Below are 128,998 nucleotides of genomic sequence, written 5' to 3' on the forward strand. Positions count from 1 at the left end.
GCGGTGTCTAAGTCCTTGATCTACTTTGAGTTTTGTGCATGGTGAGAGATGGGGGGTTAATTTCATTTTGCTACACATGGATTTCTAGTTTTCCCAGCACCATTTGTTGAAAAGGTTATATTTTCTTCAATGTATGTTTTTGGCACCTTTGTCTAGTATGAGATAACTGTATGTAGGTTTGTCTCTGTGTCTTCTATTCTGTACCATTAGTCTTCATGTCTATTTTGGTGCCAATACCATGCTGCTTTTGTTACTATGGCTCTATAGTATAATTTAAGGTCTGGTATTGTGATACCTCCTGTTCACTTTTGTTGCTAAGTAATGCTGTGGCTATTCTGGGTCTCTTATTTTTCCAAATGAATTTCATGATTGCTTTTTCTATTTCTATGAAGAATATTATTGGGATTTAATAGGAATTTCAGCTGTATAACACTTTTGATAGTATGGGAATTTTGACAATGTTAATTCTGCCTATCCAAGAGCATGGGAGATCTTTCCATCTTCTAAGGTCTTCTTCTATTTCTTTCTTTAGTGTTCTGTAGTTTTCATTGTAGAGGTCTTTCACCTCTTTTGTTAGACTGATTACCAAATATTTTATTTTTTTTTTAGGCTATTGTGAATGGGGTAGGAACAAAAATATTTAAATAATAAAAGCAAGAGAAAGACAATTACTAAGGAGTAATCTCAGAGATTGGAGAAAAGCAAAGAAAGAGTAAATGTTTCAGAAATTTAAATAAATAAATAAATAAATAACAGAATATTTCCAGAGAAGGAAGTAATTAACATTGACAAGTTCACTACAAAAGTGAGGAAATGACAAGTAATTATTTACATAGCAATTAAAAAGAAAATTAACTTAATAAGAATAGTTTTGTTTCTATCAAAGCTATAACATAGAAATCAAGTTATTTTCCAGGTATTATTGACAGATTCCCATGTCATAAAAATACAGATTTTATGAGTCATTTTACATTGAATATAATAGCTGATAATAGTAATTCACAGTTTGAAAATTCCAGCCCTTAATTATTTGAGATTCTGCTAAAGAAAGTGTTAGTGATCCAGCAGTTTAATCACAAAATATCATGGAGACTGCCAATTTCCTCTCAATATTCATTTTCCCCTTCTTTCTTTATAGAAGCACTGCAATTCTTTAGGTTTTTCCATTTCTGTGGATTAAGATTGAATTGGTAGGTCAGCCTCCTACAGATGATTTCTCTGGTCTCACTTCTATTTTTCCTGCTTATTGACTAAAAAATGGCAACTGGAAACCACTACAGCCTGGTAGCCTTCATAGTGAGGGTGACAGGACCACCTTACTAACTTGTGACCCTGAATTACTTCATGGACCAAAACTGTCTCTGTTTTTATTTTGTGCTTTTTTTACTAAGCATATTAACTAGCTATTCCTAAATAATATTATCTACATTAAATTTGTGTCATTTCCTGGGAAGTGCCTTAAGAGGGAAAGGACACCTTGTTCTAACCCTTACCTCCTTACCTCCTCCCTGGAATGTGGTTGTTATTAAATGGAGCTCCTACAACCCACGTGGAAATCCCAAGGAAGCAGCTTGAGAACTGAAGCCATGTGTGTCAGAATATCAAGAGGGAACCTCATACCTTTTGCACAAAAACAAAAACAAAACAACACCCAGTGTGATGGTGCATGCCTATAATCCCAGGGGATCTGGAGGCTGAGGCAGGAGGATCATGAGTTCAAAGCCAGCCTCAGCAATTCAGTGAGACCCTGTCTCTAAAGAAAATATACAGAAGGGCTGGGGATGTGACTCAGTGGTTAAACACCTCAGGTTCAATTCTCAGTATCAAAACCTCTTATTCAATCAGAATAAAGATTTTCTAATTTTAGATTTATGGAGCCTGTTTTTTTATTGTTGTTGTTTGTTAATTTTTTCAACTTCTACATTTAAGAAATAAATTATTCTTGCCAGCTGCCCGAAATGACGAGATGAGCTGGGTTCAAAGGAGCTGGCTGCAACATTAAACTAAGAAAATGGCAAAAAAGAGACAGATCACCCCTATTGAAGGAGGGGCCCAGCCGCCGCCTGCAAGGTAGGCAGACCACGCGTCCTGGAGAAGGGGCCCAGCGGCCCGCCGGCGGAGTAGACAGATCACCCCAATTGGAGGAGGGGCCCAGCCGCCACCTGCATGGTAGGCAGACTGCACAACCTGGAGAAGGGGCCCAGCGGCCCGCCAGCGCGTTAGACAGATCACCCCAGTTGGAGGAGGGTCCCAGCCGCCGCCTGCGCCTGCACAGTAGACAGACCATTTGACCCAGAGCAGGGGCCCAGCGGCCCGCCTGTGCGGTAGACAGACCTCCCCAGTTGGAGGAGCCCAGCCTCCAGCTGGTGCGGTAGACAGACCACTCCAACTGGAGGAGGGGCCCTGCCGCCTGCCCGTGCGGTCACCTGACCAAGCTCTTGACAAACATAAGGTTTCCCCAACAACTCTACCTCATCAATCACCTTATGAGAAAAACTGATGGAACTCATCTTGGAAAATCCCACCAACCCTTAAAACCCACCAACCGGTTGGCTGGCGTGGCTACCAGTGCGGTTCTGTAGCGGATCAGGCACCTGGTTTACATCTCAGAGAATAAGAGTAGAGAGGCCACAGGTGGAAGCTCAAGTCCTCTCACACTGACTACCACCACCATACTGAACCCAGAGACTCAAGCTAGGAATAGACAACGCCACCAACTGGAAGAAATGAAAACAGAGTTCTGAGAGACATTTTTTTTCTTTCTTTTTCTCTCTTTTCAGCCATTCACCCAGTCTCCTCTACCCTTCCCCCTCGGGTCTTCGCAACCTCAACATATGTAAAACCAAAATTGGGCACGAAAAAGGTCTTTAACAACTGAATCACCAGAATAATATACTATAGAGCAATTGCATATGCCCCACCGCCCTTCCCCCTTTTTATTTCTTTTCTTTTTTCTCATATTTTCTTTTTCCAGCTCTCTTTTTTCTCTTCCTTTCCTTGTTATTTGTTTTCCTCCCTCTTACTCCCTCTATCCCACTTGCAACCCGTAAATTTTAACTATTCATAAGTAGGGTTATCTTATAAATACAGATAGGAATTTGAATCTATACATTCTTCCATAAATTACCCATCTATTGGTTAGAGCTCTCCAAAGTTACTAAGTTAGATTAACCCCATACCCTCACTCCTTTCCCCATAAACATAACATCCTACACCTGAAATTCAGTTTTCTTCAAGCTACCAGAAATGGTATGCCTTTCATGAAACTAATGACTATATTTGTAAATGATAATCGAAACCAACATTTGTAGACATAGAGTCTAGCTATAAATGAGGTAATAAGGAAACGTGTGCTTAGATGATGTACTATTGATATTGAGAACTGTTAACATTGTCTTTCTCCACAAAAGGGAGACTTTGCAACTACACAAGAGCAATATAAATATATAGGGGGAAAATTCAATAACACAACAGTTTCACAAAGCAGAAAGAAACGCGAGCAGTATGAAAAGACAAGGAAAGAAAGGTCCACAAGCAATGCAGGTCAACTCAACTTTAGAAGAGGCAGCAGATGAAATGTCAGATAAAGAATTCAGGATATACATGCTTCAGATGATCTGGAGTCTCAAGGAAGACATTAGACAGCAAAATCAGACAATGAAAGATCACTTCGACAATGAATTACATAAACAAATCCAAGAAGCAAAAGATCAACTATACAGGGAGATAGAGGTTATTAAAAAAAAAACAAAACAAAACAGAAATCCTAGAAATGCAGGAAGCAATAAACCAACTTAAAAACTCAAATGAGAGTACTACCAGCAGAGTAGAACACTTAGAAGATAGAACATCAGACAATGAAGACTAAGTATTTCAACTTGAAAAGAACATAGACAGCTCAGCGAGACTGTTAAGAAACCATGAGCAGAACATACAAGAAATATGGGAAAACATAAAGAGACCAAACTTAAGAGTCATTGGGATACAGGAAGGTATAGAAGTCCAAACCAAAGGAATGAGCAATCTGTTCAAAGAAATAATACGAGAAAACTTCCCAGACTTGAAGAATGAGACAGAATCCCAAATCCTAGAAGCCTACAGGACGCCAAATGTGCAAAATCATAAGAGATCCACACCTAGACACATTATAATGAAGATGCCCAACATACAGAATAAGGAGAGAATTTTAAAAGCTACAAGAGAAAGGAGGCAGATTACATTTAGGGGTAAACCAATCAGGATAACAGCTGATCTTTCAACACAAACTCTGAAAGCTAGAAGATCCTGGAACAACATATTTCAAAGGCTGAAAGAAAATGGGTTCCAACCAAGAATTTTGTATCCAGAGAAATTAAGCTTCAGGATGGAAGATGAAATTAAAACCTTCCACGATAAACAAAAGTTTAAAGAATTCGCAGCTAGAAAACCATCTCTTCAAAACATCCTTGGCAAAATATTACAGGAAGAGGAAATGGAAAATAACAATGAAAACCAACAGCGGGAGGTAGTACAGTAAAGGGGGAAAAAATAATCAAAGAGGAAACACAAACCATGTTAAGTAACATAAATAAACAAATATGGCTGGAAGAACAATCCATATCTCAATAATAACCCTAAATGTTAATGGCTTAAACTCACCAATTAAGAGACACAGGCTAGTAGAATGGATTAAAAAAATATATCCAACAATATGCTGCCTACAGGAGACCCATTTGATAGGAAAAGACATACATAGACTGAAGGTGAAAGGTTGGGAAAAATCATATCACTCATATGGACCTCGGAAACAAGCAGGGGTGTCAATACTCATATCAAATAAAATAGATTTCAAGCCAAAGTTAATGAAAAGGGATAAAGAGGGACACTACATACTGCTTAAGGGAACCATACACCAACAAGACATAACAATCATAAATATATATGCCCCAAACAATGGTGCAGCTATGTTCATCAAACAAACTCTTCTCAAGTTCAAGAGTCTAATAGACCACCATACAATAATTATGGGAGACTTCAACACACCTCTCTCACCATTGGACAGATCTTCCAAACAAAAGTTGAAAAGAAACTACAGAACTCAATAATACAATTAATAACCTAGACTTAATTGACATATATAGAATATACCACCCAACATCAAGCAGTTACACTTTTTTCTCAGCAGCACATGGATCCTTCTCAAAAATAGATCATATATTATGTCACAGGGCAACTCTTAGAAATTATAAAGGAGTAGAGATAATACCATGCATCCTATCTGATCATAACAGAATGAAACTGGAAATCAACGATAAAAGAAGGAAGGAAAAATCATGCATCACTTGGAGAATCAACAATAGGTTACTGAATGATCAATGGGTTATAGAAGACATCAAGGAGGAAATTTAAAAATTCTTAAAGATAAATGAAAACAAAGACACAACATATCGGAATCTATGGGACACAATGAAAGCAGTTCTAAGAGGAAAGTGCATTGCTTGGAGTTCATTCCTTAAAAAAAGAAAAAAACAACAAATAAATGATCTCACACTTCATCTCAAAATCCTTGAAAAAGAAGAGCAAAACAACAGCAAAAGTAGTAGAAGGCAAGAAATAATTAAAATCACAGCTGAAATCAATGAAATCGAAACAAAAGAAACAATTGAAAAAATTGACAAAACTAAAAGTTGGTTCTTTGAAAAAATAAACAAAATCGACAGACCCTTAGCGATGCTAGCACAGAGAAGAAGAGCGAGAACTCAAATTACTAGCATACAGGATGAAAAAGGCAATATCACAACAGACACTTCAGAAATACAGAAGATAATCAAAAACTATTTTGAATCCTTATACTCCAATAAAATAGAAGATAGTGAAGGCATAGATAAATTTCTTAAGTCACATGATCTGCCCAAATTGAGTCAGGAGGATATACACAACCTAAACAGACCAATATCAATTGAGGAAATAGAAGAAGCCATCAAAAGACTACCAACTAAGAAAAGCCCAGGACCAGATGGGTATACAGCAGAGTTTTACAAAACCTTTAAAGAAGAACTAATACCAATATTTTTCAAGCTATTTCAGGAAACAGAAAAAGAGGGAGAACTTCCAAATTCATTCTACGTGGCCAACATCACCCTGATTCCTAAACCAGACAAAGACACTTCAAAGAAAGAAAACTACAGACCAATATCTCTAATGAACATAGATGCAAAAATCCTAAATAAAATTCTGGCAAATTGGATACAGAAACATATCAAAAAGATCATGCATCATGATCAAGTAGGATTCATCCCTGGGATGCAAGGCTGGTTCAATATACGGAAATCAATAAATGTTATTCACCACATCAATAGACTTAAAGATAAGAACCATATGATCATCTCGATAGATGCAGAAAAAGCATTCGACAAAGTACAGCATCCCTTTATGTTCAAAACTCTAGAAAAACTAGGGATAACAGGAACATACCTCAATATTGTAAAAGCAATCTATGCTAAGCCTCAGGCTAGCATCATTCTGAATGGAGAAAAATTGAAGGCATTCCCTCTAAAATCTGGAACAAGACAGGGATGCCCTCTCTCACCACTTCTGTTCAACATAGTTCTCGAAACACTGGCCAGAGCAATTAGACAGACGAAAGGAATTAAAGGCATAAAAATAGGAAAAGAAGAACTTAAATTAGCACTATTTTCAGTTGACATGATTCTATACTTAGCAGACCCAAAAGGGTCTACAAAGACACTACTAGAACTAATAAATGAATTCAGCAAAGTGGCAGGATATAAAATCAACACACATAAATCAAAGGCATTCCTGTATATCAGCGACAAATCTTCTGAAATGGAAATGAGGACAACCACTCCATTCACAATATCCTCAAAAAAAATAATAAAATACTTGGGAATCAACCTAACAAAAGAGGTGAAAGACTTATACAATGAAAACTACAGAACCCTAAAGAGAGAAATAGAAGAAGATCTTAGAAGATGGAAAAATATACCCTGTTCATGGATAGGCAGAACATCATCAAAATGGCGATATCACACGAATTGGTGTGAATATACTTTGTATACAACCAGAGATATGAAGAATTGTGCTCTATATGTGTGATATGAATTGTAATGCATTCCGCTGTCATAAATAAATAACTGGAAAAAATGGCGAAAAAAATCACACAACACATGGACATGAGTTTCTCAGATCAAGGGTGGGACGGCTCTGCGACCTTAAGGGTCAGCTGGAAAAGGGAGCGTGCACCCAGAATCTCTTTATTTTATAGGGGGTACACACAAAGGAGCTTTAATGGAATGTTCTTCATCAAATAAGGCAGAGGATAAGGTTTCAAAGGGGGTTGTTCAGTCCCATTGGGTAACGCCCAAGTCCAGGGCTAGAGCCGAATGAAGGTGGAAGCCACTTGATTCTGTGCAATGCCAAACCAAACACCCCCCCCCTTACTCAAGGCTGAGAGAGGATGCTCAGCACATGGGCAGGGCAGCCTCCCACAAATTATTTAGTACACTAATATGACAGAACAGAATTGTGTAATTCCCGAAGAATTTTTTAGAGCAGTTTGTTTTACCTGATAAGTCTTCCCCCTACCCTCTCTCCATATATCACACAACTTATTTCTTCTGAAACAAAAGTGCTTTTTCAAATTTAAGGATGGGAGTGTACAACAACCACCTTGGCCACTAAAATAGACCCTGGTGTCATGTTTCTGTTATTTCCAGATCCCACTGGAGTTTCTCATTTTAAGTATTCTTGATGGAACCCAAATGCTATTTGCTTTTGTTATTTAAAAAAGCAAAAAGACTCAGAAGTATTTTCTGTAAGTTCTACACCTTGTTGAAATAGTAAAACAAGGCAATAAAGTTGTTAATGGTGATAAAATATATCCTAATTAAGTGAAACAAATTAGCACATAATTATCAATTTTTATAATAAAAATCATGACCATAAATGAGAGTTTGACCTTTAAAGATATCTAATAAACTATATACTATTTTCCATTTTCATTTGAATCCTGCTTCCTTTACTTTTTCATTCATTCATCAAAGATTTATTGAATACATATAACAAAGCAATACAGCATGTGGTCAAGAACACAGATATATTTCAAATCCTTGTTCCTCTTCAAATTAGCTTTTCTCTCCCCGCGCCCCCCTCTTCTTTTGGCAATACTGGGGATTGAACTAAGGGCCTCACACATGCTAGGCAAGTGCTTTATTCCTGTGCCACATTGCTAGCCCCTCAAATTGGCTTTTTGACTTTCTTCAGATGATTTAGCCTTCATGACCTCTATTTTCCTATTTGTAAATCAGGAAATAATGGTACTATATTTCAAAGGGCTATTATGATCACTAAATGAGTTAATATGTGGAATAAATGTATACACAGTAAATGTATAACACATATTTATAAAAAATTCATACCTGCATACATTCATACATGCAATATGACTTAATTTAGAGAGCTGGGGATACAGCAATGACCTAAACACATATTTTGTTCCAATGTAACTTATATTCTACTTAGAGACAGACAAACAGACAAAATATTCATAGATACTTATAATATCATTCTCTGTATTTTCTATATATTTTAAATATATTGTTTTTAAAAACATAATTATTTCATAAGCCAAGGACCAGACGGATTCTCAGCTGAATTCTACCAGACCTTTAAAGAAGAACTAATGCTAATGCTCCTCAAATTATTCCATGATACACCAAGGAATGGAACACTACAAATTATTCCTTTAAGCCAGTATCACACTCATATAAAAACCAGATAAGGACACGTCAAGGAAAGAAAACAACAACCAATATCCCTGATGAACTTAGAGGCAAAATTACTTAATATTAGCAAACCATGTCAACAACATATTAAGAAGTTTGTACATCATGACCAAATTGGTTTTATTCCAGAGATGCAAAGATGATTTAACATATACAAATCAATAAATGTAATTCATCACATAAATAGAATTAAGGACAAAAATCATAAAGTCATCTGAATAGATACAGAGAAGGTCTTCAACAAAATTCAGCATCTATTCATGATAAAAACATTGAAGAAACTAGGGAAAGAAGGAACCTACCTCAATATCATAAAGACTCTATATGAAAAACCCAAAGCCAACCTCATGGTAAATGGGGAAAAACTTAAAGCATATCCTTTAAAATGTGAAAAAATACAAGTATGTCTGCTCTTACCACTCCTATTTCATATAGTGCTAGAAATTCTAGCTGGATCAGTTAGGCAAGAGAAGAAAATAAAAGCGAGATAAAAATAGGGAAGGAAGAAGTCAAATTCTGTTTGCATATGATGTGATCCTATAATTAGAAGATCAAAAAAACTCCACCAAAAGATGCTAGAGCTAATAAACAAATTTGACAAAATAGCAGGTTACAAAATCAATATACAAAAATCCATAGTTTTCCTACATACCAACAATGAATCTGCTGAGAAAGAAATCAGGAAAACAATTCCATTCACAATTACCTCAAAAAAAATACTTACAAATAAGTCTAACCAAAGACCTATAGATTAAAAACTATAAAACTATAAAAACTAATAAAACAATAAAAACTATAGAATATTTAAGAAATAAATTGAAGAAGACCTCAGAAGATGAAAAGATATCCCATGTTCTTGCATAGGCAGAATTAATATTGTGAAATGGCCATACTAGAAATATATAGATTCAAAGCAATCATCATCAAAATACCAGTGATATTCTCCACAGAACTAGAAAAAATAGTCCTAAAATTCATGTGGAAGAATAAAAGACCCAGAATAGCCAAAGCAATTTTAAGCCAAAAAAAGCAATGCTGGAGGACTCACAATACCTGAGTGCAAATTACATTATAAAACTATGGTAACAAAACCTTCATGGTACTAGCATAAAAACACATAGACCAATGGTACAGAATAGAAGACACAAAGACAAACCCACCCATCTACAGTCATCTGATCCTTGACAAAGGTGCCAAAACATACTTCAGGGGAAAAGTGGTCTTTTTAACAAATGGCACAGGGAAAACATGTTATTTGTATTTTTAAAAAATTAAACTAAACCCTTATCTCTCACCCTGCACAAAAATTAACTCAAAATGGATCAAAGTCCTAGGAATCAGACCAGAAACTATTCAACTCCTAGAATAAAATGTAGGATCAATACTCCAACATATAGATAGGTACAGGCAACAACTTTCAGTAGGACCCCTAAATTTCGGGAAATAATGCCAGGAATTAATAAATGGGATGTCATCAAATAAAAAAGCTTCTACACAACAAAGGAAATAATTAGGAATGTGAAGAGAGAACCTACAAAATGGGAGAAGGTCTGTAGTAGCTACATTTCTGACAGAGGAATAATATCCAGAATACATAATGAACTGAAAAGACTTAACACCAAAAACCAAATAACCCAATTTACCAACAAATATATGAACTTCTGACTGTATTATTACCAAAAAAAAATTGCTTTGGAATACCAAATGGACATTGTCTTTGACTAAACAGACATTGGTCACATATATTTACTAATATTTTCAAATGTATATCCTATATTAAATGAAAATATAAATTTATTTCAAGGTATTAATAAATTCAGGGCAACTTGTTACCATGCACTTTTTTTTTCTTATTATGGAGGGAAATGCCAGGGATTGAACCAAGAGCCACTTAACCACTGAATGACATCCTCAGCCATTTATTTATTTATTTATTTATTTAGAGACAAGGTCTTACCAAGTTACTTAGGGTCTCACTGAGTTGCTGAGGCTGGCTTTGAATTTGTGATTCTCCTGCCTCAGCCTCCCGAGCTGCTGGGATTACAGGCATGTGCCCCTGCCTGGCAATTATGCACTTCTTTAATCATTAGACATGGAAAGTATAACAACTATTATATTTAAGTCTCTGAACTTTTTTTAGTTTGCTAATAACAAAAAGATAGCAAATACCGTACAGAGCAAAAGTGGGTTGTTTCAGAATCACCCATAGTATTGGTTCTCAGCTTGCACACCTGACTTACTCAATCAGAATGTAATATAAAGCAATTATGATAATAGCTACCTTCCAGTGAGTACTTACCTTTTCCAGCTCTGTGCTAATTGCTTCACATAACATACTTCATTTCATCCCTATAACAACAACCCAGTGAGTCAGGTGCTTTTATTACTCCTAGGTTTCTGACAAGGATATCAACCCCTCTTGACTCAAGGTTAAGTCATTTATCTAAGGTTGCAGTTTGTTTAAAAAAATCCTTATTTATCTGCCTATGCTTTTCTCAAATAATTAACGTTAAAATTCTTACAAGACTGTAGAATGGGTTAACTACTTCCAAATCCTGGAGAGGAAAAAAACAACAATTAGGAGTAAAGAAAACCAGCTATGAAATGGAATGGGAAACAAAGAGCAACATTTCCTCCCAATATTTGTCTCCAAAATAAACTAAAAAGTGATACCAGAAAGACGTAGGTGGCATTGGGTTCATGAGCAAAGTAGAAGCTATAAACTGCATCCTATGAGAGAGGCCATGCATTAACAGAGAAAATGCTCCAACTTGACATCACTGCAGTGACTATTTCTATCCCCTTTGCAGACACTAAAAAAGAGGATTGAAAAAAAAGGAAGGAGAAGTGGACCAGGAAAAGGGAAGCAAGAAATGAAGGCGATTTTAGGCACCATCTACTCAATTTCTTCTCCGACTACTGCCTTGTCCAGAAGATTTTTGTCATTGATGAAAATATGCACTACAACACCCAGGACTAAGTAAATCATGTTGCCCATGGTACCAAGACATCCACTTTCCATTCCTTGATAAGCTTAACTTCAACCCCAAACTTGCTTAGGCAGACCCACTTATTCTGATCATTCAAGAAAGGGAACCATTTTTGTTGCATAAGGAAAGAACTATATCAGAGGCTGCTTAATGTGGTTCCATTTTTGTAATTTATGGCACTAATTAGACTTACCTGACAATTCAAAAAATATGAATTCATGTAGCTTATAAAGCAAGCCATTTCAAGTGTTATGCATAAAGATAGTTACCAAGTTGCCTGTGACATCTACAAAGGCAACAAATGAGTTGAGTCATCTTAAGACAGGAGTAACTGAAACTAACGTGCCTCAGCTTAAAGTAAATACGTTTTCAGTCACTAGCATCCCTTGGTCAGGCATCTAAGCTTTTTTCAACCCTGTCTTTTAATCTTAGAAAACTTCAAAAACTCTGTAATTCTTAAATTTATAAAATATTAATAGTGTTCCTTACGAGCTGGGATAATGGAAAAACACTTTTTTTTTAAAAAGTGGGCTGTGTTCAAACTGCTTAGATGCTGTTGCCATATGAATAGTATATAATTTATCTGATAGGTTAGAGATAGCACTTCAAATTCCTGGGAAGAAAGAGTTGTGACTGAGAAAGATTGATTTACTCAGGAGAATAAAGCAAATTAAAGGGAAGAGACAAAGTAATAGAATTAAAAATCAAAAAATTTTTGTTAGTTTGGATAAGGTTCGAGTTAAATTCTTTTCACTAACAAGAAATTTGGACAATAAGGCTGAAGCACAAAGAAAACAACAACAAACAAATCACTCTCAGTAAATATATGCAGTACACTTTTAAATTTGAATAATGTATGGGAGGAGGGAACCTTGAAGTTCTAATATGGCCCTCTCAGTATTAGGGTGGTGCCCATGGAAATGCAAAGAAGGTAAGACGATGATTCAGTATGAAGGTGAACTAACTCCACAAGACAGTCATTGAGTGTAGGAATAGAAGGTAGACAACTCAAAGATGACTACAACATTAAATTTTCGGTGACTTACCTGTAAGGAAACAGGTAAGTCCAGAGGAAAGATGTGAGTATATTTTAGGTCATGACAGATTTGAAATTACAAAAGAGTATCTAGATGGAGAAGTTCAGTAGGTGGTTGGACAGGAACTCAGGAGAGAAACCAGACCTTGGGAGTCATTTTTTTTAAAAGTGTGAGTTCAACCTGTGAGAATGGAGAAGTCCAACAAGAAAACAGAACATTAGAAAAGAAGCAATATTGTTTCCCTAAAAAGTAATAGTATCTTTTTCCCATCTTAACAAAATTAAATTCTTGCAACCTACTGATTATGTATACAAGAGAGAACCGAATGTGGGTGATAACCCAGTAGGGATGTGTGAATGGAGGCTTAAGAAGATAGAGTATATATGTATATAAACATTGCATTCATCATTTACTTGATGGCTTGCATAGGAACCTGGATTCTTCCTGGATACAGTGATGGGCAGTCTACTGCTGATAAGAAGTTTGCTTCTAGACTCCATGGGAAATAGGCTAACCTGATTCTAAAGATGTGTCATACTGTGTGTAGGCAGAATGTGAGAGGATAACAAAGTGGTCCTAAGGACACTGTGGAAAGAACAGGTAAGCTGAAAACCATGAGTCAGAAGACAGCTCAGTCATCACTAAACTATGGTAAAAAGACGTCACCAAAAAGACACAGGTGAAGACATAAGTAGACCAGAATCACCTCCAGTTGGGGAAAAATCCAGAGGGAAAGGAGAAAATGAGGAAAAGGATATGAGAGGATATAAATAGCCGTGTTACCTATTTCACTTTTTTTGTGTGTGTAAAACTACATGACAATATTTTTAAAAGAAGTTTGGAGAGGTTGCATTAAGGGCTGTTAGACTGATGACCAACTACGTATTGTCTCAATTTCTCTTTAATATCTAGAAGATGCAGAATAAATGAATCATGTTTTTAAAGACTAAGAGCAATCTAATGTCAGAATCTTGAAGGTTTTGATTCCAAACTTAAGTCTGATGAATCTGGGGTGAGTGAAAATTATTCTAGCCTTCATTCCTGGCATATCCTAATGACTTCCTAAAATAAAAGTGACCAGAAAAAGGACAATTCATTTTCTTCAACTCTTCATCTACGATTCAGATAGCCGGGTTCACATCAACAGAAAAGGCTAAAGTCTTTCTATGTCATTCCAGAATGGATTTGGATTCCATCAGGTCAATTTCTAATTTCCCAACCATTCACCTCCCTCTACTTCTTCCCCACCCCCCTTCACTAACCAATTGTGTTTCATCTCCCCATCTTTCCACAACCAGAAAGTTAATCCAGAAATTAACTTAGTAAAAAGTAATGAGAAAATCAGTAGTATATTCAGACAGAGTACTTTCTGAAAGGCAAAGCTCCATGCAACTGATGTCATTGTGAATGTAAAAGAAGTACCCTGATAATAGCATATCTTGAAAATTATACTCTTTCCATCACATTATATCTCAAAACACCAGAGAATAGAACATAAGAATAGAAGAACACCAAAACAATGGTCAAAAAAATCATCAGTTAAAATTCCATTTGAACCTGGTTCTGACTGCTGTGACCCTTCAGCTCATCATTCTGGATTAAAGTAGGTACAACTACCACACCTGTGGACAGAAAGCAGGAATATTAAGAAAAGAGAAAGAAATTAACACAGAATGGCCATCTCAGCCAAAGATTTTTTGGTTATTTTCTTACTTGAATTACTTAATCATAAAGGAGTTGTTATAGATTAGATGTTAAATGTCTTTCAAAAGCTTATGTATTAAAGGTTTAGTCTCCAGAATCAAGCTATTGGGAGGTTTAAGAAGTGGAGCTTATGGAGGAGGTCTTGGGGTCATTGGAAGCATGCTTTCAAAGGGGACAGTGAGACTCCAGCCCCTTTGCTTCTTGACATGAGAAAAATGACTTTGTTCTACCACATGCTTCTGCCATGATGTCTTGTCTTGCCATAGGCCTAAAAGTAAATGGGCCAACTAATCATGGAATGAAACCTCCAAACCACGAGTTAAAGCAAATCTTTTCCCTTTATAAGTTAATTATCTCAATTATGTTTTATCGTAATATAAAGCTGACTAATACAGGGGTTATTAATTATCAGTATACTATAATAATTTATGGAATATATAGTTACAGAACGCATTTGTCAACTTTTAATTTTAAAAAAATCTCATACGTATTAGGGATTCTACTTTTTCCCCATACTGTAAGAAGTGTATAAGTAGGCCATCCAGGGTTGATATCACACCCAGTATCCTCTAACTTTCTGCTCAGGCATTCTTGGCATGTGATTATCACCTTATGACCACACAGTCAACCTCCAATGTCATAAATCAGCATTCCAAATAGATTGCAAAGTAAATCTTAATAAATTCTAAAACTAAATTGGATATAGATGATACTTCCTGATGATAATGATTTAAATCGGTAAACTAACAGAAAATTCTAGATAATACCCAATTAGAATTTAAAAGAGAAATGTTTAAATAACTTTTGTCAGAAAAGGAATCAAAACTCAGAAAGTTAAAAGCAATGAGCATCATACATAAAAAAATTTACAAGATGGAGCCAAATCCATACTCAATAGAAAATCCAAAATCTAATAAACATATATATTAGCAAATAAGAATAAACTTGAAAAAAATAAGCATTCAAATGAAGATATTTAGAGGAAAACTTAACAGAAACCTTAGAAAAGCAGAAAAATAAAACCTGAAAGTTAAAAAAAGAGCAATAAATTAGAGAATATAAAAACAGTAAGTGCTCAATAAAACTAACAATAGGTAATTGAGGAGAATAGAGAAAAAGCTAAATAACTAAAAGAGAAGTAAAAGAATAGAAAGAAAAGGAAAAGAGTAATATTAGAAAGAAAAAAGTTCTAACAGAAGACTTTTAGAGATAATAAACAAATTCAGCAAAGTATCAGGATACAAAATCAACACACAAAAATCACTGGCTTCTCTATATATCAATAAGAAATCAAAGAGAGAAAAATCAGGAAAACAATTCCATTCATAATACTTTCCAATAATAGTAATAAAATACTTAGGAATAAATCTAAGTAATGAAATAAAAAAATTCAAAAGGAAATTTACAGGATGCTAAAAAGAAAGAAAGAAATTGAAGAAGACACAGAGGATGAAAAGACCTCCCATGTTCATGGATAGGTAGAATTAATATTGTTAAAATGGCCATATTAGCAAAAGTGGTCTATGGATTCAATGCAATTCTGATTTAAATGCCAATGATATTCTCCTCAGAATTAGAGGAGAAAATCCTAATATTCATATGGAATAATCAAAGACCCAGAAGAGCCAAAGCAATTCTTAAAGAAGTGAAGTTGAGAAGTATCACAATACCTGACTTCAAATTATACCACAGAGCCATACTAATAAAAACAGCACATTACTGTTATTGAAAAAAAAAAAGATACATAGACCTATGGAATATATAATAGAAACAGAGACAAATTTACATAGCTAAAGTTATTTGAGTACCAAAAACTAACATTGGAAAAAAATAGCTTCTTTAGCAAATGGTGCTAGGAAAACTAGATATCCATAAGTTGAAGGTTAACAGTAGATCCTTTTCTTACACCCTATACAAAAGTCAACTGAAAATGGATCAAAGATGTAGGTATTAGATCAAAAATTTTACAATTGTTAGAACACCATATAGGAGAAATGTTTCAACATATGGGCAGGGCAATGATGTCTTGAATACCTCCTATATCTCAGGAAATAAAAACAAAAATAAATAAATGCAATGGATTAAAATCAAAAAATATTTTTCAAAACAAAGGAAACAAATTAACAGCATGAAGAGACAGTCTACAGAAAGGAAAAAAAAATATTTGCCAGCTACTCTTCCAAAAGAGGGTTAATATATAGAATATATATAAAAAAAAAAAACTAAAAAAAAATTTAAAAAGAACCCATTCAATAAATAGACAAATAGACAAATGAACCGAACAGACATCTCAAAAGAAGAAATAATTAAACTGCCAACAATTATATGAAAAAAAAAATGTTCAACATCCTTTGCACCAAGGAAATGCAAATCAATACTACATTGAAATGCCATCTCGCCCCAGTCAGAATCACAATTATCAAAAATATTAGTAATGGGCTGGGGCTGTGGTTCAGTGGCAGAGCACTTGCCTAGCATGTGTGAGGCACTGGGTTCGATCCTCAGCACCGCATACATACATAAAGCATACTGTCCCATCTACCACTATAAAAAAAAATTTTAAATACTAGTAATAACTGCTGCAGAGTCAATTATCCATGGCTCCCCTGTAGCACAGGGAAAAAGAAAAACTTACACACTGTTAGTAGAATCATAAATTAGTACAGCCACTATGGAAATCAGTATGGTTCCTCAAAAAACTGGGAATGGAACCATCATGTGATCCAGCTATATCATTCCTTGGAACTTGTCCAAAATAAAATTAAAGTAAGCATACCATATACCAATACATGCATATGCATTCACAATAGTCAAGTTATGAAACCAGCCTAAGTATCCATCAACAGATGCACAGATAAAGAAAAATGTGTTGCATACACACAATGGAGTTATATTCAGCCATGAAGAATAAAATTATGTCATTTAAAAATCATTTCTCTTAAGTTGAAGTTAGAAAAAAGTGGGGGAGAGTCTCATGAAAATAGAAGGGAGATGAGTGGAGGAGGAGGACGCAAGAGGAGGGAAGAGGAGATACTGGGTAATGAAATTGAATAAAGTATGTTATGTACAAGGATTCACAATAAATTCCACTATTACATATGATTATAATGTGCTGGGAGCCACCAGTGGATTACGTAGGGGTCTTCTCTCGGTATGGAGCCATGGAGATTTAGGTTTATCCTTCGGAACTATCCATGGCTCCCCTGTAGCACATTAGATTGCCCAAGGCACATGATCTCTATCTACACTCTACTAGGAAGACCTCTCTTGTAGCTCCAGAGTTGGGCATAACCCTATAACAGCCCACCTCCTACCTTATTTGACAAAGAACATTCCATTGAAAACCTTTGATGTTCCCCGATATAAATAAACCAAGCATGGGCTCTATTTTGCTCTTTTCAGTGTGGAAGCTCAATCCCTAAGATTGGCTAGCCAGTCCCGCCCCCGCTTTTAAAATTATTTCCTGTGTTCTGTGGTTTTTTTCACCTCTCTATTTTTCTTAGCGTTTATTTCGCAGCCAGCCCATTCCACGGAGAGGAACCCCATTTCCACCACCACGCGCGAGATGTGGGCAGGAATAATGTACCAATAAAATTTTTAAAATACTCTTTAAAGATTAAAAAATGAAGAGGATAAGGAGAGCAAAGGAAAATTGGCAGTGCTTTCACACCTAAGAGGTAGGAAATTTACAGTAGAAATAGGGTGGAAACTCAGGCCTTATTAGCAAAGACTTGAAAGAAGTAAAAGAGAATTATTTAAGCAAGTACTGGGGAAAAATTTTTTAGAATGCTGATATATAAAAGTTAACACCATAAAATTCAGCGTTAAGGATTTAAGGAATAGCAATGAGGTCAATGTGGCTGAAGCTGAATTAGGATGGTAAAGAAAAGAAAAATAATGATTAGAAAGTGGATTACGTGGGGTCTTATTGGCCATTGCAAGGACTCTGATTTTACTCTGTATAAAAAGGCCAATCACTAAAGTGTTTTAAGTAGTGCAGACATATATATTCAAATTTACTTTTTATAAGGATCACTCTATTTATCTGAAAATAATTTTGTAAGGGTATATAATTTTGTAGAGGTAGAGACTTATTAGGAAAATAATTTTGTAGAGGTAGAGACTTATTAGGGAAAAAAATTGAAACAGGAAAGAATGGTAGTGAGACAAATCAGAGCTACAAGCAGTGAGAAGCTATTCAGATGCTATGTGTATTTGGAAGGCAGAACTACTAGGATATCCTAATGGATCAGATGTGGCATATGAATAAGGAAGAGTCTCTATATTTCTTGGCCAGAGTAAGAGATGAGTCATTAGTCTGTAATTGCTATCAGGGTGGCAATGAGAAAGGCTGCTAGTGCAATAAGTCTTCTGCATATGTGCATGTGTGTGGCAGAGGTAGAGGAGAGACAGGGAGCTTGTTTAGGACATGTTGAGTTTGCAATGTCTACAAAACATTGATTAAGATAATTAATTGACAGTTCAATATACAAACTGGAGTTGGGGAAGGGATCTCAGCCAGAAATATAAATGTAGGAGTCACTGACAAATAAATATTTAAAGCCATGAGTGAACATGAGATCACCGAGGTAGGTGAGGTAGGTAGTTCTAAATAGCAATGGAAAGAGCATTAACAATTTAGCCTTGGGGCATGCCTTATTTTAAGATTGTGGGAAAAGAAAAAACCTACAAAGGAGAATGATTGACTAGTAAAATAAAACCCTGGAAACTGTATGAAGAAAACTTACCAGACAGTAGGAGTGATCAAATATGACACATAATGCTGATAAGTAGAGTAAGATGAGGAGAGAGATTAACCACAGAAGAGGCCACTGGTGATCTTGAAGAAAGCGGTTTCTATGTACTGATGGCAAATAGCATTGGCATCGTTTTAGAAGAGGGAAGTCGAGACAGTGGAGACAGTGAGTACAGACAATACTTTTAAAGGGACATGCTGCAAAGAGAAGCAAAGAATTTGAGTGGTAATTGTTGAGGGAAATAGTCAAGGCACGTTCTTTTATAAGCTAATTAGAAGAATCCAGAAGAAAACAAACAAAAGATGACTGTACCCTATGTATGTATGTCAAAATACTCCCTACTATCGTATATCTAAAAACAACAAATAAAGAAATTAAAATATATTAAAATACCCAAATGTTCATAACAGCATTATCCATAATAGCCAAAAATGTAAACAGCTGAAATTTCCATCTTCTGATGAATAAACAAGATGTGATATATTAGAAAAAAACAAGTTGTAGTTGCACTGATGATGTAGGAGACAGAGGAGAGAATTGGTAGAATGTTCTCCTTGAGTAGAAAAGTGGAAATGGCATCTAATGAACAAGTAGGGAAATTGGCATTAGGAAATGGTTAGAGATCTGCAGTAACAGGAAGTCAGTGGGAGGTGCTAATGCTTTTAGGTAGATGCGGTGGTAAAAGTCTGAAAATGTTTTCTTTTGATGGTTTCCATTTTCTCAATAACCTTGGAAGCATGGCCATCAGCCAAGCAGAGGAGAAATGTGGGAGTTTGAGTAAAATGGGGGAGAATCTGAAATAATTATCTAGAAGAACAAGAGACAGAATGACTTCCGAATTCATAAAATGCTCACCTGACAGCATTGAGGACCCATTTGAGGTCCATGATTGTGAATTTCAAGTGAGACCAGGCAACTCAGTTGAGTGTTTTTATACAGCCTCCAATTCAGCTGACAGAGTAGGTACAGAACATTAGAGTTGGGCTTAACTAGAATGTAGTTTTGCCAAAAGAATAACGTAAGGTGAGAGAAGGTGAAAGAATGAAAGGTGTATGTAAGACAGGGCTTGCAATAATTGATCATGAAACTGAAGTTGGGAAAAGGGAAAATAAAAATATCAAATGGGAGGAACAGTGTAAAAGTGTACAATCCATAGAAATCAGGGTTTGGGAGAGGTTGTCAAAATTGCTGAAATTAAAATGCTGGGAGTTGGGTTGGGAACATAAGAGTTGGTATTTATTTGTTAAGAAGCAAGAAATTCAGATTATGGAGGAAAATCAGTTACTAGTGATGATAAAAAGTTCTGAAGGTGATTATAGGGAACATCACTGAAAGAGGAGACTTGAAAGAATTGAGTGACCAGGGCACTATATACCAAAATCTTAAAAATTAAGAGTTGTGTTAGAGTAAGTGACATGATTTGGGGATTAATACTGTAGAGTTACAAGGGGTGTTGACAACATTAAAGTGTCATATCGTTTAATTACATAAGATTCAAAATCAGCAAGTTTTGAGGATGTAGAAGAGAAAAATGATAAACAAAGGGCTGGGGCTGTAGTTCAATGGTAGAGAGCGCTTGCCTCGTCCATGTGAGGCACTGGGTTCGATCCTCAGCACCACATGAAAATAAAGATATTGGGGGCTGGGGATGTGGCTCAAGAGGGAGCGCGTTCACCTGGCATGCGTGCAGCCCGGGTTCGATCCTCAGCACCACATACAAACAAAGATGTTGTGTCTGCCGAAAACTAAAAAATAAATATTAAAATTCTCTCTTTAAAAAAAATATTGTTAAAAAAATAAAGATATTGTTTCCATCTACAAATAAAAAATAATAATAATAAGTGGTAAACAAAGAGAACAAGACTTCTCTAATCTCCAAGCCCAGTGGGAGAAAAACTAGGTACCACTTCAAAGAGCTGCATAGAAGGCAATGTAATCAGAGTCACGTTTTTCGTATAGCAAGAAGGTGAAAAAAATGTTTAAAATCTAGGTTAAGAACTCAGGCCATAAATTAACACTGTGGAAGAGTTACCAGAACCAAAGAGGTAGCAAAGAACAGAGTCTAAAAGCAATTAGAGAAAGGGGACAAGAGATAACCAGGGGATTTGTGAAGACTTATGGTGCATCAACAGGTATAAAGAGCATAATGAGTTTACTGATTTATTTGTCCACTCCATCCATATCCATGTTAACCTTCTTATCAGTTCTATTATAGCAAAGGTGATCTCATAAAAATGCTTAAGCCCCTTTAATGACTTCTATTGATCTTGGAATAAAAACCAAAATCCTTGGTATGATTCACAAAAACCTGTATAATCTGGCTACTGTTCTGTCTTCAACTCAACACATGTATTTTGTTTTGTGCATCCCAATCAGATTGGCCTTTTTAACATTTCTAAGACATGTCTACTTCCTTTGGCCTGGAATACCCTTCCCCAACCCAACTCCCAGGCTTCATCTATGTAACTCCTACCCATCTTTCATATTTTAGCTCAAATTGTCCTACAGATAGGGCTGGACCTTTTTATGATCTCACTGAACTCTTCATTTCATAAACTTACAATGGTTTGTAATGATGTATTTTTAACTATCTAATTTATATCTCTCAACCTCATCTAGTTTATTAGATGGTAAACTCCAAGAAGACAAATCTTGTCTGTTGTTTTTACCACTATAATGCCCAGAAATTCAAGTAAATATGCACAGTCTGGTAGTAAAGAAAAACGTATACAATAGCAGGATCAATGGGTTAAGGTGGACTTAACATTAGAACTGAGACCAGATTGGAATTGTTGAAATTGTTGAGATGGTGGTAAGATCAGAAAAAGCCAAGAATTAATGGGTAATATTATTCCTCTAGATGCACCTCAATAGATACTAAGACTCTATTATAACTGTATTTCTATATCTACCATTACTTTTTAAATAATTCCTACTTGCTTCAGGTATGTTCATAAAATAATAAAATATTAACATATACAATTATGTCATAGCAGATATTACAAAGTAGAGATGGGATCAAATTCAATCATATTGTTTAGTTCGAACTAAAGTGTTTTAAGGAAACTGAAGTCAATGTTTACAAATTGGGAAACTTTGATAAATTCAGATTTTTTGGCTTCTGACAATATTGGGCCTGTATTTCACCTGGCAACAACCAGCTATAGCTGAGGAATGGCAGCCCCCTTTTGACAGGGTATGCGTTCTGTTCACCATAGTCTCTACCACTCTGGCCAAGTGTCCCTTGCAATTATTTGCTTTTATGTTTTCTTTGTTTTTGCCCCCAATAATAAACCTGAGGAAAAAATAAAATTCTGTTGTTCTAGCTCTCAGAGAAGGAAAACAGAAAATTAAACAGGTGTCCACCTTTCAAGAAAAATGGAGTAAAGAATATCATCTCATATTCAGTTTACCACTGCCTGGTCAACTGCACTCCTTTATCTAACCTGCCCAGTGATCTCTGAGTTGTGGTCAATCCAAGTTGCTTGGGAGCAGTCTGTTTCTTCCTAGTGACTTTGTTTATTGATGTGCAATCTATGTATTGACCTTAACAATCTATCTTTTAAAATGCAGTCTTACTTTCTTAATTCCCAAGCTTATGGGAAGCACTTCATTAGCCCCAAATGCTAATGAAATATAGGAAGTTACAATGGCTACTCAATGTCTATCTTGAAACTAAGTGAAATCCAGCTAACACCTCTGGTTCTTTCTTCTCACCTTGTGCTCTTCCCCTCTACCCAAATAAATTTTTACTCAACCTGAAAGATAAAAGTTGACAGAAATGTTTACACTTTGACCATAAATATAGGAATAAATGGATGCCTCAAGTAGAAGTTGATTCTCATAAGCATTTGTTCAAACAACATAAATATTTGTGGGGACAAATTAGTCCTATGTTACACTTTTGTAACCCATAAGTGTTGAAACATTAACACTTGAAGTACACCTGTGAGCATCATAATACTACAAAGTTAAAGCCCAGTTCAAGCATGCAGAGTAGTTCAGAAAGCAGGAGACAAAGCAAGACATGTCTTTGAATAAATTAGTTAATGAACAAGAAGATGATCAAGCAGTCTTATTATAATAAAGGGATTCTTGTGGTATTCATAACAGGGCTTCTGGTATGACTGACATTAACTAATACTCATATACCTAATTCAAAAACATTGAAATGGTAATTTTATCACTAGGCCCAAGAATTGTCTACATTTATGAAAAAGACATATCCCAAAAAAGGTGTTTTTTTCTTTTGGTATGTACGTTTGGAAAGAAGTTATAAAGATTGTGCATACAAATAACTAGATACCAACTGGAGATGTTTTGTCAGAATACAAATTGCTTATACTAGCATATACTCTTACAGGTTAAAATTAGCAAAAACAAAAGGATTGCTTCAAGACAATAATTACATTTATAAGTGGAGAGAAAACAGATTATTAAAGTACAGGGATAATAGCTTATTAAACATGACTAAATTTTTCTAAACTTCAAATGTGTGTTTGTGTTTTAAAGTTTAACAAGCCTGAAATCTTCTGGACCCAACCATAAAAAAACAAGATAGGCCCAGAAGAGTGTTTGTGTGTCTAATACAATGAAGCTTTAATTTGGTCATATTTGTTTTACAGTTTAATCATACAAACAGATGCAAAAGCCATGTTTGCTCTATAAGCACTATGTGAAATTTATAACAAAGGACAAAGTACATTTCAGCAGATAACAAAATACAGGCCAAGATCATACGATAAATAGCATAGCAGGACTAGAATTATAAATCTCCTAAATCTAATCCCAATAGTCTGCCCTCCACCATACTGCAAGACAGAGTTACAATTTGAAAATAAAGTAGTAAGCACAGAATTCAGTGTTTTAACTGTGAAGTTGTGTTGACTAACTTCAATAAAGTTGGCAACAAAGTATAGTTCATAGAAGGAGAGCAGTGTGGCCACGTTGTTTGTGGAAAATGTAAGGAGAATACTTAAGTTGGCATATCGGGAATTTTTTTTTCCTTAATTGCAAATGTTAATTCAAGTAAATTTCTGCATAAAATCCAAAAAAAGGAACTGCATCACCCAAGATGTTCACTGTATTTGCAATGCCACTCCAATAGCAATTCTGTGTTCTTTAAGAGAAAAGCTTACCACTATTATAAGTATGCAGAGCATTCCAAGTTAATAAATTAGATAGAAGTTATTAGAAAAGCTCACATTGGCAACATTAGAACAGAAACACTAATTCTTCATACATGAATGTTACATAGATTATAGGAAATAGTACTCCTATCTGGAGTTTCAAAAATTAAACTAAGGAGCCTCTCCAAATGTCATTAGAACAGCAGATTAGCATAAAATTAGAAACAAATAAGCATAAATTTAAATTACAGCACATTTGAAAACATTTGTTGATATGAGAAAGCGAGCCGGAAAATGTCAACCAAAAAGGGAGGGGATGGAGGGATAGGAAGGATAGCAGAATGAAACAGACATTATTATTACTGTATGTATATAGGTGACTGCATGACCAATATGATTCTGCAACCTGTACACTCAGAAAAATGAGAAATTATATCCCATCTGATTCAAATGTATGGTATGTCAAGGTCATTGTACTGTCATGTGTAACTAATTAAAACAAATTTTTAAAAAGTGATAATAATGGAGTTTAAGTTTTTGTCATTCTGTCCCTAGTAATGTGAGGAAGGATGGTTAACATTTTGAACAAGTTGGTCCGTAATGGAGAAAGATTTGTCTAGTATGGCAAAACATATCACAGGCTATCTATCACAGCCAGTATCTATTAAAAAAATTTCCTTAGCAACAATTCTGTAGTCAACCAATCTTCTGGTCTTACTTTGGTTTCCTTGGTAAGTTTATCTGCTAGAGAGAGAATGTATTGATAGGCTGATAGGAATGTCTGGTCTGCTGGAAGTGATAATAGTAAAATAAAAGAAGTTGTATTTCCAGGTGTACATTAGTCTCCTGCAAGTTTTATTAAGTTGGCTTAACAATCCAAAGTCCTTATCACCTTCAATGACTACACTCAAATCATAAGCTGAAAGGACAGATCTTGGACCCTGGTAACCTCACTAGGAGACACTGCCTGGAAAGCATAACCTGGATACAATAGATAGCCTCTAATTGAAATCATAATTACCAGCCCTCAGGGAGCCACTGAATCCCAGAGCTCATGGTTACCACTTACTCTATGCATTCCTTAATAACTCAGCAAAGGTCATTAATGTCTCCTACAAAGCTTCTGATAAATCCAGAGATAGTTTTTTTCACACAAGCACCTCCACATTACAATTTTGTCTATAATACAACTTTCATCTCTAAAAATCATTCTAATTAGAAGAATGGTGGAAATATGTAAAGGAGGTATATAAGAATGATGAGCATCATGAGATGCTTCAAAAGAAGGAGGGGAGAGAGAGAGAGGAGAAAGATGGCCAGAGAGAAAAAAGGAGGAAAGGAGGTAGGGGAAAACAGAAACGAAAGAACATTCCTTTATTATTTTGCATCTTCTTGATGACTAGTGGGATTTACCATATTTTGTGTTACTAGCCATTTTAGTTTCTTCTCTGAATTTTCTGTTCCTACAGCTTGCCAATTTTTCTCCTGAGTGCTTTTCCTGCTCCCTCCATACCATTTTTGATAGGGGTGCTCAGTATATGTTAACTATATTTCTGATATATGATAATTTTATTGGTTGGATTATTGTCTTTTAAGAGTTTCTGGCATCTATTGCTGTACAGAAATCTTTTAGTTTTATATAGTCAACTGTTTCTCTTCTGTTTTCTTTTTATTGCTTTACTTTTTGCTTAGGAAGTTTTGTTTCTATTCTCAATAATAAAATACTATTTCATATTGTTTCTAGTAATTTCAGTTTTAATTTTCATGTTTACAACTTTATTATAAAGGAGTAGGGTTCAAATTATTTTTAGAAACACAACTGTGGGCTGAGGATGTAGAAGTAGTAGAGTACTAACCTAGCATGAGGCCCTGATTCAAATGCTAGTACCACCAAATAAAATAAAACAAAAAATTTTCTTAAAACCAACCAAAAAAAAATTTACATGAGATTTCCTCCCAATGAATTTGTGGTTTAGTCAATACTATATTATTGCTACAAGAAAGAGCCAAAGAAGTGTGTTTCATAGAACATCAAGAGTCTAAAAGGCACATAGACCAGTGGTCCTAATCTTTTTTATATATTTTTGTTCAACCTATTTTCATATTAACACCCTATTTTAACTTTCATAAATCTTTTAACTATCAAACATTATTGCAAATTAGCATCCTAAATTATTAAACTTGATTTTGCCGGCATGCAATCCACTTTCATTGTGCTGGTTCAGTACTTGAGTAGAAAATCTCTTCATTTAGGTTCTGCTTAAATATCCTCTCCTTAAAGGGGCTGACTTTCCATGACCATCCTATCAAACCTCAACTCTCTTATTTTTTACAGTTCTCCCTAACTACTAGAAAAATAACATTCACATACTTATATTCATTTCACCATGAGGGCAGGAATTTATCTTTTTCACCACTATATTTTCAGCATCTAGAACAACTCAGATACAGATTGAAAATTACTGAAAAGTTAAGAATTAGTATAATCAAGTTAAAAATAAAAGGTAGCAAATATGCTAGAAGTGGTGAAATTTTACTGTCAGTCACTAGATTTAGGCCAGTAAAGATTAAGAACATGAACAAATTAAATAACATGCATCCTTGACTGTTCTAGGAATTGACTTTCAAGAAAATCTTACCCTAAAAAATCAAGCTATCCAGTTTGTCCATTTTATTTCTATACTTTATTCTTTACTATGGAGCTTGTGAAATACATTAAAGTGTATCTATTTAATGGAATACTAAGGGATAACTAAAAAAAAAAAAAAAAGATGTAAGCCTATTTATCGATGTGAAGTTTATGGAAAAAAGCATAGAACAAATGTTTAATTGTATGATCCCATTTTATAAAAGAAAATTTCTACATATATATATATGTATATACACACAATTGTAAATGTACATATTCTTAGATACTTCAAAGCACTAATCATGACTCACTCTCTAATGAATGGGATTAGATTTTTATTTTTTCTGCTTGCATTTTCATTTCTCTAAAAGAAACATATTATTTATGCAAGCAGGAAAAATGTGTTTCAATGTAGAAAAGTGTAAAAATGTGTGATTGTCAGCATCCATTTCAACTTCCTTCCTAATATGTTCCTATGCTGTATAGACTAGAAAGCTAAAACCTCAATTTCCTGGAAATGCTTACAGAAAAGCTCATGTAAGATTTGAAAGGCAAGAGTACAACAGAAACTATCTGACCACTGCTTCAACCATTTTTAAGTGGTATGTTTAGCCATGGAGAAGTTGAATTATTCTGCATTCCAGTATATGTTCCTGAAGCACCAACAGATAGTTACAGTAGGTTTCACTGTCCTGGAACACAATTACTACAACATGTTCTAATTTCACTAACTCCAATAGTAGAGACTCCTTAACTGCTGCAGAGGTAGGAGTTCTCTTGTTAGAAGATCAGTACTATATGCTTTGCTAGGAGTCATTTCTGGAGACTCATGTTTGAGCCCACTAGTGACTTTACAAGAAACTAGTAGGTAGTTTCAAAATTCCCAATATTAATCTTAATTCCCTTTCAAATAGTTTGCATTCTATGAATTTTCACTGATATAAAAATAAAAATTTCATATCAAGTTTAAAAATAACATATATGACATAAACCTAATGCAGAGTATTAGGGAGGGCTTGCAAAACTAATATGAAAATGTCAGTATACACATAGAGAAAATGATATTTAATGATAAATACAATAAAATGTTCATGTGGTCATCCCTGTTGCTATAACTGTGGGTAATATAAATTTTTGCTTCTTTGCTTTCTCTAAATTTTTTCAGGGGAGAAATACCTTAAAAGCTTTTTTTGCTCAATGCAGTGGCACACACCTGTAATTCCAGCAACTTGGGAGGCCGAATCAGAAGAATCCAAGTTCAATGCCAGCCTCAACAACTTAGCAAGACCCTGTGTCTCAAAAAGTAAAAAGGACCGAGGATGTAACTCAGGGATAGAGCAGCTCTGGGTTCAATTCCCAGTACATTATTTTTTTTTTTAAAGCAAAAGAACTAATATCCTTCTGGGGGCGGGAGGAGAGTCATGTATCCTGAAATATTATAAGCAACTAGGTGGATTAGGTGGATTAAAGGTAGTAATCTCCATGTAGCACCATAATACTCACAATCATGGTCCTAAACAGAGGAACAACTCCCTACAGTCATGATCCCATAACAAATATTTGTTTTTCTAGTAACACAGTTGAGCTGACTGCTCTTTGCTAGAAAAAGGGCAGCTATCTTGAGAACTAAACATATGAGGTGAGACTAGACTGTGCTACAGCTGTTGGCAAGTTTTCTTTGTTTATAACAGCAGAAGTACATCCCTAAGAATTGGCAAGCTTTGTTAAAAAAAAAAAAAAAAAAAAGCATAAAATAGAAGTGCCTTCATTTACCCAGTCATTAAATGAGATTTTAGAAAATACAAAAGTGAAATGAGCAGAATAGATGTTCTTTAAAATATCTACCCCCCGCAAAACAAAATCCACTTAACTAATATTTATCTTTTTCTGGATTGCTCTTTATTCCTCCCCTTTCTCTACTCATTAGCTTCCAGATTTAGTATCAAACCAGCGATATATAGGACCAAGACAAGGACAAGTCATACTTCTTTATTCACAAGCAGAAAAAAAAAAAACATGAAGTATCACAATGCATTTGCAATCATTAAAGAAGCAGCAGATAAACCATTCCTAAACTATGGAAATCCTATCATGGACTTTTATAAGAAATTAAATTTTTAAGAAATCCTTATACCTATAACCTAAATTTATAAAGCTCTTTTAAAGATGTCATTCTATGCAAGCTACTCTTGCTAAAGGTGTCTTTCAATGACAAGTTTTTAATTTTGATGAAACCTAATCCTGGATCTTTTATGGTTAATGTGTTCTATGACCCGAGAAACCTTTGGCTACTCTCAAGTCACAAAGATATTCACCAATGTTTTCTGGGAAAAAAAGACTTATATTTTTTAGCTATTACAAAAACATCTATGATTCAACTCAAATAATTTTTTGTGAGATAGGGAACTCTTGATTCCTTTTTTCCTCAGTGGATATTCAGCTCTACTATCCTACCTACATTTGTTGAAGACTCTCCTTTCCTGTTTGATTATTTGACACCTTTGTAAAAATCAAGTGATCAGTTAAAAATTAATGTTTTTAGGTCCTGTCTTTTATTCCATTGATTTATCTGATTACTGATACTACTTTTTACAATAATCCTGGCATTGCTTTACAAAATTTAAGCCTCAATAAAAGAAAATATAGAAATTAAATTGAAATAAATGAATGAGATTGAGATGAGCCTAAGAACATCCTTAGAAAACCATTTTTTAAAATTGTATCACAGTTTTGAAACACTCCATAATTACTACCATATCAAGAGCAAAATATATTTACTCACAAATAACTGAAAAACTAAATATTTTTAGTACTTTCAACTGAAATTATATATGAAAAATATTTCATTAATTTTTCTACTCAATTTTACCACAGGTCTCCCCTGCATTAATTCTAAGTCATTTAATAATACCACAATTAGTAAGCTTTAAAACAATCATAAAAAATTCATGTGTTGAAGCTGGATGATAGGTACACATTCCACCTAATAAAATAAATTATGTTAAATTTATTTTACAATAAATAATAAAATGTTAAAAACTCACATATCAATTTCAAAAATGTGCTTGGTAAAGAAAAAAGTGGGTTATTTCCTTTATAAAAAGAAGTTTTATAAAATTTCATTTAGAGTTTACTTGGAAAAGAAAATTACAAGCAAGAATATAGTTCAGTAGTACTTTATAAAATAAAAATGAAAACAACTCCCCCCACTAAAAAAAAATCTTTGTGAGCAAATTGTACATTACATGGCTCTTGGAAACTGAGCTATACTAATTTTATTCAAATTGGCACAGAGGATCCTCTATCACCACTGTCATCTTTTTTTAAAGCAGATAACCTGAATTGTCAAACCTCAAATTTTCCATAAAAACTCACCTTAACAACTTGACAAGGTTGCCAAATTGGTAATAATACCAAAACTCTTTAAGAATTACAATTTGTTCTTAACTTGAAATTTTGTTTTGAGGCATAATATTCAGATCTTCCTACAATAAATCTATGGTTTAAAAAATAACCCCAAACACTTGAAGAAAGTTTGTTAAAATAAAATTGCAATGCTTATTACCTTTTCTATTGGCAACAATGAAAATCACTAAAAATTTTACTTTTGCTCTTTTCAAATGATCTGCATTAAAATCAAATAAGTGGTATAAGAGGAAATTTTTAGTTTTAAGATTCTCAAAACACATGTCAAAGACAGAAATATTGATTTTTTCCATTAATGATAAGAAGAAACAGAAGATTTAGTTAAGATTTAACATTTAAAAATCAAAAAATTTTAAGCTAAAAAAAATCAAAAGATTAATCAGAACATTACAGGTAAAGAATATCATTTGTGCATTTTCTAGGTTCATACTGTAGTTATAAATCCAGAATACCAATAAGAGTTCTCAGATCCAATGTCAAAAAAACGGAATTTGGGCAAGCACTCTCAGTATTATTTTTATTTAATATGCACTGCATGCACATGATGCAGGTAGGGGAAAAGTTTATTAATCCATGCATTAAAGACAAGACAGACTGGTACTATTGCCAAACGTGCATTCAGTCAATTAGGATGTTGCTCAAAGTTCCTTATACTTAATGGTGCCATGAAAATAAGTGTAGAAGCAGAAATGTGTACACATCCCAAAGCATCCTCTTCATTTGGTTTCCTGAGCTTTCTTTGCATTCTGTTTTTCTTTTGCCTAAAAATTAAAAATAGTATATTACAAAATCTTCTAGGTCTGCTTTAGATTGTACTAAAATAAAATGTGCTTAAGAGGGTACTCTCAAGCTACAAGGAATAAAATGCACTGTCCACAGGGTTTCTAGAGCTAGTGCAGCGGCGTGAACCTGTAGTCCCAGCTACTCAGGAGGACAGATTGAGACAAGAAGTTTGAGACCAGTTTGGGCAACACAACAAGACCTTGTCTACAAACAAACAAACAAAAAATATTTCTAGAGCATTATATAACTTGAGACTTGCAACAAATTAGTTCTGGAAAATTATATAGTTATTCTTTGCCCTCAATAAGAAAAAGCTGGTGATGTAGCTCAGTGGTAGTCCTTGCCTAGCATACACAAGACCTCGGGTTCAATTCCTAGTACTACAAAAAAAGAAAAGGAAGGAAGGATCATGTTTGGCTCCCAGTTCTTTCTCATGTGAAGTTGAAATGTATTATTAAATTGTAATCAACACAAGTTATTCAATCCACAGAGTCAAACTCAGTCATAAGTATTTAAAAACAGTTCATTTCTTGCTCAAATTTAGCATTAAAAAAAAAATCCTATGTTGCTTTCTGCATATTTGAATAAATAACTTCAACATAAAAGTTAAAGCAGAATTGGCATAAAAGTTAAAAGTGAGTAAAAAAAGGCCAATAAAGGATTACATATTTGTTTTACCTATAAATCATACTAAAAGGAATACCGTCTGATGTCAGTGAGCCTCACTTACATGACCTCAAAAATGTTTTCACACATTACTTGATCTTCATAACAGTTACATAGCTTGAAGACAACTCTATTTTATTCCTTAGCAGATGAAGAAGCCAGTGCTCACAGGTGATCAGACTTGACCAAAGTCACACAACTAATATATAGTAAAATAGAGGTCAGACAGGTATTCTATAGCAGTGCTTTTCAATATACATACCAATGAAAATGCCTGAAGTTATGCATTTCTAACAAACTTTTAGGTGATGTCAATTCTGCTGGTCTTTGGAAAGGAACCAATATACCAGACCTTTCCTGCTATATTATTTTAAAAAACAGATTAATTAGAAAAATTGCCTTTCTAATGATGGATTAGGTAGTAATTATTAACAGAACTATGATAAATTTGAGTGCTATGACCTAGAAAATAGGCCATATATTCCATACAGAAATAAAAAAATTAGTAGCCTACATCAACATTTTTTCATTAATAAGCATAATCTGTTATTTATACCATATCCCACGCAAAGTTTTCTAGTTTCAAATAATAAAAATACAATTTGATTTTGGTATAATTTGAAATAAAAATATGTGCTTCTTTTCTATTTATCTCTGAACATACTTACAAAATGTTTAGAATAAGTAAATTTACTACTTTATCATATAAACTTTACAATATAATTAAATGAGCAAACAAATGTAATGCAGAGTGTCCATATATTAAATTATATAATTCAGATAAATTGGGCTGGGGATGTGGCTCAAGCGGTAGCGCGCTCGCCTGGCATGCGTGCGGCCCAGGTTCGATCCTCAGCACCACATACAAACAAAGATGTTGTGTCTGCCGAAAACTAAAAAATAAATATTAAAATTCTCTCTCTCCCTCTCACTCTCCCTCTCATTCTGTCTTTAAAAAAAAAATAATAATAATAATTCAGATAAATTAAGGAGTACAAAAAAATAAGTTAAAAACAATTACCATTATTGAGTATCATTAATTGAGTGCTTACTGCACATTTCACAGATAGGGTCTTATTTAATCCTCAAGAATGTGCAAGAGATATGATTCCCAAATTATAGATGAGAAATAGAAGCTACAGAAAAGTAAATAACTTGCTTAAAAGCTCCAGCTAAAATGTATCATATCCATAAAAAAAGACAGTATAGCTGAGAATAAACTCAAAGCCTATATTATGTTCTGCCCTTGCTAAAAAATACTATGCTATTTCTAAATAGCATGGAAGAAATACAGTTAAAAATAATTTCCTTTTACACAGTGTGCCAAGGAGATATAAAATATTATTGACCTGAATCATATAATTCTATAATCATAAATATTAATGTAAATAGTATTGTGATTAACTACATTTGTACTTTATTTTAATTTGGGGATAGAAAAAAGAAAGTTCTGAAGGTTAGTTATTTATTACCAACTAAATCAGACTGTCTTGAATTTTCCTAAAAAATTTCAAAATGGTGAAGTCTCTTTGGATCCCCATAGCAACTATATCTCCATGATTTTACAATATGGTAGATTATTGGTAATTGTTATAAATATGGGTAGATAACAATTCAGAATTACACATAAAGGTTAAGATAAATATTTTAAAAGTACTAAAAGTATACCTGAACAGGTAGAAGTTTCACAAATCGCATCATAAACTAGTTAATCTTTTTTACATTTTAAGTTACAGGTTTGATATATGATACAGTTAAGTATACAGTTACTTTGGTTTTACCTCCTGAGCAGTTTTGTATAATGAATATAAGAAAAACATTTATGAGATATTAGCCTAGTTCATTATAGCTATACAACCAAGAGAGAATCAAAATATTCAACTTTTGCTCACTATCTAGGAAAAATAAAAAGATTTTAGTTCACTCATTTTTATGCCTCAGTTATCAAAACTCTAGTCTTGAAGATTCCAATTAATAATCTATTTCTGAATTCTATGGGTAATTTTACATAAATAATAACACCATAAAAGCTTTTTACTGTAATTATAAAATTTAAGAGTAATTCTATTCTGATTTTCAATCTGCTTTATTTAACATCTGCATTTATTAGCTAAAAGTGATATTTCAATGTGGTATAATAATTTTTTCAAAACATGATGAACAAAAATATACTTGTGCTAAGGAACCTGATATAATGGTACAGATTAAGCAGTAAATTCCAACCACAGATTTAAGATTTTTGTGAATGGGAAATTTTGAGTAGCTACAAAGTTATTTAGATGTTTATTCTGGCCCTAAATGGAATACTACTATTCAATCCATAAACAAACTATAATTGTTTACTTTTTTTTACTTTTGTAAACTATATCACAAACTGGTTGAGAAAAGAATGTATATACTTATGTGTCGATTCCTAGACCTTAACAAAGTGCCTAGAATATAGGTGCATCTAGATAAATGTTTAGTGAATAGTTTCACAAATGTTTAATGAACATTTCAAGTATTCCAACCAAATCAAAACCAACGAGGAAAAACACATTGTATGTATATAAGAAATAAACACATCTCAATATTGCTTATGTAGTATTATTTAAGAATAGTTTCAATTAACAGACAAACTAGAAAGTCAATAATTCTGTTCCTTAAAAAAAAAAAAAAGCAAACAGGAAATAGAAGTTGGTGTCATAGTAATATTAGGTATTCATATACTGCCACCTTGTGTCCAAAATAATGTGAACTAAGGAATTAAGGTTCTAATGAAAAGCTAAAAATCAATTCTTCATGCTCTCAAAAAATCTTGGGGATATACTGTCATTAAAAAAAAAAAAAAAAAAAATCAAACACAACTTTTCCTAATCTTCACATAAAAATTATACTCAAAGACCAACTTTAAAATACACTTAATATTTGTCCAGGTCCTAATAAAATTTACTTAAAATTAAAATCTGACTTATCATATGATTTACCACATTATATTTTTTTTCATATAATATTCTTAACAGAAATATTTCATGGTGTCTCACACAAAGAATACTGTGCCTAGGCACTCTGTAAACAATTTTGATAACCACAGGACCTTAATTGTTAACCTTAAACTTTAAAAGTCAGTTTCCCATCTTGGAATACCCTAAGATACATAAATTAAAAAACAAAAACAAAAAAATAATTGAAGATGTAGCAGTTTTCTCCAATAATTTTTGCATTTAATGCTAAAAGTTGAGTCATGTTTCAGGTAATAAGGTAAATATGAAAATCTTATTAAAGCAGATCTCATATTATTTTAAATTTATAAAACGTCTGGGATAAAATGTATCTTCACTTTGTAAAATTTAAAATTAATAAGAAAAATATACCTACCACGTAATCTGGTCTTTATATTAATGGTCCAAAATTTTATTTGCCTAGTAGTATCTTCTCAGTATTTCTCAAAATGTGGTACACAGATCAGTTGCATTAGAATCACTTGGGGAACTTATTAAAGAATCCTTCCCCTTTATCAGAACATCTGGGGAGGGGCCAGGTAACATGTATTTTAAAGATTATCCAGCGATGGTCACTTTCAGAAATGCTGATTTACAGTATATACTTAAAAACAATTCATTGCATTTCATTTACACTGCAAATATTTTATTAAGCACCTTCTTATATTGAAGGAAAAAATATCTTAGAAATCAGAATTTTCAACTCACTTGTGTTAGTTAACCCTCTGTGGAAAAGATACTAGATTAGAAATAACGAAATCTATTTCTTAGTCAAGACTTAGTCCATACTATTTGTTCTACCATCAATGTCCATTCTAACTTTAAATTTTTCTGAAATCAATTCAAATTTTTGCTAAAATAAGTAGAAAAAAATCTGTTATTCCAATTATTTATATTAAAATTTTGTTTCTTCTCAAAGAAATGTTAGTATTTTAAATTTTCATTTAATGAGACAGAACCTGAGTTACAGACAAAAAGAATTCTAGAAGGCAAAAGCAATGGGGCAATTTTTATTTTCATTTTTCAGTAACAGGCTTAACTAATTTTTATTAAATATAAAACACTAGGCAAAAGCAAACAAGTAAATTTAAAATGCTTATGAAATTTTAGCTCCACTCATGCCAAAAAATATACTTTATTTATACACCTAATTTAAGTATTCAACAATAAAATACTTACCTTTTCTACAAGAGGTATTAACTGCTGGTGTTCTGCTAAAGTCTTTAACAATTCCATAATAAAAGGCAGATAATTATGCTTCCTTCTGATATTTTCAATCTGAAAAGAGAACATATTAAATCACTCTAGGTACATTTCCCCTAATTTTCTGATATATCATTTTTTGTACCCAATTTAAAACATATGGAATAAAATCATCTATACTTATAATAAAAATATTTAAAAAATAAAATTAGGTTCCTATTGAGAACAAATACTAATAAAACATGTGCCAAGAGTTTCGTGGGCATGGCTTCCTATCCTAAGCTTAGCAACAAGAGGCTTTTAAAAACCCAATCTAAGGGGCTGAGGTTATGGCTCAGTGTTAGAGCACTTGCCTCCCACATGCAAGGCCCTGGGTTCAATCCTCAGTACCACAAATAAATAAATAAAATAAAGTTATTGTGTCTAACTACAACTACAAAAAATAAATAGTTAAAAAAACAATCTAAGATTATTTATGAAAATGCAATTTACAGCCGGGTGCAGTAGCACACACCTATAATACCAGCAGCTCAGGAGGTTGAGGCAAGAGGATTGAAAGTTCAAAACCAGCCTCAGCAACTTAGTGGGGACCTAAGCTACTCAGTGAGACCCATCTCTAAATAAATTTTAAAAAAGGGCTGGGAATGTGGCTCAGTAGTTAAGCACCCTTGTATTAAATTCCCAGCACCAAAAAAAAAAAAAAAGATACATATAAAAGTAAGAGTCTACATGATAAATTAACATTCTTTTTTTTATATAAATATTTATTTTTTAGGTGTAGATGGACACAACACAATGTCTTTATTTTTTTATGTGGTGCTGAGGATGGAACCCGGGTCCCGCCCGTGCGAGGCAAATGCTCTACCGCTGAGCCACTATCCCAGCCTAAATTAACATTCTTAATACTACATCTATGTAAATAATCAGGCAAGTCTAATGAGACCAGCTTTATTTTGTGACCAAGAATAATCTTTCCTTGAGATTATATTTTATCAAAAAGGGGTAGAATGTAGGGGGAAATTGTGCTTCAGGGGGGCATAAACTATGCATCATCTAAAGAATACCCTCCTATATAAAGTATGATTCTAGCCTTCTATTGACATCAAGATATTACAGATTCTATCTAGCAGAGGTTCAATAGACAGCTCTTCATAGAAAGAATCTTCTATCTTTCGTAAATTCATTTCAATGTTCTTTTACTTCATATAAATTTGTGCTTATTTGACAATTCTTTTTAACTAGCTGTGACATAGGTTCTTGAAGTTTATTAAATTAAATCTTAATGTGTTCATTTTATGTCAATATGATAATCATTTTACCTTACAAAAGCATTCCAAACAATGTAGCAAAGATTCTGAACATTTAATCTGTAATTTATTTTTGGTAGGTACTAAAAGTAGTTAATTACAAAATAATCTTGCATAATAATATAAATAATAGGTAGTCTGGATTTTAATATTATATGAAATGGAAAGTGACAGTTAAAGATATCATCTTTTAAATTGTGAATACAGCTCAGTTGGTAGAGTGCTTGCATCCCATGCACAAGGCCCTGGGATCAATCACCAGCACCACCACCACCACCACCACCCCCCCGAAAAAAAACAAAAAAAGACCTTTCATCTCTTACTTTCTTGTCCCCATGAATTGGCCTTTCCATTTTTCTGCCCAGAATACTCCAGAGCAACCACTTCTACCTGTAGAAATCCTACTACTTTAAGGTTCATTCATTTTATTGAACAGTAGTCATTTGTTGGCTGTTAAATGTGATTTGAAGAACTATGGCTGATGATGTGGTAAGCAACCAAAAAAATAATCCTTTCCTTCAACTGAGTTTCAAATGAAAAAGTATCCTTTTACTATTGTAACGTGGCAAATAACTTAAGTTCCATATCAAAAGCCATGCAAAATTCAGGTATACTCTTCTTTTTCCTCTCTCTGAAAAAAAAAGTTTATTAAACATATTGCGAAGTGAAGATGACTGTCCGTACTAAAAAATATCTTGCTATTCTATTTGACTCTGAATTACACAAATGTTTACTATAAAAACAAAATTAAATCAAACTTATTTTTTAAATCCCCTAATAATATGAAAGCAAATTGAGAAAAACATTTACGTGAATGTAAAACACAGCAATTTGATTGTACATCTAAAATAGGATATGTACTAGCTGGAAGAGTAATCCTGTAACTCCTATAATCTCAGCGACTCAGGAGGCCATGGCAAGAGGATCCTAAATTTGAGACCAGCCTCAGCAACTTAGTGAGACGCTGTCTCAAAATTTAAAAAATTGAAAGGACTGGAATGCAGCTCTATGGTAAAGTGCCCCCCAACCCTGTTCAATCCCCAGTACCACACAATAAATAAATAAAATGGGATACATCCTAAGGAATAAAACAAATTTAAGGAAAACAATTCAATTCTTATGAACATTACTGGTATTGTTATTCTGATTGTGTGTGTGTGTGTGTGTGTGTAAATAAAATCTCAAAACCATCAAACCATAAAGGTATCATGTCAAAGACATGAGACTGCTTGAAGTGGCTCCTGAGTCTAAATACGGGATAATTTGAGCATCAATAAGAATAACTGCAGTAAACTAAAGCTTCAAACAGATTAAATATCTGTTCGTAACAACATTTTTAAAAAAGAAAAACCAGGGGCTGGGGATGTGGCTCAAGCAGTAGTGCACTCGCCTGGCATGCACGGGGCGCTGGGTTCAATCCTCAACACCACATAAAAATAAAAAAATAAAGATATTGTGTCCACCTAAAACTAAAAAATAAATATGAAAAAAAAAAAAAAAGAAAGAAAAACCATCTTACTTATCTTTGCAGGGTGCCAGAGAATCAACACATTATTCTGAAAACTGGTAAATGATGAAAGGGAATGCAATCATTAAACACACCTTCATCTCAAAATATACTGCTTCTTATTAAAACATTAAAGAAACATATTTAGAAACATACCTTGTATCTTTTTAACTTTTGTACTTCTTCTTCAATAAGCATCTGATTTTTGGCAACTTCTGATTGAATAGCACTTAACATATTACTACCCTGATCTGTATCCATAGGTTCCTCCTTAGAAGAAAGAAAAAAAATAGCACACCCTAATGATTGAGGCTTAAGTCCAGAATATTTTTAAGTGATTAACACATTATAATTATTTTCAAGTTTCTACACTTAGAAATATTGACAAAATATCAACCTAACAATGGCAATATTAAAGGATGAAAGCTCTAAAAAGTACCTTCCATATTTCTAAGTTTTACAATAACACACAAATTTCTACCTAAATACCATCTATACTATGAATATACTGTACTGCTATCTTTTACTAACCTATACAATAAACTACCTTAAATATACTCTTAAGAACATACTATCAAGGGATTATAAAAAAAGACTGTCTACTATTAATTCTCTTCTCTAATCATATTTACTACAGAAAGGTAATCATAAAGACTAGTAGAAAGTAGATGTGAATCTAAAAGTACTCAATTAACTCTTTGAGAAATATACTCTAACTTGCTTAATTATATAAGGAAATCATAATAGTCACAACAGTTCATAGCTAACATTTACTTAGCCCTTCCAGTTGTCACTCATTGTTTTAAATGGTTTACATATATTGTTCTCATTTATCCTTATGATAACCTCCTCATAAACTAAATACTACTATTCTAACACTACATTAAGAAACTCAGCCACTGTCTGACAAAGCCAGGAACTAAATCAAAGTAGCCTGAATCCAGATTGCATTCCCTTAATCTCTATTTAGGAGATTTGATTAAGTGTGTGTGTATATATATAAATATATATATATATGTATTGAAAATATGTGTATATATTTTAAAAACCAACTGTATGTATGTATGTGTGTGTGTGTGTGTATATATATATATATACATATATATATATATATATATATTTTTTTTTTTTGTACTGGGGATTGAACTCAGGGGCACTTAACCACATCCCCAGCTCTTTTTTATATTTTATTTTATTTACAGACAGGGTCTCACTGAATTGTTTACGGTCTCAATAAGTTGCTGAATCTGGCTTTGAACTCACGATCCTCCTGTCTCAGCCTTCCAAGCCATTGGGATTACAGGTAGTGCCACCATACCTAGCTTAAATGTATATTTTAAAAAAGATACTTTCCCTGAGATAATTACTAAACTAGAACTTTGTACTTAAAAATATGGCCACAAACCTCTGCAAGTTGTCTTTGTAACTCTGCTATCTTCTGTTCATAAATCATTTTTCTGTCCGACACAATAGCCATTAAGTTAAATCGAATTTCACCTTCACTGTACCTAGAAAAGAGTTATTTTAAGATTTTTACAGAATTACAAAACCATTGCTATTAAGCTAATCCACTATGAGTAAACCATTATTCTTTGTGATAGTTACCCTATCAACTGGCTAATAATTCAAATTGGCATTTCTAAAAGTTTTTGTATATGAAAAAGTAATAATAACTATAGCAAAAAATTTAGCTAAATTTCATCACAAATATTTGTAAATGTTCTAAGTGTACACTTAAAACATTTGAAGTAATAAATTTTATGTAACATATTTCATCATTTTCCCTAACTTTATAAGAAATAATGAAAATTCATTTATTTAAAAATATCTGAAAACAGAATAAACTAAGACCCCACATTTGTTGGATTAATTATACTGGAATCTTATTATTATTATTATTTTTGGTACCAGGGATTGAACTCAGGGGCACTCAATTACTGAGCCCTATTTTGTATTTTATTCAGAGACATGATCTCAATGAGTTGCTTGGAGCCTCACTTTTGCTGAGGCTCTCTTCAAACTCCAAATCCTCCTGCCTCAGCCTCCCGAGATGCTGGGATTAGAGGCATGTGCCACTGTGCCCAGCTATGCTTGAATCTTGATTGTAATTACTCCTGACTGCACAATTTTTTCAGTCATGATACAGTTTCTATTTTTAATTAATATATTTTAAATTTTTATTTCTACCTTATATATAAATATGTAAAACATTTATGCATTTCATTAATATAATGTATAATTATATGTTGTAGTGAAATTTCTGAATGTTGTTTTTTACTACTCTGATACCAATGAAATCTCTTATAGCATAAGCTTGTTTACAGTAGAAACTGACATTTTAAAAATTATCTATAACATGTATATGGCACTTACTCAAGATAAAAACATATAAAAAAGTTAAGCCCATTTTGCATTAGGTCACCTCCATTGGTTTCTCACAGTTCTATTCATGAGACAGAACACAGCCTAATAAAAGCATGAAATATGTAAAAACTGTTTTAAAATTTTCACTTGAGGAATTTGCATGTTCCTATTCTTCCCATTAAGTTCAACATCCAGAACATATATATTAGAAAGAGACAAAGACCAAATGTTCAAATGAGAGAGAAGGCAGACAAGCTAGGGAACTCAAGACCCAAGAATGACATGATGATGAATTCCCTGAGTTCTCTTTATGCCTCATTCATCATTCATCCAAGACTTGGAAATGAAGAAACCAGCAACAGCCAAAAAGAAAAAATAAAAAGTCCAACAAAAATCTGTTCTTGCTAGTCAATCAGAACAGGGGCAGTGTGGCAAGACAGAAAACTTTTGGATAATAATTATTCTGCTGTAGCCAAACACAACAATGATCCCACTCCAAACCACATCAACAAAAGTGAAGAAGAGAGCCTAGACTTCCCACCTCACTAGGCTGTAATGAGGCACCCAAGTTAGTGTCAAAATGAAGATCTGAGTAGTGAGTTGGGAATTTTATTCCTGCCAGGTGAAAATAACAATACCCATTTGCACTATTAGAGGACGTTGAATAGAAACCAAAACAATCATTTAATGGCAAAGAAGCCCATCCCTGTCCCACTTCCGTATCAGTAGAAGCCATGCAGGGATCTGTTAACAAGGCACTCTGACCTCTCACAAACAGAATGGTATCCATGGAAGCCTTGTTTGCAGGCCCAAACCCGGATCCCTGCCCAGCAATAACAAGGAAACCAAGGAAGCTCTTCCCTCCTTAATAGAAGCTGTGTAGAAAACCTGAACTTACAATCCTATCTGGCAGTAATGAAGAAGCACCTCCAATTTACCCTGCCAGAGCAGTGTTCATTAAAAACAGTGGAAACATGGGCTGGAGTTGTGGCTCAGAGGTAGAGCATTCGCCCAGCATGCATGAGACACTGGGTTCGATCCTCAGCACCACATAAAGTAAAATAAAGACATTGTGTCCATCTATAACTAAAAAAGAAATATTATTTTTAAAAAAACAGCAAAAACAGAACTTTTAATTATTTGCTTATTTATTATCAGAAATTGAACCCAAGGGGCATTCAACCACTGAGCCACATCCCCAACCCATTTTATTTTGAGACTAGGCCTCACTAAATTGCATAGGACCTCACTAAACTGCTGAGGCTGGCCTTCAACTTGGGATCCTCTTGTCTCAGCCTCTGGTCTGCTGGGATTACAGGCATGAGCCACCATGTCCAGCCAAAACAGAACTTATTTAATGAGACCCAGAGTCTTATTATATAATACCCAGAATGTTCAGGTTCATACTTAAACCATGAAAATCTCAAACTGAATAAATAATCCACCTGATAGATAATGAGATGACAGATGGCAAACTTATCTTACAAAGAGTTGTAAAAAAATGTTTCAAGGAGCAATTACAAATACACTAGAAACAAGTGAAAAATGAAAAGTCTCAACAAAAAAACAAGATATTAAACAGAGACAAATGGAAATTTTATTGTAACCCAAATAAAAAATAAACCTCAATGGATGGGCTCAAACAGGAAAATGGAATGGAGGGTACTCCCAGAGGAAAGAATCAGTGAACTTTTTAAAATACAGAACAACAGAAATTACCCAATCTGAACCAAGAAAATAAATAGACAAAATTAATAGAGCCTCAGGGACCTGTGGGACTAAATAAAAGATCCAACATTCAAGTCCTTGGGGTCCAGGAAAGGGAGGAGAAAAAGGGTGAGGTTTACAAAGTATTCCAAGGTATAATGGCTGAAAACTTTCCAAATTTGACTCAACATATACCTATAGATTTAAGAAGCTGAGCAAATCCCAAAACACAATGTATCAAATTTCTAAAAGCTAAAGAGAAGGAAAAATATCTTGAGAGCAGCATGTGGGAAACGCCATGCCTACAGGAGAATGACAATGCATTTACAGTAAAAAAAAAAAAAAAAAAATGGTGGCCAAAAGGAAGTGGCATAAAATTTTTCAAGTGCTGAAAGAAAAGAATGTCAATCCAGAATTCTGTATCTAGTGAAAATATCCTTCAGGAATCAAAGAAAAATTTAAATATTTTGGATTAAGAAAAACAAGAAATCTGTTCATTTAGAACTTACTCTTTGGATAAGCTAACAATTTTCTAAGCAGAAAGGAAATGATAAAGAAAGGTATCCTGGGCTGGGGTTGTGGCTCAGTGGTAGCATGCTCGTGCATGAAGTTCAATCCTCAGTACCACATAAAAGTAAAATAAAGATTATTGTGTCCACCTAAAACTAAATAATAAACATTAAAAAAGAAAAAGAAAGAAAGGTATCCTGGAACACCAGGAAGGAATAACAAAATGAAAAGAATTTAAAAAATGGTTAAATAAAATGTTTCCTTCTCTTTAACTTTTGTTAAATTATGTTTTGTGTTAAAGTGAAAATCATACTGTTTCCAGTCAACCACAGTGGTACACAGCTGTAATCCTAATGGCTCAGGAGGCAGAGGCAGGAGTATCACAAACTTGAGGGCAGCCTCAACAATTTAGCAAGCCTCTAAACAACTTAGTGAGACCCTGTCTCAAAATTTTAAAAAAGGGCTGGGGATGTATCTCAGTGGTAAAGTGCCCCTGAGTCCTATCCTGAGTACCAAAGGAGGGGGGAAAAAGGTTTTCCTAAAATGTATACGGAAGAATTATTTAACTGTGTTATATAGAGTATGTAAAGGAAGGTAAGGTTCTGTATTACACCCACACAGGTAAAACGTTGACACCAATAGACTGTGACAAACTTAAAAACCACTAAAAACAAAATACAAGTAATACACTAAGCCAAATGTAGTGGTGCATGATTATAATCCCAGCTACTTGGGAGGCTAAAGCAGGAGATTCACAAGCTGGAGATCAGCCTGGGCAACTTAATGAGATCCTATATCAAAACAAATAATTAAAAGGGTTGGGGAGGTATCTCATAGCACAACATCCCTGGTTTCAATCCTCAGTAACTAACACACACACACACACACAAGAAATACACTAAGAATAATACATATAAATAAAAATGGAATTTCAAAAGTATTTAAATAACTTACAATAGGCAAAAAATAGAAAATAAAACAAAAACAAAGAAAAATGGCAGAATTAATCATAACATATAATTATATTAAATGTACACTTAATTTCAGATCTTATAAATTCACTGCATTTGATGTAAGTGATCTCAATACATCAAATAAATGACTCCCTTAAAAAAAAACTCACTTTAATTATGATATGAGTAAGTTAAAAATAGAAAAAAGGAAAACAAAAATCATACATATGTTAATCCAAAGAAGCAAGAGTAGCTACATAGACAGACAAACTTCACAGCAAAGAAAACTATTAGAGACTGAGACGGCAAAAGGGACATTATGTATTGATAAAAATGTTCATCCAAAAACAAGAAACAGTAATGATAAATATGCATGCACCAAACAACTCAGCTGGAAAATGCATGAAGCAAAAATGATAAAGCTGAAAGGAGAAATAAATTCAAAGTTGTCCCTTTTTTGCAAATGATTTGATTATCTATGTAGAAAAATGCCATAAAATTTAGATCTGTTCAGTACAGAGGATGTAAGACAAAGGGTGAAAAAAACAATTTTATTTCCATGTATTAGCAATGATGACATGGAAACAAAAAATTAAAATACAATATCATTTATAATATCACTCAAAAGAATATGAAGTGCTTGGGTATAAATCAGACAAAATGTGTACAGGATTTATATACCAAAAGCCACAAAATGCTGATAAAAGAATGCCCCCCACACACACGGGGCATACAAAAATAAATAAATAGAAGAAATTTAGAGATCTAAATAAATGCAGAGACCAGATTCATATTGGAAAACTCAACATACTACAGATAACAATTCTCCTCAAATTGATCTAAATGTTTAATACAATTCCTATCACAATTCTATCTAAGAATTTTTGTGGCTACAGAGAAAATAAAAAATGAAAATTTATACGAGAAAGCAGAGGAACCAGAATAGCTACAACAATTTCAAAGAAAGAAATGAAGTTGAAGGCATCAGTCTGCCTCATTTCAAGACATAGCTACAACAACCAAGACTGTGTGCTACTGTCAGGACAATAGATGAATAATAAATCCCAAAATAGAATCATTCAAATATGCCTAATTTGATTTTTAAAGGTTCAGGAAGAATTCAGTAGAAAATGGATAGTCTTTTCTAACAACTGATGATAAAGCAATTGAATATGTGTAAGTATAAACAAAAAACAACAATAACAAAAAAATCTTGACCTAAATGCCAAACCATATACAGAACTACCTAAAGCAGATCACAGATTTAATATAAAATAAACTATAAACATTCTAAGGAAAAGAAAAAGAAAACAGGATCTAGGGTGAGGCAAAGCACTTTTAATCTTGTGAACAAAAATATAATTCATAGCAAGAAATATTGATAAATAGAACTTCACTGGGAATAAGACTCTGCTCTATAAGAAACCATGTTGAAAGGATGGGCTACAGACTAGAAAATAGTATTTGCAGGCAACATGTCTGACCAAGAACAAGTATTTAAAAAACACTGGGGGCTCAACAGTCAAAAATTAGAAAATGGGCAAAGGACATAAAGAGATTTTTAACATCATCAGTCAATAGGAAAATATAGACAAAAAATCACAATGAAATATAAGAATGGATAAAACAAAATAATTTGACACCACCAAATACTAGAAAGGATGCAGAGAGAAACTGGATTATTCATATTTTCTAGGAAAGTAAAATAGCGTAACCACTATGGAAAAGAGTTTGGTAGTTTCTGAAAAAACTAAACATGCATTTACCATAAAACTTTATGGACACTCCTATGCATTTATCTCATTTATATTTATATGAAAGTGTACAAAAATGCTTACTGCAGTTTTATTCATAATAGCAAAAAACGCCTATGTAATCCATATGTTTTTCAATGAGTTAATAGGCAAAAAACTGATATGTTCACACCAGAGTAGTACACATCAACTAAGAATAAACTACTGATATATTTAACAACTCAGAATAATCTCCAGTTATGTTGAGTGAAAAAAAAAACTAATGTAAAAAGATAACACAATGTACGATTCCATTTATTTGCTCTGTCTTGATGATATCAATGTTAATATCCTGGCTGTGATATTATACTATAGTTTTTGCAAGATACTACCATGCAAGGCAGAATACACAATATGTCTATATTCTTTCTTATAACTGAGTATGAATATATAATTACCTCTAAATAATTGAGTATTTAAAAAGCCATCAAAAACAAAATTTTAAAAAACATCCATCTATACAAATATTTGAAAACACCTCACTTAATGGAGACTAGCACATTTAAATTCTCTAAAGTTATGTCATATCTGACATCCATGTAAAATTTGGACATTTTTAGAAATAGATTTCCTGAATGCATTAATGCAATCAAAAGTAATGTTCTACATACAGTGCTCAAAAAAAAAAAAAACAAGAAAAAACAAACAAAACTAAAATCCTGAATGTTTATGCCAATGAAATTAGCTGAGCATTTACTTTTGTATTCTTTTTTCTATGACTGGCCGTACTGCGCTGATCCAGTCATCTTGATTGCAAGCACCTAGAAAGAAATTTTAAAACCAATTAAAACAAAAATAAGCGTAATCAACATCAACACTCCCTCAAAAATCTTTCTATAAGTACGTTTGGCAAATTCAGGACAGTAAGTCATTTTAGCATTACTATATTAAGCTTTAATTCTTATTGTCTTGATTAAAGATTAGGAGAAATAATATTAGCATAATTTGTACTGTCATATTATTGTCTTACATGGGAGATACTAAGCAAATATTTGAGGAAGTAACAAATTAGGAAGTTTACTCATTTAAACTCACAATCCTGTGAGATAAGGGTAACTACCCTGACTTTACAGATGATAAAACTATAAGATTAGAAAGACTAACCCACATGTTAGGACAAAATAAGGATTCAATCCTTATTTACCTGACTCCCACAATCCTAACTCAAAAATTAAAAAGTGAAATCCATCCATAATGTGAGTCCAAAACGTAAGAATAAATATTTTTAAAAATTTAAACTTAATGGGCTGGGGATGTGGCTCAAGCGGTAGCGCGCTCGCCTGGCATGCGTGCGGCCCGGGTTCGATCCTCAGCACGACGTACAAACAAAGATGTTGTGTCCGCCGATAACTAAAAAAAAATAAATATTGAAATTCTCTCTCTTTCTCTCTCTCTCTTTCTCCCTCTCTCACTCTCTCTTTAAAAAAAAAAATTAAATTTAAAAAAAAAGTACAAAATTTTATGAATAGCATATAATATCAGATTCTCAACTAAAACAAGTTCTGCTGGACTTCATTCAATCCATTTTAAAAAGGAAAAGAGAAAATTTAATAAGCTCATAATAAGGAGTTAAAATTATTTATGGCTGGGCTTGGATGCAGTCTAGCATGTACAAGTTCCTGGGTTCAATTCCCAGCACTGTGGGGGGCAAAAAAAAAAAAAAAAACAAATTTTTGTGGATCATTGTTTTAGTATTATTTCAGGACTACAGATTGTACCCTTACTAACCATTTATCATCTTTCCTTAAGGTTAAAGACAGGGTAAGATAAGGACAATTTTGCCCTTTAGTAAAAAGAAGAGCACAATAACATTCTATCTAAATACAAAGAAAGATATTTAATAGGAGATTACTGAACAGTAAATTAAAGTGATTGTTAATGATCCAACTTCAAGTTAAAAAAAAAAAAAAAATTTACTGTACTTGGGACTGAACCTCAGCCTCACAAGACGCTGGGATTACAAGCATGAGCCACCATACTCAAGCCAAATGAAAATATTTTATTCCAAGATGATGTAAGAAATGCTTGTTATCCCCCAGTAAATAAAAATGACAATAACAACCTTTTAAATTTACTGAGTATTTTTTTAAGTTAACTGGAAAATAAAATATAAATTATGTAATCTGTGGGTTAAAAAAATATTTTCTCTTAGAAAAAAAATTAAAGGTCAATTGAATTATTGCAGTTAACATGTCATTCCTATGTTATTTTAATTCCATAAAAAGCTAACACTTTCATATTATACGACCTTATAGTAACCTCCACTTTTAAAACGTAAGCAGTACTATAGTTTAAATAAAGATGAATAGTCAACTTTTTTGTCCTTGTCAAAATAAATACTAGGGCTGGGGTTGTGTCGGAGGTAGAGCGCTTGCCTAGCTTGCAACAAGCACTCACCTCGATCCTCAGCACTACATAATAAAAATAAAATAAAGATATTGTGTCAATCTACAACTAAAAAATAAATGTTTTAAAAAAAAAAGTTAAACACCAAGAAACCAGATTACCTAAATCAATTGGTCCTTCTCTTAATCCATCTAATTCATACAGTCTTCCATTAACAGGAACATAACTGACAAAGTGAAAAGCATCTTCTTCTTTGGCTGATGTTTTTGCATCAAATTCAAACATTTGCTGTCTATAGTTAAGAAAAAAACAATGAGACAAAGAAACAAAAACAGAAACTGTACTTATTTAATATAAAGACTCATTACCTGGCAAAACTGTTGTGTACTTGTCGAATCACATCTGAATTGCTCAGTGCCAAACCCTTCATCTAAAATAATTTTAGAAGCAGTATATTAAAATAAGAACTATGACAAAGAGGTCATTTTAGGATTAGGAAGAAGATTTTACTCACAGCTGCATCAAAACTTTGTGAAAATTCTTTAAACTCTGATAATGTCTCTCCTAAATGAACATCTTGATGGGTACAGTTCAATAACACACTTACAATGGCTTGAGTGGCACATGCATTGTTAATTACCTATAAAACATAAAAGCAAAGATATTATTAATTTTTTAAGTTTTTAACTGGTGAAAGTGACCCCCAAAATATATTAATAGTTTCCAATTTTTATTTCATAGTCTTAGCCGAAAAATAATAAAAATGTTTGATTTCTAGTCTAGTCTATTTTCAGAAATTGGTTGCAATTCTGGAGTTGATTCTAGAAAACAAATGAACTTATAACATTAATGAAAGCCAATTCAGTTAAGGTTACAAGACCAATCATCCAACATAGCTGATTAAGCCAAATGAACTTATCCTCCCTTCACACTCACTTCCTCCTAAACATATTTCTGCCTATCCAACCCAGCACAAACTTTTAACTCATCTACGTCGCTTTTAGATAATCCTGCAACAACTCATATTAGTTTCTACTCTCATTTGAATCCTCCCAAATATGTCCACTCAATCAGTTTTTACAGTTTTGTACTCCAGCTATTAAAATGTTCATTTAACAAAAAACGCTACAGCCATGTAGCTTTCTAGGCACTTCACATATAACAAATTTCTTTTGTTTTGGCACCAGGGATTAAACGTAGGGGTGTTCAAGCACTGAGTCACATCCTCAACCCCCACCAATTTTTATTTTTTATTCAAGACAGGGTCTCACTAAATGGCTCAGAGCCTCACTAAGTTGCTGAGGCTGGCTTGAGATCCTCCTACCTCAGCCTCCGGAGCTACTGGGATTACAGGCCTGTGCCCCATGCCTGGCTCATCCAGAACCTGACTCATGCTAGATAAATGCTACAATCCTCACCCCTAATTTTTTTCTTTCTTCTTTTTTTGAGTGCAGGGGGATCTAACCCAGGGCCTCATACATGCTAAGCAGCTGCTATACCACTGAGCAACAACCCCAGCCTAAAGAAGCAACATTCTTATTCTTGTTTTATACTTGTGAAAGCTGAGACACAAAAAGGTTAAGACTATATTCTCAACTAAGGTACTTTCTCTTACTCCCCATCTTAACAGACATGATAAGACTGTGTTTTCCATTCTCTTCTTTCCAATTCCTAACAAATATAATACCACTACCATTTCCATAATTCCTCTGTGAAAGTAATATGTATTCAAAATCATCTCAGAATTGATGATTTAGAGGAGATCTGGAATCCAATTAACATTGTCACTAATTTCTATTAACATAAACTTTGATGTGAATCAGTTCTTTACTGAATTTGGATGACAAGTTTTAATGATTAAAAGAAGACCATAAATGTGGCTAACTAAAACTTTCTAATATTTAACGTTCTTGGGCCAAAATTACCTAGGATAAAATTGTCTGATGACAGCAGTACAGTGAAGTCATAGTTCACACATTCTTTCAAAATCATGACACATTAAAGATACACTATATAATCAATGCTGGGTTACATAGAAAAGCTTTTAGAGTTATCTATGAAACATTTCTATGACCTAAGGACTTCAAATCTGCAACCTACCACTTTACAATTTTATTTTTACAGAAGTAGAAAAAAATGTCCTATAGTTGCTGATATTTCTCTTTTGATGTGAGTAACAATTTATAAAGTCCATGAACAATTATAGCTTATAGCTCATCTTGTGCATGTGTCTCAAGAAGAGTAATGACAGTGTACATGGGAATATGGGAATAAAAATACTTCAAGTTTTAAAAAGAGTTTAGTACCACTAGGTGGTTATGCTATACACAGTAAAGAATTACCAAAAGAAGGGGAAAAAAATTAAAAAGTATAGCCACTCTTTCAAATAATATTTGCCAGTCTTTGAGGAAAATGTTGAACAGTGAACAAGAGAGATGTGATCTTTGTCCTTATGAAACCAACATAATATTACCATATATATGTGTGTCTATACATAGATATTTGTACATATTTGAGAAAAGTTTGTAACTTTTGCTACAAAAAACCTAATGCAATATATATTATTTATGTGATCCCCACCTTTTTAAATTCTTTATTATGAATATTCTATATACTCTGGTTTTTAACACATTTTAAAGTTAAGTAGTAGAGTTCAACAACAGAAACAAAAATAGAACAGGGGTCACAAGCAGAGCTAGCCCAAAACCTTAAGAATTTGGCTTGAATTCCTTTGATGGGGTATACACTTTAGTTTATCAGAGCTCTTTCATTTCATGTCTCGTATACACAACAATTCATATATTGATGTTGTCAACCTGATACTGCAGGCATTTGATTATGTAACCTTGTACTCAAGAATAACTTCTTTTCAAAACTTATGAAAAAAAAAAATGGTAGATGCCTGGGGAATAATACTCAGCCTAAAGTACTACATATATAATCAATCTTCATTGAGTCATAGCTATAGCAATATATACAAACTAAATTTTAACATTTATTAACAGTCCAGAAAAAAAACAGTATAGAAGGTAAATTATGGTTTCTTAAAGGAAATGTTACTTTAAAATGTGCCTATAATTCTAGCAAGTAGCTGGCTGATTAGGGAAGCAAAGACAGGCAGACCCCTTGAGCCCAGGAGTTTGAACACCTGGGCAACATAGCAAGACCCCATCTCAAAATAACAAAACTTTCTAAAAAGTAGAGATAAATGTGCTGCTCATCACCAAAAAAAAAAAAAAATGAACAATAAAACCAAAAGAGTTAAAGAAGAAATCATTTTACAATGGAGTATCAGATAAGGTTTCCCTATATGTGAAATTTTAACAGGGCTTTGAAAACTTGGACCTAGAGAACAGAGAATGAAATTTATTCTATGAAATAAAGAGTTTGAACATGAGGATCCAACATGGCGGCGAGAGGGGAGGCAGCGCTTTCAGTACCTCCTCAACAACGGGGTGAGAGAGACGCATGGATATGCTTAGATTCGACCTGCTGAGAAACTCCTAGCAAAATTCCACTAAAGAGAGACCGGCCGGGAATCGGTAGGATTTTTGGAGGTGACAGTTTGCGCTAGACGAGTGAATCTCCGCCACTCAGTGCAGAGGTCCAGACCCACCAGCCGCTGCCCGCGCGATTCGGCGACTGTCGGCTGCCTGCACCGGCCCCGGCGTCAGGGCGGATAGCCTCCGAGGCCCAGCTCAGCAGGAGCGGTGCAGGGACTCTAGGAAGAGGTCTCTCGCCAAGCCTTCATGAAATAGCGAACCGGGAGCTGAAACCAACCAGAGACAGACCAGTCCCACCCCTCCCTTCGGACACTCCGGCAAGGAGCCTGGGGCCCGCCAAAGCAGAGAGGTGACATCACCAAAGTTCCGCCGACAGAATTCCTTCCCAGCGGAATCCACGTTAGCAGGTGTGTGACTCCCACCCCCTCCAGATACAAGCAGCCAGGAAACCTCGGAATCTCTCCGGGGGCGTGTCTGTAGGAGGGCACAGGGGATTCCAGATCCCCACCTCTCCTTAATACCAGTGGCGACACCCAAGATCTTAGCCGCCAGTTTCTGGGGGCGTGCCCACCAAAGGGGTCCGGAAAAATTTAACTGTTGGTTCCCAGATCACCCCACCACAGCACTGGGGCTTAGATGAATGACAGAGAGGGTGTTCATCGTTCGGGATATAGGACACGCGGTGGGGCTGCAAGTGTAATCAGATCCTTGGGGAACCGCCTCTGGTGAACAGGACCTGGCTGGCTGGCTGGGAGGAGGAACAGGGGGAGGGGCCGGATAAGTGAAAGGGCTCTGAACTAACAGGATTGAGAGACTCCCAGGAGCCACCGTACAGGGATTTCTGTCAGCACATAGAGGGCAGAAGCTCGGCTCAGAGGGCACAGCTCTGCCTATTGGAAGAGAAGAAAATGGGATTCAGCCATAGAACAGGGGATGCCAGCATGGCAGAGATCTAATGTCATCGGAGAGCGGCCGAGGAGAGAACTTCATTGGTGCCAGCGGCAACGGAAACAGTTGGTCCCCTGGTAGGGAGGGTGAGTCACAGATACCTGAGTCTCTCTCGCTTTGTCGTAGAGCCAGAGGGGAGGAGCGGGGCCACAGCCCGCGCCTGCAAGGTAGGCAGACCTGCGACCAACCTGCAGATCAGGCCCAGCGGGCTGCAGGCGTGGTAGGAGGGGCAGGGCAGGGCCGCCGCCTGCGCCGGCAAGGTAAGCAGACCTGCGACAGACTGGCGGATCAGGCCCAGCGGCCTGACAGCGTGGTACACACTTCACCCCAACTGGAGTAGGGGCAGAGCAGAGCCTTCGCCCGCGCTCAGAACAGGCCCAGCGGCCCGCCTGTGTGGTGGTCAAGCGACCCCAATTGGAGTGGGGGCGGAGCGGAACTGACACCCGGGCCCGCAAGGTGGGCAGACCGGCGACCAACCTGCAGATCAGTCCTAGCGGGCCCGGGCGTGGTAGGAGGGGCAGGGCAGAGCCTTCGCCCCCACCTGCAAGGTAGGCAGACCTGCGACAGAACGGCGGATCAGGCCCAGGGGTCCGCGGGCGTGGTAGACACCTCACACCAATTGGAAGAGGGGCAGAGCAGAGTCCCCGCCCGCACCTGCAAGGGAGACTTTTCAACTATACAAGAGCAATATAAATATACAGGGGGGGAAAAATTTTCAAAAACACAACAGTTTCACCAAGAAGAAAGAAACGCAAGCAGTATGAAAAGACAAGGAAAGAAAGGACCACAAGCAATGTAGGTCAACTCAACTTTAGAAGAGGTAACAGCTGCAGCAGATGGAATGTCAGATAAAGAATTCAGGATATACATGCTTCAGATGATCTGGAGTATCAAGGAAGACATTAAACAGCAAAATCAGACAATGAAAGATCACTTTGACAATGAATTACGCAAACAAATCCAGGAAGCAAAGGATCAACTATACAGGGAGATAGAGGTTATAAAAAACAAACAAACAGAAATCCTAGAAATGCAGGAAGCAATAAACCAACTTAAAAACTCAATGGAGAATACTACCAGCAGAGTAGAACACTTAGAAGATAGAACATCAGACAATGAAGACAAAGTATTTCAACTGGAAAAGAACATAGACAGCTCAGCAAGACTGTAAAGAAACCATGAGCAGAACATCCAAGAAATATGGGATAACATTAAGAGACCAAACTTAAGAGTCATTGGGATACAGGAAGGTACAGAGCTCCAAACCAAAGGAATGAGCAGTCTATTCAATGAAATAATACGAGAAAACTTCCCAGACTTGAAGAATGAGACAGAATCCCAAATCCTAGAAGCTTACAGGACGCAGAATGTGCAAAATCATAAGAGATCCACACCTAGACACATTATAATGAAGATGCCCAACATACAGAATAAGGAGAGAATTTTAAAAGCTACAAGAGAAAGGAAGCAGATTACATTTAGGGGTAAGCCAAACAGGATAACAGCTGATCTTTCAACACAGACTCTGAAAGCTAGAAGATCCTGGAATAACATATTTCAAACACTGAAAGAAAATGGGTTCCAACCAAGAATTGTGTATCCAGCGAAATTAAGCTTCAGGATGGAAGATGAAATTAAAACCTTCCACGATAAACAAAAGTTTAAAGAATTCGCAGCTAGAAAACCATCTCTTCAAAACATCCTCGCCAAAGCATTACAGGAAGAGGAAATGGAAAATAACAATGAAAACCAACAGTGGGAGGTAGGACAGTAAAGGGGGGGAAATAATCAAAGAGGAAAACAAACCATGTTTAGTAACAGAAATAAACAAATATGGCTGGAAGAACAACCCATATCTCAATAATAACCCTAAATGTTAATGGCTTAAACTCACCAATTAAGAGACACAGGCTAGTAGAATGGATCACAAAACAAGACCCAACAATATGCTGCCTACAGGAGACGCATTTGATAGGAAAAGACATACATAGGCTGAAGGTGAAAGGTTGGGAAAAATCATATCACTCATATGGACTTCGGAAACAAGCAGGAGTGTCCATACTCATATCAAATAAAATAGATTTCAAGCCAAAGTTAATCAAAAGGGATAAAGAGGGACACTACATACTGCTTAAGGGAACCATACACCAACAAGACATAACAATCATAAATATTTATGCCCCAAACAATGGTGCAGCTATGTTCGTCAAACAAACTCTTCTCAAGTTCAAGAGTCTAATAGACCACCATACCATAATCATGGGAGACTTCAACACACCTCTCTCGCCACTGGACAGATCTTCCAAACAAAAGTTGAATAAGGAAACTATAGAACTCAATAACACTATTAATAACCTAGACCTAATTGACATATATAGAGTATACCACCCAACATCAAGCAGTTACACTTTTTTCTCAGCAGCACATGGATCCTTCTCAAAAATAGATCATATATTATGTCACAGGGCAACTCTTAGACAATATAAAGGAGTAGAGATAATACCATGCATCTTATCTGATCATAATGGAATGAAACTGAAAATCAACGATAAAAGAAGGAAGGAAAAAGCATACATCACTTGGAGAATGAACAATAGGTTACTGAATGATCAATGGGTTATAGAAGACATCGAGGAGGAAATTAAAAAATTCTTAGAGATAAATGAAAACACAGACACAACATATCGGAATCTATGGGACACATTGAAAGCAGTTCTAAGAGGAAAATTCATTGCTTGGAGTTCATTCCTTAAAAAAAGAAAAAACCAACAAATAAATGATCTCATACTTCATCTCAAAATCCTTGAAAAAGAAGAGCAAAACAACAGCAAAAGAAGTAGAAGGCAAGAAATAATTAAAATCAGAGCTGAAATCAATGAAATTGAAACAAAAGAAACAATTGAAAAAATTGACAAAACTAAAAGTTGGTTCTTTGAAAAAATAAACAAAATCGACAGACCCTTAGCGATGCTAGCACAGAGAAGAAGAGCGAGAACTCAAATTACTAGCATACGTGATGAAAAAGGCAATATCACAACAGACACTTCAGAAATACAGAAGATAATCAAAAACTATTTTGAATCCTTATACTCCAATAAATTAGAAGATAGTGAAGGCATAGATAAATTTCTTAAGTCATATGATCTGCCCAGATTGAGTCAGGAGGATATAGACAACCTAAACAGACCAATATCAATCGAGGAAATAGAAGAAACCATCAAAAGACTACCAACTAAGAAAAGCCCAGGACCAGATGGGTATACAGCAGAATTTTACAAAACCTTTAAAGAGGAACTAATACCAATACTTTTCAAGCTACTTCAGGAAATAGAAAAAGAGGGAGAACTTCCAAATTCATTCTACGAGGCCAACATCACCCTGATACCTAAACCAGACAAAGACACTTCAAAGAAAGAAAACTACAGACCAATATCTCTAATGAACCTAGATGCAAAAATCCTCAATAAAATTCTGGCGAATCGGATACAAAAACATATCAAAAAAATTGTGCACCATGATCAAGTAGGATTCATCCCTGGGATGCAAGGCTGGTTCAATATACGGAAATCAATAAATGTTATTCACCACATCAATAGACTTAAAAATAAGAACCATATGATCATCTCGATAGATGCGGAAAAAGCATTCAACAAAGTACAGCATCCCTTTATGTTCAAAACTCTAGAAAAACTAGGGATAACAGGAACATACCTCAATATTGTAAAAGCAATCTATGCTAAGCCTCAGGCTAGCATCATTCTGAATGGAGAAAAACTGAAGGCATTCCCTCTAAAATCTGGAACAAGACAGGGATGCCCTCTCTCACCACTTCTGTTCAACATAGTTCTCGAAACACTGGCCAGAGCAATTAGACGAAAGAAATTAGAGGCATAAAAATAGGAAAAGAAGAACTTAAATTATCACTATTTGCAGATGATATGATTCTATACCTAGCAGACCCAAAAGGCTCTACAAAGAAACTATTAGAGCTAATAAATGAATTCAGCAAAGTGGCAGGATATAAAATCAACACGCATAAATCAAAGGCATTCCTGTATATCAGCGACAAATCCTCTGAAATGGAAATGAGGACAACCACTCCATTCACAATATCTTCAAAAAAAATAAAATACTTGGGAATCAACCTAACAAAAGAGGTGAAAGACTTATACAATGAAAACTACAGAACCCTAAAGAGAGAAATAGAAGAAGATCTTAGAAGATGGAAAAATATACCCTGTTCATGGATAGGCAGAACTAACATCATCAAAATGGCGATATTACCAAAAGTTCTCTATAGGTTTAATGCAATGCCAATCAAAATCCCAACGGCATTTCTTGTAGAAATAGAGAAAGCAATCATGAAATTCATATGGAAAAATAAAAGACCCAGAATAGCAAAAACAATGCTAAGCAGGAAGTGTGAATCAGGCAGTATAGCGATACCAGACTTCAAACTATACTACAGAGCAATAGTAACAAAAACAGCATGGTACTGGTACCAAAACAGGCGGGTGGACCAATGGTACAGAATAGAGGACACAGAAACCAATCCACAAAACTACAACTATCTTATATTTGATAAAGGGGCTAAAAGCATGCAATGGAGGAAGGATAGCATCTTCAACAAATGGTGCTGGGAAAACTGGAAATCCATATGCAACAAAATGAAACTGAGTCCCTTTCTCTCGCCATGCACAAAAGTGAATTCAAAATGGATCAAGGAGCTCGATATCAAATCAGAGACGCGCCGTCCGATAGAAGAAAAAGTTGGCTACGATCTACAGTCGGTGGGGTCGGGCTCCAAATTCCTCAATAGGACACCCATAGCACAAAAGTTAATAACTAGAATCAACAAATGGGACTTACTCAAACTAAAAAGTTTTTTCTCAGCTAAAGAAACAATAAGAGAGGTAAATAGAGAGCCTACATCCTGGGAACAAATCTTTACTCCTCACACTTCAGATAGAGCCCTAATATCCAGAGTATACAAAGAACTCCAAAAATTAGACAATAAGAGAACAAACAACCCAATCAACAAATGGGCCAAGGACCTGAACAGACACTTCTCAGAGGACGACATACAATCAATCAACAAGTACATGAAAAAATGCTCACCATCTCTAGCAGTCAGAGAAATGCAAATCAAAACCACCCTAAGATACCATCTCACTCCAGTAAGATTGGCAGCCATTATGAAGTCAAACAACAACAAGTGCTGGTGAGGATGTGGGGAAAAGGGTACACTTGTACATTGCTGGTGGGACTGCAAATTGGTGCAGCCAATCTGGAAAGCAGTATGGAGATTTCTTGGAAAGCTGGGAATGGAGCCACCATTTGACCCAGCTATTCCCCTTCTTGGTCTATTCCCTAAAGACCTAAAAAGAGCATGCTACAGGGACACTGCTACATCGACGTTCATAGCAGCTCAATTCACAATTGCAAGACTGTGGAACTAACCCAGATGCCCTTCAACAGACGAATGGATTAAAAAAATGTGGCATTTATACACAATGGAGTATTACTCTGCATTAAAAAATGACAAAAATCATAGAATTTGCAGGGAAATGGATGGCACTAGAGCAGATTATGCTAAGTGAAGCTAGCCAATCCCTAAAAAACAAATGCCAAATGTCTTCTTTGATTTAAGGAGAGTAACTAAGAACAGAGTAGGCACGAAGAGCATGAGAAGAAGATTAACATTAAACAGAGATGAGAGGTGGGAGGGAAAGGGAGAGAAAAGGGAAATTGCATGGAAATGGAAGGAGACCCTCAGGGTTATACAAAAGAACATACAAGAGGAAATGAGGGGAAAGGGAAAAATAATACAAGGGGGAGAAATGAAGGTCAGTAGAGGGGGTAGAGAGAGAAGAGGGGAGGGGAGGGGAGGGGAGGGGGGGTAGTAGAGGATAGGAAAGGTAGCAGAACAGGACAGTCACTAGTATGGCAATATGTAAATCAATGGATGTGTAATTGATGTGATTCTGCAATCTGTATATGGGCTAAAAATGGGAGTTCATAACCCACTTGAAGCAAAGTGTGAAAGATGATATATCAAGAACTATGTAATGTTTTGAACAACCAACAATAAAAAAAAAAAGAGTTTGAACAAAGAAACAAAATAAGAGGATATAATTAAGAGGTAAAGAGCATACTGATTTACAGTAAATCACTGACCTTGAGGATTACTATAAGAGTAAAAAGTTTTACTAGCGAAATAAAAATTAATACTGCTTCAGAAAGACTAAGGTTTATAGGAATGATTGAAGGGAACTGAAACCAGTCATCTGGTGATAATGACAGTGTGAAGTAACTAGTAAAAGGTGGAAAATTAATAAAGAATAAATCACTTTCACACCAATATGCAAATAAAAATCCAGAAGAAACCATTTTGAAAACTTATGCAGAAATGGAGAAATTCTGACAAAAAGTATCCTAATTCAAACTAACAAAAAAAGATAGAAACAGCCTGAATGGTCCTTTATTAAAGTGAAACAGTGGTTAAAAAAAAAAAAAATACTCTCAAATAGAAAACAATCTCAGATGATTTTATACACCAATTCTGTCAAAATTTAAAGAAACAGATCATTTTACACACACACTTTATAACTTTAAAAGAGGAAATTCCATCTCATTTCATCTAAAAAAGTCAAAGTCATCACAAAAAGAAAAATTGAGGCACATTTCATTAATAATATTGATTTTAAAAGCCTGAAACAAAATACTATTTAATCCAATAGTATATAAAAAGAAACCACACCATGACTTAATGGAGCTATTGGATGACTTAATATTAGAAAAATTCATAAATGTAATTAACTGAAGTAACCTACCAAAAAGGAAATAAACAAAATCATCTAGAGGCAGAAAAAGCCTTTGAAAAAATTTAATATCCTTTCATAATAGATATTTGCTATTTAATAAGAGAACTGTTACATAAGAATATATCTTTAAACAATTTCCTTATCTTAAAAAATTACATTAAAAAAAGCTGTAGTAAATATCCTAAATGGGTAAATAGTAAAAGTATTCCTTTTAAAGTCACAAATGATTTTACAGGAAATCTCAGCCAGGCAATAAGACAAAATAATTATAATAATAATAGTAATAGTAATTAGATCCAAAAGAATTATAAAAAAAAAAAAAAAAACTGGGGTTATTTGAAGATGATATGGTCATTTAGTTAGAAACACTCCATTCCTCCCCAAAATCCAACAAATTATTACAGAAAATAGGAAAGTTTTAGCAGGATGGCTAAATATATTAATACATAAAAGTGAATTGCATTTCTTAATACCAGTACAAATACTAGGAAAAAGTAACTGAAAATGAGATATTTACAACTATAATAAGATATCAAGAAATGAAGAATAAGCTGGGCATGGTGGTGCATGCCTTTAATCCCAGTGACTCAGGAAGCTGAGGAAAGAGGATTGTTGAGTTCAAAGCCAGCCTCAGCAAAAGCGAGACCCATCTCTAAATAAAATATAACAGGGCTGGGGATGTGGCTCAGTGGCCAAGTGCCCCTGAGTTCAATCCCCAGTACCGAAAAAGAAATGAAGACTAAATCTAACAAAAGATCTATATCTACAGAAATGTCACCTGACAAAATTATGCAACATTTTAAAATTCTAAATATAAAGAAATAGGAACCGACGATGTTCAGAAAGGTATACATTCTCCTTCGATTTATATATATATATATATATATATATATATATATATGTATATATATACATATATATATACATATATATATTTTCAGTGCTACTACTGTCACAATTGTAACACGATTTTTCATACAATTTGGTAAGATTATAAAATTTCCACAAAAAGCATAGGACTAAGGCAGCAGAGTTATTTCTGGAAAAAACAAGAGAAACGACCCATTACATATCATAACTTCAGAAGTCCAAACAATATTTAAGTACCATCATAAAGTTAACTGAGTAGCAAAAAGTAAAAAGGCCCAAGGATGTCATGTATTGGAATATGTGGTTTTTGTGCTAGTGAAAGTATAAACTGAAGAAATACTGAGAAAACATTTTGATACTGCCTCCTAAAGTTGTACATTTACCTGTCAGATGAAGTAGTATTTCTACTTCCAGAAGTACTGAAGGGCAAACTTGCATAAATAAAACAGGAAATGTACTAAAAAGTTTATAGCCCCACATAATTCACAGTAACACAAATGGAAAACCTAAATGGCAACCAACATCTACAGAAAAGCAAACAAACATGACCAATTATGTCCATGCAATTGATATTATGAACTATCATGATAAACAACTTATGCATAATTTTTTTTTTTTGGTGTGTGTATGTGTGTGGTACTGGGGATTGAACCCAGAGATGCATTACCATTGAGCTATGTCCCCAGCCCTTTTATTTTTCATTTTGACACAGGCTCTTTTTAAGTTGCTCAAATTGCCCTCCAACTTTTGATCTTCCTGCCTCAGCCAACTAAGCTAATGGGATTATAGGCATGTACCACTGTGCCCAGCTACGCATGAAATTTAATAACATGATATTAAATGACAAAAAAAATGTATATAGAGTGTGATACTTTTTATTGAGTAAAATTGTATATACACACATCTTTTTAGGATAAAAATAATACCCAGTGGCTTGGAAGGCTGAGGCAGGAAGACTGGGAGTTCAAAAGCAGCCTCAGCAAAAGCAAGACACTAAGCAACTCATTAAGACCCCGCCTCTAAATAAAATACAAAATAGGGCTGGGGATGTGGCTCAGTGGCCCAGTGCTCCCGAGTTCAATCCCCAGTACCTCTTCCCCCCAAAAAAGAAAACAATATATATGTACACATACATACACATATATACATGAAGAAAAGCACAGAAATGATAAGTAGAATCAATGTGACAGTTATACTAGATAGAAGGAGGGAAGGTAAAGGTTATGTTGAACAAAGGGTAGGAAAGGAAGAAAAACAGATGAAGTTTACAGTAGGTGGTGAGTTCTTAGGCACTTACTACATTTCTTAAAATACAGAACTATATAACAAAATAAATAAATGGAATCCATGAATTGACCAATCATTAAGTGTGTATCATCTCTCAGGAATTATCATAACTCCATTCTTTGTACTTTAACAGTAAACTTTCTTAAGGAAAAAAGAAAAACACAGGCATCACCATTGATATGACTTCCTCCTTTGTTCTCATGCAATCCATTACACATTAAAGGTGTTACCTATACCTACTAAATATTACTGCTTTCCTATCTGTTCACATATTTTCACATGGATTTCTGCAAAAGCTTCTTGGTAATATCTACTTTTAAATTCTGTACCATTTCTCTTTTTTTGGTACTGGGGATTGTATCCAAGGGTGCTTTGCCATTGAGCAATATTTCTAGGCCTTTTAATTTTTTATTTTGAGATAAAGTCTACCTAAATTGCTTAGGGCCTTGCTAAATTGTTCAGGCTGGCCTTGAACTTGTGATCCTCTTGCCTTATCCTCCCAAATCACTGGGATTACAGGTGAGTGCTACTGCAACCCAGCTCCATATCACTTCTCAAATGCATTCCCAATTCTGCAAGATCTCTTTTAATGAAAATCTGATCATGTCATCCTTCCAAATATACTTCAATAACCTATCAACTTAAAATATCTTCCATGGTCTGACCTGTCTGCATGTACAAGTTAACAGCTGTTCTCCCATATCTATCTTCTCCTCATAAAAGATTAGACTACCACATTTTACCTAGGCCCATGGCCACACAGAATGAAGACAAATTCCCTAGTCTCCTTTACAGTTTAACTCAAGTTATTGAGTTTTAGACAAAGAGAAGAAAGCTTGTGACCCAGGTAAATCTAGAAAAGGTCCATAAAAGAAACAAAGTGTACAACTGTCCCCTTCTTGCTGTCTGAAATATGGAAATGAGAGAACAGATGAAGTAATAGCAATCATTTTAGACCATTAAGAAACCTCTGGAATAGAAGACATACACAAAGGAACAAAATGAAAAAACCTGCAACCTTGATGGCTTTGGACATGAAAGGGGGAGGGAGACTATTTGTTTTAAACAATTATTTCTCTAAACCTAACTGTATTTAAACCTAATATACCGTGTATTCACCTTCATATCTCAGGACATCTCCCCTTTGCTCTCTATTTCCAGCAATACTGGCTTCCCTCTACTATCTTTTATTCGTCTCACTTCCATGTGCTATAAAGCTATTATTAACCTGGAATGATCCTCAACCTCTCTTCCTAGTTAATACCTACTTAACCTTTATATATCAGCATCTGTCACTTACTCAGAGAGACATTCTTAAGACTTCCCTGACAACATCAAACCCCATTTTTATGTGTGTAGCAAAGAACTTAATCTCACCTAAAGAAAAGTATGGCCACTTGGCCGAGGAAGCCCTTGAAAAGTCACGCCCAAGAAAATGTCTTTGTTTACCTAGGGGCTTTGGTCCACACTGATTCTAAAAAGGAGAATGTGAGTGGAAGCTTTGGGTCAGCATTATCAGTTCAATCTCCTGTGGAGCTAAAGACTGAGCTCAGCCACATGGGTAACCAACCACACCTATGTGACTCAGGCCCAGTAAGTATAACCATCAAGAACCAGTTCCTGTTCCCTGGATGGCAATAATCTGCATACTGTCACACAAAGCATTGCCAAGAAAGTACCATCTGTGATAACACTAGAAGACAGCTGGAAGCTCCACATGGAACTCTCTTCTAGGTTCTTCCCTACATGTCTCTTCCCTGATTTTATTTATCTTTTTTTGATATTGGGGATTGAACAGGGTGGGGAGGCTTAACAACTGAGCCACATCCCCAGCCTTTTTTTACTTTTATTTTGAGACAGTCTCACTAAGTTGTTTGGGGCCATACTAAATTGCTGAGGCTGGCCTCAAACTTGCAATCCTGAGTCTCAGCCTTCCAATTGCTGGGATTACAGCATATGCCACTGTGCCTGGCTTCCCTGATTTTAATCTGTATCTTTTTTCTGTAATAACCCTTCAGTGTGGGAATGGGGATGTGGCTCAAGTGGTAACGTGCTCATGCTCACCTGGCCTGTGTGAGGCACTGGGTTCGATCCTCAGCACCACATAAAAATAAAATAAAGATATAAAAAACAAAAAAATTGCCCTACAAATGTGAAATAAGTTAAAAAAGAAAAAAAAAAAAAACTTCAGTGTAACAACTTTCAGGGATGTCTGTGAGCCTTTCTAGCAGATTATAGAACCTGAGGGCTGTCTTGTGAACTCCTCACATTGCAATTGCTATCAACAGTGAGTGGGACACCAAACTCAATAGCTGGTGACCAAGTGAGGATTTTTAGATTAATCACAAATTTCGTAATACTGCTTTCATTTCACTCCATGTAGTACATATGACACCATTGTAATTCTGCATTTATTAATTCCAATCTCCTATACTATACTCTAAACACCTCTGAGGGCAGGCATCATGACAGCTTTTCATTCTTTAAGCACCTAGCACAATATCTGCCATATTTTAAGTGCTAATCATTCTTTCCTAAAAGAAAAAACAAGAGAGTCAGACACTGAAGCATGGTTTTAAGTAAGTAAAGCATGCCTTAGTTTTTTCATTAGTGAAACAGTAATAAGAATGCAATGTTTTACATAGAAGTGTTACCAAAATGTCATTTCTGGATCCTTATATACAATCTGCAGTTACTAGGATATAATTTCTTTTCTGGATATAAATAGAGACAGAGACAGAGACAGAGAGACAAAGAGAGAGACACTGACTGTTGGTGTTTGTTTTTTGGATTTTTTGTTTTTTTAAGCAGGCAGGCAGTTCTGGGGATTGAACCAAGGTTCTCTCACGTGCAAGGCAAGCACTCTACCACTAAGCTATAAGACCAGCCCTTGATATTTCATTAATCAATGATATACACACATATACTTCCAATTACAGTAGATGACTAGCATAAGATGGCCAATGTTACCTCTCTAAAGGATATAACTCCATCTATAAATAGCAACACTATACATTTAATCTGTATAACCTTATCACAAGTAAAAATGATTTTAATTCTTTTTTTTTTTTTCATCTGAAAATACTCCTAAGAGTCTAAACAGAATTGGAAGCTACTGAAGACTAAAATCAAGAATTATATATTTTGGACTGGGGCTGAAGTTCAGTGGTAGAGCACTTAGCTCACATGTTTGAGGCACTGCATCCTCAGCATCATATAAAAATAAATACATAAAAAGATATTGTGTCCATTTTCAACTAAAATTATAAAAAAAGAATTATATATTTAGCTAATGTGCATACAAGTCTCCTAGCTTAGGCTTATAAGAGTCATATACTAATAAAACTAACATTATTGGAGAATTAGTGATCTATCAGTTTAATAAAAACTGCTAGCAATAATACAATACAAAATTGATATTATTAGGGAATCACTAATTTGACATCTTAATAAAGACAGCTAAAATATAATACACATAAAATATTAAAATACAGTAAAATAGAAATGGAACACAGAAATAGAAAACTGTCAAGTGACTCCAGAAATTATAAATTCAAACTCTAGTATAGTATCATTTCTTTTTCTTTACAGTTTTTCATACACCTTAAAAATACCTAGGCCTTTATAAATCAGACATCTTTAATGTCTTGCTGTTAGTGACTTCCAGAGTCCTTTATAACAGTCTTAGAGATGAACAGTTCAGTCTATATTTTTTGGATATCTACTATGTACCAGAAACTATATTTAAAAATAAAACTCCTAACTCCCAGGTTTATAGTCTGTGTGGAAGAAATACAATTAAATACACAGACACATAAAAAATATGTAAGACTTTAAGAGTGGTTATTTCTAGAACAGGAATTATTAAGTACTTCTTTTTTAACTCACATGTCCTAAAATGCTTAAATTTTATATAATAGATGTATATATTCCACTTATTGATCAAATGAGTCAAACTATTAAAAAATGGCTAGTAGAGACGTAAGGTACTACAAGGATATTCACTTTCACAACTTTATTTCTGTAATATAAGTACTGCTATCTGGGGAAAAAAATGACAAGAATACAAACAGTAATGACTACTAAAGAACATTTTCACACTATTGGTCAGACTGTACATTAGTACAACCACTATGGAAATCAGTATGTAGGTTCCTCAAAAGACTAGGCATGGAAGGAAGCACCATATGACCCAGCTATATCACAATATTTATCCTAAAAAATTAAAGTCATCATATTATAGTAATACATGCATACTCTTGTTTATAACAGCACAATTCAGATTAGTCAAAAAAGCAGCATAGGAGTCCATCAATGGATGAGTACATAAAGAAAATGTGGTGTATATATACACATTTTTATATGGAGTTTTATTCAGCCATAAGGAAAAATGAATTTTGTCATTTGCAAAAAAATAGATGGAACTTGAGACCATTATGTTAAGCAAAAAAAGTTCAATTTGGAAGGTCAAGGGTCATATATTTTCTCTCATATGTGGAAGTTAGAGAGGAAAAAGTAAAAGAAAGGTGGGGAAGCTGACCTCATGAAAATCAAAAGGAAATCAGTATAGTAAAAGAACCAGGAAAAGGGAGAAGGAAAGGAAAAGGGGAAATACTGGAGAAGGACATTAGCCAAATTATATTTTTATATTGTGTGCATGTACAAATATGTAACAACAAATCCATTAATGTACAACTATAATGCACCAATAAAAATATAGAAAAATAAATAAAACCCTAAAAAAATGGTACTTTCCTAAACCATAATAATAAAACCATATTTTCTTTAAAATAAGAGAAAATTCTAATTTCTCTAAAAATACTCAATTTAGAAAGTCAAAGAAAAATGCAAAGAAGCAATAAGAGAAAAAGGAAAACATATTACCAAGTAGAAAAGCAAAGACTTGACCTATAAGTTAGCAATAAGAACAAGCATTTTTGTTTTTCCACCTTTCTAAAAGTTAATCATGGCTGGGTGTAGTGGCACATGCCTGTAATCCCAGTGGCTTGGGAGGTTGTGGCAGCAGGATCGTAAGTTCAAAGCCAGCCTCAGCAATGATGAGGCACTAAGCAACTAAGTGAAACCCTGTCTCTAAATAAAATTTATAAAAAAGGGCTGGGGATTTGGCTCAGTGGCCAAGTGCTCCTGAGTTCAATCCCCCATACCAAAAAAAAAGGTTAATCTTAATTATACTAAGCAATTTTGGGGATCTCTTAAATATAAGCGTAATTTTAAAACAAATGCAATCATATTTAGCTTGAACTTTAAACAATAATCAAATTAATCAAACTAATTTATGAAAATAATCATTCCCTTTTTCAGCTTTTCTAAATGATAAGCCAGATGATATTCAGGCATTCAGCAAAGTGAATTAAACTCAACTTCTGATCATTGTATAAATTAGAACAATAATTATTAAAGTGTAGTCCATGGATCTCTAGGAATACCTAAGACCTTTCTTTCTTAATGGGTTTGTAAGTTCAAAGAAAATGAATTGTTTCCATAACAATCCTAAGAGAGTTTTTATCTTTTTTCCTGTTTTTCCATCTTCACAGATGGCACAAAAGCAATGGTGTAAAAGTGCTGGTATTTTAGCACAAATCTAAATGTTGTATTAAATGTTTCATTGACACATATAGTTCAAAAAAAATCAAATGAAACAAAGATCCAGTTTTATCAAAAAATATCTTTGATACAAAAGCAGTGAAAGTTATTTGTATTAAATTTTGACCTTGGGGGCTGGGGATGTGGCTCAAGTGGTAGCGCGCTCGCCTGGCATGCGTGCGGCCCGGGTTCGATCCTCAGAACCACATACAAACAAAGATATGTCTGCCGAAAACTAAAAAATAAATATTAAAAAAAAAAAAATTCTCTCTCTATCACTCTCTCTCTCTCACTCTCTCTTTAAAAAAAAAAAAAATGTTGACCTTGGAGTACAATTTTTTAATATTCTGTGTAATGAAATAGGAAATAAAAAAAAAAAGAACTGCTATGTATCAAGATATGCTTGTTATTTCAAGAAAAGGCACTTGTATGATAGTTTGTTATCAGTTAAGTTGGCACCTTTTTTTGGAACACCATTTTTATTTGACATAATACTTTTGTGTGTGTGTGGTGCTGGGGATTGAACCCAGGGCCTTGTGTATGCAAGGCAAGCACTCTACCAACTGAGCTGTATCCCAGGCAAGCACTCTACCAACTGAGCTATATCCCCAGCCCTAATATTTTATTTTACTTATTTATTTTTATGTGGTGCTGAAAATTGAACCCAGTGCGCACTGTTACACATGCCAGGCAAGCACTCTACCACTGAGCTACAACCCCAGCGCAATACCATTTTTGTTTGATAGAACAAATGGAAGACAAATATGGTTTTCAGATAAGGCATTTGGCAAATATTTTCTTAAAACTTAGTGAAAATGAACCAATGATTTTTGAAAAAAACTCCTGATACTTGTTACTGACAAAATTTGCACTTTCAAGTAAAAATTAGAATTTTGTAAAATTTGGGACCAACATTGTGAGCTCAAAAATTTCCTGATACTTAATGATTTTTCCAAGGATACAGACAGAGACATTAACAATGTGATTCACTGCTATTGTCAAATCACATCAAAAGTCAACACTTAGAAAAGGTATAAAAATCAGGAAATTTTCCACAAGACCAACCCATGATGTTTCAAAATCATTCAAGATCAAAAAATCCACTTGAGGGCTGGGGATGTGGCTCAAGCGGTAGCACACTCGCCTGGCATGCGTGTGGCCTGGGTTCAATCCTCAGCACCATATACAAAGATGTTGTGTCCACCGAAAACTAAAAAATAAATATTAAAAAATTCTCTCTCTCTCTCTCTCTCTTTAAAAAAAAAAACAAAAAAAAATCCACTTGAAGGACAAAATAATCCAAAGCATATTAGCATAACAAAGGAAAAATTTCACACAAAAACTTATTTTTAAGGGTTCTATTAAGCCAGACATTAAAGAGATTTGGAAATATTTTCAACAATCTTCTCATCAACTTTTCTGTTTTGTTAAATACAGTTATTTTTCATTAGAAATACATTATTTTGGGTGGGGAATATAGCTTAGTGATAGACTGTTAACCTAGCATATGCAAGGCCCAGGATTCAATCCCTAGCACCACAAAAAAAAAAAAAAAAAAAAAAAATTATTTATATGAGCATGTAATGACTTTATCACAGTTATTTTAAAATGAATTGACAAATATTTTAAGTGTTTCAGTTTTAATGTCTAATATGGGTAAATAACGACAGACAATCCCATTTAAAAAAAAACTCTTTGGGGCAATAATTTTTAGGTATGCAAAGGAGCCCTGAGACAAAAAGTTTGAGGATTGCTACACAAGAAGCACACAGACAGACCAGACTCCCTTGGTTCTTGAGACCTTTCAGAGTATCAAAGAACCATACCTGCTTTGCAAAAAATATTGTGTCAAGTCTGGAATCCTGAACAACAGAGCCTGCTGGTTCTTCTCCTGGCTGCCACTTGAAAAGAAAAATTAAGCCATGAACTGGCCTACAAAATAAAAAAATAAATTAGTGACACCAAACTCTGACTCTTTTATAACACTGTTAATATGTTAAATTATAATCAGCTATTTAACAAATACAAAGCTAATTAAGTAAACTATTAAGTAAATATGAGAAATTTTTAAGATTGCTACTGCCATTCATAGCTTTGAATGTTGCCTCAGAGCCTAATAAAACTAAAACTTACATAGGATAACACAGAATTATAATAAAAGGTTTATTCTCAAATCTATGGACTATTCACTGATACTTTATATCAATTCATTTAAAAATAGAAAATTAAGAACATAGCAAAACTAAAAGCTATTAAACTTGACTGAATTCTAACATATATGAATAAAGTTGCTACAGAATGTTTACAGATAAACAACTGATAGCACATATATTAAGAAGTCACCTACATTATTAGATTCACGATAAACCTACTACAGTATGAATGGCTGCCATCATCTCAATACATAATGAAGTCATTCACATTCCTAACAGAATCACTGATGAGCACAAAACATTAAATCACCACTTTAGGATTTTCTCCACTTTTTCACAGTGGCATTCTCCTCATCAAAAATCTTTCCCCATTTTAAAGAGAATTAAAATGATGCATCTTTAGTTAATCTTCCCTGATCTCAGTCACAACTGATCTCTTATTTCATCTAAAATGGTTGCTATTTTTGTGGATAAGAGTAAGGTAGGTAGGAGAAGAAAACCATCTTCTTCTTACTATTAAAAACAGTAGCCACATCCCTAAGTCCCCACTTTCCTTTTTAAAAGTCTCTTCCTTGTCCCCATTTCAAGAGTTTAAGAACCCTCTTAATAAAGAAAACTCCTGGGCTGGGGTTGTGGCTCAGTGGTAGAATGCTTGCCTAGCATGTGTGAGGCACTGAGTTCGATCCTTAGCACCACATATAAATAAAATGAATAAAAATAAAGGTCCATCAATGTCTAAAAGAAATTTGAGAAAAAAGAAAACTCCTGTGGTCTTCCATTTGCAGATACAGGGTCAATGATTGAGGGTACCAAGGTAAAGGGTAAGGACAGGCTCCAAGAGGAACTCTAATCACAGAGATTGGGTAAGGGGAAAATTCTTTCTGACATCTATACTGAAACCTTGAACTTTTAAGTTTCCCAAGAAGCAAGATGACAATGTATAGGCAAATTCTGAATTACAACTAATGTTATCTATTAAATATGCTTTTGTATAATGACCTATTAGTCATGCTTTTATGATAAAATATTCCATATTCTAACACTACAATCTACAAGTGAATTTTGTGAAAAACCTACCAATCAGTACTTCATGGATACAGAATTATAATCTTGGGACCGAATCCCTTATAAGTGACTCTGTATGAGCCTCGGGTTCTATAAAACTAGAATAATACCTATCTCCCAGGATTGAAAAGACTTAAAGGAGATAATGTACTCAGCCTAGGGTAATTCAAATAAAATAAATGGATAAATCTTAGTAACCTCAAAAGATTTAAGTATAGATATATTACTTTTTTTTCTTTTTGTTTTTGTACTGGGGATTGAACCCAGCAGTACTTTACCAGTGAAGGACATGCCCAGCTCGTTTTATTTTTTTTTTTTTTTTTTTTTTTTTTTTTTTAACTTTTTGGTTTTTTTGGTGGTGCTAGGGATCAAACCCAGGGCCTTGTGCATGCGAGGCAAGCACTCTATCAACTGTACTATATTCCCAGCCCAAGCCCCTTTCATTGTGAGACAGGGTCTTGCTATTTTGTTTTGTTTGTTAAGAGAATAGGGACTAAATCCAGGAGCACTCTACCATGGACAGACACACCCAGCTCTTTTAATTTTGAGACAGGGTCTCACTAAGTTGTCCAGGTGGGCCTCAAATTTGCAATCCTACTGCCTCAGCTTCCCAAGCTGTTGGGATTACAGGCACGTGTTACCATGCCTGGCTCGTTTAACACAACTAAAACTTTACTTACTTTAATTTTTCAAAATTTTCAGGCTCTAAACTCCATATTTCTTCTACTTGGGCTCCTCGGCAACCTGAAATAAGAAATTATTTTGTTTAGAAAACAAAATAACTCATTTCTCCTTCATCACTAAATATTAACTAAAAGAAAGGTATACTTGGGTTCAATAGGACATGGACAAATTAAAATGGTAAAACGTGATGTATTAATTAAAATGATAAAATAAAAATATTATATATTTTTAAAAGTTTCAAGAGTTTAATTTTCATTACATCAGCACCCTACAACTGTTCCTTCTATCTCTCAATCTTTGGCTCTTCTTCATCTGTTAAGTCCCCCCTTCTCTGTCTTTAGCCCTTCCTCCCTACCAAACTGTACACTTTTTCCTTCTGGCAAAGTAAATAGCTACCACTTAAATGACTTTCAAACCACACCTATAGTTCTGATCTTTTTCCTAAACTCCAATTATATACTTTCAACTACTTCAAAGTCACTCCCACCCCTGTTCAAACATACATTTTTTCTAGGACAATGATTTTCAACCAGGGTGATTTTGACCCCCAGAGAACATCTAGCAATGCCTAGAGTTTTTTTTTTTGTTTGTTTTGTTTTGTTTTTTTTGTCACTATTGTCATGGGGCAGAGAATGGGGGGAGATCACTACTGGCATCTAGTGGGTAGAGATGAGAAATGCCTATAAACATATTACATTGTACAGGAAAGCTCTGACAAACATTATCTGGCTGCATATCCCAGCTACTGGGGAAGCTGAGGCAGGCTGAGGGAGGAAGATGGCTTAAGCCCAGCTTGGTCAATATAGCAAGACCCGGTCTCATTAAAAAAAAAAAAAAAATAATAATAATAATAATAATAATAATAAAAGAATTATCTAGCCCAATATGTAAATAGTGCCAATCAAAGTTGAGAAATACTACTGTAGCAGCAAGTATCATAGTAATCATATATGAACACTTGGGTCTTCAAATTGCTAGACTGAATTATTTCTGCTTCGTTTACTAGGTATGTGACTATTTAACCTCTCCATTTCCCATACTCACAGATTTGCTGTGAGGAATAAATGACAGAAAGCATGAGATATATTTAACATAGTGCCTAGTATAGTCTAATATTAGCTAGCATAATTACCACAATACAGAAAAACAACTCTATTTACCAGTATCTCCTATGTGTAAAGTGTGTTAATACGTTTTCTCTAATCTTTGAAAGGCCAGACTCCCCTCTCTCCCTTGGAAAGAAACCTCTTTGAATACTTGTATACTTCTGGGGCAAGTTAGTGACCTGAGTTTATTCTGTGGAAAGGCAAGAATTTAATGAATGATGCTTTGTGGATGTAAAGTGGTTTGCTTAAATTCACTATGGCTAGTATATACCAGGAAACTAATCAAAACCCTTATAAAAATCTGGGCACTTTGTACTATTTCAGATTATTTTCAACTGAGAGCTGAAGAAGCCTTTAAACCACCTATAAAAAAAAATGGCTAAAAAAATTGTTAGGCCAACCAACAATGTGACTTTGGGTATCCCTAATTCTGTGCTTCAGTTAACTCTGTTCGACAAATATTTATTAAGTATTCACTCTAGTATTAAATAAGTATGTACTAGAAAAGTTACTACGTAGATTACAGTGGAAAAGAACTGGAAGAAATCTAGATGTGTACCAACAGATTGAGAGTGATAGATATTCACATATAATCAAATGGGAGGGGGGAATCTCATAAACTTGAATTTCTGTACAAGTATCAATGAGGGAAGAGGACACTATGCAATTATTAACACTGGTTACTGCAATCAGAAATCGATTGTAAAAAGAAAGACCAAACATTAAAACACTGTATATTATTATCATACCACAATAAAAAAGAAAAAAAAACACTGAATCAAAGTACTCCAAAATATTCTACACAAGTGGAATTTCAAATTGTGACAATGCTTAAATAATCTTATGTCAAACACAAATAAGTGTAAGGAAAACACAGTATTCAAATGTTAGCATCTACCTCCTTACACATATATTTAATATCTAATACAACATGGAAATAGAATAAGCAATGATTTCAGAGATCTGAGTCCTAATCCCAGCACTGCCCTAAAATTCTTAACCTTGAGCAAAAGCATAATTTTTTTCCTCAATACACATATAAAACAAGGATATTACCTGCTTCATCTAATATACAAAATTCTTGTGAGGTATTAAGGTTATAAAACACTAAACACAGCAACTTAATGCAAACCCCCTAATATATTAAATAAAAAGTTAGAGAGGAGAGGAAGTTTTTTGTTTTTTTTTTTTTGGTTTTTTTAAGTTAGTGAAATATTGGCATTTACCAAACATCTTTGGTGTGCCAAGCACAATACTAGGCCATGGCAAGGACAGAAGTTAATAAATTACTGTCAACAATACTTAAAAACCTCACAAATCTAGTAAACAAGGACAATACAGCATGCATATATTAGATATGAAAGGTACACAGGGCATGGTCTAGAAGTTCAGAGGTAGGAATGAGCATTACTATAAGCACTGATTTTAAAAAAACTTTCATTATATAAACTGGGTCTTAAATAGGATGATTTATGTTTTGTCAGTATTCCGAAGTGAAAGGGGTTACTGAATTAAAATGGTACAAGTTTTGAAATATTTATATACTGAATAACACATCTGTATGATAATACTGGTGGTCTAATAAACAGTTCTATTCTAAAACTAGTTTCAAAAATAGTTTCCTTGGACTGGGGTTGTAGCTCAGTGGTAGAGCACTTGCCTAGCATGAGTGAGGCACTGGGTCAATTCTCAACAACATATATAAATAAAATAAGTGTCCATCGACAACTAAAAAAATATTTTTTAAAAAAGTTTTCTTAAAAATAAATCTGGAGAGCTGGGGTTGTGGCTCAGTAGTAAAGCACTCGCCTAGCTCATGAGAGGCACTGGGTTCAATCCTCAGCACTACATGAAAAAATAAACAAATACAATTTTAAAAATTAAAAATGAGTCTGGAAGCTTCTTCACAAAGAAAATATGGGGAGGGGGGGGCCAGGAAGCTCTCCCAAACTGTCACCAGAGCCTTAAATTTAATCAACTGCTAGGTATGCTATCTTCCAACAGTTTTGATAATTTTTGATCCCCCTAACCTTACCAAGACTACCGAAAGTAGTAAGGATGGTCACAGCCTCTACATCCCCAACAAAGAATATCCCCAGATGTTTTCCACAACCCATTTCTCAGTTGTCCCATGGTGCAGATAAATGCCATTTGGCTGGTGATTTGACCAAATAGGAAAAACTGATTAACAGTCTCAAGCAACCTCTATAAAAACAAGGCTAGAAAATAATTTGAACTGAATTAGGTATTTCCCTAAATTGGAGATACCCTACTGAACTGGTCCCATTTTTTTTTGGAGGGGGGGGCAACAATTATAATCAACACTTGTGAACCTCCAAGACGCTATACTTTTTACTTCTTGTGTGAAATCCAGATCTTAATTTGCTTCTATCCTCAAAACAAAATGAGACACTCAACTGAACTGATACCATTTGGGGGAGCCCACCAATTATAATCAACACTTGTGAACCTCCAAGACTATATACTTTTTATTTCTTGTGTGAAATCCAGATCTTAATTTGCCTCTATTCAAAACAAAATGAAACACACCTTAGGAAATACGCGGGGTGTGGTGGCACATGCCCGCAATCCCAGAATTTAGGAGGCTGAGGCAGGAGGATCATGGGCAGCCTTACAACTTAGTGAGACCATGTCTCAATTAAATAAATATGGGGCTGGGGTTGTGGCTCAGCAGCAGAGCATTCACCTACTATGTTGCAAGGCCCTGGCTTCAATCCTCAGCACACATAAAAATAATAAGTAAATAAAATAAAGGTACTATGTCCAGCTACAACTAAAAAATATATTTTTAAAAAATAAAATTAAATAAATAAAAGGACTGGGGGATATAGCTCAGTGCTAAAGTGTCCCTGGTTCAATCCCCTGTACCCAAAAAAGAAGTGATTATGATAAGCTTTCCTCTTAATAAAATACCATCTTAGACTCAAAGGTCATTTGGATCTGCATTAATGAATAGATCAGCTGTTATTAATGATGAAATTACTCCAGAATTGCTCTGTCATGCCAAACTGGGGTGAAAAAAAAAATCACTAATACACCCTGCTATACCTGGGTTAATATTCTGAACCAAACGGAAAGGCCAACACAAAATTTGTCTCTTGTACATACTACAAGATATTAACAGATTTGGTATTGACCATGCTGGTCAGGTTACACTAATCTAAGTGTCTGAAGGAATGCTGATTTGGGGTAGAAAGGAATTATAAATTTTGGTGGGAAACAATTCTCAATGGGTTTCTCCTGTTTTGTTTGAAATCTTTACATTTATGTTGACTATGGATACAGGTTTACAGTTTCCTTTTCCTATAGTCTGGTTTGGGCAAGGTAATATCTGCCCTCATAGAATGATTTTGGTATTATTTTTCCATTTTTGGGGGGTATGGGGTGTGGGGTACTGGGGATTGAACTTGGAGCAATTGACCACTGAGTCACATCCCCAGCCCTATTTTGCATTTTATATTTTATTTAGAGACAGGGTCTGAGTTGCTTAGAGCCTTGCTTTCTGAACTCACGATCCTCCTGTCTCAGCCTCCCAAACCACTGGGATTACAGGTCACCAAGCCTGGCTACATTTATTTTTTTTTAATTTGCAATTCTTTATACTTATGTCTTAGTTAAAATAAAATCTTTGTTTTACTATGATACTACATTTCACTAAAATTTATATTTATATATTCACTGCTTCCACAAATAATTTCCTCTCTAATGATGAACTTTCAAAATGAATTTGCAACAGCATTCACAATATAATCATATGTTTCACTTTCAAAACAGTTAAATTCCAAAAGCTTAGAGGGGTTTTTTGGTACTGGGAATTGAATCCAGGGGTGCTTTACCACTGAGCTACATTCCCAATTCTTTTAAATTTTTATTTTGAGACAGGGCCTCACTAAGTTGCTAAGTGCCTTGCTAAGTTGCTAAGGCTGGCTTTGAACTTGAGATTATCCCTCCTCAGCCTCCCAAGTCACTAGGTTTACAGGAATGCGCCACTATGCTCCACCAAAGTTTTTTTAATTGATGAATTGAATGGGAAAAAAATGAAAATGATTGGAAAAATTGGATTTTTTTCTTTGAAGTATCTAATTTTTTTGTAAAGTTCTTTTGCTAATGGAGCCAGTCCATCAACAGTTATTTTTTCATGTGTGCTTATAAAAGTGGATTTATATATCACTCTCTGATGCATGACTTTATTTAAATCATTTTCAAATTCCAAGCTTTTTGCACATATGAAATTGAAACAATAGCTGATGATGGACTGAATTGATTTTAAAATAAAATTACCTAGCACCATATTTCTGAAAGTCAACTTTAACATGTCACAACAGTTAAGCTTTTGAAGGTAAACTTTATGGCTACACTTGCACACATCAGTGTTATGTCCAAAACTGATCTCGTTTTCTTGTCCTTCATGTCTGCTTTTTTGTAATCGTCTCCACCAGCGCCCAAAGCTGATTTTTTCTTTTCATGTAGGAGAAATATACTACCACTCAACCTGTACTTTAAGGTTGGCAGCCCTGAGAATTCCTTTTTTTAATGTAGCATGTAATGGATGTACTCCTGCTCCACAAAGAGGAGAAGGCATTTCCACATGCAACTAGTGATTTAAACACAGCAAAATTATTGAATCTATGTTCTCCTATCTCACTACTTTTTCATCTGAAGTCAATGGTCAAGCCAATCACCTCAAATTGACCTTCTCTCACTTCATTCTAATTTGCTCTGCACTCCACAAGCATAGTAAACCTTAATTATAAAAATAATTTCATTTGAATATATTTGAACTTCATTCAAGGATCTTTGACAGTAAGTCCCCAGTGACTATAGGGCAACCAGACTGTACCATATGGCACACAAGCCTCAGTTTACCTGATCAGCTTCAGATTCAAATACTTTCCCTGACCATTACATCATATTTTAGTCACTTTGCTAGCTGTTCCCTAATCTATATACAAATAACACCATCAGTTTATGCTTCTCTTCTGTCCATGCTCTTCATGACCTGTGTTCTTAATTTGTGAATATTCCTGGCATAGCAATTAAGACACCATAATTCTTACCAGTGTGCCTGAGATATAATAGTTGAACATGTTCTAGAAAAATGATATTCCAAATATTCAGCTATGTACTACATTGACATTTAATTTCTGTCCTGAATACAAGTTTTAACATAATGGTTCTAAATAATACTTGAGGAAATGTAACAAATATGAACTTATTTTCCCAAAAAAGAGGGTGGGAACAATTGAGAGGGAAGGATAAAAAGTATGGAAGTATGTGCTGAGTAGTATGGAAGAAAATGAATGAAGCTAGAAAGAAATTATGAAGAAAGCATGTGGCCTCTAATGTAGAGTACTACATCAAGAAAGCTCACTTCACCGGAAGCCAAAAATGCCCAGGGAGCAAAAGAACCAGAGAAGTAGTCTGTCAGGCCCACCCAGTCGGCGTGTGTGGAAGAGCTAAGGTGTTCTGCTTTGAGTAACTAGAATCTAGAGTTCCTGAGCGGCTTGGGCCTCGGACACCACCCTGAAGACACACCCTGCACTGGCTTCTTCGATAGGGCTGATGGCCTAAGTGATGCACCTGACCACACTGCCCTGGGACAGGGAGGCTCTGCAGAGAAAACAGTGGAAAGGGAAGGACAGGTGCATAAAGAATTGGGGCGGGAAGGCCCTACCGATTCCTGAGCATACAGCAGTGCACAACATAGGCACGATCCTTGCCCTCGTGGTGTGGCTCTCAAGATGACTGTGGAAACGCGACTGCCCCTGACGGACGAGGCAGCATAAGCCCTAGATTCCCCCTCCCAGACTCCAGGTTCCTGAAGTCATTTCTGTTCAGAAGCGGGGCGGCGGTGGCCGCAGGTGTCCACTCCATGCCCAGCTTGGGCCTCCTCCCGTGACCCCCCCGGCCCAGGACGGTCCCATTGGTTCTCACCGAATCCTTTAATGAGCTCGGTGAAGACCCCGGGGTCGCTTTCCATGAGGCACCACTCCCCGGCATTGCCCGTCATGGCCCTGGCCACACACCGCCCCGCTCCACCTCGCGTTCTCGGCAGCCCCCCGCACCAGCTGCCGCCGGCCACAGATCTCAGCAAACCCGCCGCCGAGCTCGTCAACCACACGTCACCCCGCCTACTTCCCGACAGCCTCCGGGCGCCGTCACCTGCAGCGCGACCCAGCGCAAGAAGACGCTCTAGCCACCCAGGAGACATCGAAACTCTGGGCCTCGCGGGAACCAGCTGTGCGTTCGAAAGGGGCGGGAACCTGAGGAGAAAGGGCGGAGATACAGAGCGCCGGAGGAGGTAACATCCGGGATCCTCGCCGTCTGAAGGGAGGGCGGTGCAGGAGAAGAGGGGCGGGGCTCGCTCCGGAGAAGCGAACGTAGAAGTCCCAGCGGTGTTTGTCCGGCTGTGGCTGCCAGTCCTTGTGCTGCTTTTGGTTTTTTCTCAGTGCTACGCAGGGCTTCTTCTGGCGGCCCTGTGGGTCCCGAGGGTCGGCCGCCAGGCACAGGTAAGGAAATTGCGGGCGGGGGCTGGCAGCTGAAGGCCCTTTGTGCGGTCTGAGCGACTCTGGGACGCGCAGGGTCTGACCGGTCCTCCATCCTAGCTGCAGAGGCCGGGGCAGACGCTTCGCCAACCATCGTTCTCTCCCTCCCTGCTTCCGCGCCCTACACACTCTGGGTAGCGAACCAGCGTCGCTCTGGAGCGTTCTCTTTGGGCTCGGCCTGGACGCTCCGAAGGGCGGGTCTTTTCCGAATCCGGGATTGCTCGAGTCTCTACACGCTTAGCTCCCCAGGCCGGCGTCTAGACGTCCGGCTTCACTCCTCCTCTTTCTCCTCCTCCCGCGGCTTCTGCGCGCAGAGGCGTTGTCTTGGATTCTGGATTTTGGAAGAAGGCGCTTTGTGGGAAGACAGAAGGCGAATTTATCTTAGAGAAAATGAAACACTGAATTTTTTTTGGGGGGGGTGTCCCCCTATGAATTAAGACCAAACTTTCTCATGCTCAGAAAGGAAACTGAAGGACTGAAACCCCAACCCTTTTTTGCCGGCGCCAAAGAAGCTGAGAGCAAAAATTGCCCCCTCCTCATGGTATAACACATGCTAACTAAATTTGCATATGTACGTTTCCTGCCTTTTGTCTTATTTCGCACTCTCTTCTTCCCTGCCTCCCTCCAAAAGTTCTACTCACCTTCAGGGACTGGGAAAAATAGAACTTTTAAAACAAATTTTCTTGTGCTTCTTTCAAAGCTGGCTTTAAATAAAACCTGTTACCTACCAATTTGACTTTGAATATTTCTGATATTAGAACCTCCGACTAACAAATAACGGGGGAGAGGAGAGACATCTCTTCTAAAAGCTCATGGGGATGATAGACTGGTGCAAGGGAATGCGATGCCTCTAAGGAAAATTATGTTTTAAAACATATAGCATATTAATCTAAAACATTTGGGATGATTCTAAAACTAGAAGAAGAATGGAACAAAAAAAAATGGCTACTTTAACTGAATCACCCTCATTCATCAGGTTCTTACAGGGTACTGTAGTATTAAAGTCTTGAATATGTGTGTGCATCATTCCTTAAAAGCATTTTCCAAGACAGGCCTTTGGCTTGGAGGGGAGGGTGCTTTAGTGGATAGAACTCTCGACTCCTTCCTTCTCAAACCCTTGAGTTAGGGAGGATTGTGCTACAGATTTTGTGTGAAGCTGCAAAACACATGATAAATTTTACAGAAAGAAAGAACAGCTTTTGTATTAAAACAAGCTTGAATGTATTATGGAGCAGAAGCCAAAGTCTATGGTTTGTTTGTTTTGGTTGGGGTGTGTGTGTGTGTGTGAGCGCGCGCGTGTATGCTGTGGACCACTGAGCCACATCCAGCCCTATTTGTATTTTACTTAGAGACAGCGTCTCAATGAGTTGCTTAGTGCCTTGCCATTGCTGAGTCTGGCTTTGAACTCATGATCCTCCTGCCTCAGCTTCCAGAGCTGCTGAGATTGCAGGCGTTTGCCACATTACCCGGCTGTATGATGTATTATTGACAAATACTTTTTTGAAGCCGGAATTTGCTCCCTAGACACTACCCACAAGTTAGTGTATTCAAAATCTGCACTTGAGATATTTATTTGGAAAATTTTGAGTCTCATAAGTCTAGCCTTATTTCCTTATGAACCATACCTATAATGATTTCTTCAGTTGTGTTGACATTTAATACTGAGAGTTCACATAAAAAGCCGTATTTCTAAATCTGGAGAAAAATGAGATCTGGCAACCAGTTGGCTTCTTTGTTTAGACTACAATGATGACACATTTGCTGCAATTCCTTACCAGTTCCTATTGCATTACCCTTGATTTGATCCACTTATTTCCGTTTCCTGTCTGTATGGTAGAGGCATTTGAATATGTGGTCCTAGTTTTCATAGTGTATGTGTGTGTGTTTGTATATATGTTTTATTTTTCAATGATTACACTTACAAATGTCAGTCTTAACTACATTTTAAAAGGAATAAACTGTAAATTTGTTTGACTTCTTGGTGTGAAAGTTAGCATTTTTAAGTAACAGATTAGGAGACATTCACCTCCCGTGGCTCAGGAGGCTGAAGCAGGAGGATCCAATCGCAAGGTCAAAGCCAGCCTCAGCAATTTAACAAGGCTTTAAGTAACTCAGTGAGACCTTGTCTCTAAATAAATACAAAAAAGGGCTGGAGTTGTGGTTCAAGGGTTAAGCACCCCTGGATTTACTCCCCAGTACCAAAAAAAAAAAAAAAGAGAGAGAGAGAGAGAGAGATTGGAAAGATATTTGACTATTAAACTCAAGAAAAAAATTGTGATTTTTAATTAGTTACTGGTAAAAGACGCTATGTGTATTGTATTTGTAATGAACGAAGTGGGAGGAAATGCTATTACATAGTGTGTTCTACTAGCATTTATTCTGCATTCTAAGTTAAATCAAGACAGAAATAGCCAGAATATAAGACATCCGTAATTGATTTAAAATGTGATCATACTTTTAATAGAATTGTGATTTAACTTCTCCCCAAGATTTTAATTTTTTAGAGGTTTAATAACTTCAGCTGTTTTAGATCCTTCAGAATGGTGGGTATAAGAGATTAGGACAGACCAAAGAATAACTATATTTCTGCTGTTAATTTGGATTTACAACACCTCAGAAGTAGATTAACTCCTGACTAGTCTCTGACCTCACTCCCTGACCTACTGCATTCTAAACCACTGGCAATGGAACTTAAGCCTTTGTGAAGGAGATGATGATAGCATAAGAAAGAAGAAATTAAATTGCTGTGTATGTCTGTATGTATCTCATATTGCTTTCTAAAGTCAAATATAAGAAGTATAAGGCTAAATATCACTTTTGCATAATGATTTTTCTGCTGCTTTCCACTTTGATAGTTCGATAACTTTGCCATACATTTCACCTAGCCAATTTTTAATTTCTATTTTCCTAATAAAAAGATTTAGGATATAATCCCCAAGTCATGAATTACATTATTTTAAAGTATCCAGTGCAGTGATGGTTTTTAATATATTCACAGAATTATGCAACCATCACCAATATCTTATTTCAAAACATTTCCAACACCTCAATAGAAATTCCTCTGTTAGCAGTCACTCCCCCAATTCTCCCTGCCCCTAGCTTCTGGTAACTATTAATGTATTTTTTTTTAATCTATGAATTTGCTTATTCAGTCTCATATAAATGGAACACACAGCCTTTTGAAACTGGCTTTATTCAAGTAACATGTTTTCAAGCTTTGTTCAAGTTTTAGCATATATCAGTATTAAATCCCTTTTTAATTGCAAAATAATAGTCCATTGTATGGATATACCACTGTTTTAATCTTTTCTCAGTTGGTCATGATTTGGTTTGTTTCTGGGTTTTGACTATTACATGATGTTGATAAAAACATTTGTCTACAAGTTTTTGAAGGGACACACATTTTCATTTCTCTTGAATCTCTTGGTTATATGGAAACCATATATAAACTTTTGAGGAACTACCAGATTTTTTTTTTTAGTTACCAGACTTTAAAATTAAAAAAAAAAAAATGTGCCTGCATGATTTATATTCCAACTAATGGCATAAGAGGGTTTCAATTTCTAAATTTTTACCAACACTTAAAATATTGTCCTTTTGAAGATAGCCATCCTAGTGGATATGAAGTGGTACCTCGATGTGGTTTTCTTTTGCAGTGCTGACAATCAGTCCCAGGGCCTTACTAATGCTAGATAAGTGCTATATGAGCTATACCCCCAGCCTATCATTGTGGGTTGGTTTGTTGTTGTTTTTTTTTTTTTTAAATGGAGGTGGGGCCCAGGGATTGAACCAGGGCATTCAACCACTGAGCTACACACATCCCCAGCCCTATTTTGTATTTTATATAGAGACAGGGTCTCATTGAGTTGCTTAGCGCCTTGCTTTTGCTGAGGCTGGCATTGATCCTCCTGTCTCACCTTCCTGAGTGGCTGGGATTATACACGTCAGCTTATCATTGTGGTTTTGATTTACGTATACTGATGATTGATGATCTTCATCATGTTATCTTTGTTCATTGGATATATTTGGAGAATTATATGTTCATATTCTTTGACCATTTACATATCTTTGGAGAAATAACTGTCCAAAACCTTTGCCTGTTTAATTGAGTTACAATTGTGTTATTTATATATTCTATATATACCTATGATTAGCAAATACTTTCTCTGTTCCATGGGTTATTGTATTGTTTTCTTTGTAGTGTCCCTTGAAACGTGAGTTTTAAATTTTGATAAAGTCCAGTTTGGTTGGGTTTTTTTGTTTGTTTTGTTTTGTTTTGTTTTTTTGTTTTGTCACTTGTGCCTTTGGTTCTGTATTCTAATACCAATTCTCTTGACACCTTCTTCTACAGTTCAGTTCAATTCTGATACTAACTACCTGGAATTAGTATCACATTCCACAAGTAAAAAGGCAAAGTCCTTAAAACCTCCCTTGATTGAGATACCAGTTGCAGGTGGATTCCCCAGCTACCCACACTTTTACCCTGCCAACTACAAATTCAAGGTTTCCACAAAACTTTCAAGATTAATTCATTAGAATGACTCATGTAATTTACTCAACAGTGATAGACTTAGGAGTGCAGTTTTATTATAAAGGGTACAACTTTAGAGCCCACAGTGAGTCACTTTGTTAGTATAACAAAGACTCCTACACTCAGGAAATTCCAGGGGTTTTTGAGAGACTACCAGGAACCAAGTACAAAGACCAGATGTTCTGTATTATACCACAGTGTCATATTACTGCTCCATGGCAAAAGGTGCAACTTAACCCAGTGGAGGGGGAGAGATAAAGAATTTCCAGACGCTTCTGCCTTTGTCAATGCTTTATTCACTCAAATCACTCAATACAGTTTCATTCTGTAGGATCTTGTTTGTTTGTGGTGCTGGGGATTGAACCCAGGGCCTTGTGCATGCAAGACAAGCACTCTATCATCTGAGTGATATCCCTGGCCCTCTGTAGGTTCTTAATCAAGAAAATTACAATCCTTAATGCTAGGCACTGCAGGCACACTTAATCATGACAGGCTCATGATAGACATTCCCTCTGCATGCTAAGTCTCAGATCAAAAGTCTCAAGCCTTTTGGCTTTAAGTCCAGCAGATGCACACTCATTCAGACTGTGGTGATCAGATCAGGAACCAAGGCAGGCTTCTGGGGTGGAGCTGACTGCTGGCTGAGGAGAAGTCCTTTTCTCACCAGAGTTAAGAGGCTGCTGTTGAGTTTGAGACTGGCAGAGGATCAGGCTGATGAGAAGGGTTGGGGTGTCAATTCAGGTCCTCATTAGGCTCTCCAACATGAGAGCATCAGTGTTGGCTGGCTGAATGGCTATTCATTTGCTCCTTCATTTATACTAAATTTTGAAGCTTTTGACCACCCTTTTAATCCCTATCAATTGCCACAGGTCTCTCAGTGAGGTCATTTACCCTGGGGTTAAAGTATATGGTCTGGTGATCTTCACCCTGATTTTTTTGCCTTTCCCCCTTATGGGAGGACTACATGCCAGAGCCTTTACTCTGAGTTTGTCAGGGTGGGGAGAAGTGACTTGTTTGTTCCTGAGGGCCATACTGGAGGGCTCCTTTAGGCATGCCTGGTGAGACTGCAGGTTTCAAACTGGAGTTTTAAAATGGAGTTGCTTAGGGTCAGGCCTAAGGCCATCCTTAACATTACCTGGCCAATTTTAAAGTTAATTTGGCTATTAGTAATCACTGACAAGAAGGAGAGTAGCTTGGAGACATGCTGCCACACTTTTTTCCATCTTCACTTTAAAAATTTGACCCTGGTAAGTTTACATAAGCAAGTAGAGAATAAGGTGCCTTGGTTGTTAATGATCTGTTCCACTGTTCTATGGTGCATCCTGGAAACTATGGTCGCACGAGCATATAGAAAGCTAAGCAGTTTCTGCTGAAGAAATGCTGAAAAGATTTGTTTTTGTGGTTGTCAGTGTAATATACAAAAGGAAGAGTCTATTGATAAAGCTGTGAATAAGTACTAACTTTCTTATGTCCAGAGACAAAATTACAACAAATTTAAGGATCCTAATTGTCCTTTATTTATAATTCTGTTACTGAAAGCTCAGTTCTTGTCCCCAGTCCAGTAACAAGGACACGGTTTTGAGAAAAGAGAAAATAAAGTTTTATTGCTTTGCTAGCAAAGGAGAAACCGAGGACTCCAGTCCCAGAGGCTGTAATTCTGCCCATCCTGGGGAGGGGGAGGGTGTTAAAAGAGGTGATTCAAAGGCTACATTTCATGTGATCTCTTGTCAGGAGTTGTAATTCACTTGTTAATTTGGGAGATGGTTGTTGCTGAGATCTTCTGGTGCCATCCCTGAAGTCTGAGTTGTTTAGTTCTCTGACTACGATGGGGGAGAAAGATGACCCTATTTCCCCTGTGATTAGGAAAGGGAAGAGGAAGAGAAAGAAACTTGTCTGTTTTAAAATAAATTGCACTGGCAGAGCAGCAAAGGCTATGTTCAAAGCATAAAATGGACTAATTCTAGAATTGGACAACACCTTATTCTACAAAATAGATTGGTCCCACTAGGCATTAACACAATAGTGGAGAGGCTTTTTCTTGTTTGTTTGTTTGTTTGTTTGGGGGAGGGGGTTCTTTTGGTACCAGGGATTGAACCCAGAGGTACTTAACACCACTGAGTCACATCCCCAGTCCTTTTTTTTTTTTTTTTTTTTTTTAAATATTTATTTATTTATTTATTTTTCGTTTTCGGCGGACACAACATCTTTGTTTTATGTGGTGCTGAGGATCGAACCCGGGCCGCACGCATGCCAGGCAAGCGCGCTACCGCTTGAGCCACATCCCCAGCCCCCCAGTCCTCTTTTGAGACAGAGACTCATTAAGTTGCTAAGGCTGGTTTTGAATTTGTGGTCCTCCTGCCTGAGGCTCCTGAGTTGCTGACATTGCAGGTGTTCACAACTGCACCTGATTGTTTTTCCCTGCTGTGACCAAAAGATCTGACAAGAACATTTGTAGAAAGAAAAATTTATTTGGCCCTCACAGTTTCAGAGGTCTCAGTCCATAGACAGCCAACTCATTACCTCTGGGCCTGGAGTGAGGCAGAACATCATGGCAGAAGGATGTGGTGGAGAAAAGCAGCTCAGAAGGTTGCACAGCAAGCAGAGACCTCTGCTTACCAGAACAAAATATATACCCTAAAGGTATGCTCCCAATGACCTATGTCCTCTGGCCACACCCACCTGCCTAGAGTTACCACCCAGTTAATTCCTATTAGGGAATTAATGCGTTGATTAGGTTAAGACTTTCATAAATGAATCATTTCACCTCTAAATATTCTTACATTTTTGATACATTATCCCTGGGGGGGACATGTCATATGTAAACCATACACTGGTAAACGTCAGGTTACTTCAGATTGCTTTTTTGTAAGGGTTAAAGAGATACTACCTTGCTGATTCAGATGAACTAGAATCTCCTGTTTTCGGGAAAATTTTGTCTGTTTTGAGATCTATCGGCTTCTTTAAATTTTCAGTTTGATTATGTGGTATTTAGCATGAATGACTCCATTTTGTTTTGTTCTGATCTATTAAAACCTAGGTGCTCAGAACAAGACTATGGCCTCCCATAATTTTTATTTAAATTTATAGTAATGACTATAAGGGTTATATTTTAGAGATTACCTCTTTTGTAGACATCCTTTTTTGACTTAAATGTTTATTTTGCTGCTTGTTCTACAAATGATACCTGAATACTTAATATTAAATATGTTTAAAAACCAGGAGTGGTGGTGCACACCTGTAATCCCAAGGTGAGTCAGGAGGATCCCAAGTTCAAAGCCAGCCTCAGCAACAGTGAGGCGCTTAGCAACTCAGTGAGACCCTGTCTACAAAATAGGGCTGGGGATGTGGCTCAGTAGTTGAGTGTCCCTGAGTTCAATTCCCAGTACCAAAATGTGTGTGTGTGTGTGTGTGTGTGTATGAGAGATCAGTATTAACAAATGCATTGTAAAGATCTACTGGAATTGTCAATTAAGTTATCAGTGTTTGAGAAGGCTGTTAGTCTTCTTAAAGTTTTTTGGATTGAAAGGCAAATTAAAAAGGGAGTGAGAATAAAAAGAAACATGAACTACACCAGGAGTTTCAGCCTATAATCAGTACTTTAAATCAGTCCCTAATGACTGATATGCTCATATAATACCTGAAACCTAACCTTCATTGACATAAGTATATTTGTACCAGTTTTATTTGGAATATTGACACTGGTGTTTTGAACATGACTCAATAAAACTGCCCCCTTAGTCACATTAAAAATCTGAAGAGCTCCATCTCTCATGCACTTGTTCCCACATCATATGTTCCCATTGCAGACCCAGTCTTTTCATTCTTCCCCTAGACACCAAACTGCCCCACATACCATTTGGAACTCTTCCACCCACGTCCCATGTGGACTGTGGAAATGGGGTTCCTCTCGGTAGGATGGGCTGACAGCAGAATAAAGGCTAAGAAAAGTAGAACAAGGAAAAAACTATAGGACATAGGAAATATTTTTTAAAAAGCAGGAGCAGGACGGGCTAGCCGATCACACGGATCGCGCTTCCACACTAAAAAGAGCAAAATGGAGCCCGGGCTTGCTTTATTTATATCAGGAACATCAAAGGTTTTCCATGGAATACTCTTTGCCCAAAAAAAAGGTGGCCTGTTCAATTCCCAAGGGATTACACCCATGTCTGGAGCTTCTGTGAGGGATCTTCCTAGTAGAGCAGAAATAAAGGTCATGTGCATTGGGCAATTTATTGAATGGGAGGAGCCACAAATAGTTCACAATGCCAAACCTAAACCTCTCTGGCTGCTATACCTGATAAAGACCCTCAAGTAATTAATGGGTAGCTTCCCATAGAACTCTACATATTCTGTCAGATGGGAACTTCCTCTTATTTCTTTATACCTCCATCTGTCTCAAATCACTTTATGGGTAATCTTCACAGCTATCTCTTGCCATGAGTAGGCCAGTTCGACCTAGATGTTCTAAAGTTATATGTCTGCTTTCGGGAATATCACTCTTTCCATAATACCCTTTCTTTACTGTATTTTCAACTTTCCAATTGACTCTTTCAGTCTTAACCTCAGTGCCCTCCCATTGAAGATTAAAAAAAAAAAAAAGATTTTTCTGGGATGGGGCTGTAGCTTAGTGGTAGAGCTCTTGCCTTGCAAATATGAGGCACTGAATTTGATCCTCAGCACCACATAAAAATAAAAATATTGTGTCTGTCTACAACTAAAAAAAAAATTTAAGGTTTTCCTCTAGATTCCAGTCCTTTTTTAAATTTTTTGTTCTAATTAGTTATACATGACCATAGAATGCATTTTGACATTCATAAATGGAGTATAACTTCTCATTCTTGGTTGTACATGAAGTAGAATCATACCAGTTGTGTAATCAAATAGGCACATAATGTCTGATTCATTCTACTCTCGTTCCTACTCTCATGCCCCCTTCACTCACCTCTGTCCAATCCAGAGTACCTCTATTCTTCCCAAGTACCTGCCCCCCATTGTGAATTAGCATCCTCATATCAGAGAAAACATTCAGCCTTTGTTTTTTGGGAATTGGCTTATTTCGCTTAGCATGATATCCATCCATTTATCAGCAAATGCCATTATTTCATTCTTTAAGGCTGAGTAATATTCCACTGTGTGTATATGCCATGTTTTCTTTATCCATTCATGTGTTGAAGGGTACCTAGGTTGGTTCCATAGTTTAGTTATCGTGAGTTGAGCTGCTGTAAACATTGATGGGACTGCATCATTGTAGTATGCTGATTTTTTTATGTAATTTTTTTATTTATATATGATAGCAGAATGCATTACAATTCATATTATAGAGAGAGAGGACAATTTTTCATATCTCTGGTTGTATACATGGTATATTCACACCAACTCATGTCTTCATACATGTACTTTGGATAGTAATTATCATCACATTCCACAATCATTAATTATCCCATGCCCCCTCCCTTCCCCTCCAACCCCTCTGCCCTATCTAGAGTTCATCTATTCTTCCCATGCTCCCGATCCCTATCCCACTGTGAATCAGCCTCCTTATATCAAAGAAAACATTTGGCATTTGATTTTTTGGGATTAGCTAACTTCACTTAGCATTATCTTCTCTAACTCCATCCATTTACCTGTAAATGCCATGATTTTATTCTCTTTTATTGCTGAGTAATATTCCATTGTGTATATATGCCACATTTTTTTAATCCATTCATCTATTGAAGGGCATCTAGGTTGGTTCCACAGTTTAGCTATTGTGAATTGTGCTGCTATAAACGTCATGTGGCTGTGCCCCTGTAGTATGCTGATTTTAAGTCCTTTGGGTATAGACCGAGGAGAGGAATAGCTGGGTCAAATGGTGGTTCCATTCAAAGTGTTCTGAGGATAGATTTCAGTCTTTTATACCTATGCTTTCATCATTTATACCTATGCTTCTTTTAGAGTAGTCTATCTGTGGATTCTGTTCCTCACTGAATACCCTCCTATCTCACTATAATAAATCTATTTCTTATAACCACTGTACTGCCATTAGATTTTCTAGTTGTTTCATCTCACAGACAATACACTGTACCTCAGAAATATGATTCTTTAGTTGTAGCTGCTAATTATCATATCACCGTGGCTATAATCTAGTTTGTTTTGAAGTATTTGAATTTCCCTGGTTTATAAAAATATAAATACAAAGCAAGAACATTTTAAAAACTTAAGTCTTTTAGAGGTCATTTTTGGTGGTCACATAGGGCTTTTCTTTTCCTTTCATTTTTTCCTTTTTCTAATTTTTCTTAAGGGTATCTATATTGATTTTTTTTTTTTTTTTTTTTTAATATTTATTTATTTTTTTAGTTCTCGGTGGACACAACATCTTTGTTTGTATGTGGTGCTGAGGATCGAACCCGGGCCGCACGCATGACAGGCGAGTGCGCTACCGCTTGAGCCACATCCCCAGCCCCTATATTGATTTTATATTAAAAGAAAAACTTGGCTTTAAAGATATTTTTTAATTATATTTGTAACAGATTCCAGTAACTTCGGTATGTGAATATTAATATTGTTTTCCTTTATATGATTTTATTTTGCACATCTAGTTATAATAACATTTTGCTTTTTTCATAGGTTTCCTAAAAGGAAAAATGGAGGAAGCTCTAAATCAAATGCAGCCACTGAATGAAAAGCAAGTAGCCAATTCTGAAGATGGATATGTATGGCAAGTCACTGACATGAATAGACTGCATCGGTTCTTATGTTTTGGTTCTGAAGGTGGGACTTACTATATCAAAGAACAGAAGCTGGGCCTTGAAAATGCTGAAGCTTTAATTAGATTGATTGAAGATGGCAAAGGTTATGAAGTGATACAAGAAATAAAGTCGTTTAGTCAAGAAGGCAGAACCATAAAGCAAGAGCCTTTGCTCTTTGCACTTGCTATTTGTTCCCAGTGTTCTGACATAAGCACAAAACAAGCAGCATTTAAAGCTGTTTCTGAAGTTTGTCGTATTCCTACACATCTCTTTACTTTTATCCAATTTAAGAAAGATCTGAAGGAAAGCATGAAATGTGGTATGTGGGGTCGAGCTCTCCGGAAGGCTATTGCAGACTGGTACAATGAAAAAGGAGGCATGGCCCTTGCTCTAGCAGTTACAAAATATAAACAAAGAAATGGCTGGTCTCACAAAGATCTGTTAAGACTGTCACATCTTAAGCCTTCCAGTGAAGGTAAGCATAAGATGTTCATGGGGTATGGGGGAATGGATTGTAGAATAAATAGTGAATTTTTATTTGACATTATGTAATTATTTCCAAGAATTAGCCTTTTTGAGACAGATTGATTGACTAATTAAAATATTTAATGCCAACCTGGAACTAAACACCTAACAACTAATCATAGGCAATCCAGACATTGATAATCAAGAATCATATAACAATTTTACAAATTAACATCTAAATCTTAAAATGTCACCATGCTAGCTCAAGTGTTTACCCAAGTGAGTGTGGGCTATGAATGGAGTATGGACTAAAGTTGTAATAAGCAAACATCAGCTTGTTAGATGGCAGATAACAAAATTGTACTGCTGTAGACACCCCTCATCCCCATCTCTCTAGAACATTTTTGCCAAGGAACCTAAAGGCTACTTAAAATAGTGCACAGTTTAACAATGTAGGGTGTTAATTGTCCATAGCTTTCACAGGGTAACTTGGGTACTTTTTTCTAAACCTATGGGAAAAGACTTGAAGTTAGTTGTATCTAAAATAATTATCAGTCTCTCTTAGGAAGAATATAAAAACTTCTTGGAAGAAATAATTTAAAATATGAACTTCTGCAAAAATCAGCATGTCTAAAATTTGACTTTTTTTTCTTATCAGAAATGAAACTTGAAAATATAGCCTCTCAAATTTTATTTCTGCTTTGTACTTTGTATACTTAAGCCAAGTAAATTCATCTTTCTGAGTTTTTGTGCCTTCCTCTATTAGAAAAGGGAGAAGGATAACATTTACAATTATTGTAACTAAACATAATAATGCATCTTAGAATACTTACTTAGCATACATATTTTCTGGTATGTAGTAGAAGTACATTATTAGTTCCCCTCCCGTGCTTCAACATATTTATTCTTTTTGATGTTGATTATTATCACCATTCATTCATTCAACAAATATTGAGTACCTATTGTTGATGGACATTGTTCTAAGTACTTGGAATATGTATTATAGGAGTTAGTGATTTATTATGATACACATTCATGCAAACCCCCTCCCCATTTTTTTCTTTGTCTTTTTGTGTGTGTATGTGCCCACATGCATACATAAGCAGGCGTGCTTCTGGCACATTGAAGTTGGGGATTTTAATGTAGTCAAACTTGTACCTTCACAGGTTTTTGTTTTATGTTAGGTTTAGAAAGGCTTTTTCTAAGGTCATGTAAGTAAGTATTTACCTGTGATTTTTTCCAGTTATGCTGCTTTGTTTTTTTAGCACTTAAATCTTTGTTTAGTATAAGGGAGATAGGCAACTATAAGCTACCAAATAAGTAATATGTTAATGTGCTAACTGAAATCAAAGTGTGATTCATTTATTGGGTATTATGTACCTGCAGGCTAGTGTAATTACAGAACTGAGTAGGATAAGATTGCTTTAATAAATTATTTTCCGGGGCTGGGAATGTGGCTCAAGCCGTAGCGCGCTCGCCTGGCATGTGTGCGGCCCAGGTTTGATCCTCAGCACCACATACAGACAAAGATGTTGTGTCCGCCAAGAACTAAAAAATAAATATTAAAATTCTCTCTCTCCCTCTCTCTCTCTCTCTCTCTCTCAAAAAAAAAAAATAATTTAAAAAAAATAAATTATTTTCCTTGGTAAGACAATGTAGAAGACATGCTTGCATAAAACATTTAATCGTTTAATATATCATTACAAAATCTGGAAGATAAAGCCAGGCTCAATATTGCACACCTTGTAATCCCAGCAGCTTGGGAGGCGGAGGGAGGAGGATCTTGAGTTCAAAGCTCAGCAACTTAGTGGGGCCTTAAGCAACTCAGGGAGACCCTGTCTCAAAATAAAATATGAAAAAAAAAGGGCTGGGGATGTGGCTTAGTGGTTAAGCACCCTCTGGGTTCAATCCATAAACAAAAATCTGGAAGATAAAAGATTCACAATACCTTAGAAGTTCCTGTATATTGGTACAAACTTTTGCTCATATTGTTTAGAGTTCAAAAAAATAGCACATAGGCTTATTCTTGCTTAGCTGTGTTTAATTTGACCAATAAAATATTTTAAGGAAAAAATGGAAGTCAGAAGACTTCATAAAAGTCCATATTCTGACTTCTTGAAAGTAAATTTTTGATAGTACTAAAGCAGTACTTGGCTAACACATGTCAATATATGCTCTCCTCAGTTCATCACAGTCCTAATGACTTTGACATCACCATAGGCTGTTTTATTTCCTTACTTTGTCTGACTTTGCCTCATAGACGTTTAAATTTAGTAAATGAATTCCCCCCTTTTTAACAGATGTGAAAACTAAGACCTAGAAAGATCAATATTTATTTCTTCACCCACAAAGCTCTTTCTACTATTAGAAGAAATTACAGAAGGAATGAGAAAACTATTTTTCTTTTTTCTTAATTTGTCCTGTAATGTCCTAACTGAAATATGTATTGTTTATATATATGTGCTTTAATTTGTTTTTTAAAGACAGTTTTAAAAGAACCTACCTACCTACCTGTCCATTTCCACTTAATTTCTACTATTCAGAAAAGCATATTGATTCAGAAGCAGAGAAGGACAAATAACTATTAATTGACATAGATCTATATTCTTGTGAATTGTTCTGAGATTGTGAACCTGAAATAGGCACTGCCTACAGTTTGTAATGCTGGTATTGTGGGGCAGGCTGGGGAACAAGCCTCTATAAATTATTTAGGATATAGATGTTTTCTTTCCCCAGAAGTCTCATATTTAAACAGTAATGATGAAATTCGCGAAGTCAGTTTGCTCCATTTGCTTAAATATGTATGTGATAGTGAAGAAAACTGCATCTTACTTGAGGGGAGTTAAGCCTATCATATGCTGCATTCTCCAGAAACATGTTCTATTTTTCACTTGGTAATCCTGCCTGCCTTTTTAATTCTTTATCTTATTAAAGGACTTGCCATTGTGACCAAATATATTACAAAGGGCTGGAAGGAGGTCCATGAATTGTATAAAGAAAAAGCACTTACTGTGGAAACTGAAAAATTATTAAAGTATCTGGAGGCTGTAGAGAAAGTGAAGCGCACAAAAGATGAACTGGAAGTCATTCATCTAATAGAAGAACATAGATTAGTTAGGGAACATCTTCTAACGAATCACTTAAAATCTAAAGAGGTGAGTAAATTAATTATTTTAAAAGGAAATATTATATGTAAAAGGCCCTGATTCAATCCCCAATCTTGCAAAAAGAGAGACAGAAATTAACTAAAAAATATCTTGAAAATAATGTTAATTTAAAACATCTAATACTGATGTCCAATTGGCATTTTGTGTCAGATCCACTCCACACCATATCCTGCCTAATTTTTAAAAATCATCTTTGTATTTTCTTCATAAAATACATACTTTCTTATTCTAGTAAGAGTAAGTTAAGCTTATTTGATTAGCCTTAAGACAAATTCTCATTCTGAAAGTACTTTGAAATCTAAATAAAAGCCTTGGAGAATAAACTATCATTGATATACCTGTGTTATACTCATTCATTTCTCCTTGATTCTTTACATTCCTTTCTATAGGTATGGAAGGCTTTGTTACAAGAAATGCCTCTTACTGCATTGCTAAGGAATCTAGGAAAGATGACTGCTAATTCAGTGCTTGAGCCAGGAAATTCAGAAGTATCTTTAGTATGTGAAAAACTATGTAATGAAAAACTGTTGAAAAAGGTAAGTATTATCATGCGTCTTTTTTTTTTTTAATCTACTAACTGAAAAAGTTGGCTTCTAAATTTTGAAAATGTAGTTAGTGCATATTTTAAGTGTTCTGAGACTTTTATAGCAGATTACATTTTTAAAAATATATTTTTAGGGGCTGGGGCTGTAACTCAGTGGTAGAGCACTTGCCTAGCAAGTGTTGAGGCCCTGGGTTCGATCCTCAGCATCACATAAAAATAAATAAATAAAACAAAAACATTGTGTCCATCTACAACTTAAAAAATATTAAAAATATATGTATTTTTAGTTGTAGGTGGACACAATACCTTTATTTTATTTATTCAATTTTATGTGGTGCTGAGGATTAAACCCAGTGCATCACATATGATAGGCAAGCACTCTACCACTGAGCTATAACCCCAGCCCCAATATACCAGATTACATTCTGACTCAGAATTCTAAGGTTAAAAATCCTCATTTTTTCTCTTTTCTTTATAAAATGTATTTCTTAGCTATAGTAGCACACCATGTAATGAAGATACATAATTACTATTTTTTAACTTGAATTTTGCTTTTACTTTCTATCTTTGTCTTGTTTCTAGGCTCGAATACATCCATTTCATGTTTTAGTTGCACTAGAAACTTATAAAACAGGTCATGGACTCAGAGGAAAACTGAAGTGGCGCCCTGATGAAGAAATATTAAAAGCATTAGATGCTGCTTTTTATAAAACATTTAAGGTTTGACGTTTGTTTTTTTAAAAATGACTTGGGAATTAACATTTTTTGTAAAAGCATTTTAAAGGTAGTTTGAATAGTTGTAAGTTTAGAGTATATATTCATTTGTTCTTCATTAATCTATGTGAAGTGGGTATATAAATAACAATGTAAGTTTTTTGTTTTTTGTTTTGAGGATTTTTTTTTATTATTGGTTGTTCAAAACATTACAAAGCTCTTGACATATCATATTTCATACATTTGATTCAAGTGGGTTATGAACTCCCATTTTTACCCCATATACAGATTGCAGAATCACATCAGTTACACATCCACATTTTTACATACTGCCATACTAGTGTCTGTTGTATTCTGCTGCCTTTCCTATCCTCTACTATCCTCCCTCCCCTCCTCTCCCCTCCCATCTTCTCTCTCTACCCCATCTACTATAATTCATTTCTCTCCTTTGTTTTTTTTTCCCTTTCCCCTCACTTCCTCTTATATGTAATTTTGTATAACAATGAGGGTCTCCTTCCATTTCCATGCAATTTCCCTTCTCTCTCCCTTTCCCTCCCACCTCTCGTCCCTGTTTAATGTTAATCTTTTTCTCATGCTCTTCCTCCCTGCTCTGTTCTTAGTTGCTCTCCTTATATCAAAGAAGACATTTGCATTTGGTTTTTAGGGATTGGCTAGCTTCACTTAGCATAATCTGCTCTAATGCCATCCATTTCCCTGCAAATGCTATGATTTTGTCATTTTTTAGTGCTGAGTAATACTCCATTGTGTATACACAATGGAGTGTTTTGGGGAGTGAACTCAGAAGAGCTTTACCACTGAGCCACATCCCCAGTCCTTTTTATATTTTATTTCAAGACAGGGTTTCACTAAGTTCCTGGCCTGGCTTTGAATTTGTGATCCTCCCACCGCAGCCTCCCAAGTTGCTATTAATCACAAGTATGCACCACTGTGACTGGCAATAACATCATAAGTTTATAAGTAAAGTATTTTCTATTATCTTTGGTTAGCAACTACTATACTAAGATGATTTTGATCATTTTGATAAATTATTAAATGTTAAAGTTTGCATTCTTGTAGGTTTCTATGACTTGGTTCTCTCTCCCCTGTTTTTTCCATTAATTGGTAGATGAATTTTATCAGTCTTGATAGCAAGTGAGTTTTTCAGAATGGAAATCCCATAACAGAATAATAAGTTAAAATTTTTGGGTTTTAAAGTTTTCTTGATATGCAACAAATAACATGCAAATTCATTAGCAAATTTGAAGGGTTATACACCATTGCCAAGTGATATTTATCCCTGATGTGCAAGGATGATTCAACATATAAAAACGAGTCAATGTAATGTATCACATTAGTAGAATAAAGGGACAGAAACACATGCTCATCTAAATTGGAGAGTGAGGGTGAAGCACTTGACAAAACTTAACATCATTTCATGATTTTTTTTTTTGGTACCGGGGATTGAACCCCAGGGTACTTAACCAGTGAACCACATTCCTAGTCCCTTTTTTTTTTTTTTTTTAAGACAAGGTCTTATTGAGTTACTTAGGGCATTGCTGTTTTGCTAAGACTATCTTTGAACTTGTGATCCTCCTGCCTCACTCTTGCACCTCACCCTCCTGAGCCACTGGGTTTACAGGCATACACCCCCATGCCTGACTTATTTCATAATTTTAAAAAGAAAAACAGTTAATAAATAAATAAGGGATACAAGTGAACTTTAATAAAACATAGCTAGGTGTTGCGACACGTGACTAGATCGGTCAGGGTCACTCCAGGTGAATTTGGGGACTAAATAAAAACTTATAGAAAGTACCTTTTCTTTGAGTTAGTGGCCACTCCTCAGCCATAGCTCCCACAAGGGGGACAAGGCAGAAAAGAAAGAGAGCACGAAGCATGTGCTGAACACTTTTATTGGGGAGAAGTCATTCAGATGACTTCAAGGGGTCATGTTTCAGGGGATTAGTGATATCTTGCTGTCAACAGGTTGACTGACATCTAGGAATGCCATGCCCATCTCATGTGCTGTGTGGGGATCATAGGCAGAGCAAGCCAGAGTACATCACCTGCCCAAACGGGGACAACATCGGTTCAGTCCACAATGTGTTCTCAGTACTCATAGTTCACACACACACAGCCCATGGCTGGCTTGCCACATCTCCACATTCTCATCGCTCAAAGCTAAGGGGCGCTCAGTTCCTATAGGCAACTGCTGACAGCTGGGCGTTGTGGCACACACCTGTAATGTTGGAAACTCGGGCAGGAGGATCACAAGATTGAGGCCAACCTAAGCAACTTAGCAAGGCTCTAAGCAACTTAGTGAGACCCTGTCTCAAAAAATAAAAAGGACTGGGAATATAGCTTAATGGTAAAGTTCCCCTGGTTTCAATACCCAGTATCAAAAAAAAACTAACATCCTACTGTGAAAGGTGAAAGATTGATAACTTTTCTCTGAGATAAGGTGTAGGTCAAAGATGTCTACTTTTTCCATTTCAATTCCATGTAGTATTAGAAATTCTATCAATTAGAAAAGTAATTTTTAAAATTCCAAATTGGAAAGGAAGAAGTAAAATTATCCCTGTCCTCTGATGCCATGATCTTACATTGTACAAAACTCTAGAGAATCCACACACCACACACAAAACAAACTATAAAACAAGCAAACTCTAACATAAAGTTACAGGATGTGACATTAACTTGTTATAATCAGTTGTATCTATCTAGTAGCAATGACAATGAAAAGGAAATTTAGAAAATTTTTCATTTACAGTATCATCAAAAAAAAAACAACAAAAGATAGGAATAAATATAAGGAGATGCAAGAATCACATACTGAAAACTGCAAAACATTGTTAATAAAACTCAAGATGACAAATGGAAAGACATCCATGTTTCTAGTTTGGAACGCTTAAGATCACAGTGCTATCCAAAGCAATCTACAGGTGCAATACAATCTCTTTCAAATCCCAATGTCATGTTTTGCAGAAATAGAAAAACCCACTATAAAATTCATATGAAATTTCAAGTGACCCCAGGTAGCCAAAACAATCTTTGAAAGAAGTAAGTTGGAGGACTCACACTTCTGTATTTCAAAACTTATTACAAAACTACAGTAATCAAAATACTCTGAATTCAGAAATAAACCCTGACATATGGTCAGTTGATTTTTTTTTAAGAAGAATTTTGAGATATTTCAATGGAGAAAGGCAGTCTTCAACAAATGGTGCTAGAAAAACTACATATTCATGTGCATAAGAATGAAGTCAGGCTGGCTCCTTACACTATAAAAAATAGTACAGTGGATCAGTGACCATTTAAGAGCTAAAAATAACCATAGTTGTGGCTCAGTGGTAGAGTACTTCTCTAGTAGGTGTGAATTCATGGGTTCCATCCCCATCAAGGAAAAAGAAAAAGAATGAAAAAGTAACCTATACTATGGAAGAAAATACTTGCAAATCATCTATTTGTTAAGGGTTTACTGTCCATGTGTAAAAAGAATTCCTAAATCCAACAGCAAAATACAAATAATTCAATTTAAAAGTGGGCAAAGTACTTTTTTCCAAAGATTTCTAAATGACCAATAAGAACATGAAAATATACTCATCTTCATTAGTCAACAGGGAAATGCAAATGAAACCACAGTGATGTACATTTTACACTTAATTGGACCAGTAGTATTAAAAAGCATAAAATAAATATTGGAAAGAATGTGGAGAAATCAAAACTTGGTTGTATTACTAATGAGAATATAAAATGTTGCAGCCCCTAGGAAAAACAAGGGCTCAAAAAGTTAAAACATAAAGTTACCGTTCCATTTAGCAGTTCTACCCCTATGCATATGCTCTAAGTAATTAGAACAGGTACTCAAAACAGATATTTGTATAGCAGTATTTATAGCAGCATTATTCACTACAGCCATAAGACAAAACAACCCAAGTATTCATCAAAAGATTAACAGATTAAGCGTTTTATACACATAGAATAGAATAGAATATGATTTAGCCTTAAAGCAGTGAAATTTGATAAATACTATAACATGGATGAACCTTGAAAACTTTATGCTAAGTGAAACAAGCCAGACATAAAAGAGCAAGTATTATATGATTGCATTATATGATATATCCTGAATAGTCAATTTGGGGGTTTTTTGTTTTTGGTTTCGGAGTTGAACGCAGGGGGCACTCGATCACTGAGTCACATCCCCAGCCCTATCTTGTATTTTATTTAGAGACAGGGTCTCACTGAGTTGCTTAGTGCCTCGCTTTTGCTGAGACTGGCTTTGAATTCGCAATCCTCCTGTCTTAGCCTCCTGAACCACTGGAATTACAGGTGTGTGCCACTACACCCAGCCTGAATAGGCAAATTTTTAGAGATTAAAAAATAGTATAGAAGTGGCCAGATGCTTGGCCTAGTAGCACACACCCGCAATCCCAGCAACTCAGAAGGCTTAAATTAGGAGGATCACAGATTGAAGGCCAACCTTAGCTATACCCTGTCTCAAAAAATAAAAAGGACTAGTTATGTAGTTCCCTGGTAAAGCTCGGCTGGGTTCAATCTATCCCCAATACCCAAAAACAAATGAAAAAGAATCTGCCTATAACACAGATACTAGGGCAAGTTGGGACTGATGATAAAGTTTCCATTTAGGATAATGAAAAAGTTCTTAAAATAAAAATAATGGTTATACAACATTGTGAATGTACTTAATGCCACTGTATTCTACATTTACGAATGTAGTGTAGAATTGGGCTAGGGTTGTAGCTCATTGGTAGAGAACTTGCCTAGTATGTGTGAGCCACTGGGTTCAATTCTCAGCACCACATATAAACAAATAAGAGTCCATCAACAACTAAAAAGTATATAATAAAACACATTACTCTCTTTTAAAAAACAAAAAGAATGTTTAAAATTGTACACAAGTGTGGGCGTCTGTGCCTGGTGTCTGGCCACTTCTTTACCTACATTTTACCACAATGAAAGATTTCTTCCTAGAAGTTCCTATTTTGCCTTAAAGATGAAAATTTAAAAAAAAAAATAGCATAGTAACTTCTTTCAATTAAATTATTCGATTTTTAGATTTTCATATTTCCTTTGTTTGACCTGAACTGAACTATGAGCTAATAAGCTTTTTTGGTTTGGTTTGGTTTGGTTTGGTTTTTTTTTTTTTTGGGGGGGGGGGGTTGGTTTTTTGTTTTGTTTTGTCTTGGTTTGGTTTTGGTTTTGGTTTTTGTAGTGCTGGGGATTGAACCCAGGGAGTTACATCCCTAGTTCCCCTCTTTTTAGTTTTTGAGACAAGATCTCACTATATTGCAGAGACTGGCCTGGAACATAGGATCCTCCCACCACAGCCTCCCGAGTCACTGTAATATAGGTGTGCACCACTAATTTGACAAGCTAATCAGTTTTGAATAGTTGTCTTGATTGGTGTGTCAAAAATTAGAAGGTTGGCTGGGGTTGTGGCTCAGTGGCAGAGTGCTTGTCTAGCATGTGTGAGGCACTGGGTTTCGCCTCAGCACCACATACAAATAAATAAATACAGGTCCATCAACAACTAAAAATACATATATTAAAAAAAAAAAAAAAAAAGCCAGGCCCAGTGGCACATGCCTGTAATCCAAGCAGCTAGAGAAGCTGAGGCAGGAGGAATGAGAGTTCAAAGCCAACCTAAGTAAAAAGCAAGGCACTAAGCAACTCAGTGAGACCCTGTCTCTAAATAAAATACAAAATAGGACTGGGGATGTGGCTCAGTAGTTAAATACCCCTGAGTTCAATTCCCTGGTACAAAAAAAAAAAAAAAAAAAAAAAAATAGAGAATCTTTTGAATGAAAAGTAAGGAAATAAAATTCTTATTTTACAGTTTCTGAGACTTCTTTTAATGATTGTTTTGTTTTCTCTTTAGACAGTTGAGCCAACTGGAAAGCGTTTCTTGCTGGCTGTTGACGTCAGTGCTTCTATGAACCAAAGAGTTTTGGGTAGTGTACTCAATGCTAGTACTGTTGCTGCAGCAATGTGCATGGTGAGAACACATAAAATAGAGTGTTTGCTCCTCTAAGAAATGGTTTACTAAAGGGTTAAGTTATAAAGGGAGATATATCAACAGTCTTTTTCACTTCATTTTATATTTAAAGAATTTTGTAAAGAAGTTTTAAGTATATTGAAAATTATTTCTAAGGAATAGTCAGAATTGAAATTTTAAATTAACAATAATAAATATTAATAGTATTTTTGAGGAAGTAGATAATGCGTAAAAATTAATGACAAAGGGCTGAGGTTGTGGCTCAATGGTAGAGAGCTTGCCTAGCACATGTGAGGCACACACGATTCTCAGCAGCATATTAAAAAATAAAAATAAAAATCTGTCCATATAGAGCTAAAATAAAAAATAAATATGTTTAAAAATATTGATGACAAAGATATCAGAAAACATAGAGCCAGGAAAATTATTTGGGAGTGTTTGTTTTCAGGGTTTTTTTTTTCATTACTGTGAATTTATTCCTAATTTAATAAAATGAGAATATAGTCTTTATTTGCTTCAAAGGATTATTGTGAAAAGTGGCTTTTTAAAAAAAAAAAAAAAAAACAGCTTCTTTGTAAGTTCATGTAAACTATATTACCATTCACTTATTACTTTATTGTTGCACGGTAGTATAAGTTTAGAAATAAAACAAGCATCATAGTGTTGTTTGTTTGTTTATAATGAAGTTGTATAAACTTCAATACTATACTTCCCCCCCCCCAATCTGCTGAAAATTACTACTATTGAATTTTCAGGTTGTTACACGAACAGAAAAGGATTCTTCTATAGTTGCTTTTTCACATGAAATGGTACCATGCCCCATAACTACAGACATGACCTTACAACAGGTTTTAATAGCTATGAATCAGGTAAGAAAATTTTATTAAGTTTATTTAACATGAAAAAAAAGTACTTGGGCTTGGTGGCGCACATCTATAATCCCAGCAATTTGGGAGGCTGAGGCAGGAGGATTGCAAATTCAAAGCCAGCCTCAGTAATGAGCGAGGCCCTAAGCAACTTAGCTAGACCCTGTATCAAAATAAAAAGGGCAGGAGATGTTGCCCATTTGTTAAGTGCCTCTAGGTTCAATCCCTAGTAACAAAACAAAACAAAAAATACTACTTAATATGTATTATACAATAATTTTATATTGACATCTTGCATGCTGTATATCTGTAAGAACAAATTGTTTTCTCATGAGAAGTACAAAATTTAAAAAAAAAACTATGGTCTTATTAGGGAAGGTATATATTTTATATATATATGTATGTATATATACATACATACATATATATATATAGGCTGTAAATAAAATAACATGAAAATTGTATTTTTAAGTAATTTTTTCAGACATCTCATTTATGGACACTAGGGTAATTTTATTCTAATACATGTTTTTTGTTTTTTGGGGTTTTTTTTCTGGGTTAGATCCCAGCAGGTGGAACAGATTGTTCTCTTCCAATAATTTGGGCTCAGAAGACAAACACAGTTGCTGATGTCTTCATTGTATTCACTGATAATGAGACCTTTGCTGGAAGCATCCATCCTGCTATTGCTCTAAAGGACTATCGAAAGGTAAAACAAATCCTGTTGTTTCTCATCTGAATAATAATCCATTCTTTTTCATTGTTTAAAAAAAAAAAATACTAAAAGTAGTTCTAATCTTTGTGTAGACCCGGTGTCAATTATAGACTCAACAGTACTTGCAATTATAAAAAGTGGGGCTGGGGATGTGGCTCAAGCGGTAACGCGCTTGCCTGGCATGCGCGGGGTGCTGGGTTCGATCTTCAGCACCAAAGTCTCATTTGTGGTATTTGCGAACAACTATAAAAAATTAAACAAAGCTATAATCTGTGTCTTAAGTTTTATGGAAATACCTATGTTCTAGACGGTGCAACCTGACTGAGCTTTCTTAAATGACATAAATGTTCTGTAACTGCAGATTCCAGTAATGGTAGCCACTAATCACATGGGACTATTTAGCATTTAAAATGTGACTTGTGACTATAAGTAGAAATAGACTTGTTAAGGAAGATGTAGTTCTCAAAGTATGGTTTCCCTACAAGCAACCTTAGCATCACTTGGGACCTCATTAGAAAGGCACATTCCTAGGTTCCATCTGTCACCTCTAATCAGAAATTCTGAAGGTGGAACTGGCCTTCCAGGGAATTGTGATACATGTAATTTTGAGAATTATAGGAGCAGGAATAGAACTTAGATTTAATACAACCTTAAGTCTTAGTCCTGAGTCTTTCTCTTCCACAAACTGTGAATCTGAGCAAATTACTTAACTGATATATGTCACAATATATAATAGTACTTACCTTTTAGGGTCAGAACAACAATTACATTAGGTATATTATTTATTTAAAGAGTTCATTGTAGTGTCTGACACTCAGTGATTATTAGTTTTTCTCAAATATTCAATTATTTTAACCATAAATGTAGAAGTAGAGAACAAGATCTTATGTATGCACGCCTGTAATCCCAGCAGCTCAGGAGGCTGAGTAGGAGCATTTCGAGTTCAAAGCCATCCTCAGCAATTTAGCAAGGCCTGAAGCAAGATCCAGTCTCTAAATAAAATACAAAAAAAAGGCTGGGGATGTGGCTTAGTTGTTGATTGCCCCAGGGTTCCATCCCCAATAACCCCCCCAAAAAAATGTGTGTGTGTGTGTGTTTATCTTTTGTAGAACATGTATATATTGTATTTATGAAAACTACAAACCAAATATAAAAAAATCCCAAAGATGTATTTCCTTTTTCTTTATATTTGTGTGTATTCACACATATTACCCAACATTTGATATCTTGATAAAAATGTTTGGCACCCCTGAATATCCTAACAGGTTTCATAATTACAAAGTCTCCAGGCTGCTTAAAAATGTACTGTGGAACCCATAAAACAAAAATGTAGAACAAAGAAATTCAGGTAGGTTCTTTACACAATTTTGTTTTACATTCTTGTATAGCTCATATTGTTGGACTCTAAAAGATTGAAGCAAAAATGACCCCCCAAAAAAATAAATTGGCTTTTTAAGTAAAAAATATGGTACAGAAATTTTAAATTGTTATAATATTGGAAGTTTTTGTTTTTCCTTACATATAACTTGTTATGTATTTGGTGTTTTTTGTGTATTTTTTCTACAGAAAATGAATATTCCAGCTAAATTCATTGTTTGTGGAATGACATCAAATGGTTTTACCATTGCAGACCCAGATGATAGAGGCATGTTGGATATGTGCGGCTTTGATACCGGAGCCCTGGATGTAATTCAAAATTTCACATTAGATGTGATTTAACTATAAACACCGTCATGACCTAAGAGGTCCATTGCTGTCGCTGAAAATATGCAGCTACTTCCCACCTAATCTCAATCCAGTGAACGATGATAGTGCAGTGTGTGCATAATTGAAAGTAACTTTACCAAAAAAAGAAAAAAAGAGAAAAAAAAAAAAAACTAGGAAGAAGGAAACATAAAGATGAGCCCAAAGTTCTATCTACTAAACTAGCTCTTGGGAAATAGCTTCAGGATATTACAGCTTCCTCTCTCTCATAGAGAACTTTTTGTTAATAGATACTATAAAATAGTCAAACAGTTTTGCTCTGGTCAATGATACATTTGTACTTCAAAAAGGTGATATCCAAAAGTAAGCAGTTCTACATCATGTTACTTATTTGAGAAGTGCTTAATGTTTTCTTAAATGTTTTCATTGGAAAAGGACAGCTTTGATAATACCCAGATACTCTGAAATGCACTAGACCATATAACTGTGAAGGAATATGAAACTCATCTGTAAACTTTTATATATATGGGATAAAAAACTTAAGACACATGATTAAATTATGAGTGAGTTTTACAAATTCCTTTCAGAGTTTTCTAAGATCATATAAATAACAGCTTTCTTATTCAATGAAACAGATATTTTATTCTTGATGTTTTATTTGTAGTTGTAGAATCTGTTACCATTAAGAAGAAACATAATGGAAAACCCTAAGAATGTTATAGGGCCTGAAGAGACTAAAATATGTGTTGAGTGTGGAATTGGTTTTCATTGTTTATTGTGCTTTATTGCTCTGAATGAAGGCTGTAACTTGACAGTGATTTCCTCTAAATAACAATATAGCCTCATGTCGTCACATTTTTGTTTTTCATACTCACAAATGGAAATAACATTTCAAGAATTTAAGTTCCCTATTCATAATCTTAACAGTATAATAATTAAAATGTCAACTGCCTTTTCCTTACTCTTAAGAATTGTTTTAATTACTTTTTCTAGTCAATTATAAATGGGTTTTAAATATTTTCTAATAGTAAACATGTCCACAATCCATTTTTGTGACAGAACATTCTTTTTTGATAGGGTGAACAAGTAGTAAAGCAAGCCATGTCGTTCAGGTTTGAAAAGCAGTTTTTGAGTAGCATATTTTGAACTAACCAGTCTGTAGGAAATTTCTACTTTTATGTTTTGTTTATGTGCATTAAACTTCCTTTACATTACACTAACATATGCATTATTTTCTTGAACAAGTATCCCATCTTCATTAGGAAGTTTGACATTAAAGCAATCTGTTGAAATGTTAGTATCTATTCTCATAATTCTATAAAGGTTGTCTAAGATAGCTGTTACATGTAAAACTTGCATTTTTATGCATTGTTCTTTAACTATCAAATAAAGATTTTTTAGGGTTCTTAAAGCTCTTATGATAAATGTAAAACAATAGTAAACATAAATTATAACCACCTATGTGCTTGGGAATTAGAGATTTTATGTTTTGGAGGCAAGGTGACTTTAATAGTGTGAGGATTTGAATATGTATTTCTTCTATTTTCATAGTAGTTTGGGGCTTTGGGAACAATAAGAAAATGTTCTTTTCAAATGTATTTGGCATATTAATGCTGGCTTTGATATTTAGCCATTCCTGCAAGACAACTAATAGCAGTTTTTAAAATTAGTAGCAGTTATTTACCTAAGAGATTTTTGGTCCACAAAGCTAGTTGTACCTCCCACTCCAGATACACATCATTTCTGATGTTTTTCTGGTTTTAACCCTCTATCAAGCATGGAATGGATTTAACAGCCACTTTTGATACAGTATTATGTTCAGATCAAATTTGAAGGACCCAAGATCTTCAAAAATTAAAAATTATAATATGATTTTTTATTCCTAATAGAACTGTTAAATAGAATATAATATAAATGTTTACTTAACTTCAGTTATGTGCTATTTAGATAGAGCTTTCATACAAATATAGGAGCTAATTTTAAACCCATCAGAAAAATGTATTAGAGGAGACTTTTTGAAGTATTTAGATAGGTCTAATTAAATGGATTAGAGTAAGATTTAAGAAAGACAAATATGAAAGGAAAACTGAAAGAAAATACCAGAGAATAATTTTACTTTCAAATTATGACACTTTAGAGCTTGAATGATACCTTAGAAACTTAAAAACTAACTTTTGAATTTCATCTGGAGACCCAAGGTTCAAAACAGAATTTGATTCTCTAACACTATAAGTGATCTACAAATCTTGGTCTCTTCATTCCCATTACACTTTTCACACCCCACATCGTGGGAACACATTCACTTAGAATAGAATTATTCTCAGAAAATAGAATTATTGAAAACTTTTAAGGAAATGTATATACATGATTGCTTTAAGAGTAGAAAAACAGATGTAAACATTATCATTTTTAATTCATAGTAATCCTCAAGCACAATTATTGTTTTAATAAGCTATGTTGCTATATAACAGTCCTATAGAAAAAAGTAAGACTTTACCTCATTATAAATAGAATGTATTTGAGTGATAAACAAGCTTTATTTTCTGAATTACTTCTAGGATTACTGTTACATTAATATTGGGGAAAATACTGCTTTTAAAAACAGTCCTGGGCTGGGGATACAACTCAGTTGTTAGAGTCCTAGGTAATGACATATTTCCAAGATATAGTTGTAACTAGTAAAATAAAAAATGAATTTACAGTCTCACCTTTTCTTATTAGTTGAAATTCTTTGGAAATTCTATTTATTAAAACATTAGCTAAATAACTATTTCAAGAGAATGTTAGTGTGTCCATATGGTTGTGAATGAAATTTAGTGTTGCCCCATTGGAACCTCTTTTGCTTTCTCACTTAACTGTGTGGTTGTGACTCAACCTATTCTGTTCTTGCAGTTTTCATAAAGTAACATTTGATGCTTGGATAACGAAAGAATCAATGATTGATTATTTAAAAATTAAAAGGCTCACAATACTAGTTAGAACTTTTTTAATTAAAAATATTCTTGTTAATAGATATGAGTTTTGAAGGATTAAAATGTTTTAGAAAACTAGTTCATTAGGCCAAGTAATTTTTTTAACCATTGCTGTTCAGAATGGAAAAATGCAGAAGAAAGATTTTCACAGATAATATATTGACTAAGAATTCACAACTCTCTGATAAAGAAGGAAGAAATATATTCTAACACTAACAGCCTCTTGGATAGATGATAAAACTATATCTAAGGGGATAATATAACACATTTTCATGAGCTTTTAAAATAATAAGTCTACAAATGATGAAATACCGTTTATTGGGTTCTTTTTTTTTCCCTACATTTTGCAAAAATATATGTATAAGTTTTGGAAAGATAAGGCAGAATTACTGATTAAATTTGAGGGTCTGACAACATAAACTGAAGTTTAAAAACTGAAGTCTAGTCTTAATACCACAGGTTGGGGTGATTTAAGGCACTGTCATATACCCTCAATATAAACATGCACAAGAAAGACTAAGAAAATGTTAAGCTATGAAATTACTATATATTGTATGGATTTCACTTAGTGTTTGCCCGATGTCTTCACCTTTATCTTATTTAGTGGAAATTCCTTTTATACCTTCCCCCCCCCCCTTTTAAAATTCATTTCTTCTAACATTTTCAACATCTTTTTTTTCTAGCATTATCTACCTGGGTAATTAAATGACAGGAAAGTAAACCAAATTTAAGAGAGATGAATGTCTTTTAGACTGCTTTTTGTTTCATACAGATTTAAGGTCATATTTTTTTCAAATTTATAATGGCAGGTCTCTTCAAGCAATAACAAGATTGGTATATTCTCTTTCCAAATCAAGTTATATAATTAAAAAGGTATTAGATGTTTCCAGAAATTGTGTGGTCTTTCACTAATATCAGTGATTGACCCTTCATTTGTTTGTAGATGTACCTACCTGTGTTGAAGGGAACTGCTCTAGTATACAAGCACTCGTCAGAAAATAGTTAACTACTCTAGCCAAGTGTAGTGGCACACACCTATAATCCCAGTGACTTGGGATGCTGAGAGGAGGATCAAAAGTTCTAAGCTAGCCTTAGCAACTAGGCAAATTCCCTGTTACTCTAAACTTGGCAAGACCCTATCTCAAACAAAAAGAGCTGGTAATATAGCTTGGTGGTACAGTGCTCTGGGTTCAATCCCTGGTACCAAAACAGAAAAATAACTAACTAGTCTTTAATAAAATACCATATCTCATGTTCATATTAAGTATTTCACTGAGTAAACTCCCTCATCCCTCGCCACAAACACAACAGCATAAAAAGCCTTGTAAATAACCTGTATTGGAATTAAATGCTTTTTAATTGGTAAATTTTTATTTGCTTTTCTGAAAAATTATGGAATTTACTTTAAAAAGTTAATTCTAAGATAATATTTTTATGTAGAAAACTAATGTAGCTAATCATACTTTTTCAATAAAGTTATAATAAATGGCACATTTTCCTAATCCCTGAAAATACCAAGGTATACAGGAAAGTGATAGAAAAGTGAATATATTGTAGGGTTCTGTTACTGAAATTAAGGTGAATAAAAATCCACAAAAGGTTGTTTCTGATTCTGAAGAGTTTTTTCCTTTTGCTTCTATTTTACTTAGTCCTTCCATGCATATTTACTTTACGAACACAAGTGACATGTAGTTTTTAATTTTAAAATGTTTAATTTTCTGCACTTCACAAGTTAGCAGAATCTATACTTAACCAAATAGTAAATTAGTTAACATTTCTACTGGTTTCACTTAATAAACATTTAGACTGTCAAGGATAGTGAATGAAGTTAAATATAAAATTGTTGGAATGCTGTATTAAAACAAACATTACTTAAACTTCTGTTAAAATACTTATTAGGTTTTATTTTGTAATGTGTTTGAGTTCAATTTTCTTATTTTTATTGCCAACTTGTGAGTATGAAGAAATTGTCCAAAGGGATGAGATAGATATATGGAATAATCTTTTAAGGGGGGGGGGGGGAGTAGGGAATGTTATAATCTAATTCCAAACTGCCCATTTACTTTATTAAAGGCTTTGAGTTCCCTAATTGGTCACTTGATAAATATTTAAATTATTCAGACTAACGTCTGCATAAAATAAATTTAAATATATAAGAGCCTTAAAGTGAAAAATGACCCTTTTGACTGCCTTAAAATATGACTAGCTCTCCTATACAAACATACTAGTTACTTTCTTTGGGGTCTGTTTATTAAGTAATGCCTTAATAGTGTTATAATGTTTCTGAAGTACAGAATTCAAAGAGTCTTTCTAGAGCTTTTAATTTTACATAATGAATGGGAATTTAACTGCTAAGTTTAAAACCTGATTGTACATTAGTAATTTAAACACATTAATAGGATAATCTGGGTACACTGATGTGTTATACATATGTAACTGTTAACATCAGTAATATTTTATGGTAGTTTAATATTTTTTATTGTTTTGTATAACCAGTTATCCAAAAAGCTGGGTTTTATGACTACAACATGACCTCCATGGACCAAGTTCATATATTTAACAGTATGAATGACAAATACAGTTGTACAATTCCAAAAATGATTAATTTTTAAGGGAATATTTTGAGACAGAAGGCAAATATTTTGTTTCAAGCCTACAAACAAATTCAAAGAAGTGAATATAGTATTAAAACATTGAAACCATTGCAATAATAATATCCAGGTCAGTGATTTAATTACATTTGCATTTTTACATTCACTTTGCCTTTCAAAGCAGGAATATTTTATAAAACCGAAAGAATAAATTGTCAAGCTGGTGCTTAAAGGTATATAAAGTTTGCTGTTTCATAAACATGTTTGGTGTTTATTTCATTTCTAAGGAAAACCCTTAATGGGGGCACGCGGAGTTTTCTAAGATTATTGATAGATGCTTTGTCAAGTCTTCCAAGTTTTCACTGTAAATAATACATCTAATGTAATTTTGCTGTTTTCTGATTGGGAATGGATAAATGTGCTTATGATTAAATTTATTTCATGATTAAAGTTTTCACCACTATGGTGAAAAATCTTGACTACTTCTTTCCAGCCTTGCAAAATACCCTACTAAATATAGGTTGAGTATCCATTATCTGACATGCTTAGAACACAGAAGTGTTTGGAATTTTTCAGATTTTGGAATATTTGCATATACATATACATAATATTTGGGGGATATTCTATATACATAGCCTGAAGGTGATTTTATAAAATATTTTTAATGTACCTGCATTTGACTGTGACCTCCACATGAGGTCAAGTATGGAGTTTTTCATTTGTGGTATCATGTCAGGGCCCACAAAGTGTCCAGTTCTGGAGCATTTCAGATTTTGGATTTTGGATTAGATGCTCAACTAGTAATTCATTTAGATGTGAAGTATAGGTGGGCACTATGTGAACTGCTTCTGATCTGTTTATTGTAGAAATTGATAGGGGTACCAAATAAATACTATGCACATCAGAAAAACGTCTGTTTATGTTTATTTTTTAAAAATAAGAAATTTAGGTTAGGGATATAGCTCAGTGGGTAAAGTATGTATGGTTGGGGATTCTTTTCCAGTAGAGATCTATTACAGGATCAAGACAATTTGATTTAGTGAAAATGCAAATTCTTAAAACTTGTTTTTGAGTTATGCCAACAAAAAAAAAACTGAACTAGGTAAATAAAAACATTTTGTGTCAGTGTCAATTTATAGAAATTATCTCAATTCCTATAAAACTTTCCTTAAAAGTTATCAGGTCTGAGGTATAGGATAATACCAAAGAGTGAGAACAAGTTGCATCAGAATATACTCAGCAAAACTTCAAGTATTTGGATAATTAGTTCAGTATTTAAAATCAAGAGCCAAGTACATTGGCACATACGTTTAATTCCTGGAACTAGGGAGCCTGAGGCAGGATGATTCAAGTTTGAGGCCAGCCTAGACAATTTAACAAAACCTTGTCTCAAAATAAAAACAAAAAAACTAGGGATGTAGCTCAATAGTAAAGTTCCCCTGGGTTCACTTGTGAACTGTTTTCAAAAAGTTCATCTTTATACAATGCTGAAATCTTCCTCCATTTAATTTCTGTTCCCTGGAACTATCAAGTAATTAAATGAATCATTTGGTTTCCCCAAGGTAAAATTCATTCCATTCTATGAATTTTAATGTATAAGACATTGAATTTTAATGTATATGACATACATTGCTCTAGAAGTAGAATGTGAAGGCTTTACACAATATGGTAGAAGATATCCCTACCTGTTTCACAACTGTTATTAGTGAGAACCTTAAATTTGAAAGAAACTCACATCAGTCCTTACTACTAAAAGCTACACAAGGTAAGGAGTTAACTCCTGAATGCTATAGGGAATAATTTCAAATGCTTATCTCCTAGCTCTTGGCTGTAAAATTCATATAAAAATTCCTAATTAAATGCATTCTTATCTTATGATATAACTACCCCTTTGGTTATAAATATCATCTCCTCCTCAAGAATTGGCAAGTAAGAAGATGAGGTGTCCACAGCCATTTATTTTTCATTATTTTTAATCATGAAGATAATTCACATTTAAAACATCCTCAAATATTTAAAAGGCATTATCAGGTATTATCACATTAACATTTACTAGTCATGGTAAGTACCTACATTACTGAAATTCTCTCTTCTTTTTTAAATAACACTGATGAACTAGTGGTAGCAACTTCCCTTCTTTATGAAGCCTATGAGTATCAGTTGCACCTCCAATAAAAGTTCCATTGACAAATATTCTTGGAACCTGTTAGATAAATAAAAGATAAATTAGGCATAACTTATTGTTAGAATTATGAAATCATTTCTGATACTTGCTGACACTCATACTTGGGTACTAGTTTTTAGCCTGATTTTGGAGGAAAATGAGGAAGAATGTGCCCAAGATGACAATCTTAGTAAATGAAATGATCGGAGATTCAAATCCAGGAAAATCTGATTCTAAAGGCCTTCCTCATAATCACTATGGTATGTAACACAAAAATAAAAGTATTTATAGTGTTTAAGTAGTCTTTTCTTAACATATTCACTAAAGGGGGAACATATACCATAAACTTCCATGCAAATATAAAAGAGGAAAATAGCAACACAGTTCTTATGTTGCATATTAGAAAAATCCATAAACATGGAAGAGAAAAGAATTCCTATTTGCACAGTCACTAAAGAATGACCCCTCTTTAACATCTTTATCTTGAAAGAGGACCTTAAAAACCCTACATAAGTCCTTATAACAACACCATCATCCCCTGTAATCCCAGTGCCCAAGCAAGCACACACACAGTAAAAATAAAAAACAACTCTGCTTTTCCCTATTATAAAACTCTGGTTTCCAAATTTGCCATTTCTTGGTATTGTGGAGAGCCATTCTCACGCGTGATTGGGCGACTCCCGGTTTGGGTCTGAGGCGTTCTGGCTGTGTCGGAACTTTCCCGGCCCTCTCCTGATGAGAACCCGTCCGTGTGGGGGTGTGACTGACCACTGACCCCGGGGGCCCAATCACTGACCCTGACCTTGGAGTGCGGCCCCCCCTCAACCTTCATTGGATGGAATTCTCCCCTGAATTTCTTGTTCCCCAATAAAAGGCTACTCCCTGGCGTGCTCGCTCGCTCTCTCTCCTGCTAGCCCTGAGTAATCCTTGCTGCCCTATGGGTGTGGTTCGAGATTGGAGCCAGAGAGGGGAGCCGTCTCGGACCTGGTCATAAGAAAAGGTAACTGAGTCTGTGTGTTTTATTTCGATCTCTGCTAGCTAACTTTTATGCCAAAAACCTCATTAATGAAACCAATACGCAGGCCGCATGGTGGATGGTATCTTCAGAGAACTTCTGGCTTCCTTTTTCTAATACAAAGTCTAGTCTCTAGGTGAACCAAGTTACCATCTATTACAACAGCATAGCTGAGGATATACTCACAGTTCTTTCTCCAGTCATTTTATAAAGAGCATCTTGAAACTGGCTCCCATATTCAAGCATGTCCAATTCCACTGCTTTATAATTAACATTCATGTCACGGAAAATATTTTTTGCCATTGTACAGTAAGAACAGGATGTTTTTGAGAAAATCACCACACAATTATCAGAAATGGTTTCCTAAAACAAGACCGAAAAGAAAATCATTTTAATTCTCAACATTACCTTTTAGAAAGAAATCATGATAGAGTAGATTTTAGAGGTCTCACAACTGAGGAATCAAACTAAGTTATCATCTGCTTTAACATCTGCAAAGTGAGGATATTATTCATTTCCAAGGGATGTTAGAAGGAGCAAAAATGTAACAAATATAAAGTGCCTGGCAAGGAATAGTAATGATACTAACAAATAACAATGATAAGTCAATTCGTGAACAACTAACACTTAGGTGTAAAAGCACTTTTCTCAGCACTTCACTAGATCACTGAAATCTCACTATAATCCTGAAGTAGGTCTTATTATTTTCTCAATTTTGCAGGTGAAGAAAATGAGGCACAGAGCCAGGCATGATAGTGTATATCTATAATCCCAGTAGCTGGGAAGGCTGAGACTCAGTAACTTAGCAAGGCGACAGGCAACATAGTGAGATCCTGTCTCAAAATGAAAAATAAAAAGGACTGGGGATATTGTTAAGCACCCCTGGATTCAATCCCCAGTACCAAAACGAAAGAAAGAAAATGAGGCACAGAGGTAGATAAATAACTTAATGATCCTCATCTATCAATGGGTGAACTGAACTTTGAGCCCAGGCAAATCTGGCTCTATAATAGGTCTAGACATATAATGTCTGTTACGCTGCTTCTCAAAGGTAGGTGTTCAAAAGGCATTAACTCCTTGATTCTTAATAACTTTCCTTAAAACACTAATCCAGGTATAGACAACAGCTTCCTCCTCCACTTCCATTCAATCCTATATATCTGTAGTACAGAGCAGCCTGGTTTGGAAGCTACTCTCCAGGACTTTAACCCAGTGAGCATGAAAATGCTGTGCGTCTACATGGCCATTAAAGTTTGTTTTTTGTTCTTTGTTTCTAAATATTTTTATACCCTGATCCTTGAAAAGATTTTTTAAACAGACAGGTCTGGCACTTAAGCATCTGTGTAGATTGTTTTCACATGGGTCATAAGTAGCACCTTGAAGATGAAGGTCAAAACGACATACAATACCCAAAGTACTTCATAAGTTATATCCACCCTTGGGTGCTAGAAGAATCCTCAGTTATATCATAGCTGTCTGTAAGCTGATCTGTTTGGGGGGGGGGGATTGAACTCAGAGGTACTTAACCACTGAGCTGTATCCCCAGTCCTTTTTAATTTTTTGAGACAGAGTCTCACTAAGTTGCTTGGTTTGGGTCTTGCTAAATTGCTAAGGCTGGCTTTTAACTCAGTCCTTCTGCCTAGATTGAGAAGTTTGCAATACTTGAATTCGACCTAATCCCTCACAACACCAAAACCAGGCTATTGCCTCCACTATGCTGCCATGGGTTCTACCTAGGCTCACTGAGGCCATGATTTGAAGAAAGAACCATGCTGGATACCAGCATGAAATAGAAAACTAATGAAGAGATTCGAGAGTGAGCTAAAACTCAAGGTGACAGTGCCAGGTTCTCCTGAACCCTCATGGTCTGTTTTTATTTTAAGAAGCAATCCCAGCTGGGCACAGTGGATTACACGCCTATAATCTCAGGGGCTCCATAGGCTGACAGGAAGACCGAGAGTCAGCCTCAGCAAAAGCGAGGTGCTAAGCAACTCGGACCCTATCTCTAAATAAAATACCTAATAGAGCTGGGGATGTGTGTCACTGGTTGAGTGCCCAATATAAGATCAGTCGAGGAGAGGAGGGCAGCGACCAAAGTAGGCAGATTTAAAAAGACCACCAAATGAGGCTTTATTTGAAATATCACTCCCAGGCGGAACTCATCAGACGAGACTGACACAGTGGACAGGAGAAGGGTCTGAGGAAAAACCTCAGAAGGGTCTGAGGAGAAACATGGGAGCTCAACCGGACTGGGATTTTATGGGGCTCATGGCAGGAAGGGTAGGGCTTGGGACAGGAAAAGGTATTTTTAGAGTCCCGGGTCCTGTTGGAGTTGGTCAGAGGAGTTGGCTGAACTCCAGGATTGGCCACAGGGTCCTGCTGATTGACAGGCATTAGTCAGGAGATCCCACTGATTGACAGACATTTCTGTTGACGCCAGATTGATGTTTCTTTCCCTCGCAGGCTGAGTTCAATCCCTGGTACCCACCCACCAAAAAAAGAAGCAATCCCTTCACAGTAAGTTTCCACCATTGCTGTTATATTCAACAGCCATGAATTCAACTAAATGCAGGGTTGTTTTTTTCAGTGCTAGGGATCAAACCCAGGGCCTCAAGCAAATGAGGCAAGCCCTCTACCACTAAGCTAGTCCTCCAGCCCAGGGCATAAGTTTTTTGTATGTGGTGGTAGAAAGTGGTGAAAAAGAGAGAAAGAAAGAAAGAAATGGGAATGTTTTATAAGCTACAAGGGAAGAAAAATATGCATACATATAGAAGAAATTTTCTGAGGCAGAATTAACTATGATTGACCATGAAAGAGAGGAAAGCAAGAGAGCACAAAAGTATACAGTATCCCAGAATCATCTATGTAGTAACTGTTGCATACTAGGGTCTATGTCAGATAGCTACTAAACATTAGCATGTACTGCACTCTGAGTAGCTAGTATTTTTATAAGCAGATAAAAGATTTTTAGTAAGCCAGGCTTACTGGGATTACTGGAGGCATACACCAGTAATCCCAGTGACTCAGGAGGCTGAGGCAGGATCATGAGTTCAAACCCAGCCTCAGCAACTTAAGCCCTAAGCAACTCAGCAAGACCCTATCTCTAATAAAATACAAAAAAGGGCTGGGAATGTGGCTCCATGGTTAAGCCCCCTGGGTTGACTTCCTGGTACAAAAAAAAAGGTTTTTATTAAAGAATTTGATTTTGCCCATACAGAGGTATTGCCTTTGTCTCTGATTCCTGGAAAGAAGCCCTTAAATCTTTGGAATTTCTTGAGTGACACAAATGTCTTTGTTATTTATAGGGGGTGAGGGGACCCTAAGCCCGAACTTGATGTTTACGCTAAACAGGTAACCCTAGGCCAGGTTAGATACCAACCTGACCTTCAGAGAGTAGAACTGGGGTTGAAAACTGAGTTCAACCATTTGGATAACAAATCCATCACCCACACCCTGAATAATGAAGCTTCAGTAAAAACTCAGGACACAGAATCTCAAATGACCTTCACTGGATGACAATACTCCACAGATGGCACTGTCAGTATTGGAAGAGTATCTGAGGACAATGAGAATTTCATATTTAGCACCCTTGCAGAAATCCATTCTCTGTATCTTTTCCTTTGGCTAATTTTGATCTGTATGTTTTCCCTGAAATAAAATAGAACTGTGAGAATAACAAAAAAAAAAAACAAGCAAGCCCAGGTCAAAATCAAACAGTCTCCCAGGCTATGGACAGCATGACTGGGTCAACAGTAGACTTAAGCTGGGTATGATGAAAGAACAGTCAGCCTTATAGATCCAACCTGGAGTATAAATTTCAACAAGAATAAATCTCAGCCAGGTACAGTGGCACATGCCTGTAATCCCAGCAACCTGGGAAGGAGTCTGAGGCAAGAGGATCACAAGTTCAAAGCCAGCCTCAGCAACTTAGTGAGACCCTGTCTCTAAATAAAAAATAAAAAAATGGCTAGGGATGTGGCTTAATGGTTAAGCACCTCTAGGTTCAATGCGTGGTACCAAAATAAATAAATCTTATAAATTATGACTACCAAAATGATGTAGGACTTCTTTGCCATGTGAATTATGATAACAGATTTCAAAATAAAAATTTGTTTAGGAATTCGCTTGCTGAACTTGTCACCTCTGGACAGTGAATAAGCATATTAAATGGGTGTCCGGAGGGAGCCAGCCAGGGGCTGTGTGAGGTATGCGCATTTGAGTGTATGAGGGGACTAGTCTGGTGTTGCACACTGATTGGGCTGTGTGAGGCAAATGTGTCTTCCTCTCTCTCTGCCTGTGATCCTACTAGCAACTGAGATGGGTGTGACTTGCCAAGATGTCAATCTGCTGATACAAGACATCACCAATTATATATGCCTTATTTGGGTGAAATATTCTATCGAATGTCTTCTCCCCAATAAATAGGGGAGTTTCGGGTGTGCTCACTCTCTTGCTCTTTCTAGCGCTGCCCAGCATGGAGCTGACCCTTGGGGTCACCAAGCCATCCTGCTCTCAACCATAGAAACTCATGTTCATGTGCTGCATGGTTTTTTCACTGTTTTCTTAGTTATTGATACAGCCAGCTCCTTTGAACTCAGCTCATCTGGATGAGCAACAAATGGATAAGACAATTCTTTCTTCTGAAGAGGAAAATAATTTTCCTGTACCTCCCACATCACTCACTTGGATTTGGTTCACAGGAGTAGTTTCTGACTTCCCCAAAGATGATGATGCATGGTTCCCCATCCTAAAAGGAATTTTAAAAGGCAGTGTAGTTAATTAAATGATAATCTATCACAAGTTCCATATAGACATTCAAATATATAAAATAGAAAAAAAAAGTTTTACTTATCAGTGTAAATATCAATTTAAAAAGCATTAGGTTACTAAAAGCAAAAGGACACGTGTTCTTAACTATGGTCCTTATTCCCTTGAGAAAATCACATTCCCTGTGTTTAAAGTTCAGCATAATCTTTCTCATAAATAAATAAATCCATAACCACCAGATTTCAAACATTCTGTCCTATTGATAGCCTGACTATGGGTTAAAATATATGGTTTTCATTTTTTTAAAATAGGCAGAAATTGTACTCTGTGTGGCAATGAACACACAAAGATTTAAGGATTTTAAGGAAAATAAGGTACCCTAACCAGGAGGGTCTGTAGCTCCTGTTTTCCAATCCACAAAATACAATGAACAAGAATCACTCTCACCTCAAAGGGTTTTGTGAAGATTAAATAAATTTATCTGCAGAAAACAGAACTGCGCCTTCCACACAGTAAAGTTTGAAAACATTTGATATTACTATTATTAATTCCTGATTATGTCAGTATTTATTAGCCACAGCTGTTGGGAGCTTGTAAAAGGAGGCATCCATGAAATAGGAAAATAGTCACTAAAAAACAAACCAGTTAAACATCATCATATATATCTCTCTTCTTAGCCCTACAACCTTTCTTTCCCTTATCCACTCATGTATTTTGTTCAGCCATGCCCTATTGCACTGTAGAAGCAAATCAGACATCATGAGACAAACTAATTGCAAAGTGAAATCACTAAACTTTAAAAAGAATTGAGATAACAGATGTTTTCTAAGAGAATTATTTTAATATCTTAGGAGTAATAAAGTAGGACAAGCTGGGTATGGTAGCATAGATTTGTAATTCCAACTACTGAAACAGGAAGACCTCGAGTTCCAGGCCAGCCTGAGCAAATCTGTCTTGGAAAAAAAAAGAATAGAACAAAGAACTGAAAGTTCAAATATCTTTTTAAATGTTTTCCTTATGAATATATGGCAAAATTCAAATTCTGATATAAGAAAAAATGCTCCCTTCCAAATCAATGCTCCATTCTTCATAAGTGCATTTAAAATAAAAAAATGTCACTTTCAACTATTTTTAGTTGTTAGGTGAATGTCATATTTCAAAGGTTCTAAAGCTTGCTTTTGTTTTTTTGTTTTCATTTTGGTACTGGAGATTGAACCCAGGGGAACTTAACCCCTAAGCCACATCCCTAGACTTTTTTATTTACTTATTTATATGTGGTGCTGAGAATTGAACCCAGTGCCTCATGTGTACTAGGCAAGCACTCTACCGCTAAGCTACAACTCCAGCAGCTTTATTTTTTATTTTGAGACAGGGTCTCCTAAGTTGCTTACTTCCTCACTAAGTTGCTAAGGCTGGCCTCCAAGTTGTGATCCACCTGCCTCAGCCTCCCGAGTCCCTAGGATGTGCAAAGCTTTTTTTTTTTTTTTTTTTTTTTTTTTTTTAAGAATTGTATAGCATGAAATTTTAGTCCTGTTTTAGTTGAATCCATTTTAAATGGCTTTTTTCCAATACATGTTATCCTTGGATAACTAAGGAGGAGAAGGCAGCTTTGAGAAAAAACTGGGACTGAGTTGGTAAAGACTAAACAGAAAAGGTTAGGCAGTGCTGGCCTGGACCAAAGGAACTCTAAATAGGATAAATCTGAAGTTTTATTTGGCTTTTCAACTAAGAAAACAAGTCCCTTTCATCTCAAGTCCAGCACTGAACTGTCATTCCCAAACCATCTACTACAGCATTTACTACTGAAGTAGGAGTTCCAGTAGAACTTTCCTAAGAGAATGTTTTCTTGGGTAGTGAGAGATATAGGTGTACTCTTAAGATATCACCCTCTTCCCTGTCAAATTTCTGGAAGGCACCCTTCTTCCCCCTTCAATTTCTACTTGAGCTTCCTCAAAGCTAAATCAGCTTTTAAGGAAAGGGGCATTCACGCAGAAGGTAACTGCACAGTAATTTCACTTCAGCATTGATAAAACGCCTACTAATCTGATAAAGCATCTTATCAGCGGTAAGTAGCAAAGTGCTACATACCCCCAGATAGATACACTTACTAGGGAAACACCATTGGGCCTCAAGGACCTGTCAATCAAATAGTGATTGGCGCTTTCAAGATGGGCTCCGTGGCTTGTTCTGTAAAGTTAATCAAGAGTTCCTAGAGTCTTGCAAAACTAGTCCCTAGATTATTTAGATAAGGAAAGGCAACAAGACCCAAGGAACATGGGCCCCGGCAGGCCCCGAGGTAGCAGCTGGCAGAACAGACACCTGTGGCGTGGGCGGGTTCAACATCAACCAGGGCGGTCAGTTGGTCTCAGCTGCCAATCCGGATGCCGTGGGTATTCAAATTTTGGGAAGAGGATGGAAACACTGCCGCTGTTTCCAGAGGCAACATCTACGTGAATGTCACAGTCCCCATCCTCAAAGCCTTGGCCATTTAGTAGGATCCTCACCTTCACTTCCTGCGGTAAGGTTGGCCAGGTTTAACAAAGGGAGACCGATTAAATTAAAACAATAAATACCCTTCTTTTTCAGTACGTCCAGGGCCATATTTAGGACATACTTCTGAACTAAGATTCACTCGCTGTTTATGTGAAACTGCAAATCATTAAGGCGTCTTGTATTTGCTATCTAGTAACCCACCGCGGGTGGTCCAAGCCAGTGCGACTCGAATATTTTCAACCTGTGCATCCCGGGATCCTTAAATCCACACAACCGCTGAGGGCACCACGCTCCCCTGGCGTCCTGGGCCTCCGCTGGGTAGGGCTCAGCGCCCAAGCGGCGGCCCCACTCGCCCACCCGGCGCGCTTCGTCCAAGTCCCCGCGAGGCCTCGGCGCCCGCAGGGCCTGTCCTGCAGGCGAGCCGCATACCCAGAGGCCGCAGTTCCTGCAGCTCTGTGAGCTCCCGCCGCCCCGCCGCGCCGCCCTGCAGAGCCGCTCCCGCTCCGGATCAGCTGCGTCCCCGCCAACACAGCGCAACGCCACAGCATGGTGAGACCTCCAGACAGAGACTAGCGGAGGGGCCGGGGACCGCGACGTCGGAGAGCCCGCCCCGCCCCGGCCCGCCCTGCCGCGGCGCCTCCGGGCCCGCCCCGCCCCGCCGGGCTGTCCGCGCCGCCGCCGGTCTCCTAGGCGCCTCCGCGGGTCCGGCCCGGGCAGCTGGAGAGCGGAGCGGCTCTGGAGCGCTGGACCCGTGATGCCCGCCCACGTGCGACCTCTCCCCGGAGCCGCGCGCTCGCTCACCTGCAGACCTCCAGGCTGCGCGCACACCCCGCTCCTGCGGCTTTTAGGGCTTGGGAAGCTCATTAAGGCCCACAGGCACGCGGAGCCGGTGCAGAAGGGTGGTAGCCAACATTCCGGCGGGACCGAGAAGGAAAATAACAACTGTCCAAAATAGAATCAAAGCGCTGGGGATGTTTACATGAGGATGGTGGCACCATCACAACTTCCTGTCAGACAGGTTTTCCGTGTGGGTGAAATAGGAGCCTGAACGCCATCCTCAAATTAGGTCATGGATCCAAAACCCAAATACACATCATGGGAATATTGGATTTTACACTCAGTTGAAAGAAAACAATCAATCCAATGTTGGACGTTCAAAGAAAGCAAAGATTCTGTTTTCAAGATAAAAACGAAACTAGGAAACAAAATAGCCCAGAAATGTTTCCTGGTGACTTTGAAAATGGGCAAGAGTTGTTAATGACAAGATTGTCTAAGCCACTCAGTGATGTAATAATGGCTCTTTCTGAGTCTCTGTATTTCCTGGGGACACTGAAACCTATCAAAATCAAAGGTCAAGTGGTATGTCTAAGCTTCTAAACAATTATTAAGACAATACAGATCGTTTGTGGTTCTTTGTGCTGAAATAAAGTTAAGATTCATGTTACCATGGTATAAAATTAAAATTTTGTTTCTGACAGTTCTTTTCCTACATTTACATGGGCTATATTTCATTACTTCATAAAAGAATGAAACTTAATTTCAAGAACAAATACCTCCTAAGGGTGTCAAGTCGTCTTTCTTTCATAAGCCCAAATTTAACTTTAAAACTTGACAGTATGTTATCTGTAATGTTGGAGGAGGTTTTTTGGTTTGGGTTTTGTATTTTTTAGCCAAAAGATAGCTATTTAGGAAACATTATTATTATTTTGTTTTGTTTTGTTTTGGCCTTGCCTGGCAATAAATATTTTAATTTTTGTTTCATTTTTATGATGACAAATAATTTTCAAGTTTATTTCCTTTTTGTTTGTTTGCTTAAATACAAAGCTAAACCACAAACAGGTACAACCAAGACATTTTATCTCACATTTAAAGACTCCTGTAGGATCCTCCTCCAATTTGCTGACCACTAACCAGGCTATTGGGGGTGGGGGGAAGACTTTCTTAGGTAGCACCGTCATGAGGCCCAGGATGGGGTAAGGATGAGGACAGGTTCTCACACCAGTCTCCATTCATATTTACCTGGGACCAGGGTGGACAGGAGCCCCAGCCCCATGGACAGAAGGTGGACAGTGAGTGAGAATCAGACCCCTGGGGAGGGAAGAGGAAGCCAGCTACTCCTCCTGGTATCACATTCAAGCTGAGAACTGAGCCTTGTCCTTGCTCCCTGGCTAAGGGCCCTGCCAGCTCCATGTGCACCAGATGCCTTTCTTTGAGGCTGGTGGAGATGGCTGGGTGGGATCCTGAGCTCTAGGCTCACAATTCAGGTTGTGGCTGCGCTTCACAGGAAGGACACCAGGTGGTCTGACAACAGGAGGCCTCACAGCAGATCTGGAACTTTCAACCCAGCAGAACTGGGCAGGTGGGTGAGGTGATCGGGGAATTATTTTTGTTTTGAAATAAAATTTCACCTGTCTCACATTGTTATACAAAATAAAGACCATTCTGCAATGAAACAATCACATTGCTGCCGCAGTCTGGCTAGGCACAAAATAACCGAGCCCCACAAAGCCTTGTAGGTTCAAACAGCAACTCTATTCCCAAACTCTCACCGGCACTCTATGCACGCTTCCCGGGAACACACTCCCTCCACCGGGCTTGGTGCGCCAATTCTCCTGGAACCCCGGCGAGAACTCACCGGGAACTCCAAAGTATCGGCAATTGAGGCAGCAGGATCCGCCCTAAATCCCAGCAGGATCCGCCCTAATCCCAGAGCAGGGTCACCTTTCAACCATTCCCTCTAGCAAAATGCCAGGCGTCATTCCGACTAAACTGTGGCTCTCAACACATTGCGATTTAATTGTAATACCCTTATAGGTAGGGCTGGGGATGTGGTTCAAGGGGTAGCGCACTCGCCTGGCATGCGTGCGGGCCTGGTTGTATCCTCAGCACCACATACAAAACAAAGATGTTGTGTCCGCCGAGAACTAAAAAATAAATATTAAAAAAAAAATTTCTCTCTCTGTGTCTCTCTCTCTCTCTTTAAAAAAAAAAATACCCTTATAGGTAGATGATGTTAAACACAAAATTTACTGAACAGTTATTTTTTTATTTTATGTTTTAGTTGTAGTTGGACACAATACCTTTATTTGATTTTTATGTGGTGCTGAGGATAGAACCCAGGGCCTCACATGTGCTAGGCACCTCTCTGTCACTGAGCCATAACCCTAGCCCTGAACAATTATTTTTAATGGATCCCAGAATGCAAGTGCTACACGCATTATGTCTGACCTAAGCATAATATATTGATAATTTTCAATATCTTTTTGCTTCATAGGGTAGCTACAGAAATTATGGTTTGGGGTCATATTTGTGATGGCTCCAGTAGCACATTAAGAAATATACTAGAAGAGGGTTGGGGTTGTTGCTTAGTCATAAAGCCCTCACCTAGCATGTGTGAGGCCCTGGGTTCAATCCTCAGCACCACATAAAATAAATAAAATTAAGGTGTTGTGACCAACTACAAAGAAAAAAAAAGAAATATACTGGCAGAGAAGAGAATAATGGTTGCTGGGGATTGGGTGAAGGGGGAAACATGGAGATGGTGGTCAAAGGATACAGAGTTTCAGCTATGGGAGATAAATAAATGGAGATCTAATGTACAGAAGTGACTATAGTTAATAATACTATTTGGGGGGATTGAAGTTAGGGGCACTTGACCACTTAGCCAGGTCCTCATCCCTATTTAGTATTTAGAGACAGGCTCTCACTTAGTTGCTTAGCACCTCACTAAGTCTCTGAGGGTGGCATAGAACTCACAATCCTCTTGCCTCAGCCTCCCAAACTGCTGAGATTACAGGAGTATGTGACCGCACCCAGCTACTATTTTTTGTACTGAAAATTTGCTGTGTTCTTACCTTACCAAAAAAAGGGGAAAAAGGTAATTAAGAGGAATGGTGGCTATGTTAATTAGCTTGATTATAGTGGTTACTATGCAATGTAAAATGCATATTTAACTATCAAGTTGTACTGGACTGGTGGCACACACCTGAAATCTCAGCTGCTTGAGACCATCAGGAAGATCACAAGTTCAAGGTCAGCCAACTTACCTGGTTATGTAGCTCAGTGGTATAGTGCTTCCCAAGCATGTGGGAGGCTCTGAGGTAATCCACATTACCCACCCTCAAATCAAGTTGTACACTTTAAATATAAGCATTTTTATTTGTCAGATATATCTCAATAAACCTAAACAGAGAGAGAGAGAGAGAGAGAGAGAGAGAGAAATATTCTGGTTCTTCACTAACATGTTTGGCATGAGCATAGTGGGTGGTGGCTAGAATCATTACATCAAGAGTATATTGGTAATTACAGCCTCACAGGTTCTATAACTTTTTTCATGCCCTCAGCAGGGTATTGATAAAACTTCTGAGGTGTTAAATTTAAGAGCCAGAGGATGGAAGAGAGGAGAAAGTTAATCAGTTATCAACTGTAGACCCAACCAACAAAAACTTACCCACATTCCTGAATGTGTATTGAAACTTTGATTCAAGCCAGAAGTGGTCAGACCAGCAGTCACCACTTCATCCTGCTTAAAACCAAAGCCAGTCCAGAAGCAACAAGAGCTTCTCCTTATCAACTGTCTTACCAAATACATTCCCCGCTTCCCCTTATTCCTCCCCTGTTATCTATAGTTAATGTAGGTTTAATTAAAACAATCTGTGCTTTCCTTCCTCATATTTGCATTATGAAAATGCTCTTGGCTTATAAATCTGGGGGACATGTTTCCAAGAGTCATCTAACCTTACTGCAGAGAGCTATGGGAACTTGTCCCAGGACCCATCTCTTTGTTGCTGGCATCCAGAATAGCTTTTAAACCCTTTCAATTCAGAGATCCCTCAGTTTTAACAGTTTCAACTTTAAAAATTGACATATCTAATTCTAAATTCCTTTCAAACTTATTTTCTATAGCTTAAATTGTCAACTAAAGTTCACACATTTTGTTTGACACTGAGAGCAGTTTTATCCCTCACCTAGAATTGGAAGTCACTAAGATCAATAAACTATGAGATTTAATTGAAAGGGCCTCTATAGTGAGTCCAAATTGTGGACCTTGGGTATTTGGGAACCTTTACAGATACAAATTCTTTCTCTGAAGAAACTTTTTTTTCTTTTTTTTTTTTAAGAGAGAGAGAGAGAGAATTTTTTTAAAAAAATATTTGTTATTATTATTTTTTTTTTAGTTTCGGCAGACACAACATCTTTGTTTGTATGTGGTGCTGAGGATCGAACCCGGGCTGCACGCATGCCAGGCGAGCGCGCTACCGCTTTTTAAAATATTTATTTCTTCTAGTTGTACACATACCTTTGTTTTTATTTATTTATTTTTATGTGTTGCTGAGTATTGAACCCAGGGCCTCGTACGTGCTAGGTGAGCACTCTACCGCTGAATCACAACTCCAGCCCTGCAGAAACTTTTTTCTTAAACAGGAGCATGATTGTGAACTCTCAAGCGCCAACTATTATACTGCTTCTTAGAGCTACTATATAATACATTACTGTGTACTTAACAGAAATTTATTCTTTCACATTTTTATAGGTCAGAGTCTGAAATCTTGCAGGGACTTGTTCCTTTAAGAATCTATTGAAAGGAAGATTTCATTTCCTTCCTCTTGTATCATCTGGCATTTGGTGGCTCCAGATGTACTTTGGATCTCTTGAGTGTAACATCTCTTCAATCTCTGCCTCCATCTTCATATCACCTACCCTGGGTCTCTGATGAGGACTCTTGTGGATTAGATTTAGACCAACTGGAGTAATCCAGGATGGGCACATCTCCTAACTAAATTACATCTTCAAAGAATTAGGTTTTCTCTTTTTTTAATATTTATTTTTTAGGTGTAGATGGACACAACACAATGCCTTTATTTTTATGTGGTGCTGAGGATCGAACCTGGGTCCCTCCTGTGTAGGCGAGCGCTCTACCACTGAGCCACAATCCCAGCCCTTAATTTTTATAAATAAGTTACATTCACAATTTCCAGGAATTTGCCCCAGATATTTGGGAGTTGGGAGGGAACAATTTGTTCAACTTTGCACAGCTACAGAATCCATAACATTCTAGAAATAGCCTGACATCTCATTAAAGTCGTGTGTGTTTTGTTAAAATTCTGTGTCATATTGTCTTTTATACTATATTCATTAATTATCTACCATGCCAGTCACTGTTGTACTCACAGGATACAGACATGGTTCCTGCCCTGTAGAGGTAACATTTTATCTCCTCTCCAGTTTTTGAACTTCGTGTTAAGTTCATGGTTCATAAAGATGTGTTATATCTTCACTTTGGCATCACTGTTAAAAACCCCAGTTTCAAAATTAAAACAAATTTGGGCTGGGGTTGAGACTCAATGACAAAGTGCTTGCCTAGCATGCATGAGGAACTGGGTTCGATTCTCAGCACCTCAAATATATACATAAAATAAAGGTCCATCAATGACTAAAAAAAAATTTTAAAAACAAATAAGTTTATGTATGCCCTATGTACTATATTATACTGAACAATGTATCCTTTTGTGTTTTTTTCCCAAATACACTGTAGTTGTAATTGAAATCATACTCATTTAAAACCATTACTGAATTTTGTTGTAAGATTTTTGTCAATATATAGTTTCTCATTCTACAAGTACAAAAATTATAACACGGTGTTATTGCATGGGAAAGTTTGAGAAGAACTATTTGTTTTTTTCAAACAACAATCAATTCTCCAATTCTCTGACATCTGCTGGGTATCCTACAATTTAATCCAATTATGACACTAACTATCCAGAGTTGATACAGAGACCCCACAGGTTAAGGACTCGGTCTAATAGGTGGTGTCCCCTCACCCCAGCATTAGACACCAACCACAAGTGTGGTTTCTAGGCTATCTGTACTTCTCTGCCTGGCTGACCATAAATTCAGACATTCCCTTGCCCTCCTCTCAGTTTCAATAATTTTCTTGAATAACTCACAGAACTTAAAAAGTACTATGTTTACCACTGAAGTTTTATTATAAAGGATACAACTTGGGGAGCCAAATGGTAGAGTTAATGCCTGGGGAAAGATATGAGGGACAGAGGGCTGGGTATGGAGCTTCCAAGCTCTCTCTTTCTACACATACCACCCTTCCAGGAAATCAATATGTTCACAACCCGTAACCTCCTGGAAACCTTGTCAGTCAAGAGTATTCATCAAAATTTCATTCATAGGCATAATTGATCATATCATTGGCCATTGGTGATTGAATTCAATTTTCCACCTTCTCCCCTTATCCCTCCATGACTGGGTGATAGGTTGGAAGGTCCAACCCAGTACAGCTTCACCCTTGAGTTTCACTAAGGACCCACTTTGAATCACCTCTTTAGCTTAAGTGTGATGGAAAAGGGCTCATCATAAATAACATTAGATGCTTCATTCAGTAAAGTTTTTTGAGGTTTTTTTTTTTTTTTTTTTTTTTTTGGTACTGAGGATTGAACTCAAGGGCACTTGACCACTAGCCACATCCCCAGCCATATTTGTATTTTAAAATGTAGAAACAGGGTCTCACTGAGTTGCTCAGCACTTCACAGTTGCTGAGGCTGTCTTTGAACTTGTGATCCTCCTGCCTCAGGCTCTGGAGCCGTTGGGATTATAGGCATGTGCTACCTTGCCCGGCTCATTCAAGAAATCTTAGTAGATTTTTGCCTAGAACCAAACCCAAGTCAAAGACCCTGTATATTGTGATTTTTTAAAAAATATTTTATTAGTTGTTGCTGTACCTTTATTTATTTATACGTGGTGCTGAGAATCGAACCCAGTGCCTCACACATGCTAGGCAAGCACTCTACTACTGAGCTACTACTCCACCCCCTATATTGTTTTCATTTTTTTAATTTATTTTATTTTTTTGTAGTTGTAGATGGACAGCATGACTTTATTTGATTTGTTTATTTTTGTATGCGGTGCTGAGGATCGAACGCAGTGCCCCACACATGACAGGCAAGCACTCTGCCACTGAGCCACAACCCCAGCCCCTATATTGTGTTTTTAAAAATTATACCAAAGAACATATCTGGTCTTTTATAAAAACCTAGGAATAAAAGACCATCTATGGATATAAATATACAAATGGAGATCTCAGATGTTATTTGAAGCTCTCTCATTCAAGAAGGTATATAGCTCAGGTTCCTAACTCAAAAATGAAATTTATGAGTAAATACCTCTCTCAAATAGGTTAAAATATCTGCTAACATAGTAAGAAAGAAAAGAATTATTTAAGGATTTATTTATTTTTTAAGTGTCATAACTGAAAGATAAAATTGAATGTTTTTTTGAGTCCTGAAAATAAGGGAAAGGAAATCAGAGAGTGATATTTTTCTATCTTTATGATAGAATTGGGCATAGGAC

General features: G+C 35.8%; 3 protein-coding genes and 1 non-coding gene across 13 annotated transcripts; 1 reads left to right on the forward strand and 3 right to left on the reverse strand.

Annotated features, from left to right (window-relative positions):
- Window positions 1-29,002: 29,002 nt before the first annotated feature.
- On the reverse strand, window positions 29,003-79,046 carry Uchl5 (ubiquitin C-terminal hydrolase L5). 7 transcript variants are annotated; one of them, XR_006852042.2, is made up of 12 exons: window positions 78,575-79,046; window positions 71,510-71,573; window positions 69,438-69,543; window positions 49,090-49,215; window positions 48,944-49,005; window positions 48,737-48,867; window positions 46,927-46,990; window positions 40,308-40,410; window positions 39,059-39,172; window positions 36,065-36,163; window positions 35,262-35,409; window positions 29,003-31,216 (listed from the first exon to the last, which is right to left on the reverse strand). XR_006852042.2 is itself a non-coding variant. In XM_046446307.2 (11 exons), the coding sequence occupies exons 1-11, from the start codon at window positions 78,849-78,851 to the stop codon at window positions 31,172-31,174; spliced, it is 1,188 nt and encodes a 395-aa protein (XP_046302263.2). In that variant the 5' UTR covers window positions 78,852-79,046; the 3' UTR covers window positions 29,003-31,171. The 7 variants fall into 7 exon arrangements, 5 of the variants coding, with proteins under 5 accessions (XP_046302263.2, XP_046302262.2, XP_046302265.2 ...); XR_009226932.1 differs by lacking the exon at window positions 39,059-39,172; XM_046446307.2 differs by lacking the exon at window positions 35,262-35,409 and having other exon boundaries at window positions 39,059-39,169.
- LOC124093735 (small nucleolar RNA U109) lies at window positions 77,103-77,234 on the reverse strand. Its single transcript, XR_006852043.1, has one exon. It is a non-coding gene; the product is annotated as a small nucleolar RNA U109 (small nucleolar RNA).
- Ro60 (Ro60, Y RNA binding protein) lies at window positions 79,019-111,108 on the forward strand. Its single transcript, XM_046446305.2, has 9 exons — window positions 79,019-79,149; window positions 90,323-90,919; window positions 93,844-94,064; window positions 94,466-94,612; window positions 95,203-95,340; window positions 101,234-101,350; window positions 102,106-102,219; window positions 102,779-102,925; window positions 104,498-111,108. Exons 2-9 carry the CDS (start codon window positions 90,340-90,342, stop codon window positions 104,648-104,650), a joined length of 1,617 nt encoding a protein of 538 aa, XP_046302261.1. The 5' UTR covers window positions 79,019-79,149; window positions 90,323-90,339; the 3' UTR covers window positions 104,651-111,108.
- Window positions 111,109-112,136: 1,028 nt separating this feature from the next.
- Window positions 112,137-121,584, reverse strand: Glrx2 (glutaredoxin 2). Of its 4 annotated transcripts, XM_046446311.2 has the most exons (5): window positions 121,067-121,171; window positions 118,592-118,773; window positions 118,061-118,124; window positions 113,564-113,740; window positions 112,137-112,401 (listed from the first exon to the last, which is right to left on the reverse strand). In XM_046446311.2, the coding sequence occupies exons 3-5, from the start codon at window positions 118,121-118,123 to the stop codon at window positions 112,273-112,275; spliced, it is 369 nt and encodes a 122-aa protein (XP_046302267.1). In that variant the 5' UTR covers window position 118,124; window positions 118,592-118,773; window positions 121,067-121,171; the 3' UTR covers window positions 112,137-112,272. The 4 variants fall into 4 exon arrangements, with proteins under 4 accessions (XP_046302267.1, XP_046302268.1, XP_046302266.1 ...); XM_046446312.2 differs by lacking the exons at window positions 118,592-118,773; window positions 121,067-121,171 and adding an exon at window positions 121,439-121,584; XM_046446310.2 differs by lacking the exon at window positions 118,592-118,773 and having other exon boundaries at window positions 121,067-121,260.
- Window positions 121,585-128,998: the final 7,414 nt, after the last annotated feature.

Source organism: Marmota monax, unplaced genomic scaffold (assembly GCF_021218885.2).
Source record: "Marmota monax isolate L192 unplaced genomic scaffold, Marmota_monax_Labrador192_F-V1.1 WCK01_AAM20220418_F8-fsc00290, whole genome shotgun sequence".
NCBI classification, from domain to species: Eukaryota; Metazoa; Chordata; class Mammalia; order Rodentia; family Sciuridae; genus Marmota; species Marmota monax.

What these genes read in the sequence shown, in the direction of transcription:
- Ro60 (XM_046446305.2), top strand. Translation starts at nt 90,340, where the DNA reads ATGGAGGAAGCTCTAAATCAAATGCAGCCACTGAATGAAAAGCAAGTA. An exon ending in TTGCTGCAGCAATGTGCATG is followed by an intron (nt 101,351 to 102,105) that starts GTGAGAACACAT and finishes TTGAATTTTCAG; the next exon opens with GTTGTTACACGAACAGAAAA. An exon ending in CTCTAAAGGACTATCGAAAG is followed by an intron (nt 102,926 to 104,497) that starts GTAAAACAAATC and finishes TTTTTTCTACAG; the next exon opens with AAAATGAATATTCCAGCTAA.
- Uchl5 (XM_046446306.2), bottom strand. Translation starts at nt 78,851, where the DNA reads ATGTCTCCTGGGTGGCTAGAGCGTCTTCTTGCGCTGGGTCGCGCTGCA. An exon ending in CACAAAGTTTTGATGCAGCT is followed by an intron (nt 49,006 to 49,089) that starts GTGAGTAAAATC and finishes AAATTATTTTAG; the next exon opens with ATGAAGGGTTTGGCACTGAG. An exon ending in AAAAGTTAAAAAGATACAAG is followed by an intron (nt 36,164 to 39,058) that starts GTATGTTTCTAA and finishes TTCTCTTTTCAG; the next exon opens with ATTGAAAATATCAGAAGGAA.
- Glrx2 (XM_046446310.2), bottom strand. Translation starts at nt 121,185, where the DNA reads ATGCTGTGGCGTTGCGCTGTGTTGGCGGGGACGCAGCTGATCCGGAGC. An exon ending in GCAGGAACTGCGGCCTCTGG is followed by an intron (nt 118,125 to 121,066) that starts GTATGCGGCTCG and finishes AATTCCTTTTAG; the next exon opens with GATGGGGAACCATGCATCAT. An exon ending in AAATGACTGGAGAAAGAACT is followed by an intron (nt 112,402 to 113,563) that starts GTGAGTATATCC and finishes TTTATCTAACAG; the next exon opens with GTTCCAAGAATATTTGTCAA.